We start from the raw sequence: 144179 nt of genomic DNA on the forward strand, positions 1-144179 counted from the left end.
ATGACAATTTAACATCTAGAAAAAGGTTCTTAAATCATGGTGTTATCAACCGATAAATATTGTGGAAAATCTTTTATATTCATCAGTCTGCTACCCACCTCAATCTTCGAGAATTTTCTTTCAAATATGCTCGCCCCTGCTTACCGTTTAATGGTACTATTTTAATGGTTAAGCTGCAATATCATTGTAATTAACTTTGTGAGCAAGCACCACCAGTGGCACAGCGTTGTGTCTGCGGGCTCACACCGGAAAAAACGGGATTTCGATACTCGTGGTGGGTAGAATATAGATAGCCATTTGTGCTTAACTAAAAACAAAAATAATGTTTGCAAACTTTATAAAGGGGGGTATGACTAACTCGTATGGTTGTTTTCTCGAAAATAGAAATTCAAGATATTTTTTAGGCAGGGCACAAAAGCTAAAACGATTGTTGTCACTAAGAGTACAAACAATAGATGCACAAATTGGTTTATTGCCAGTGTTGTTTTCTTCTTTTAACCGCGCCATAAATGAGACAGCTAGGCTGATTGGTTGATTTACAAGTTAACAAATTCATCGAAGTACAGTGAAAACAACACGCGCTAGCAGTTGCAGGTGTGCACGATGCGGGATATTTCACGTGTAGTAATTGTAAAGGCACGTGGGGCTACCGGTCAATCGTGCCAATAGTTTTACCTACATAGCCATAAAGCTGACAATTGAGGAAGTTTTGGCCAGTGAGAAGGGGGTAGGAGTAGGACTAATTCTGGATTGCCGCCACACCCTGCTTTTCTTTTAGGCTAATTTGGTTAACAAAAGCCATACCATGGAAAAGTGCGAGGAAGACAAAGGTATGTATGTATTCACTTCGTGCACAACAGTTCGATATTACAGCGTGTTCCCGATTGGTTGATTTTAGACTTCCTACAAAGATTTTGTCAATTGTGTCTTTAGGGTTAAGACTTTGTACAACGATTTAGGGGTCTGAATACTGTAGATTATAGCTCAAAATGAAATGCTTTGTAGATATCAAATAAACTTTTCAGCCCAATATAGCTAAAAATCTATTTCCATTAATAGTTTTTAAATTTCAAATAATGCAAAATAGCAATGGTCTTGCTCGACATAAACAAATCTTTTTAAAATTAAGTCTATTAAGACTTAAATCTCATAAGATAAGAACTAAATGGTTTTTATTTTTCAAACAAATTCTCTTGCTTCTCCCAAGTGGCACAGCGGCAGGTCCGCTAGAAATCGGGTTTCGTTACCCGTAGTGGGCAGAGCACAGGCAGCCCATTGTATAACTTTTGTGCCTAATTTCAAACAAGCAAACTAACTCTCTTGAAACTACTTGAAATGTAAAATGTCATGAAAACGTATCATGAAATATATATTGTAATGATAATTATTGCATTTCAATCACATGTACAATAATCAGTTCACTCTCAGTACTGGTTTCACTGTTATTGAAATGCCTTGATAAGAAAGAACTTTTTGTGAGAGGAATTTTGAAAATCACCTCGCATATGTATTAGACTCTCACACGTATAAGTATTTGAATTAGGAGTTCCATATGCTCATACTCAACGTTAATGCACCGAGAAATATATTAATATCGTACACAAGTCACAATGTTACAAGGGTCTTGGTGTAACCCAGTAGTTAGCATGCCACAAATGTGAATTTTAGGACTCATGGTTTATGTCTCCTTGCCCTCTGCCCTGTAGATAGCGCTCTGTTTGAATACATTACTATATAACAAGATGAACAGGGGCGTCGAGAGACAGGTCGGACCCAGGGACATAGCTGTCCCCGGTCCCGTTTTTGAAGTCTTCATAAATTCATGGTACATTTATGGGCGTATGAAGAATGTTTCTGGTGGGTGGAAACCAAATGTGTTGAGAATTTACATTTTTTGCATAAAAAGTTTGAGGCAAACCGATTTCCCGCAGTACTGCAACTTTCCCTTAAGTATATTATGAATATGAGAATACATTATTCTTTATACCATATTTCTCCAGGCCCCTAGACTGTACCCTCCTGACTCCCTCTCTAGTCAGGTCTGAAGATGAAATATCAAGACACTTCAACAATGGTCAAAATACGAACATCTGACTCTCTGAACTGCAGCAGAAGATACCTGTCAGTGTCTTAAGACTCGTAAGAGCCAGATACGAAGGCAACTTTTTTCAAGTCAAACATCGGATGAAAAATATTTGAAAAAGGATGACTCTGTATTGCAACTCAGGAAAGGCAATTTCAAGTTTTCTGTGACTATAGAAACCAGTAAGAACATAGAGATAGTCAAAAGTTGGTGGAAACCAGAAACGTGCAACATTCTTCAAGTAATGGTTTAAAATAACCGAAAGAACACAGAGATAGTCAAAAGTTGGTGGAAACCAGAAACGTGCAACATTCTTCAAGTAATGGTTTAAAGCAACCGAAAGCGTACGTTTTTGTGTGCATTTCTAGATATTTTAATACCAGAGAACTAAAACCTACAGATGGGTAGGTTTGACATCCTAGGATATTGAGTTATCTTGTTCATACACTTTTATTTGTATATACGTTTACTAAAAATTATTTTGTCTAATAAAAACTAAAGCCATGAATGCCAGCCGAAAGTACCTTATAATTACAGCACTGTTTATCTGTACATTCTGGACTATTATTTCTAGTTACGTTATGGTTTTGCAATATCCTACCCTTTAAACAAAACACTGTACGTTACTGAGATCATACATCAGAGGTGTGTGTTTGTGTATCTTTACTCTATGTTTTGAGTGTTTAATTCTAAATTTACACCATTTTAATTTTTTTACTGACAACATTTACATATTATTGTTATTTATATGTAATAAACTCCATATTTTTAATATAAAATAATGAGGAGAATCCAAAGTTCTTAATTCACTCAGACAATAATTTTCCTCGAACGCCTAGCTTACAAAATGACTTAAAACCTTGCAATAAAATACTTATAATAAGTAAAGTATACAAAAATAGCTATATTTTACTATTTAAGAAATCTTCATATCATAACTTCTAAGAATAGTTTAGGTTATAAAATTCATAAATAATATTCCATTGTGAAGTTTTTTGCTTAAATACAAACGAACAAACCAAGAATACACTTAACGACAAGTTAAGTGGAAGTAATTTATTTCAACAGGCTGATGAAACCAAAGGATAAACGTTTTCGTTTGGAACAAAACGAATGAGAATAGTCAGTGATGACGAGAAACCCACTTGTTGAGAAATTTATATGCAAAAACGGCTCGTTTGGGCTGAGAAAACACTTTACATAAAAGAGCGAACAACGTTTCGACCTTCTTCGGTCATCGTCAGGTTCACAAAGAAAGAGGTAACTGACCGGAAGCTGACCACATGTTTGAAAGGGGTTGTGTAACTGTGTGTCGAAATGTAGAGGGCGGTATTAGATGTTTGAATATATATTCAATATATATGTAACACACAGTTACACAACCCCTTTCAAACATGTGGTCAGCTTCCGGTCAGTTACCTCTTTCTTTGTGAACCTGACGATGACCGAAGAAGGTCGAAACGTTGTTCGCTCTTTTATGTAAAGTGTTTTCTCAGCCCAAACGAGCCGTTTTTGCATATAAAAATGAATGAGAATAGGTCTCCATGGAAACTACTTACTCTTAGCAACTGATTATTCCTGCTTAAACTAGTGTGAGAACAATTATTATTATGAGTATATTAATTCAATATATTTGAATATATATATTCAAACATCTAATACCGCCCTCTACATTTCGACACACAGTTACACAACCCCTTTCAAACATGTGGTCAGCTTCCGGTCAGTTACCTCTTTCTTTGTGAACCTGACGATGACCGAAGAAGGTCGAAACGTTGTTCGCTCTTTTATGTAAAGTGTTTTCAGCCCAAACGAGCCGTTTTTGCATATAAAAATGAATGAGAATAGGTCTCCATGGAAACTACTTACTCTTAGCAACTGATTATTCCTGCTTAAACTAGTGTGAGAACAATTATTATTATGAGTATATTAATTGTATACAACTTTTAGTGACATTAAAGCCCGATCTAAATGTAAACATATATAAGATACTTGTAACTTATAACGATAATACCGATAAAATTTTAGTTCGGTGTATTTCGTATCTTCTATCTTGAGGGTAATTTAAGCGGCAGATGATATAAAGATCCGGGTCAAAGACCCTAAAATTTAAGTATAGCAACTAAGCAGTACCACTCGCCGCCTGCACAGTTACTGTTAATCAAACTGATTGATTCGCATACTTATAAACTCCCTGCGGCTAAAACTGGGAACTCGTTCAGTGATACATATCATGACTTGAACCTTGGGCTCTTTGATTTAATTACAAAAATGCAGTCTTACTAGTAAATTTGTACCATATGTAAATAAAAATTAAACGGAACATACGGATACTGTCGTCTCTATGTTTTATTTTGTGACTCTTCACCTTAGAAGGTAAGTGAAACGCCGAAACGTCACCAATAAAACGCATTCGTAAAAAGAAGATAAGAGCATTGTATTTACTTACAATTTTTCACTTATACCTTTCAGTAATAAGTGTGTCAGAATCTGCTTCTACACTAACAGTGTTCTCTTTCAATGCGTTTTTATTAATGGAACTGATAGTGTTATTCGTGATATTAACCGTTTATTCAAGGAAAACTGCTTTGTTTAAACGTTTTAAACATCCATCATAGTGTTATCTTTTCTCCACGAGCAACAGCTGTGTCATATACTTTGTAATCTTGCAGCATTAACTAAACCGTTAAACTGTTTAATGTACCTCAAACCAGTGTTCAAGTTACTGTTCAAACATTAGACAAACTATTTGTTAAAATTAAAACGTTTAAAAGTCTCTCTTTAGTTCAGACAATTAACTTTGCTGAGTAAAAGTAAAAATTAAAGTTAAAATATAAACGTACTTATAGAATATCCTTTTGTTGGAAGAAAATTTCAAAAGTCATATGTTACACATAAGTCCTCTATTTCGTGCAGTATGTACTACATAGGGGTAAATCTGGTCGTAAATAACAAAACAAAATAAAAACGTTAAGTTTATACATAAAACACACTTGACATTCAAGATCTGTGTTCAGTGAGAGTTGCGTTCTGGAGCATGACTGTCAGTAACCCTTATCCTAGTTGCTGATGGAAAAGATAATTTTCAATTTCTTTGTTTCACATGCTATTTTGCCTGCAAGAAATTCGATTAATTGTCACTTAGTAAGCACACTTTTTGCATACTTTCAAAACAAGGAAAGTTAATGCTACTTAACTGCTTCTATGAGTCCAAACTGACAATACCGGAAAACACAATAACTGTGGCAAAACTGTATCTTAACTAAACATGTAGTAGACACTCACAGTTAGGACAGAAAGTGTTCGTACCACTGCGTCCCAAGTGGTTTTTTGCTCATAACTTAAAAAGTATCACGAGTAGGCTAATAGAAATATAATATATTATAAATATTATACTAACACACATCTACATAATTTTTTATGTAAATTAAACGACAAATAAACTGTTTATAAACAAATAACCAAAAAATAGGAGGAGCAGAAAGTGTTCGTACAGTTCAGAACGTGTGAAGAAACTGATATTCCCGTAAAAATGTTGTTTAGTTTGGTGAATAAACTACATTATACCATTGCAGAACCAGACACTGGGCTCATAATTATAGGAATTTAGCCAGCAAAAAATGTACTTCCGGCAATTTAGCATCATCTCTGACATTATCTGTTTGGTCATAATGGCAAACAGGAAACAACTGTCCAGTGATTTAAAAAAAAAACGAATTATCATAAAATACAAGTCTCGTGTGTCTCTTTCTGGTATTGCTACACAACTTAATGTACCAAAATCAACAGTTCAAAGCAAAATTGCCAAGTTTAAGCTTACAGGATCAACTGCTAACCTCTCTCGTTCCGGACGTCCCACCAAAAATTCCAGAGAGAACCAAGAGGTAGGTTCTCAGAGAAATTAGTAGGAACCCTCGTTTAACACGTAATGACATACAGAAACTGGTAAAGGAAACTGGGGTTGAAGTAAGCACCTCTACAGTTACGAACATGTTACGCTCTTCTGGGTTCAAAGCATGCCGTCCTCGTAGAACTCCATATTTAAAGTCTGTTCATTTAGAAGCATGAGTGAAGTATGCAAGAAAGCATGTAGATAAACCATTTACCTATTGGAAGAGTATTCTTTGGTCAGACGAGACTAAAATCGAGCTTTTCGGCCACAATGATGTTCGCTATATTTTCCGTAAGAAGTGGGAACGAAATCTTCCAAAGAACACCGTCCCTACAGTTAAACACGGAGGTAGCTCAATCATGCTGTGGGGTTTCTTCAGCTCTTCTGGTGTAGGCAGCCTTCACTGCGTCAACGGAATCATGAAAAAAGAAGAGTACGTTGATATATTAGGCACTTATATCAAGAATGATGCTCGGAACTTGCGGCTTGGGTGTCGTTGGATCTTCCAGCACGACAATGACCCTAAGCACACATCGAAATATGTGCAATCCTGGTTGCAGAGGAACCATATAAGCGTTCTGGAGTGGCCATCGCAGTCACTCGATCTCAACCCAATTGAAAACGTTTGGCACGAGTTGAAGACCAGTTGATTACAGGAATAGAATACAAAACAAAGTGAAAGTCTTAAAGTGAAGCATAAAATAGCCTTCACCATCGAAAATCATGAATATAAAAATATTCTCGACAGTGGCAATTTAAAATCAATATACGGTTTAACATAAGTTGCCCTTTTACCTCAGTCAGGGGATTGGGGTGGTCCTGTGTACTTTACTTTCATTTCCGCTGATGGTCCAATGTACATTGTTGGCTTAAGTATAGCAGTTTTCACTGCCAGAAATAGAACCAATGACATTAAGTGATAGCTGCCACTTGAGGGGATATTCCTGGTGTTCTTTATGTTTTGGAACTGGATTTTTTTTTAAGTGTTAATTTATTGGCTGTGGTTCTGTGTTTTTAGGTGCAATAACGTATTATCTAGTTATGATACTAGATACTCACACTGGAGGTATTCACATATAGCAAGGACACGTCATAACATTATTGACTTTACTCTTGGTTTCTTCACAGACTTATATATGAATTTCAACCACGACTAGCTATTGCACCTTCTGTTTAATCCTCGGCTCCAGCAGGTGCTGGGTCTTATGTTAGGGTCTACATTATGATGATTGGCCAAATCCATACTCTTTAGTGAATTTGCTGGTGTTGACTTTAGAAGCTCTAGAAACTAGAGGACTAAACTTATCATTTCTGTCTCCAGCACAATGAATTCTCATTCATTGGTTTAGATAACATAATCATGAAGCCAGATCCAGGCATTGAAAACATTCCTGGAAATTCTGAAGCATTATTAAAACCGACTAAAATTTTTCATCATTGATTCCATCCATGATTTCTGGGTAGAACAGCAACAAGAATAATATACTTTACCTGACAGGTTGAAAGATCAAGATAGTCAGAATGTTTCTACTTTTATCGTAAATAGGAAACGTTTTATTTGTTATGAATTTCCAACAAATTTACTCGAGAAGTATCTGTGCTAGTTGTCCCTAATTTAGCAATGATAGGCTAGAAGGAAGGCATGTAGTCCACACTTCCCATCATAAACTCCTGGACTACTATTTTACCAATGAATAGAGGGATTAACCATCACATATAACGTCCTCATGGCTGAAAGAGCAAATATGTTCAGCAGCAGGGATTCGAACCCGTGACACGCAGGTTGCGAAAAATCAAATACCCTAACGAGCAGGCCAAAGGAAAAGCCAGGATTCAAAATATTTAGTTAAAAATAATTTCAGTTAGTCAGAAAAACTCAGACAACAGTGTGGATTAAAACTGTAGAACTCTGGATTCAAAAACAAGATTATCTCAAAAAATTCCATCAGCATTGAAATATGAAAAACTTAAATTTTAAGTTAAACTTTGGTCACGCTCTCTGTATGCTGGTTTATATATGCTTATATTTAATCTGTCTGTAGAGGAAGACTGTATTTTCTATGGACATCTTGATCAATGCAAATATCCTTAGATCATGAGCCTGAACTGAACAAGCTGCTCTTGAAGTCGTCATTGCAGTCATGATGGTCCACATTCTTTCCACTATGATCTGAGTGATATGAAGACTTTAATGCTGTTACACAAAAACAGTGACTAAGTTAGTGCAGGAAACAATCTCTACGCTTCACAGAAATATGTTATTCTCAGCCTCAAGCAGTCGTGCAATTGGGTAGAGAGGGGACTTAGAGGCTTCATCCTCCTATATTTTTAGCCTTTTTATAAAATACGTTACCCTTATATACCATTGTCACTATGCACGCTTCTATTTTTAACTCTTATTAACACATAAACTTCCACTTTCCAAACTGTGTCTATGTTCTTGTTGGGAACAATTTAAATTTCAATGTGCTGTAATTGGCCTTAGATTGTTGTGAATGCTGAGAGGTTATTCAGAAAGGTGGATAATTAGGAAATGTTTCAATCTGATGATTAAAAATATTCCATAATAATCAAACAAAACCTGGGTGCACCAAGCTTGCATTTGTTATGTCACTTTCACTGGCTGCTGTTTATAAATTTTGTTCCTCAAAGATAGTTTCACCTTACTGTCCATCATCGTAAGATACAGATAAAACTGTTTTCCAGTATAAGACCTTTATTACCCATATATATTTGTATAGAATCTAATATCCGTCGATATTTCAAACCAAAATGTTTCTACAAGCATAAATTAAAAAAACAGCTCATTTTTTCTCCAAATATTATGCTAAGATCAGCAACATAGTTAATGTAGTAACTCTATCTGCAAGCAAACAGGTACTTTCTATCTGCTTGTATTTGTGTAGAAGTGTAAACGTTTTTTTCGTTTATTTAATTTTTGAGCAGTTTTAACATAAACACATGGTTCGAAATATAGATGATGTTCATTTGTTTTGGTTCTTTGCTCTCTTTAGCAAATACTTTTATCTTACCGAAGAAAATGTTGTGGTTTATTATGCTTAAGTGTTAGAAAGCTCAACGATTCTAATAATCTTTAGGGAGTGAGTGTAGGTCTTTATGTTACAGCCAACGAATGTGAGTGAAGAGCAGTCACAAAGTGATGTTATTCTCAGTTCAACCTTGTTTTTTTATCGTGACAAATAGCCACAGGTATATCTCGAGGGATAGAAATTTTACAATAGTGTAAAACAAAGGGTCCACTTGTTTCTTAATGTATGGATGCTGAATTTCATTTTTATGTGAGTGTAATAAAGATTATGCTCATTTTCTCAAACTTGTTCAGTTTTATTTTTTACATAGAAAACACAGTCGAATTTTCAGATTCAGAACAAACACATTTCGTGGTTGGCCCTACTATTATTAGCAGGTCTATCTTATAATTGTGTGAAAATACCACAAAGTTGCATTGCCATTTAATTTGTCTGTTTATAAACACAAAGCCATTTAATTTGAATGTTTATAAACACAAAGCCACTGGGCTCGGCTTTTAGTGGTGTGAGTGTATTGAGCCACTGGGAGTTGGAGGGGGTGTTTGTTTGTTTGTTTTTGAATTTCGCGCAAAGCTACACGAGGGCTATCTGCGCTACCCGTTCCTAATTTAGCAGTGTAAGACTGGAGGGAAGGCAACTGCTTATCACTACCCACCGCCAACCCTTTGGCTACTCTTTTATCAACGAAATGTGGGATTGATCGCACATTATAACGTCCCCACGGCTGAAAGGGCGCGCATGTTTGGTGTGATATGGATTCGAACCTACGATCTTCGGATTACGAGTCGAGTATCTTAACCACTTAGCCATGCCGGGTCGAGGGGGGGGTGAAGGCTACCATTTATACAAAACCAAAATAAACATTTGAACTACAATTCCAGAATCAGACAAATTACACATTTAAAGAAAATCCTAATATGTAAACCTTTTTCGAATTCAAACAAACAATTCATTTCATCAAGTAAAAGTCAACATTTATAAAATATTATTAATTATTACTTTGTGCTGAACTTTATTCGTATTGACAATCATTTTTCACTATTTACTTATATTAAATTGGAACTTGAAAGGACTTTCTTTGTTGTGCCAGCTCTGATGTCCACGTCTAATTTATCATTTTCTACAGCATTGTGTTTAATCCCACATATCTCTCCCACTTGGGATATACTTCTGTCTAACTAAATAGGATGACATTAAAGGTTAAGTATCAACTCTATGTCTTCCTAGTAGTGCTAAATGAAAAAAAGAATATCAGAATTCAACAGGAAAACTCACTTTATTTGCGTAGTTGAAAAACACATCTCGTGATCTTTGTTCGCCCTCACCACAATGGTCGGCTGTTACTTTTGCTCAACGTCATACTGGTCCAATAAAGAATATTACAGTGTCATTCCTTTTGAATCAGGATGCTGCATATAGTAATGATTTATCTGGCACAATGGACACAATCTACTGTAGAGAATAAAGAAAAAAAATAGAATAATCCAATCTTAACGAATTTATGGACCTCGTGTTGGCGTCGTTACAGCGAAAATTGTTAAAATTTCTGCATCACGAGAACAGGTAGAAAGCAATATGCCTTCACATCATACTACATACGTTAGCGCTTGTTTCATGTAAAAGGGGTGGGAACCATGTGGTTCCCTCTCAACTTTCTTCAAAGTAAGAGTATTTCAACCACAAAGGGTAACAAAAATTACTTTCAACATTTGCCACTAGGACGTTAGAGGTTTAGGACACATTACGGCTCTCGAAATATCTTGGTCTTAGAAAAAACAAGCAATAAAAAAGTTATACTTCTTTAAAAGGTTGTCGATCTCTGACACATAACATTTATAGAGGGAAAAAAACACATCAATTTGTAATAAAAAAAGTCTGTACGATATCCAGATATAGATTTATTTCTTTTGGATAGGAAGGTGTTCAAACCCAGGGTCAAAGTGGTATTAGTTTCTAGCCTTTGGCATAAGCAACCTTTCTTTGAGTTAAATGATTAGTACATGTTTAAGTTTTTTCGACAATCATTTAAGAATAATGGCATACTACATGTAGAACATTTGCACAAAAATTTAAAGACATTTACTTGACTGTGTTTGACAAAACATAAATTCTAAACTAATAATAAAAGTGTGAAATTCATGACTATTTTGGTCATTACAACGCTACTAACACATGGTCGATTGATGAAGGTTACAACATTGTCTCATTCAACTACTTTAGCTAACCCCAAATTACGCTATATCTTCATGGAATAGTAAACATTCATTACAACTGACAAATATATCCAAGTAAACATTATTTGAGCTGTTATTCCTAACAATTCAAAGATATATTATATGTGTGTGTGTGTTTTCTTATAGCAAAGCCACATTTGAGCTATCTGCTGAGTTTTATTATGTGGGAAAACAAGTTCCATCTTAATGGAGACTATTATGATTTATAATGCAAATTCATGATATACTTAAGATGATTATAAAATATTTAGAATGAAAAGCTGGTAAATTATAAATAAACAAATTCAGTTGGCCATAGCAATTGCATTAGAGACAATTCTGCATTAGTATTTGATTATCATTAAACAGAATATAGAATTCTCTGGTTACTCATTTTTCTGTTTAGATAGTATGATGTTTTTGCTCTCAGTGTTTAACTTTCAGTAAACACGATAACACTGCCTGGCTTAGGATTCATCTCCCAAAAATATTAGTTAGCCTGTTTTAAATTTCTTTTTCTTTTTTCTTTCTTTTAAATTCATTTATCTATACATACACAATTTTAATATTTGTTTCTGTATATTAGTTAATATTTTGAGATACATTTCCTTATATATATATACATAAATGTATCACAAAATGCATTTCTTTACAATAACAGTAAATACATGAAGAAAATAAATTCAAAAATGATTTTATAATGTTAACATATTTCTAAGCATAAGTTACACTACAAAGAATAAGAAATTTAAATGACTTTTTATAATGCAATTATATTTTCTGAATACACTTAATTTAGGGTGTGGCTTTTATTTTGTAATCTAAAGTAATATCCTTAATTTATACTACAATATGTAAAACTGCATATATAAAACAATTCATTTATTTGAAATTTTTGTTTTAGTTCTTTGCGTATTTGTATATCGACTTCAGATATAATCACAGTGGTTTGTTTGAAATACCTCGAAAATGTACCGACAGGCTAATTGGTTTAGTTATTTCTAATTTCTCAGTGATATATTAGAGGGAAGGCAGCTAGTCAACACTGCCCATCATCTGTCAAATCTTGAGCTACTTTTTTTTTTACCAACAAATAGTGGAATTGACTATCACTTTATAATGTCATCAAGGATGAGAGAGCTAGCATATTCGGCGATGGAAATTCGAATCCGAAACACTCAGATTGCGAGCCTAGTGCCATAACTTCCTGACCATGCTAGACCGTTACACAGTAGCCCATCTGTACTGTGCTTCCCACGAGTATCAAACTCGGTTTTATGCTGAGCCACTTGGGAAAGGGATACATAATTAAAAAACAAACAAACTAGTAGCATTGATGAAAGAATTATATGTTTATCTGAAATACTACTTTTTTGCGTCAACTATTTTTATAAAATTGATATTTTATCAAAGGACCGTTTAGAATTTACTGAAATCATTTATTGTTATTATTGTTTATTCTCAATATAAAGAGATGCGATTGATTTACATTAGAAATCTGAATATAATTTTAATTTACTTTTGAAAATTATTTTTTGTCAATTCATGAACAGTAATTAATATAAATGTTAAAGAAAAAAAATCGTGCACAGTGTAGCAGTCATGACAACTGCATTCGCTTACTGATACAGATATTAACGCTCTCTATACTAATTTTTGTTTGTATTGAGCTCCACATGGTTTGAGATGTTTGCGAGCACGTGACGTTTGTATTTTATGTAGTTTTCATTTATGTCTGTATGAGTGAACCTTTTAATTATAAATATTGCACAACTTGTAAAAATTTAATCAGACTGAAATGGTATGTGAATAGTAATGAGATATTTAGGTAATTGTGTTATTGTTAATGTCATTAAATTTATCTGAGACGAGGTAATTTTATTACGATTAATACTTAATGATAGTTACTAAGCCTAACTATGCGCAGTGGTAAGAGCAAACCGTACAACTTTGTACAAGTTACAACTTGAACTTTGAAGTACTACGTAGCCCAACGACATTCCATATCGTTAACGATACTAATAATAGAAGGATTATGTATCAATTTCCTATAATACTGATTTGACCACTTCACAATTTTTAAAATTACATAATTATTTTTATCAAACTAGAATTATCGATATTTGGAACCAACTACCAGTATCACTACCACAATATCATTATACCACACACAGTACTAGAGAAATACTCCGAATAGTTAGTTCCAGTTATTTATAAGTTTGAAAAAAAAATTAAATTTTATTGAAATTAGTGTTTGAATCAACCAGTCAAAGAAATGCAACTATAAATCAGAATATATGTAAACCACAGGCAGTTGCTTAATTACATTTCAATTAATAAAATATATTAAATCTTATACTTGCATGAAGAATTAGACTGTGTTTATTATAGGCTAGAAAGTAAGTGCTTAGTTGATTTTACTCTGAAAATTAATTGGTGTAACTGACGTACCAGTAATAATTTGCAATGTGAGTAATGGCTATATACAACTGTATATGTATCTACAGTTCAAAAGCAAAATACAGGAATGACATTTGATATATATAGTGTGTAATAAACAAAAACAAGCCCAAACAAAAATCGAATCAAACACTGCACAAATCAAAAGGATCCCCTGGGTACAGGTTATAATGTATGATATAAAATGTATACTAGATTTTGGAGGTGACTGTGAAAGTATAATCCACATTGTGGTGGAAATATACTGTCTATCATTCTTAACATCTGTTAGTCAGTACCACATGAAGGTATTCAGGAAAATAAATAATAAGAATAATCAAAATTAAATATTAATAAAACAAAAGAAATAGAAATTAGGAGAGCAAGATGTAGATGCTCAAGTTCACAACATCAACATTTATATCACTTGAGAGAAGGTGACTGCTCTCCCATTTTGTTTACTGTTATAAGAGGAGGATGGAATGCCAACTTCAAGAGGCAAGTTTATCTTAGTTTCCTTCAATTGATGTACTTTATTTCATTTTTTTTTTAATTTATTCTTTACTGTGAAGAGCTACCACCTTTCCTCAACTGTTTGCAAGCATTGTGGGATGTGGGCTTGAACACCTACAACTTGCTCTCCTAATTTCTATTTCTTTTGATTATTTTGTTGTTGTTATTTATTTTTATGAGTTTATTCAAGTGAAACTGGCAAATGGAGATTAAGACTAAAAGACAGTGTATCCCCACTGGATTTTAGGTCATACTTTCTCATTCACCTCCAAAACCTATGGTATATATTATATCCAACATTAGAGTCTGTAGCATGGGGAGCCTTTTGATTTGTGCAGTGTCTTTGATTTGACTACTGTTTGCACTTGTTTTTGTTTATTAGAATATCATTAGTTAATGGTTTGGATTTTCTGTTTTTAACACAGTCCTTTTTGATTTTGTTTCTCTTAACTGTTGAGTATTAATTTTGTATATATACACACACAGACATACATCTGCATTGTTTACTTGTGTTTGTAAGTATTCACATTTCATACCACATAGCAGTAGCATGGTTTGGTAGTGTAATCCTATTATTAAGGCCAAGTAAAAAACAGAACCTTTTTAGTGCCAAGCAATTTCAAAACAAGGGCAGAGTAGATACTTTTTTTTTCCATAAGAGTCTGTATCAAACAGAAATCTTCATTTTGTATTTTCATCAAATAATACAAAATTTATCACATAAAAAAAGGCAAAATGAATCATTAATTTCTTTTTCAGAAGTTTATTTTGTTTCTTTGATTGAAAAATGACAATTCAAAAAAAGGAAAAAAATTGCTAAAAAGTGAGTGGTGGCAACTGCAAAAATTGAAGTTGGGCAAGGATGGTAAATTTTTTTTTTGTTTTACTTTGCCTAATAGACATTAGATTCATTGGGAGCTTGAATCTATGTCATGATAACTTTTTTGTTGCTATCTTGAACACACTTTTTCTGTAGTTTTTCTGTTGTGTGTGAATTTTTTTATACGAGTAATTAATTGTAGAGAAATATTTGTATACTTTTGTTGATTGTACAAAGAACCATGATTGGAAGAGGTTGACATAGTGTATTTAATACTAATTTTCTGTGTTATCTAAGTTAAAAGTGGGTCGAATTATGTTAGCTGGAATTATAACAGACCAGGTTTCGTTAGTGTGTAACTTGTGTAGTTAAGACTAGTAATATGTAATGATCCAGTGTGGTTGTTTACATAATCAGAATGATAAATTGTTTTCATTGACGACAGTGTGGTTTTTAAAATTAATTATATACCTGATGGGCATGGAGCAGTTGTTCAAAAGAACATATAAACAAAGGTTATGCATCTGTGAAGTCTACATACACTGGCAATACATATATCCATTTTTCAGTTTTAAAACATACCCTAGCCTTTCACTTAAGTTAGCAATGTAGGCAAATGACAAATATTTAATAATAGGGCAAAGATGCAGGCCTGTGCATCACTTGTAGGAGTAGGTGGGAATTTACAAACCTAAAAGCTCAATTTGTAAATTCCTGTGAAGCTTAAGTAAGGTATGATATGCTGCTAAATCACATCTCTTTGGCCATAACCCCTCAGTGTGGATTCTTGTAAGTGGTGAGGGGACCTCCCAGGGAAGGTTCTGTTCTTTTAGTTTACTTCCTCTGGGATCTAAACATCCACCCACATGTTTGCTGTGTGTGGGTGACCCGTAAAGAGGAGGAGAGGATCCTGGTGATTAAGAGGTCCAACACTAACACACCATTTTGGCCTTGAATTCCTGTACACAGGTGGCCTTGGGGTGCCCCCTCTTGGGTCAGCCAGTTGGTCCACTTGGGCTAGAGTCAACCAAGTACCAGTGTTGGATCAGTGATGTCGAGAAAACCCACTTGTAGAGAAAAATATATATGTAAAAATGGCTCATTTGGGTTAAGAAAATTTTTTACATAGAAGAGCGAACAACATTTCGACCTTCTTCAGTCATCGTTTTATTATGGATCCTCTAAATAAAAACTAAAAAATTAAAAAACAGTCCATAGGTAAATGACCATGTCTTGAAGATTCTGAGCAGTAATCTTCAACATCTGTAACATCTGTTGTACCTCATTTTCTTATACTATATTCTGTTTCAGACAAACCTTTTGGGCAGATGTTTCCCTTTTTTGTTCAGAAGTGACTAGAGAGACTTGCTGGCTCTCCAAAGGCAGTAAAGAAGCTTCAGTCTGGTAACATATTGGTGGAATCATCCACATCTCAATACAGTGAACTCCTCTTGCATTCAAAGGTGATTGGGGATATACCTATTGAGGTTACATCTCATGCTACTTTGTTTTCATCATGAGGAGTTATTGTTGAGAGGGATTTGAAGAACATTCCAAAATCAATGATTCTCACTGGTTTCTCCACCCAAGGAGTTTCTGCAGTGAGGTGTATCTCCACTAGCAAAGATGGAATTATGATGCTGATCAGTGTCCTCATTCTGACATGTACATCACCATGTGTCCACCTGCCACACCATCAAGGCACGTTATCTTAATTGCAGGGTATGGCCATACATTCCAGACCCTCTCAGATGTCTTCAGTGTCAGCAGTTTGGTCACTCGAAGACATCATGTCAAGGTTCCTTGAAATGTGCTCATTGTGGTGGCAAAGACCACGATGCCTATGAGTGTGAAACAGACCCTCATTGCATCAGTTGCAATGGCTCTCACCAGTTCTACTTTCGTTCTTGCCCTAAATGGTTGGAAGAAAAAGAGGTGCAGCATTTGAACATGATTCAAAACATTACTTATCCTGATGCACAAAAGTTGCTGTCCACCACTTCATCTTGGACGTGTGCTGCTGCAATTTGTTCCACTACTACAGTGGGAGTGCAGACAGATCTCTCTGTGCCTCCAAAAGAATCGTTCTTGAACCAAATGAAGTCTTTTGACCTCCATGGTTAACTTCAACACCCATCTCTGTTCCTAACATACATTCCAGCAAATCTCAAGATCCACTTCCTTTGGTTCCAGGTACGGGCATTTCTTCAGGTACATCATCTTCTCCCACCCCAAGATGCAAAACGATTATTTATTCACGTCCTCAGTTGCTGGAATCTTCTTCCAACAGTCAAGACCTGCCCAATTGACCTAGGGTAGGATCCATGGAGGTCGATAGACCTCTCTCAAATAAGGACAGTAAGGAAAAAAGATGTGGTTATAAACAGAAGGGTTCTCCACCTAATTTGTTGACACATAAATAAAAATGGCCACCTTGATACAATGGAAATGTCGAGCTTTACGTTCTAAGCTGGATGACATCAAAACACTGATTGCTTCCTACCCTACCATACTGTATGTCTTTCTTTACAGGAAACATTTCTGAAACCTGCAGTCACCTTTTGGCAGTTTTCTTTGTACGGAAATGACAGGCTGTGTGATGGATGAGTGCATTGAGAGGTAGCACTGTTGGTTGATCAGCATGTGCTTACCCTGTCCTTGCCACTTAACACAGCCTTGGAGGTCATAGCCATCCATATTTCCTTGGGTCGTACCATTACTATGTGTTCTCTTTGCCTGTCATCTGGAGATACGCATGATCCATCAGACTTTGATGCTCTCATTGAACAGTTGCCATCTCCCTTTTTAATTCTGGGAGACTTTAATGGACATCATCCCCTCTGGGGAAGTGCTGATATTGATGGGAGGGGTTGCTCATAGAGCAAATGCTGACTGATTACAACCTTTCTCTTTTCAATAGTGGCTCTTATACATATTTTTATGTACCTAGTCTGTCTTTTACTACTGTTGATCTCAGTTTGTTTCCCTTCACTATTCTCCCACTTTTCATGGAGGGTTGACAATAATCCACAAGGCAGTGATCATTTTCCTATAATTTTGAGAAAGACTGGCCGTGGTCAATGTCACCCAACCTGCATGCTCTGGTGGAAGCTGGATCAAACAAACTTGCCCTCTTTCACTGCTCTATGTGGTGGCCGTAACTGACTGTATTATACAGGCAGCTGCTCAGCTGTTTAATGTATTCCTAAAATCTTGACATGTTTTCCATGTTATCCCTGTCCATGGTGGAATCCTGCCTGCCACATGGCTCGGAAGGCTCAAAAACATGCCTGGAATACTTTTCCTAGGTATCCCACACTCTCGCACCACATCGCTTTCCAGCAGGCCTGGTGGGTAAGATGTCAAAGCCAGAACGGATCTTGGATTAAGTTCACAACTGGCTTATCTTCTACCACCAGTTCCAAACTCATATGGGACAGGATTTCAACAGGTCAGTGGGCAATATAATTCAGTCCCCCTCTCTGATGGCGAAGAAGTAACTGATACCTGGAGCATCTCCGATATTCTAGGTGAAAGCTTTTCCTGGATATATAGCACTTCTGCTTCTTCCTCCACCTTCTTAGCCATCAAGACTTGGGCAGAGCAATCACCTCCTTGTTTTTGAGCTGATTACCTCTGTGACTATAATCATCCCTTTACACTGGTGGAACTCGTACTGCACCTTCATCGGTCTGGCAGTACGTCAATCAGACCTGATGATGTACACTGTGACATGCTGTGCCATCTATCTCCTGCTTCTCTTGCTATTTTTCTGATTGTTTTTAATTGAATCTGGCAGGAGAATGTTTTTCTTGATGCCTGGAACCAGACTATTGTCCTACCTATCTCTAAGCCTGGGAAGGATCCTAATATTCCTACAAATTACTGTCCAATTGCTTTGAGGGGCTGTCTTTGTAAAACCTTAGAGAGGACAGTTAATGCTCATCTTGTTTGGTTCCTCGAATCAAACAACCTACATTCGCCCACTCAGTGTGGGTTCCAACAACAGTGCTTCACCATGGACCACCTGATTTGATTTGAAACGTCAATCAGAGAGGCCTCTCTAAAACGACAACATCTTGTTTTAATATTCTTTGGCATTGAGAAGGCTTATGATACAACATGGAGGCATGGTATTTTGCGAGACCTCCATATATATGGGTTACGTGGTCATTTGCCCAGTTTTATTTAAGCTTTTAATGGACAGGCAATTCCAAGTTTGTGTGGGTTCAGCACTTTCCTGTTCTTTCCTACAGGATCATGGAGTCTGTCAGGGCTGTGTTTTGAGTGTCACACTTTTCAGCATAAAGATTAATGCTATCACTAAACAACTCCCTCTTCTGTTGCAAATGAGCTCTATGTTAATGACTTTCACATCTCATGTCAGTCATCAAACATGAGGTATATTGAGCAGCAGCTACAGACTGCCCTCAATCGTTTACTGAAGTGGACCACAGAAAACGCTTTAACTTCTCTCTCTCTAACACTATTTGCATGCACTTTTGCTGCCAACAGGATATTCACCCTGATCCTGAACTTCATATCAGTGAAGTTTCGCTGCCAGTGGTCCCTGAGACCAAGTTCTTGGGGCTAATCTTTGACCATAAGCTGACCTTTATACCACACTTAAAGCAGCTATGGGTCAAATGCACAAGAGCACTGAACATCTTCCATGTCCTCTCTTCCACCACTTGGGGAGTGGATCAATGTTCTATGCTAAAGATATATCGTGCTCTTGTTTGATCGAAACGTGATTATGGATCACTGGCCTATGGCTTTGCCAGGACCCCTTGGCCTTAAAGATGCTGGACCCCATTCATCATCAAGGACTTTAGCTCTACACTGGGGTGTTCCGCACTTCCCCGGTTCAGAGTTTATACACAGAGTCTCATGAACCTTCTTTGCACCTCTGCTGTTTGCAACTGTCTTTACTGTATGCTTCATTACATCGTTCCTTTTCAAACATCCCACCTGCCTTTGTCTTTTCCTTCCTTTGTTGGCCATACTTTTTCAGAACAGATGATCTGCCATTGTTCCTTTTGGTCTTTGTATCCAGGCGCAGTTGGATGAATTGGGTCTGTCCTTGGATAACATTACTATATCCACTGGTTAGCCCATCCCACCATGGATTATTAGTCCCCATATGTGACCTGTCTTTAAGTCATCTGAGAAACGCATGTACTCCCGATTGGAAATACTGTCTGTTATTTGCTGATCATCTTTTTAACCATCCCTTCATTTCTATTTATTTAGATGGTTCAAAATCAGGTTACTGTGTGGGCTCTGCCATGGTTTGTTGTGGTTCAGTTGTTGCGCACAGAATCCCCTCTACAGCTTCTGTGTTCACTGCTGATCTGTGTGTCATTTCTCTTGCCCTGGATCACACAGAAGCTAAGCAGTATTCAAACTTCACTATTTATACTGACTCGCTTAGTTCTCTACTGGCCCTGAAATTGCTTCACGTTAGTTCACACCCTGTTCTCACTGACATTCAAAACTGACTGGCCCATTTCTCTTTAACAACTACTTCTATCCAGTTTTTCTGGGTACTGGGCCACTTTGGTATTCATGGGAATGAGCTCACCAACACCACAGGTAAATCTATCTGCTCTAGCACTATCACTGCTGTGCCTGTTCCATCCATGTACTATGGTCCTATATTCAAGACTCGGCTCTTTGGCAGTTGACTTGGAATGAACAACGTGAAAACAAGCTTTTTCAAATAAAACTCTCTATTGGACTTTGGCTGTCTTGCTTCTGTAAGGATCAGAAAGAGGAAGTTGTTCTAACTAGACTACACATTGTTCAGTTTTTTAACTCATCGTTTTCTTTTATCTGGGACTGATGCACCAACGTGTTGTCTGTGTAACACTCAGGTCACAATGAGTCACATTTTACTTTCTTGCAGTCATTATGACTCTTAATGACAGCAACATTTTATACATATTCTGTCTCAAGGTTTTTCCGTAACGTTAGACAGTGTTATTGGCGATGGTGACACTGTCCACCTTAGAAATGTTTTTAGTGTTTTAAAGGCCATTAATCTTTTTAATGCTATTTAAGTTTTTTTAATTTGCACATTAGACCTTTTTTAATGTGATTACCTTTTAAGAATCACAGTCCATCTAGTTTGATTTAAAATTAGAAAATGGCCGTGAAGTCAAATAACTCGAAACCAGGACTGGAGAGCCCAACTTCAATGACTACTACTGCTGTTTGAATTACCTGTTAATCATCCTGGCGAGTTATAATTAAAATTTTGCTTCAAGTCTTTTAAAACTTTAATTAGTTTACTTTCTGAAAGTGTCCATAACATAAAATAACTCAGAATGAGGACTGGAAAGCCAACTTCAGGTGACTAATGGTGGTTTTTGAACTTACCTGTTAGTCTTCTTGGTGAATTGTGATAATTACAGTTATGCTTCAGAAAGTCCTTTACAACTTGTATTACTGTAGTTTTTCTCTAACTGCTGTAGATGAGATGTAAAAATTGGTTTTAATGCTATTTTTGTTTTTTAAATTCAAAAATTAAACTTAGTTTTGTTTTACCTTAATTTCCTTTTATGAATTTTAATAATTTTACTTTAACTTTTTACTGGGTGTTTGGTGCAGATAGCCTATTTACTTTGTGCCATAAAACACCAAACCAAACAACCAACCATTTGGCCATAATACATATGTATTTGTTGTAAACAAAACAGTCATTCATATTTTATCTCTGTCTCTCATCCAACCTTTATTTTTCAGAAATTCCTTTATTTTGTAATTCCTGAACATCTTTAGTACAAGTAGAAATACTGAAGAGGGCACTGTATTAACTTAATTATTATGCTCCCATCAAAATTGTTAATGTAAATATAAAAAAAAAGCCTACTTGGTGACTCTTGATATGTTCATTTAGAAACAAGAGTCCAGTTTTCCTTGACTATTAATAATGACTTTTCATCCAACTATACTGCAGTTCACTTAACTAGCTTTTTTCCTGCTACTGTGAATGTGATATTTTTAGCTAATTTTTTGTATGACACCTTATCAAAAGCTTTTTGAAATGGCTCACTACACCATGTCCACACCCTTTATGTGATACTAGTCTAGGCATTTTGTTACATTATTATGTAAGTACCATTCTTGAAAACAAAAAGATAAATTAGAAATAAGACAAATTAGTCTGTTATTTCCAGGTCAGATATTACTATTGTTTTTAAAAATAGGAGTAACATAAGCAACTTTTAATATTCAGGAACCTGCACACTGTTTAGTGACCATCCAACATTTAAAGAAAGGGACACACACCCAAAAATTTAATTAACTTTATTATTAATAATAAGTTATGCTTTAATATCGTGAGAAATTTATCTGTCACTATGCCAAAATTCTTTTCTTCAGTCACACTTTTGAATTGGTCTGTAGACCAAGGAAGTATAAACAGGAGAATTATTTTAATTAACAAAGTAGCTTAATAGTACATGCATATGTTGATCATGTCACTTATCAAAATAATCACTGGCTAATTCTAACAGTGAGAATAGCAACACAAACAAGATATGTGCAAGAAGTACCAAGATAGTCACAAATTAGTTACCTCGTGAGGAATTGCAGAAGTGAATGATGTTTAATAGAATAGGTAATTTATTAAATAACAAAATCCAATGTACATATAAACTATCATTACAATATGCATGTGCAACAGAACAGTGTTCAATATTAAACAGTGAAACTCAGTATTGAGTGACTCTATATAATTCTACAAATATTGTGGACAGTATTGAGATTGTTAAATATTATTTAACAAATTTTCTTATTATATTTTGAGTTTATCTACCTGAACGTTTTTAGTATGGTACTCACACTATTTATCCAGTTTTAATTTATTTTTTTTTCAGTCATCGGGAGTAATTATTGCTGGCATTGCTTTAGCTGCTTTGGGATTTGCTGGTAAGCTGTCTCTCTAGTTGTACAAATAGTGCATTAAAAGGTGATATTTTTCAAAAGTTTTTATTTTTGATATTTGTCTGTTTTTTTTCTACCTTGCTGAAACCTTTGTACATGTTAAAATATTTAAGTATCGAAAAAATTGTATACAATGGAAAAAAACACTATGGTAAGATAAGATTCAGTGTGTTATTCATTATGGTGAAGTCCTCTACTTTATTATTTCACAAGTTTTTAGCCTTAGCAATGAGTTATCATGAGTGCAATATAAATTCTGTTGCAAGTAGAGCATTAAAAAGCTCAGGTTTCCAAGGAACAGTATAAATATTGAAGTTTTCTCTAGCTTGCAAGTATTCAAATAATTACTTGAATCTAATATTTAGATTACAAAAACAGTAGGAATGATTAACTTGTTTAAAATTTCAGCCAAACCTTTGAATTAATTTTCCTGTTATAATTATAAGGTTAAAAAAAACAAATTTATAGATAATAATAATGGAATCACATTACAGTTGTGTGGTGTTTTTGTCTTTATAATAGTTAACTTACTTTATATTTTTATTGATTTCTGAGTTCTGAAAACTTGTAAGTAAAAGCAAAGAGTAACTTCCCTCAAAAGAGGCTAAGGCTGCATGGAGGACAGTTAGCTAATTTAACCATTTGCACCTTTATTTGTTAATATGCTGTCTGTCTTTCTAATGAAATCACATAAGGGAGGCTTAACATTGCAAGTTGTACTATTATTAGGTCAGCAAAATGTGTGCATGCCACAAATCATGAGAAGAGTTGTGTACTCTATAGGCTAGAACTCAGCATGATACATGAACTTTAAAATTAAGAGATAAAAAATATTTGTTATGCTTAGTTTTGGTTTTATTTATTTTTGAAACAGAACACTTTTGGGGATCTTGTGCAAGTACCTTTAGTATATAACCAGGGGTAGAAATATTCTAAATTTTCAGCAGGACACATGTCCTGCTGGACAGTGAAACTTGCCGGACATTTGAAATTTTAGCAGGACACCTCAAAATTGTCACTGGACATTACCGAAAACAAGAAATCAAGTAGGGACAATTATTATATAAAACAGAATCATTTTATTTATAGCACTGAAACATTATTTCAAAGCAAGTGGCAACAAGCCTTGTATCCAGGAAAAATGACACATCAATCAAACTCGTAGATTTAGTCATCCAGCACTAAAACATCAGCTGATGTAGACTCAGTATCTCTATTGTCTCTACATGTGTGAGTTCCATGTGGACTCGCAAATTGTCTGGTTTTTTTACTGTTCTTCCACCAGGATTCTACAGACTTGCACAGTAATTCTGTGCTTGCAAGATCACAGGTCTTATTCTTTGCTAATTTTATTGTCATCAAGTCATTAAGAGAATAATTTATTAGTTTGGACCACCAGTCATCCTTAATAACTGACACCTGGGAAAATTCATGTTCTGGTTCAGCAGATGACATGGAAATCACTTGCATGAGGCATACCAAGGCCAACACTGTTGACCCAGGGAAAGGTTTACCATCCTCAACAGTAATTTGACTTAACATGTGGGCCCACAATCCACTTGCACTACTAGCCAGGGACTCATCTGATTTGGCAAGTCTTGTGGCTTTGAGCAGTGTCTCGTGTAAGTCAGCTTGGCAAATATCAGCTGCAATGTCTGGAATTCATTATGGCCATAAGATGACAATGCTTCCTTACTTTTATGCCAGTTGCTTGGTTCAAAAATTTGAGAGGTACCAATAAAATCCTTATCAAATTCTTCAAAACTCTCATTCAGATATGTGACAATTTTACCTATGAAGATGGCAGTTTTTTCAGCCACAGATTGAGCAACTGTCTCTTTTGTGGCACTTTTGAGCCTCTGGCCCTTGTCTGACCACTAATAGCAATCACCTTTCCTCTAAGTAACCACTTGCCAGGTTGTTCACATGTTGTGAGCTTTTTAACAATTTTCTGGGATCTCTCAACATGCTTCAGATAGCCCAGCTTTTCTTTGCAAACAGTGAGTTTGTCAGAAACAATGTTTACACTAGCAGAATTGTCTTGCATTTTGAGACTAAGAGATGTCAAAACAGGCAGAAGTGCCAAGAGTATGTCCATGTACAGGATGAATTTAAGGCTTGTCAAAGTACTGTATGATCCTGCAGCTTTCTGTCCATGTTCCCCTTTGTTATGCAGCTATACTTGAGGCAAATGCTCCCGCTAAAGCTGCCAGTTATGAGAAACTGACTCCAGAGCGTGCTCTTTGTAGGCCACCCACCAGGTTCCAGTCCCTTTTGTTGGCTTTACCAGTTTCTTTGAGGCCAGCCTAGTTCTGTGGCAAATTGTTATAAAACTTCCATAAGTTTTCTGAAAAGGTTTAGATACTATCAAAGTAAGGGATGTTCTTTATGGTCTTCTTAATTGCAAGTTCCAATCTGTGACTAACACAGCAGAGCTCGAACAATTAAGGCTTTTGCACCTTCAATCTGTTGACAAGTTCTTTATTTGTGCCAAAATTGACAGCTGCCAAATCAGCTGTCAGGTATACAATTGATTCAAGCCAGTTGGGAAACTTGCCATATATGGACAATGCTGCAAGTACAAAAAATTAGTACCCAATATTAGTTACTTTCTGTAAAAAAAAATGTAAATTTGTACTTTGGAAACTTCAATTGCTCCATTATCTATTACGCTAGTTGTGATAGGTTGAGCTCCAATTCTGTCAGTGGTAAATACATGGTTCTTCTTGGTTTAAATCAATTGAAAATGCTTGAGTTTTCACTGATATATATTAATAATGGAATGACTATGTAAACCTGAATTAAAACACAAATGTACATGAAATATTGTCTATTTTAATTTTTCTTAATTAGGGAATTCAGGATAAATCCAGAAAATTCTCACCCCTGGTCATTAAGAAACCTTTACCTGAACTAAGTGCCTGTAGCAAGTGTTCAGAATCAGCCTTTTCAACTGACTGCAGACACAGGAAGTGGGTTACTGGATAACAGTCACTGTCCAAGTATCTTACATAGACTATCTTCTGCTCAATGTTGGCAGTGTCTGTTGAGCTGTCAGTCATAATGCCAAAGAATAATGAGGTGTGCAGACAAGATCTGACATTAATTTTAATTGTTTCTGCAATATACTTCATAAAGATAACTGCTTGTTTGTCATTGGCATAATGTTCTGTTAAGTTCATACCAAAGTTGTGCTCCTACAGCAACAGAAGCTCTTGAAAATCGCTGAATGGTTTGACATTTAAAGCCATATAAAGGGCAGTCCTGAACAGCACAAGCAAACAATCTTTCTCAGTCTGGTTAAGTTTGCTCAATTCTTTCATCATGGACATTAAATCAAGTGTTTGTTTTGCTGTCTTAGCTTGACAACTTAGACTGTGGGTGCGACTGTTTTCATGCTCCTTAACAGCACTTGCTCCCAGGTTGGAAGATCCTGTTATGAAGGTGTTCTTCTGCCTTCCACTATTTTGGTCATATTCCTGACAAATTGAGCAAAACATCAGTCCAGTAGCATTATTATACTCCAGCCATGGTCGGCCTCTATTCCATTCATCCTGGAAATAACAAGTAGGCTTAGTGCCAGTACTAGCAGTAACAGTTTTCGGTTCAACACTTGGGCTTGGGTCAACAAGCTTGGGTTTTGTCACTCGGGGTTCCATAGTATTGTCTTCTAAATCATTAGTCTTGCCCATGAAGCCAAACTGAAATAGATCGTGAGACTTTCCCGTTTTTTTACTATCAGATGCCATGGTCAGATCATCGTGAATGTTTGGCACTCACATGACTATCCGGGACGGCACGGATAAGGCGACCTAAAAAGCACGTTTTGTGATCATTCACGACCATTTTTTTAAATTTGCTTTTTTTTTTCTTCTTAAATTAACTCTTAAGTTTTGCAAGTTATTTTCCACTCATTATAGAATATACTTGTAAGCAAAATCTTTGGGCTGTGCATACACAGCTTTTTGCCTCACTTATGTTTGAGGGGATGATGTATTTGTGTCCAATATGTTAGGAATATGACCACCGGTCATGATGTCTGGTGATAGATGGGAAGGTGCCGGTCAAACTTGATTTTTTAATGGACATGTTTGGCTTTAAATAGAAAATTTCGAACCCTCATAACAATGCTTGAACTATTCTCCGTCTGCCATATCCAATGCTACTGAGGTCTTTTGCTCATGTTAAAGTCCTACTGTTGTGAAGTGTGCCATCTTGTCAATATTACAAATTCACCAGCATTGGATTATGTAGAATGTCATCCTTAATTGTTGAGCAGATCTTGTACAAAACAGTAATCTCTCATTAAGAATGATTTCTTCTCTTGAACTATCCTTTTTCATTTCTTTTATTGATTTTAATTTGAGGATACAGTTTGGTATAACTCTGTGATTCTTACATTTTAAGAGAAATTTGTGATGGTTCCAAAACCTATATAATTTGATGTCTGTTTTTTTCATAAACTTTGATGAACTTTGACAAATTTGTCACTCATAACAAAAGGTAAAGAATAATTTTTTTTATAAAAGTAAATATCTACATCATTTAGTGAGCTATCTCAATAGTTTTATCTTTAAAAAATATCTCAGAACCAAGTTTAAAAATTAAAAAGGATTATGAAAACCTCAAAGAGCCAAACTACTGTAAGAACCTCTCAAACTTGCATGATGTGTTGAAGGTAAAATCACAACCTCCACAGTGTACGCATTATCATGAGAGTGTAACAAAAGTATATCGGAGAAAATTGACACCATGTCAGAATTGGAAAGAAAGCAAATTTTAGAGAAATTATGCTGTGGAAGAATAACAAATGAGATTAAAATAGTAGCTGACAAGGAATGCAGTACTAAAATGAGAAATGTTAAAGAATCAATTACCATAGTGGTACATGCACATGAATATGTTTTTTTTCTCTTGGCATGGCTATCTCTTGAATCCTTGCTGGCTACCATTTGTTAAGGAAATCAACAATGTATTGAGTTATGTTGAAGTCTATCTTAAAAGTGATTTTTGCCACATTTTTTTACTGTTTATTTATCTAGCTTGCTTTTGTTGCTATAAAATTGATTACACTATGTAACAAAATTTTTACTTGTTCCTGGGTATAAAGTGTTATTTCCCAATTGTTTATGCCTAAAGTAAATGGAAAAGACCCACTTTTTTCTTTAAACTTTACTTTTGTGACCTGGATAATGAAATTTTCAAATTTACCCATTTTCCAGAACATTCCAGGTAGATTCAGTGTTGAGTATCTGATAGAGAATTTTCTTGAACTTGCAAGAATTTTCTAGAATGTTGTAGAACTTATGAGAATTTTCTAGATCTTTCCATAGTAATATATATATATATACAGGAGCACACCATTTACTACTTCAGTTTAGTTCTAGCTGCCTAAGTGAACACATAGACCTATCTGATTTTATCAGAGATGGCATCAGGAAGCTGCAAGCATTCTCCAGACACATTCTGCTATATATGTGGCCAATTTATCAAGACGAGTGAAAACATACTTTGTGACAGCATCTGATTGAAGTATGATGAGTATGGCTGGGAGGTTATCACAGACTTCAAAATGGTGGCATTCCTGATTGGCCTTCAAGGAAGCTTTACCAAGTTTCCCTGTTATCTTTGACTTTGGAACAGCAGGGACATCACAACACACTACAACAGGAAACACTGGCCACAATGGACCGAGTTCTCTGTGGGGAGGCACAATGTCAAGTGTGAGCCACAATTGGACCTCCAGAAGGTGTTGTTCCCACCATTGCACATAAAATTAGGTCTTATGAAACAATTTGTCACAGTTCTTGATAAGGAGTCTGCAGTCTTCAAGTACCTTTGAGACTTCTTCCCTAAGCTGTCTGAGGCAAAGACCAAAGCTGTTGTTTTCGTGGGACCACAAATAAAGAAGATCCTGGAGTGCACAGAATTCCCCAAGAAGCTCAGTAAGAAGGAAAAAAAAAGCTTGGGGCAGTTTTGTTGCAGTGATTTGGGGCTTTTTGGGCAATTACAAGGCTAAAAATTATGTGTAACTGGTTGAGGCTCTGATGAAGAACTACAGCAAAATGGGCTGCAGATGTCCCTGAAAGTCCATATCCTTGATGCTCATCTTGATAAATTCAAGGCGAACATGGGAGCATACACAGAGGAGCAAGGCGAGCACTTCCATCAAGATATACTGGACTATGAACGCTGCTACCAAGGAGCGTACAACAAAAACATGATGGGAGACTATATTTGGAGGTTATGTGAAAGTGATTTATATTACAGTCACAAATCTCGAAAAGCTACTCACTTCTAAACATTTTTGTATAACTTTAGTATAAATACATGTAAGTCTTGATTCATATGTTGTTTTATTCAAACCTTACGTAAATGAAAATGAGCAAATTTATCTGTTTTTACATAGAAAATAGGTTCATTTCTAAATCTCGTTATTCAGGTCACAAAAGCAAAGTTATAAGGGAATAATGGCCATTTTCTGTACTTTTACAACATAAGCAATTAAGAAATAGCACATACTATCCAGGAACAAAATTTGTTACATAGTGTTATTTATTACATATATTACATAGGTTTCCTTAAATTTTAGTGTAATCATTCATGTTATGTTTATCTGATATAAACTATTCTAGAAACTATCTGAAAAGTTCATTATTTTTGCATAGTTAATCTTTGTTTTGGAATCTTGTGTTACTAGACCTATTTTAATGTTACTTGTGGAAACTTTTATTAAATGCTCGGTATTTAGGAAAGAATGTGAAAATTTACACAAAAAAGCAGAAAAATATGGAGAAAGTTGAGAAAAAAATTTGTTTCACATTTCAAGTCTTAAAGGTTATTAATGTATTGATAAAAATGTTTTGGATAATACTATGGAATCCATAAACCTTCTGTCTGGGACAACAAGATAAAAAAAAATCTGAGGACAATAAGGAGATTGTTGGCTCATCAAGACTATTTCATTTACTTCAAGAAAATAAATTACAATCCAACCTTAAGTAGTTACCAAGCCCTTTCTTAAATTTATTACTTCCACCACACTTGAGGATAACCAATTTTAAAGGCCAACTACCCTGTTGAAAAATTAAAACTACAAGCTAAAGATGATTTATCCTGCCAAAATTTGTATTTATGCACCATTATTCCACAGTTACTAACATGCAGTTTGAAAAATGATGATGTATCACTTATTGATCTTCTTAATTATCTATCTGTAACTGCTTGTTTCAAGAGTGTACAGTTTCAGAGATCTTAACCTGGCATCTGTAACAATCTTTCCATCTCATATGCTTGTTGGATATGTTTTTTCACATCATTTGATCTATTGGTAAAAAAATATGGGGTAAATTTCATGGGAGCCACACAGGTTTGGATAGCACAGTAATAAAATTATTGAAATTAATGTAACAATATCATGTTTTTTGTCTGCAATCTGAGCTCAGTATAGTTGATTGCCAGCTCTAGGAATATGATATAAAATTATTAAAAAGCTTTTCAGCTTTTATGTAACTCTCTTTGAACAGCTTAGGTCAGTGTTTCTCAGCCAGATTTGTCAGACAGCTTCTGTATTTGGATTTTGGTCATCATGATCCAGCATTGTCTCTACAAGGGTTAAAAAAATTTGTCAAAGTTCATAACAAAGGTGATATATGCACCTCTCAGACATCTTGAGAACTCAAAAAAATGTTAACTTGGTGCAGTCAACTTGTGACACCCCTATAAACAAAACATGTATTGCTATATTCATATTGAGCTGATTGTGTTCACAGTTTGAAAACAAAACTCTATTAATTATTTGTGTTTGTTCAGCAGGGTGATGGGGGCAGGGCAGTTAGATTTTTAAGAATTATAGCTAGATTATTCTATTATTTTATGTCTTGGGCAAAATGAATGAGAGTGAAATCCTTATGTTCAGTTTGCCAAGAGTAACTTAAGGTTGATAGTGGGTGGTGTTGACTTACTGTCTTCCCTGTAGTTGTTCTTCAGAATATTGAAAGGTAATGGCAATAGCCCTCATGTATCTTTGCATCAACAATCAAATTCCAACTTATATATGTAGATAGTTTGGTATTTCGTGGAATGGGTATCATAAAATTAGAGTATACAAGTTTTTGTAGATATATAACTAGGATTTTATGAATGTTGACAATATTTGTTGATGATATTAGACATATGGTTATCTGAGTTGTGTAGTAATAAGAAACAAAACTAAGGCATTAGAAATATAATACTTTTGGTTTTGTTTTTGTTACATAATGTTTGTGGTCTTATATAGTTTAAGACTAATAAAAGGAAGTACTTCATTTTATTAAATTAGTTTTTCAAGTTTAATCTATGCTTTCAAACTGTTAAGTTTGTCTTGCATTATAACATTACTACCTAAATTATCATTAAAACTCTTACAGGAAGATATGTTTCACGTGCATCAAAAGGAATGTCTGAAAAGTTACAACAACATTTGAAATCTTTGCCTAATGCTGCAGTAAGTATTTTTTTGGTGGTGAGTAATTAAAATAACTTATTTTTTTTAGTAGAAAAATCACAACAGAACTGTAATACAGTGTTGTAATACTGACATTTGTCAATATTTCTGAAAATTCAAAACCTGATTCTTAAAAGTCTTGTCTTGTTATTATACATTAATATTTTCTAACATGTAATTCGGTTTTACAAAAATATTTATATTTAGAAGCAACTATTTTGTGGTTTCTGTTTCACTAGTCTCCTGAATTTTGCATCAAAATCTTATGCTAAATATTGTGTAAATTAGGGATTTCAATGCTCATCAGAAATATACAGCTACAAGTTCATTTTATATTGTAGGTAAACTCTTCCAAAATCTGTCTATTTTAATGATTATATTGAAAATGTCTTTTTTTTTTTTAGTCATTTGCCAACAGCAAGTATTACAAAGGTGGATTTGAACCAAAAATGAGTAAACGAGAAGCTGGACTTGTTCTTGGTGTTAGGTATGTTTACGGAAAATGAAAACTTTTCTTTTATATCACACTGACTAGTCTAAGGAAAAGGTTTTAACTTAACATGTACCCTATGTTTCCTTGAATGTAATGTTAGTAATTTGTCATTGTACACTTTAAGTAGCATCAGTGCTCATTCATGTGCGCGTGTGTAACAATATATATATAATTGATTAAGTTTTATTTCTTTACTATTAATGCATATATCAATACATTTGAAATACCAACAGTATTTGTATCAGTTTGTCTTTTTTAGTCTGTTTTTAATCATTTCTTTGGAAAATAAGTTTATGCTGATGTCTTTCCAAAATAGTGTATACTGTTGATACAGAAGTTGAATATGTTAACCCTTTTGCAACAGCTCAATATAATATACACAAGTTCATCTGTATATTTGCATATGTTAAGTATATGCACTATAACTTTTGATACAGCATGTGTATCTTCACAAAATTTCGTAGTGTTTTTAGTAAAGATTACAAGTATTTTGTACACATAAAAACTGATTTTTAATGAAATTTTTTACTAAAGATATGTTTGAAAATATTGAGTTTGTTTTGTTACTGGTCTGAGTGCAAGTGAATTCAGGTTATGATTTAAAAACTATTCTTTGTCCCAAAAATCTCAAATATTGTTTGTGTAATCTCTATATTCTCCAAAATACATTTCAAAGATTTGTAAGATTATATTTTGTTATTTTCTATACTCTAATTATGTGGGGTCTGTGGTCACTTAACCAACCTCCCAATCATCATAAAAAATTAGGAAATAAAGATAATTTATGCTTTTTTTTCACGCTAAGATGACTACATGTTATAAGGTGAAAATACAAGTATTTAGTCTAAATAGTGTAAGTATCATAATACTACATATTTATAATGTTTTATTATACAGACCTTCCAGTCCTGTCTAGTTAACATTACATAACTTGCATTCATTGATGTTGTGCATGTTCATTCATGTTACATACCTAGTAATGAAAAACTGACCATTAGTTTTCTCTGTCTTTTTTTGTGGACTAGTATTTTGTAATATGTAGTCATATTTTAATTATTATACATTATATATGCATTTAGATTATTACTCTTTAGAAATAAATTATTAAACTTATTTTCCTTAAAATATAGAACAATAAACCAAGAAATAAAACAAACAATCATCTCTTCTTGCTGCAATCTTTGAAATCTATTGCTGCTGGACATAGGTTGCTAAGCCTTTTAAAATTTTGCATTGGAGGATATCAAACAAAAAATTTTGCTTTGGTTATATATATATATATGTATTATACAGTTGAATAACCAAAAATTCATAAATAACTATAAAGATACCATAGAATTCCACATTAATTTATTGAGCTTAGTAACTAAGATGTATTAAGGTTTAAAAAAAATGTGAATGTCGAGCAGACTAAAGATGCAACCTACCTTCTCCAAATCTTGGTTCAGAAGGACTTGGCAGCCTTTTTACAGGTTACAAGGGCTGAGAAAACCACTAGAGGACATTCTAAGCTGTTAATTGGTTATTCACATGTCATATATTGAAGTAAGTGTATATAAGGGATTGTTTTCTAACATGGAAAGAGGTGAATGGAGCTACTGTGTTTGATTCAGTACATAAGCCATAACTCAGCAGAATGAAAAGATATGAGATTCTTGTTTTATATTCTAGCTCAGGGGTTCCCAACCAGTGTGCAAGATAACATTTGTTTTGGCCACCTTCACCTTTATTCTTAAATAAATAATTACTGTGAGGGGTGCAAGAACATGAACATTTTTTAGGGGTGCGGAGCATAAAAAAGGTTTGGAACCACTGGACTAGAGGAACGGCAGCTAGTCATCACCACCCATTACCAACTTTTACAACTGTAATAATAATGTTATGATTTCATTCACGAATATATTTGAAGTTGTTTTAGTCAACAATGATCAGGTGAAATCAGTTAACTTGTATAAAATTATTATTAAAACATTTTAGGTGTACTTTAATCTGTTTCTGTGTTTATATACCTACCACACACACACAGATTTAAAAAGATTTATCATAGCTTTCTCTTTCAGCCCATCAGCTAGCCAAGCCAAAATCCGTGAAGCACATAGACGAATCATGTTGTTAAACCATCCTGACAGAGGTATGGTACATATGAAAGTTTTGTAGTATTTTAAAACTACTGTCAGCAGCTTATGTTTCTTAACTGTAACACATAGCTGAACTACATTCGAGGCACAATAACCAAATAAACAAGTTACATTTTAGATGTTATGTTGCTACTTTTAATATTTTTCTTCAAGTGTGCACATTTCAGTTATAGCACTAAGCTATTTATTTTACACTTATAAATATATATGTAAAATTTGCAGGTGCCAATAACAATACCTTTGAATTTACAATCAAGGAACTATTATATTTTGCTAAGAGCTTAAAGTCAAATGGTGTTTTGTCAAGTGTGCCATGCTTCTTAAAAAGAGTTCTGCAGCAGCCTCTTTTAGAATCCAGGTTTCTGTTGACACAGATGTTTTCTTTATAACTATCATGTACTGTAAGTTGGCTGAAACAGCATCTAGTACTGGTGGAAGTTAAGTTACTAGTTAAAACAGTTGTGACATTGTGGACAGCTGTGACAGACTACTTAAATATTCATCAATCTGGTTTGAACTTGTTGATTCTGCTTCTTGGGTGGAGTTATTTCACTCTTGTTTGATTGTTTCTTGTAGTTTCTGAGTTTGTACAAGTTCTCTTTTTCCTTGGGTTTTTTTTTTTTAGGGGGAAAATATGTTGAAGAAAGTGCAGAAATGGGAGTCTGTAAAGTATACTCTGGAATTTGTGACTTTTATCAGAGGATGTACAACTTGTGAACATCCATTGGAAAGCTCAGTCTGTTCAAAACTTTCACCATTTGTATTAGATGAATGTTCTTTTCTCTTCCCACTGAGCAGTGCAGTGGTATCACCTCACACTGTTGTCTTTGTAATATGGTAATAAAATACCTAAAAGATAGAACATTTATTCTCATAAATATAGTTTCATTATGATAATGATGATTTCATCATAAGTTCACAGCTAATTCTCAAGACTATTTTCAAATTCATAGATTATTTTACAATGAAAACTAAATACCTGAAGGTAAAGATAAAAAAATATTAAAATTACTAATGCTGCTGTGATTGATGAAAGATAGTTTTTTACTTTCTTTCACAAATAGCGTAAAAATGTATCTCAGACCAATCATATTTTCAAATGTTTCTGGGCAAGGACCTTTAGATCTTATTCCTTGGAGTGTCTTACTTAGCAGAATGCTTCATTACAGGATAATAACTGATCTTTCTAGGAGAGAACACTGAATAATTTTTTAGCTATGCCTCTGATATATAAACTTTTCATGCTCTTAATATAGCTAATATACCTTATGTAGTCTCTTCATTCAAACATGTAGTTCTAAACACGTAAACTCTTGAGCTAATTCTGTATTTTATGATGGTAAAATGTTTAAAAAAAGTAAAATCATGTAGTTACTGTATAGTTGAAATAAGTAAAGATTGAAAAAGTGTTAAAATCTGTATGGTAAAATGTTTAGTGTGTTGTGTGTTTAAATACATAATTAAATTAATTCTGGATATTCCCACTGTTTCTTTCTAGGAGGCTCTCCATACCTCGCATCAAAGATAAATGAAGCAAAAGATCTTTTGGATGGTGGAAAAGGAAAGAAATGATAGATAGGACTGTATTTAAATTAACTACATTTTAATAGTAGTGTACATAGTTTCATCGGTATCTGTTAATAGTTAGTAATAAAATATTGTAAGCTCTTTACCTTGTGATGTTATTTTTTTGTGTTGAATTTCTATACACTAGAAAATGATTCTACAAGAAGAGTATAATCTTGTCATGTGACACTGAAGAATAGTATTAACATAAGCATACATGTATAATCAATGTGCCTTAATGTACAAGAATGTTCCTGAAGAATGGATAAAGTTATTTTAGTAATATCTTAGGGAACAGCTTTTAAAATAGATACAGTTATTAAAGTAAGAAATAGTAACTTGTCTTTACAAAAGGATACGGTAAATGTTGCATTCCATATGGGAACAGTCTTATTAAAGTGAGATTATATTAGTGGTAATTAATAATTTGATGTCCTGTAAAATAATTATGTATAAAAATTACTATTCAGTCAATTAATGCTACGATAATAAACTAGTTGAATGTAATTAAGTAATGAGTCTGATAGTTAATTGATTAGCAAGTTTCCTTAATTGTCCAGTTCTAATGGACATAAGAAAACAGTTTTAAAGAAAGAATATAATCAATTTCGTAAGGAAAAAGTTTTAATATTATAATCAGTGGCATTTACAAAAAAATGAAACTAAATGAATTTAGTTTCATATACTGTCAAAGAACCATTTTAAAATGATATTAGAATTAATAGAATTCAGAAAGTGATTCCAAAGAATCTAATTAATTTCATATAAAAATAAGGAAAATTGAAGTATCAATTAAGGTTATTTGTCAGTAAAGTAAAGGAAACAATCCTAAAGGAAGAATACAGTAGTTTTAAAGGGTACATAACCTCATTCAGAATTTGGAAGGGTATCAAAGAAATATTGTTAAAGAAAAAATACCTGTTTATTTGGGGCTTTTCTATAAAGACAGTCATAAAGCATGAACACAGTTAGTATTGTGTGGAATTAGAATAATAGTTTTAAGACAAGAATAGATACAGCATTGCTTAAATTTAATGAAAAAAAGTGTATAGAATATATTATCAAACCCATCCAGTAAGTGTCAATCATCTTTACATACAAGAATGGGTTAATGTTATTGAACATACATGAAAAATAAATCTTTAAAGCTAGAAAAACATTAAATACCAACAAAATATTATTAAGCCTGTGTTAATTTTTTTTTACCCATTATATGGATGAACTGGAATTCTAGACTAGAAAAATTTGTAAGTGGATATGTTAGCAAAGAACATTAAAACTCGTTTATACACAATTTACATTATTAGACTATGTTAGTAACTTACATTATTTATATATGTTATTGTTAATTAATGTTTGATTTTACAAAGACGCTGTTTCATGACCCTTGTTTCTGAAGGGTCATGAAAAGTACATGTATATTGCCAATGCATTCAGTTATAGATTTTTATTTTATGTAGGATTTACAGTGATCATATTTAATGAAGTTTTAAATGTAAATATCATTAATAAAGAATTAATTTACTGTGCACCACTTATTAATGACAAGTAATCTCTAACAAGAATTTTTCTGCCAAGATTTGCATGAATGTAAACTACATTTCCAAAGGAATCATTGAATTTTTTAAATCTTATTATGTAGAAACATTAGCAGGTAGTAATTACAGCTGTTTCATTTTATCATAAGTATAACATAGATAACTTGCACTGTCAAGAGTTTTAAGCTTTGAGCAATTATTAAGAATTCACAAGTTGTATTATTTATTTCTGATGAAATGATTGCCATATTTGACTTTGGAATGTTTTTCCAATGTCTTCAGTGTTTCAGTATTTTCACAGTATCCTTGAATTTCTTTAGTAGTGTCAAAACATTTGAGCTTAGATCATATAGTTTTTTCTTTGTAATAGATATTACAATTTTAGGCTCAGAAAAACACATTTAAATGGACAAAAATATGCACTAGACACACTTAAATTATACCTATGATTGTTAATGAATCATGAAATCTGACAAAACAAAAATTTGTTTCTGTTGTTTTCTTTCAGGTGTGTAGTTAGTTGTGTAGTAAAGTTAATAGCTTACCATTTATTGGATATAAGATATACTGAGAAAAAATGTTTCTTTCCCTTTTCAGGAAAGGTATGTCATAATTCAAGAAGTCAAGGAACAAAATACAAATCAAAACATGCTACTCAGTAATCAAATAGCAATTTTTATCAGTATTCTATGCTATGAATTACATAATTTAAACATCAGGTTTTCAGAATTATATGAAAAAAAATTTTTACAGCAGTTTTTGAAGGAACAAAAGACCACATGATCAGAATTAAAAAGGGCATAATTGTAAATATAACTTATTACAAACCACATTTGTTTGTTGAATTGAAACGTAAAAACCTGCAACAATGTAATAAAATTGTTTGTATTTTAATTTTAATATACATTTTATGATGGATTGTATTATTGTAGAAAATATGTACATGCACCTAAGAATTTCAAATCGATGAAACCATAAGTGTTCCGTATAATTGTTGTTTTCCTGGTTTATTAAATTGAATTTCAGGAAGTGAATAATCTATATATACATTTTAGAAAGAAACACCAAGTTTCTCCAGATAGTACGAATGTTTTAAGACGATCATTTGAACAACAGTGAAAGTGAGGCATTTTTCATGAACTAGTATTTACAACAAGTAAATGTTTTTTTTAAAGATTAATTCAGATTATTTGTTAAATGGCCCAGCATGGCCAGGTGGTTCAGGCAATCGTAACTTGAGGGTCATGGGTTCGAATCCCCGTCACATCAAACGTTCTCGCCCTTTCAGCCATGAGGTTGTTATAAGGTGATGATCAATCCCACTATTCATTGGTAAAAGAGTAACCCAAGAGTTGGCGGTGAGTGATGATGACTAGCTGCGTTCCCTCTAGTCTTACACTGCAAAATTAGGGACGGCTAGTGCAGATAGCCCTCGTGTAGCTTTGCGCGAAATTCAAAAACAAACAAAATTAGTTAAATATTGAGCACCCACACGATATAATACAGTAAATAAAATTTTTTACTATGTTCACTCTTAAGTCGTCAAAACAACTAACAGAGGGAAAAGCATATTCATCTGTTTAAACACACTATTTAATTAGTTAATGAAAAATGATTAAATTAATAACAAGATAAAGGGGGAAAAATCCCAAAGTAAAGCATTTAGCTCTTATCACTCGTACCCTTCCATTAATGAATTTGTTATACAAATATATGAATGAATCTTTTGTGATATTCGACATGGTCTTTTGGTACAATGTTACTGACAATTATGAATGAGAAGTCGTGGAATAAGTCAACATAGTAAGTTTTGAAAGCTTTTAGTTTTATCGATATTTACATCTAGTTCAATCTTATTCCACAAATTAAGTTTTTCCCAGTGGATTTCGTCTGTTTGTTAATAATTTAAAAAAATGAATTATGTTTATCTCTTGAAAATTGTTGAGAGCTTGGTTAATTATGTGGAAAATTAAAAAGAATCGGTAATCTTTTTGTTGAGTTTAACTAGTTCTGTTTTTTAAAGTAGGATAAATTAAAACCTTTTCTTAAAGCTCATGACGTCCAAGATTTATTCTTAACGTTTTTCTGCATGTGTGCCGTATCTAGTTGGTTAATATTTTTTCATCAGATGAGGTACTTCAATTTCAACAAGACTGTTGGCATTTATATATATATATATATGTGTGTGTGTGTGTGTGTGTGTGTGTATTTTCGTTAAAATTTTGTATATTAATAATGACGAGAATTATTTCTGACACTAGTATTTTAAAATATAAACTCGGATTAAATTAACTTTAATTTTGAAAATAAACTATTAATAGTTCTTTTAATTAGAGTTGCGTTCTCAAATTAACATTAGGGTTAGTGTTGGTTGATAATTATATTTTTGTGCTTAATAATTTTGATGTTATTAATTCAGTTTTCGAACAACTGTATGAATCCTTTTTATGTACCTAAATTATGCAGGAATTGGAATTTTTTTATGGTGTTTAGTATTTTTAAGTTTTACGAAGTATGTGCTGCCCCCTATCACATTAATTATAAAAAGAATATTGTAAATTTACTAAAAATCGATATACCTGTTTTATAAACGCTCAATTATTTTCAGGAGCTATTGTTTACAAATTAGAATTTGAATAATGTTTTTCTTAAAATCGATCCCTAGAGAACAAGAGTAGGGTGTGGTAGCGCTCACTGTCTATAAAGCAAGCTGTTCAGTGTAAGCGCGGTTGGGGTTGAAAACGCTTATAATCACAATTGTATACTTATCTGTGCGATAGGATGGCAACAGGAGCAGAATCTCCCTGTAAGTAAATCTTACTGGTGACCTCTCTTTTATGCTAAATTATCATCATCTTATAATTTATATATTTTATTTTGCTGTTTTAAAAGGGAACTTACAATTTTTAACATTAAGACTGTCTTTTATACTTTTCTCTAATGTTCATGCTGACCAGTTTATTAGGACAAATGAATACACTATTAGAAGAGAAAAAATGTTTTAGCTCATGAATAACAATGAGTAATTAACGTATTATATTATATCCTTTCGTACTCCTGTTAATTATCTTTTCTATTATGTGGAAGATGCAGAAACTGTTTTATAATAAGTTAATGTTTGTATTTAGTGAAACAGTAAGTGTTCCGTATATTATTGTACAAACTGGTAGCAAAATAAGGTTATATAATTCCGTATGTTTTATCATCACTATATTCCAACCAAATGCCATAACAAATCAGTTTAAAAGATGTATTTGTTTTTTAGTTTAACTCATATTGGTTGTAATGATCTTGGTTTAAAAAAAAGAACTACCCATTAATTTATGAGTATAATGGTCTTGTGCAGTATGCCCAATTTGCTTTCTTGATTGTTATGAGCGTCGCTGAATGCCTACTGAAAGCTAGGTTAACGTTCTTCCTGCAATTAAAATGTATTGGATGTATCAACTTCTTGTTTAGTTTTTGTAAGTTTATTATAATTACAAACTCTTAAGCATGTGAAATATTAGCAAAACACTTAACACAGATTTCTTTTACAGTATTAAACTACTATAAATAGAGAGTGTTCACACAAAGCAATAGTTAATTTTTTACGTAACTTGCATCGGACTTTTGGACATTTCGTTCAGGCATAATTTGCTGATAATTCACTAATTTACACTTTGTACACGATCTTTTGTTCGTTGTCCTGTTAGGACAATAAACATAATAAGCTGATTATATTACAGTATACTTGCATACAGTCATGTTAATATAATATTGATATATTATAGGAAATACAACTAATATAGACCTAAAACCTCTGAAAAAGTGAATTTTTTATATTATTACATATTTGTTGAAATTACGAAGGTAACTTTTATATTGTATTTTACTTGCTATTAAATTCATGTAATTACTCATTGTAATATTACAGTGTTTTCTTTTATGCCCATAGTTAAGTCAAACTTTGCTTTCCGTGACATTGAGTTACAACAAACAAATTAGACTCGGTTACGTAGTTCTTTCATGCATTTGTTAAGCCTGCTCGTTGTAACACTAGTGTACTGTCAAAAGCTACCTGTGATAAAACCAGTTGTTGGTCTAAAATATGATGTTACTGTACGCGTAGATATGACATACTTTCAAAACTTTGTAGAATTTCTAAACCATTTTAACACTTGAGACGTCAATTTTTCGTGTATTTTGAAGTTTTGTAAAATTACAATACTATTAACAGTTTTGCTTACAATATGAGTTATGCATATCTAAGTGCTACACAGTATAAAAATAAATTCACATACAAACAAGTCTTTATGTTAATTAAACAATATTTTACAGGCTGAACAACATGATGACCATTTTTTATTTGCCATCGAAAGTTACGTATATGTAAAGAATTTGGAAGTATAAACATCAAAGATGTACTGAAATTTGGATTTTTGAATATTAATGTCACATTTTATTAGTTGTTTCGTTTGCAAGAAAAAAAAGACACGTTGTTAAAACTTTTTCTTTTAAGTCATTAAAACCGAAATTGTATAATTCCCTGAAATTTTAAGATGCACCTTCTTAGTGCCTAATCGTCTGCAGTGCTTCCTCTATGCTGGTATGTGAATACAAACGCATCTTTCAATGTTTGTAGGCGATTAGTTTTCGTATCGTGTTATACGTCTAAACACTATGACACGCAATTATGTATAATTCGTATTTGAGGGAGCCGAGGTCACTTGTGTTTTATTTTATCATGTACTTATGATTTAAAATATAAAACTGTGTGTGTGTTTTATTAGCGTTTTAATACTATGTTCATCGTGCAGTAACTCCATTTAAGTTGACAAGTTTTGTAATTTTGGTATTTATTAGCAGTTAGATTTTCTTATTTTTGTTCTGAACTATACTTTTTGTGGTATGATAGTATAGCAATCATAATATAGAAATTTAATTTCCAGTTTAATATTGTTTTTAAACGTATTTAAACCAACAATGATTACTATATACTTAGTGTTTTTGTATTTTTTGAATATTTACCAAACCATTTTATAACTGTTAGTTACACGTTTGTTCAACAGTAGTAATTTTATGTTTCTGATAAATTGTGAGTGATGTAAACAATGAAAACGCCTTCCATATTATTGATATTTTAAGGCATTCCACTCGTAATCTGAGGATCGCGGGTTCGAATCCTCGTCACACCAAACATGTTCGGCTGTGTTTTTTATTTTTTATTATTTCAGCCGTGGGGGCGTTATAATGTTCGGTCAATCCCACTATTTGTTGGTAAAAGAGTAGCTCAAGAGTTGGCGGTGGGTGGTGATGACCTTCCCTCTAGTCTTACACTGCAAAATAGGGACGGCGAGCGCAAATTGCCCTCGAGTAGCTTTGCGCGAAATTCAAATTAAACAAACAAACATTTATTAATATAATAAATAAATAAATAAATAAATATAATAATACCTTAACGATTTTATAATGAGAAATATCTTACAGTTTTATCAATAAGATATTGTTTGTAGTGTATTTTATTGTTGGGCGGGTGTTTTAATTATTTGGTAAAAATAATATCAAGTCCACTTGATGATAATGAATCAATAAATCTTCTATAACGCTTCTACAGGCTACGTTCACTTTGGCACAAGTTGCAGGCCTAAGTTGACAAATAACGTTAAAACAGAATTTTTTTCGTTAGTGGTACCACGCCTAACTCATAAACTTTTTCTACAATATATGGCTTTTTGATATACAGGATAATTCGCATTATTTTTAGTACTAAAACTGAATACTTTTTCTGACACTTGAAGCACAAACTCATTCACTGCATACTTCATTAAATAAAATAAATCATCAGTAATTAATTGTATCTTGGCCCAATTTTTTTTAAATATTTGATGATTATTACACAGTAATGAACTTTTTAGGTATTACGTAATAACGGTTGGCAGCATCCTCTTGCAAATATAAATTTTAACACAAAAATAAAACAGCAGAGATCAGTATGCTGTAGAGACTAAGGAATTAGTGCTTAAGTATTATAAACTGGATATTTCGAATTTAGGATTTTGGATGATCGAGAGATTAACTAAAATTTAAAAAGTTTAGATAGTTTTTGTTAATTTATCAAACGGATAGGTTGTTTAAATTAGTCTATATATATTTACTGACTACGAGATTGTGTGAAGTCAGTGTATTTTGTTACTATTTATACATAAAATTATGAAGCGACAAAGTGAGAGAGAGAGAGAGTAGACCTTGCTCGAGTAGTTTATGTATTGGAAATAAGTTAATAAAAATAAGAATTAGTACTTTAGCACGTTACTTAAACTAGATCTAAGAATAATTGAGCATGCAAAAGTAGAGCACTTGAACTAACGTAATGAATTAAGCACTTGAAATTATTCTTCACAAAAAGTAAGTCAGTTGTCAAGTGCGTGTGAAGGATATTTCCAAAGTGTCTCATACTCGTAGAATTTTCAAAAATCGGGATTTACAGCTGTTTTAATAGAAAAAATTCGGATAACTGATATGATCTCGTACATTCAATTAAACATTTTGGGGAGGGGTCAAACATTTCCATGTAAAACTGTTCAATATTGAGAGTTTGTTTTGGAATTTCGCACAAAGCTACTCGAGGGCTATGTGTGCTAGCCGTCCCTAATTTTGCAGTGTAAGACGAGAGGGAAGGCAGCTAGTCATCACCACCCACCGCCAACTCTTGGGCTACTCTTTTACCAACGAATAGTGGGATTGACCGTCACATTATACGCCCCCACGGCTGGGAGGGCGAGCATGTTTAGCGCGACGCGGGCCAATATTGAGAGACTTCTGCAATCTACCTTAATAACAGTTTCGAGATTTACTTTAGTATGTTTCTTTTGCAAGAACTTTTAAACTTTTTCAGCACAAGTCTCTTGATAATATTTCGCATCCTGACTGAGACCATTCTCACCCACTGAACTTACAGATACAGAAGATTTTACTTTCATTGCAAATAACGTGTTTTAAAGAATGAACAAGAATTAATTTTAAAAATAACTATAGTGTGTATTTGCTACGGCTTGAAGAAACTTTCTTGGAGACGTCAGTTCGTGTTAGAGAATAGATATTAGAAAAAGACTTAAACCTATAACCCTGTTTTTCGCATTTACATTCCGTCCAGTTGGAAATAGTTTGCTTTCGCAGGCAGTGCCCTAAAATTAATTCATGTGGTCATTTTATCTTGCATGTAGCGTTAGGTTTCTCACGCTTTATAAAAAGTACTCATTTTGTGGACCATTGATAAGAATTCTCATACAGACGAACTATACATATGTGTTCATGACGGTAAACATTTATAAAGCAGTATTTAGTATTGAATATATTCATACGACACAAAACTATTCACGTAAATGGTCATATTTAGTTGTCAATATTTCAAGTAACTTTCAGTAAGGTAACATTTAAAATGAACAAGCAATGCAACTGGTTTATAAAAAATTTTCATGAATCATGGTTACACTATGCGTAACCAATCGCCTCACTCATGCTATCCTCACGGCCTAGACTTCTTGTTTAAAACCCTGATCTTCTTGTAAACAATTCTCTTGGTGTATGATGGGTTGCAAGTGATGATGCCTAATTTGACTACTGCTGGAAGTCATTAGAATCTGCAATACTATGATTATGGAAAGCATGCATGATACAAATTTTGGCGTTTCGAATAAATAGATATTTTAGTGTTGAACCGTGTCACTTAAGTAAGGGAAAAACTAAATTTCTCTACGACTGATTACAAATAGCATAGCCTGGTGGTTAGAGCTCTCGGTTCCCCGCCACTAAACATGCTTGCCCTTTCAGCCGTGGGAGTGTTATAATGTAACAGGCAATTCCACTATTCGTTACTAAAAGGGTTTGCAGTGGGCGATTTTGATTTGATGGTTTTCCTCTACTCTATCACTGTTAAATTAGAAGCGGTTAGGGCATATAAAGAAGTAGTTTTGAGTGAAATTCGAAATAGACAAATCAGTGCTGTACCATCAAAAATAATTCAAGGACACAGCGATCTAATCCAGTTAAACTAGGAATCTCTCTTAGAACTGTAAACAATATAGCTGAAACAGATTTAATTTTACAAAAACAACATGCTTACCTTATTCACAAGCCTCTCCAGAAGTAGAAAACCAAAATATGTCGATTGTTTAAATATTACAGGTGTTATCTAGCATTACAGGGTATAAATTGGACGAAGGATGTTTCTACTTATGTGTCTGTAAGAGTTATTGTAATTTAACGTTGTCGACTTTGTAAGATAGACTATACACCACAAGATATGGTTTCATTAAGAAGAAATCTTCCAAGTATACGTTTAGGTCAGTATACCAGTTCTTTCATAAGATACAAGTAGAAACAGAAACTCATGCTGTGTCTTTTACAGATATCTTCCATGATATTTGTGCGTTTGGGTTGCTCAGATGGGTGTTCGGAGTATTTTCTCACGCTCTATTGATGGATTTTGAAAATAATCGTGAACCACGATAATGGTTCATAATATGGTTCTCTTGCAATTTCACAAAATCCTGATAGAACATTCAGGCAAAAAGCACTTTAAACAAAAAAATTCTATTCGAACAACACTTTAAAACTTTTACTAGTAGCTGCTAAAGTTGTGCGCATATAAACATCCATCAAAAGTAAACATATTAGACTTACTGTACCAAAACGTTTTGTAAAATGCTAAATAAGGTACTGCGAAGGGAGTATGGGTAATTAAAAATGTATTTGGCTCTTTATTTTACATAAACGAAAAACATCACAATTCTATAGTAAACGATGTTGTAATTACGCCTTGAAGTTTGCTTTCTTACAAATATCTTGTGTTTCTTTAAAAAGCTTAAATACAGGGTGAAACAGGAATTACCAGCCAATATAAAAGATGAACGTTGCTTTACTGTAACATCTAGATACTCAGCGCTGTAGGTATATATTTCTCCATTGATATGCATTATCCAGGTAACAAAAACTGGGAGTGGTTAAATATTTTTACCTACGAAAGAACTCAGGTTTATGAGACATTTATGGTCACAATATATTCAGTGTTTTAGAAAAGTAGGTTAACTGATGCTTCAGAATTCAATGGGGCCTGGCATGGCCTAGCGCGTTAAGGCGTGCGCTTCGTAATTTGAGGGTCGCGGGTTCGCGCCCGAGTCGCGTCAAACATGCTCGCCCTCCCAGCCGTGGGGGCGTTATAATGTGACGGTCAATCCCATTTTTCGTTGGTAAAAGAGCAGCCCAACAGTTGGCGGTGGGTGGTGATGACTAGCTGCCTTCCCTCTAGTCTTACACTGCTAAATTAGGGACGGCTAGCACAGATAGCCCTCGAGTAGCTTTGTGCGAAATTCCAAAACAAACAAAACAAAATCAGAATTCAATACTGCGCTTCATAATAGTCAATGTTGTAAGGAACATGCGTCACCCTAGTGACTGTTAAAAAACTTCGATTCAAGACCTGTTTTCACAGTAACTGTTTTCATTTTATTTTAAAGAATCATAGTTCTTCGGTTGAATAATTATATTATTGTTTTTTAAAACTTGCTTCGTTGGCGATGAGGCCCGGCATGGCCAAGCGTGTTAAGGTGTGCGACTTGTAATCTGAGGGTCGTGGGTTCGCATCCCCGTCGCGCCAAACATTCTCGCCCTTTTAGCCGTGGGGGCGTTATAATGTGATGGTCAATCCCATTATTCGTTTGTAAAAGAGTAGCCCAAGAATTGGCGGTGGGTGGTGGGTCTTACACTGCAAAATTAGGAACGGCTAGCGCAGATAGCCCTCGAGTAGCTTTGCGCGAAATTCAAAAACAAACAAACAATCGTTGGCGATGATGAAGGTAAACTCATGCGAAAGAGTGAAAGTAAAATAGGTTTAAACTTTTCTAATATTAATTATTGGTATGAATCTTGTAACATGGTTTGTCTAAAATCATGCACTAGATGCGCCATGTTTTGCCAGAAAAAATTGCGTTCTATCAGCTCTGCAGGAATTATGGACTTGTTCGCGCTAGACAGTAAAAAAAAAATAATCATGTTGTTTGTGAAGTTGTGTGTTACAATTTGATCGTACACGTTTCGTGTTTTGTTTAGTAATCTTGATGGAGTACTGTTCACGTTTTAAAAACGTAAATAACAAAACTTTTAAGTGTTTGTTTCGTGAAACTAATGAAACATCGACATAAACATTGTAACCAGTAGACATGCACATTGTAATAAATATTCATTCCTATTATTCAGCAGACAGCAAAATACAATTAGCAATAGCGATCGTTAGATTTGTGTTACAGTAGAAATATGTCTAGCAGCAAACAGCCAATCTATGTAAATACACAGAAACATTTCTTCTTTCCTAATAATAATTAGAATATATCTCATTCAAGGGTTAAATATATATATATATATATATATAGTGGATAGAGACTGAAGCATCTGATTTAATAAACTATATTTGTTCTGTGTAATCCCATTAAAAACAGTAAATTGACATGATAGTATGGTGACTTTAAAGACCAACATCGTTTATTAAAGTTAAAATAACAAGTTTGTATAAATGTGATTTACCTTTACAAAGAGGAAAAAAAAATTTTATACTATGATGGCTGGTATTTCTCTTGTGTTATATAACAACTAATCTACAGTGGTAAAGTAAATAGTTTACTCTAATAGAAAATCATCTGCCGGAAGGTAAACTATGTTGTTCATCAGATTTTACTTGAAATATTCCAAAATAAATAAACTTTGTTGTGTTAAAAATGGGAAAAATATTATTTAAAGTTAGTTTGGTACTGCTTGTCATATAGAGCTAGATAATTTGTGTGTATCTATGTATATATGCATGTATATACGTGAAAAAAATTTCACTTTGTTAAGACTATTGGAATAGTATATATATATATATTCTCGTTTTAGCTATAACTTATGTTCTTTGTTCGGTTGTTGCAACCAGATGATGTCAAAACGGTTGCTATGGTAACATATTAGCCTGAACCAGATATTGTTAGGGTTTGTAAAATTGCCTCGGGGTTTCAAGGGAGGACTATACCCTAGATGCTGGACGTATAGGAAACATAGCCTATTCAAAGCTCGATAACATTGAGTTAAAGCCCCTATCATGTAAAACAGATGTATTCGACAGAGAAAATACTTGTACTGACAGTTGAGTGCTTCACTTGAACTACTTCGTAACCTCTAAGTAATACGTGCTAAATGTTTTTGTTTCTGTAAAACTTACTACGATATAACTCAAGTGATTGGAGTGTATGTAACTTTTTTAAAGAGATAACACACGTACTGTTTTACAACGTGCTTGATGCCTACAGAGCCCGCCAAAAATAAATAAAGGGATCCAACCTTCAGTTAATATGTATTATGAAATATAACTTTTGTATTGTGTGTATATATATATACACTTTACAATTTGTAATTTTGTATTCATACAAGTTCCTGTATGGTTCGTTCTATTGTTCTATACCACATACATATGTGCCTGATTTTTTCATGTTGTGTAATACGCTATTACAAACTACAGAGACTCAGAGGCCTGCTTGGAACTTTCACCTAAAACACACCATGAACATTTTGTCTGAGTCATCGAGATGACGCAGTTTATCCACTGACAATAGAATCGGATTCAAGAGATCTCGTCCAGAGCACACAAATTACGTCTGTGTTTAAACTCTCGATATAAACACATAAATTCAAGAAATTTTGTAGCGTATGTGTATACAAGACAAAGTTACTATTGATTTTCAAGTCCGTTTAAGAACTCATGAAATGCATATGGAAACACGTTTTACAGATTTCGATCATTGTAATATACATAAGGCGCTTGGGTCGTGATAGAAAGAAGAAGAAAAAGACAATGACAACAAGCTGAAATATAGAGATTAGAAACTCGAACCCGGAATTTTAGAATGTATTTTGTGATGCTGTTTTCATGGTTTATTGCTCATTTTCTTTATTCAAACTGTTATCTCTTACAATCAATACTTCAGCCATTTAGAAAGGACAGTTAGGTGTTAAAACGAAAGCTAGCGAGTTTGAACGTATGTTAACAGGAGGTTATGTGAAGTTAAAGTAAGTATTATTTATTTACATTAAAAATGAATGCGTCAGGTTATTTACATACCATAGAAACGGCAACAAACTTTCTTTGATGATTTTAACCACATTACGTATCGTGAGTGTAGCATAAACTTACGGTGAAATAGACACAATTCTATTTCAACGAATACTAGTTTGAATTTGTTGTACCAGACTGCACAGTCACGTGACATGCATGGAAGGGGAGTATCTCATTCAGGTCTTCGAGGTTCAGACGGTAGACAGACAGACGGTTTAAGTTATAGTCACTAACGTTGGGTACCGTATCGATCGGGCTGAGGGCGTATTATCCCATGTACAGTCTCGTGAAGCAAGATAAGGTTTTTGCAATTCCAGAGCCACCATGTTGAAGCAGCTACTAATAATATTATTTTGAGCATAAAGCAAACACTAATTACTTTTAAAACACTGATATTGTGCAGTAATGTTTTTACAGGTGATCATGTTTTTACTGACTTGTGTAAAAATTCCATAAAAGCAAACTCATTCTACATAAACAAAAGAAGATAAACGTCGGTAACTGAAAATTATATATAAAACAAGTCTTATGGACAAAATGCAACTTTTGTATTCCTTCTGGATATATATGTTATTGAATGAACAAATAAGATAAAATTGAAATGTTTATACTTTCCATTTCATCTATTCGTATGTCTGAACAGAAAAATAAAACACATTCGACATCTGAATAAATCTCAGTAGAAATTAAAGAACAGCTAAATCGATAAATAAAAGTAGGAATTCTGAAGTCCTACTCATTTGTGAATACGTCATTCAAACGACTGAAGCGAACGTTACCAAGGTTATTGTAATGGATCGGCGATTTCGTATTTTGTTATCAGCCTCACTATTCGTTAGTAAAAGAGTAGCCCAAGAGTTGGCGGTGGGTGGCGATAACTAGTTGCCTTCCCTCTAGTCTTACACTATTAAATTAGGGACGGCTAGCGCAGATACCATTTGATCTGGTAATAGAAATAAGTGATAAGGAATTGAACACAGTTGTGATAGTACCTCAGCTTTGCTGGATTATTTCTTACTGACTACAGGAATACTAAATACTGCTCATGTTTTTAACGTCCAGTATATATAATTGGATAGTCTATTAACGCGGTGGAATTTTTTCTTTTTTTACTCAAACCATAAAGTATTTTAAATTTAATACCCTTTAGGTTCATAGTGTTCAAAATTTCCGACTACAACTGACGTGTTTAGAGATGTGGCAAAATAACCATATTAGGTTCTCCCTTCTCCAGCACCTAGTGGGACTGTGGCATGCCGACTCACACCGCTAGAAACCGGATTTCGATACCCGTGGTGGGCAGAGCATAGATAGCCCATTGTGTAGCTTTGTGCTTAATTCCAAATAATCAGCTCTACTCAAAAATTAATTAATATTTAATTAACTTGAACACGGAGGCCAAATATGTATTATATATTCCTAAAGATATGTGTATAATACAAGGATTCAACATTCTTTCCCGAAAACGAAAAGTGAGCGGCTGCGTATACAAATATACTCTTCAAAAAAATAAACGCAAAAGGGATATTTTTTTATTTTAAAGAGAAATATATGTAATAACGTTACAAGCTCAGAGTATGTGGTGTTACACGTGTTAAGGCACTGATTATCAGACCAAAATGACAATAAAAGTTGTGCACTTTGAAAACGGAGGAAAACATCGGATTTTTCGCCAAAACGCATTCGTGTCCGATAAATTTGTTTGAGAGATCTGTATGTTCTGCAAGTGCAACATGTGCAAAATCCCTATAAAAGTGACGGGTTCTCGGTTTCCATAGCTCAGTGTTAAGCTCAATGAAAACATCGCAAGGAGCAAGGTCAGGTGAGTAGGGGGGGTGGGGAAGAACAGTGATCGAGTGTTTGGCCAAAAACGCACGAGTTCTGAGGGCTGAATTTCGTAGCAACGCGGTGCATCTTCAATTTTTCGGTCAAAATCTCGTAACAAGATCTAACTGTTATCCCAAACTCTTCAGCAAGCTCCCTAACAGTCAGACGTTGATTTTGTCGACGTGTGGGTCGTCAGTTGACGTGGAAGGACGTCCAGGACGCTCATCATCTTCAATGGACTGTCGACCATCCTTAAAACGTTCATGCCACTTGAAACATGCCGTACGCTTCATAGGAACATCACCGTAAGCCGTGTTAAGCATAGCAAAAGTTTCAGTCGCAGATTTTCCAAGTTTAACACAAGATTTCACAGCAAGTCGTTGCTCCTTCAGGTCATTCATTCTGAAATCCGCCAAACGAAAAAATCGCACTTCACTTAAAACCGCGTAGCTAATACATAAATGAAGATATCTGCAATCGGGAAATGGCGTCGTAATCAGCTGATCTGTGCGAACCTAGCGACACCAAGCGGATTCCACTGGAACCAACTGGAGCCGCGCAATTCAAACAGTCCGCGTATTTTTGAACAGACCTCGTATTATATTTTCTACATGAGTGATGTAGAAATTAAAAGTAAACTTCGAATATTTAGATTCTTTTTTGTAATGGCAGCAACATATGGTTAAAAAGTAAAATTCACTGAGATATTCTAGTAATACGTAGTGTTTGCTTTAAAACGATTGGCGCTGTTATGCCGTTTGCTGGCAGATTGACTAAATGTAACGGCTGATCAATGTTGTAAAGGGACAACTGTTACGATGTGACACTGTCGACTGGACAAAGAAAGCAATTTTACCTGTTAAATTCCAATACGCTTTTTTAAAAAAATTAATTTCGACTTGGTTTTATCATGAAAAGTTAGACCAGTGGTTCTTAACCTTATTGGAGGTATTGAACCCCGGAAGTTTTGTACTTGCATTCACTGAACCCTTCGTAATTGGAAAAATAAAATATGATTTTTTAAAATTCAAAACACAAGTAGATATCTTATTAGTGCACAAAATGAACCATGCATCTCTTTCACACAATATCTCTGTGTTCAAAGAACAAAACCAACAAAACATGAATTTCACACAAAAACAAAACCATAACTCAATGAATATTTACTGCAAATCAATATGACTTTTGCTGTCGCCTTTCAGGGACAAGTTCAGAAATGCGCGGCTTCACCTTGGCAAGTGCCACTCTCATATCATTTTCGCAACAACGTCTGTTCCTTTTCTTCGTTTTTATGTCTACCATCCTCGAAAAGGATTGCTCGCAAAGATACGTTGTAACAAACGATATGAGTATCTTAAGGGCTTTCTTAGCAATAAGAGGGTATGCTGCGATTTGGTGATACCAAAACGTTGAGAGCGTTGTTGTTCTGTAAAGTTGCTGTTGAACCTGGCTCTGCTGAAGTTCAATGATTTCATCGAGGTATTCATCATTGACATCTGCTGTCGCAACACTAAACGTGAACGGCTGTCTCACCTATGCTGGATATGACTCTCTGGTGGGGAAGTATCCATCAAGAGACTTTGTGAGTTCATCTAAGTGCATGGCAATTGCTTGCTTCAGTTCCTTGGGTACAAAAATGTCTCCGATTTCAGACACATCTTCGATCTTACTTACACAGTCGTCCAGCAGGGGAAAGTTTGCGAAGTTATCATTCTCTGTTCGTCGTTTCCATAACGGTAGCTTTTTTTTAAAAGCCTTCAGGTTTTCTCCCGCTTCGATGATGTTGATTCCACCGCCCTGCATCTGTTGATTGAGATGATTGAGAGCATTGAAGATATCGGCCATGTACGCCAAAATGAGAATGAACTCAGATTTTTCGAATCAATCTGCATGACAATGTTGGTGCTCTCGCAAAAACAGGGCTAATGCCACACGCATGGCAAAAACACAATTCAGCACCTTTCCCCGGGATAACCACCGAACGTTAGAATGGAACAGAAGTACCTCGAATTCAGAGCCCATTTCATTACACAGCTCTTTGAAGATGCGGTGCTTCAGGGCACTATTTCGCACAAAGTTCACACATTCCCCTTCAATTTTTAATACCTCTGCCAGTTTTGAAGGCAAGGTTTATGTTGCCAACGCATGCCTGTGCAGAACACAGTACGTTACAATGATGTATGGTGCATCAGCTTTCACCAGCGCACCAAAACCAGAGTTTCGTCCCAGCATGACTGGAGCTCCGTCCGAACAAACTGCAGAAACCATATCCCACGAAAGATTGTTGTCTCTGAAGAAGTCATCCACAAGTTTTTTCACGTCGGCTGCCTTAGTTTTTGTTGTAAGAGGCTTACAAAATAAAAAACTTCTTTTATCTCATCGTTCTTCACATAGCGCACGAATACAACAAGCTAGCTTAGATTGGAAACGTCGGTGGTCTCGTCGAGTTGAAGGCTGAATTTTGCTGGGCTTGAAATCAGATCTGCAATTACTTGAGCCAAGATGTTATCGCTCATCTCATCTATTCTGCTGCTGATGGTGTCATTTGAAAGAGGAATTTGGGATAACTTATTTTCAGCAGCTTTTTCCAGTATGATATTCACCATCTTCAACACAGCTGTTTTTTTACCAACGGTATGTGGTTTGCCCTGCTTTGCGATCAAGTACGCAACTTCATAAGATGCTGTAAGGATCGGTTTGTCGATGGGTACAAAGCCGAGAACAGGCAAAGTAGCCTTTTCATCGAACCTGGCTCTATTTACCTTGAATTCAGCAAGCGTTGTGTTCTTGTGTTTCCCATCTCCATGCAGCTTTATGGAGTGTTATCTTAGTTTTGCCGGTGCTAGACTAGAACTGCTCAACTTGGCATTGCAAACCATGCATTGAAGACGCTGAGTCCCATCATATTCCGTTATACACGTGAATCCATATTTACGTATTCGTCCGACCACTTTCTGTTTTTGCTCGACATAGTTAATATGAAGGGATTGAAATATTAGGAAAAAAATCACAAATGACGCACGATTACTACGGTCACAAGTCGACTGCTAGGCGCACGAAGTTCCCTGCAGCACAGATATTAAGGCCAAATGATGTGACGTGATCAGCCGCAGCTAATGATGGCCAAGTGGAGCATGACGTGACGAATCACACGAGTGGGGTGAACGGAACGGATACACACACAGCGTGTGTGTCTTGATCTCCGCCGAACCCCTGGGGTTCGATTGAACCCAGGTCAAGAACCACTGAGTTAGACAGAGATTCATCGTGAGGGCAGAAAGCTAAAGAGCTATTCACTGATCCATTAGAGAACTTCGTTTACTTGTCTACGCAGGTACGCATGTGTGTCTAAATAAAGATTGTTTCCACTGTCCATCAAACATATCCAATATATTTACTTCTCACGCAATTTCAAATTGAGTAAAGTTGTCAACTAAAAACCATTCCATTTTTTTAGTCTGCTGTTATTGCAGGTTTCCCTCTCTGATCTTTGTCTAGAAATTTATTTTATCCGAAACAAACAACAAAAAACAGTGGCAGAGAATACTAATACTCATAATATATTTAATATCTAAGTACAATCTCGAGCAAATGACAACAGCTGCAAAAGGATCATCATGTGACCTGGATCGTTATGTTATGAAACGAAGACGAAAGACAACAACAACCAAAATATACATGGAGTTCAATGTTGGACGCCAGGAATCAAAATGTATATAAAGTTCGATATTGGACGCCAGCAAACAAAATATACATGGAGGTCAATGTTGGACGCCAGCGAACAAAATATACATGGAGGTCAATGTTGGACGCCAGCGAACAAAATATACATGGAGGTCAATGTTGGACGCCAGTGAACAAGATATACATGGAGGTCAATGTTGGACGCCAGTGACCAAAATATACATGGAGGTCAATGCTGGACGCCAGCGACCAAAATATTCATGGAGTTCAATGCTGGACGCCAGCGACCAAAATATTCATGGAGTTCAATGTTGGATGCCAGTGACCAAAATATACATGGAGTTCAATGTTGGATGCTAGGAATCAAAATGTATATAAAGTTCGATAGTGGACGCCAGCAACCAAAATATACATGGAGTTCAATGTTGGACGTCAGCACTCAAAAACCAAGAAAACTACGAAGCAAACTTGGTTCCTAAGGTAGATTTATATAGAAGTCATTCATTTCTTCGAAAAATGGGTTTTCTGGATGCAGTGGTACAAGTAAAACAGATTGTATCAAGGAACAGTTGGTCTGATCAGATGAGTTAACACTAAACTTTTTTTCTACAAAAGGGATTTGTCAGTTTGTAGTGACATACCTAGAAGCGCAAATCTGTCGCAGTGTTAATGATTTCTCTAAAAGTCAGAATGAACAGTAGTTATACATGATAGCCTTTTTCTCACCTGTGTGTTTTGGTTTGATTTGAATTTCGCACAAAGTTGCACGAGGGCTATCTGCGCTAGCCGTCCCTAATTTAGTAGCGTAAGACTAGAGGGAAGGAAGCTAATCACCACCACCCACCTCCAACTCTTGGGCTACTCTTTTACTAACGAATAGTGGAATTGACCGTAACGTTATAACGTCCCCACGGCTGAAAGGGCGAGCATGTTTGGTGCGACAGGGATTCGAACTCGCGACCATCATTTGTGTTTTTTGAGAAAAATTAACAAAGTTGTTTCGGTGATGTATAAGAATTACATATAATATTTTTTTTATCAGTTATGTCGCCTCGCACGTGATTAGGTCGAACACTAGTTTACATCACAGATCCTGAGTCTCAGTTTAATCATATAATCATGTTATTAATATCTGTCACTCTGTCTACTAATTTAATGGAAAGCGATTGGATAGTTCTCAAACATATTGCAATTTTGATGCATTGTTATTATATTATTTGACTTATAATTTTTAGTATTTTTATTCTGAATGTTTCTATTGAAAAGATGAATGTTTAGGAGCAAAATCACATTATTTCGAATAATTTGTTTCTACATATACGTTTTTGGAAGAGGTTAAAATTAATTAAAATGATTATATGTCAAAAGAACATCTGTATTTGTGGAATAATTTGTAATGGATAACTTGTTTAGGTGATTGTTTTGTGTTTTTTCTGATGAGCACACTTTTATTTCCTTCTCCAACAGTTTTTGAGTTCATCAAAATGGGGGAACTTCTATATTTGCTCCTTTAGTGATCAGTGGTGAGTCTGCGAACTTATAATGCTAAAAAACAGGTTTCGATACTCATGGTTGGCACAAGACAAATAACTCATTGTATAGATTTGTGCTTAATTCCAAACAAACTAAAATAAATATATCTGTTCTACTGACGTCAAGAAAAACGTTTTCAGCACATCATTGATCATAAAGCAAAACACCTAGAAGTTGTTTGAACACGTTAATTTTGTAGAATGGAACCTCAATCGAGCTGAAAGGTTATGATAGATACTGGTTTCATTAATCCTGTAATGCACTTTGTGTTAACAGTCAGATCAGACACCCTAATTTTGAAACATCTATTAGAAGAAGGGCAGCTAGCCTCTATCACCCGCTGGCACAAGAGCTCTTCCAGTGCATAGAACCGAATGATAGAATCCATTATCACATATATATTTGTGCACATAACCAAAACTAAGGAGCGTAATCAGTGGCGTCGTGACTCGAACCTTGAACTATCAGTAGAAATCTCCACGGCTGGTTCTGAATATTTTATTTCTCTGAAGTTGGTTTTGTTTTGTTTGTTCCTAAGTTAATCACTATCCCCTAGTGGCACAGTGGTATGTGTCCTAGTGGTAGAGTGGTACTTGTACCGTTAGAAACCGGGTTTCGATATTCGTGGTAGACAGAGCATGGACATTCCTTTGTGTAGTTCTGTGATTAATAACAAACAAACTATACAATATGTTATCTATACTTTGTCCACCACAGGCACTGAAATTAATTTTTAGTGTTAGAAACTCTCAGACTTACCGCTGAAGAACTGTTTTAAACCGAGCGTTTTTTAAATTGTGTTTCAAGAGTTGCTGATAGACATTTTTTTCTTAAACAACGTTTCCTGTTTATTTTTTGAGTAATAGTTGAGTTGAGTAATTATAACTAGTGTATTTGAAAATAATGAACGTTATCTGTTTAAGTACAGTATATTAAAAAAAACTGAGTGTAGTACGTTCTTAATATTTTTTTCGGGTAGATAAAAAATGGTTAGTCTTCATTTCCTCTTTTCCCTATGTTTTGTCCTATGAACACCTTTTTTCACAAAATTAAGTAGTTGTGCAGTGTGACAGTTAATTGGATGGATACCTAGCTCTGTCATTGGTGAAATCTTGACAGATCTGATGAAAGTTTACAAGTGAAATCTCAGTACATAATGAGCTTTCTTTTATAATCTCTTGTAATTCACTTCAAATATCTTTTTTAGAAGTTTCTTTTGTAGGTTATTTAAAGGAGACTGCACTCCTTCGACTTTTTTCTCCAGAAATAAATTGGCTAAATACGAACAAAATCTCTAAGGATTTTTGGTAGCCTTTATTCTCTAGCGAAATAATTGTAAGACAGGGAAGGTGTATCGGAAATGAGGAGATGTAGAATTCGAGTCTAGAAATTTGGCAGAATTGGTAAAGCAGTTGCATCACTTATTTAAAGTAATCCATTTCACAGTAGGAATGTAGTCAAGATTTCTACTGTCTGAAATTGGTATATTTAACGCATTACGTTTAAGAATAATCTCGAATTTTATTTCTATAGGAACTATATTCCATATCAAGAAACAATAAATATCCTAAAAATATTTAATTATGAAATACTTGTCTAATTCAGGCTTAAGCACTTATTCTACCCTTAATATAAACCGAAAGTTAAATGGTGTGAATCAGAAAAGGGGAGAGAAACTTAAACAGAAGCAATATCTTTATTTTTTGCATAATAGTTGGATATTTTATTACCGTATATTTACCATCTTTGACTTAAAGAATTTTATTGTGGTGCGAATTTTGTTCAAACTCAGTTATTTGCAATAGCTACTGCAGTAACGATGCAGGAGTTATTCTCTAAAATGTATTTATTTTTCAGTGTATGGGAAAGTTTGTTATGAATTTGGTTTACTTTTGGACAACTAAATTTGGTCTGATCGGCACAGCTCATTTAGTTGAAGATACACCCATAGACAAACAGACCATTTTCGTTGATTTTGGGTAGATTTGTTTTGAATTTCGTGCAAAGCGACATGAGGGCTATCTGCGCTGGCTGTCCCTAATTTAGCAGTGTATGACTAGAGGGAAGGCAGCTAGTCACGACCACTCACCACCAACTCTGGGGCTACTCTTTTACCAACGAATAGTGGGATTCACCGTCACATTATACGCCTCACGGCTGGGAGGGCGAGCATGTTTAGCGCGACTGGGATGCGAACCCGCGACCCTCGGATTACGAGTCACACGCCTAACGCGCTCGGCCATTTCGGGCCAGGATTCATATATATCACTATGAATTAAGACTGATTTGTGAACGTCCTTTTGATGCTTTATTTATTTTTCCTTTTGTTTTAATTTGGTTAAATGGTATTGAAATGGCATATTCTTAACAACATCATGAACCAAATATATTCTAATGAAAGGACAAAAATAATCTTAAAAACAGAGTTGTTTTAGAAACAACACTCGAGACTTTCTATCTCATTGGCTGAGGTTGCGTAAATATAGATAATGGCCCGGCATGGCCAAACGTGTTAAGGCGTGCGACTCGTAATCTGAGGGTCGCGGGTTCGCATCCACGTCGCGCCAAACATGCTCGCCCTTTCAGCCGTGGGGGCGTTATAACGTTACAGTCAATCCCATTATTCGTTGGTAAAAGAGTAGCCCAAGAGTTGGCGGTGGGTGGTGATGACTAGCTGCTTTCCCTCTAGTCTTACACTGCTAAATTAGGGACGGCTAGCACAGATAGCCCTCGAGTAGCTTTGTGCGAAATTCCAAAACAAACAAACAAACAAACAAAATATAGATAATAGCAAAATAGTTGATATCTCGATTGTTAGACAAAATTAATTCATCCATTTGTTATTCAGATTATTATTATTCATGTTATTATTGTTTCACAAAAAAAAACACAGAAAAACGGCTACGAATATTTTATTCAAACTCGGGAAAACCTACAAAAAAAAAACAAACCACGTGGAGGTCAGGTCATAGGTTTATTTTTATAATGACTCTTGAAAGAGAAGGAGACATTTGATTAGTTTTTCATCGCTGCTGACAAAGTTTCTCTTTGAAAGGGCTAACCAAAATTTACGCACAGTTGCTAAAAAAGCCTCATGTAAAATTGTAGGACTACTTTAAGGTTAATTGTTGAAAATCGAGATTTCTATTCTCTAAATTTTCTAACTTATTGAAACCATTAAAGCATCCCAGAAATGTAGAAGCCATTTAAGCACCGTTATACTTGTCCGAAACGCTTCGTTTCATTATGGTAAACAATGTGTATATTCATAAGTGTCTCCAGCCTTATTATTATTAATTGTAGTTCTACAAGTCGCTTAAAAAACACACACAAAAAAACAAGAAAACGGGTACGAATCTTTTACTGAAACGTGGACAATAGTAAATAATGTAGGATTGAGTATGTCAAGTGTAGTTTTAAGAATAATTCAAGCGCCTTCATTTTTTCGCCCTGAAGAATTTCTTTTAATTCCTTAACTTTCTGCCATTGTAAAAATAACCTGTGTTTTACTGATGAACAATAATTGGAAACAAAAATATCCTGTGTTTTACTGATGAACATTAATTGGAAACAAAAATATCCTGTGTTTTACTGATGAACATTAATTGATAAACATCAAGGATTTATCATTTATCGAGTTCGCTGTTGTACTTCGTCGTTTTCTGCGACTATTTCAGTAAGTTTTCAACAGTAAACAATTACTATAGTTGGTTTCTCTATTGTTGTAGATGGCGATTTAATTCTACCGATTTTCGCACTTCGCTGTAATTTTGACTGTGTATTTTAGTATTATTAATCATATTTTTGTTTCACAAGCCTACAGCAAACTCGGTAGGGTGTTTTACACCAAAATATAGACAGATGCACTACGTGAAATATTGCGAATGTCTCTGATCTGGTTAAAAAGTTGATTGTTTTACATTCAAAGTTGACTTACGTGTCTATAAATGCATAATATATAAGATGTTGTGAGCGGCTTTCTTTGCACTAGACACTTGTTAAACTCGTGTTTACACGAAACTTCAGTCGAAATACCATCTTGCTTAGTAAATAGTGGTTGATGAAAAAAGACAATGCAGTAGTAAACTGTTGAAAAACATGTAACATTCAACTGAATGTATATGCAGGTATTTAGCTTAAAATTTACTTTCCATAAATGGGCGTAAAAACTTAAGAAACAAGACAATTAAAAATAGCGAATTTAAAAGGGAAGTAGGTATCGCCAAAAAAGTACTGAAACAAGTTGAATCAAAATGCAAAGATTATATTTTCAAGCCTACAACTAGGGACTCTAATAATGTAAACCAGCTATGCTAGAAATAGTATCTACATTATTTTTAAGCTAAAAATCCCTATTTTGATTTCAATTGAGAAAATAATGTATTCAGTATTACTAGCCTAGTTTGTTCACTTTTTTTTAGAGTCCGTAGTTGTAGGCTTTAAAATGTAATATTTGCATTTTTATTCAACTTGTTTATTTAATTTTTGACGACCTCTATTCCACTTTTTAAATTAGCTATTTTTATAACTTTGTTATATATTAGATTGTAAGTAATATAAGTTTTAGTGATTTATTTTCAGTAGAATTGAAGTAGCTATAATGACATAAAATTACATATTTCTGTCGTTTTACATGGTAACATCTTCATCGGTGGATTATCGATGATTTTAGGATTTGCACCTTTAAAACTTGTGGTTTGAGTCTTCGCGGTGGATAGTGCAGATAATCTAACAAACATACCGAGATTAATATATTTTGCTGTGTTGATCATTCTTAAGTTTGATAAATACTGGTGTATGGATCAGTCTGAGTTTGTACGCGTTAATGTAACTAAATGTTTGATTAATGAATTGGTTATTACTTCCATATGTTAAAAATACATATTTTTTGGAATAGTTGCTTGTACTTAATTAATTGCATGTCAAAACAACACTTGTGGAAGCAAATGTTGTTATTTATATCTTAAAATAGCAGTTTAACTACAAGACAGTTAACTGTTCAGTTGATGGAAGGTTCTAGAGGTGAAGGAGTGCAACAGAAGTCTTGATTTCTGTTTACTTTTATCTTTTCATAGTTGAAATAAAAGTTTCTTTTAATTGTAACGAATACAACTGTAACCTATACGTCTTTGTCTTTGGCTTTATGTTGATTCACTGTGTGCCATAATAACTGTTTAGTACCATCACTGATCCACTGAATAATTGACTTTATACTGATACATTTTGTTTGAGTACTCTTACATTGAATGTTACACCACAATAGTTCATCATCTGTGATCTCGTTCTGAATTAAGAGGTTGTTTTTATTATTTTGGACTTTCCTCGCCCCTCAGTGGCACAGCGGTATGTCTGCAGACTCACACTTCTAGAAACTGGGTTTCGATACCCGTGGTGGGCAGAGAGCAGCTATTCCATTGTGTAGCTTTGTGCTTAACTCCAAGATGTTTTTCTATTTTCAGTGGTTACATTCTTTAATATTGCAACATTTTCATGGTTACAGTCAGGAAAATGCATGATGTTAAAAATGTACTTTTGAAGATTCTTGGGTTATTTTGCTACCTGATCTTCTCGACTGCAGAAATGTTTATCAGCTATTTCAGCACTATATGATCTGTCGAGAGTGTAAACTATTGACTATAGAAACAGCGATGGTAATAACTCATGTCTTTGAGTACACTTGATAGTTATTTCTGAGCTGCACACCACCTTCTTTCTGACACACGGCGGTTAGTAACAGCATAATTCAAGAAATCATTTTATTTCACACAAGCTATAAGGTGTTAGATAATTCTGAACAGATTTGGTCTTCATGAAGACTGTTATATTCCTTCTCTGCTCGCATGTTCTAAAAGTTTGCTTGTTGAAGGAACCATTGATATTACTTGTGATTCAGCTTGAGATTTTTCATCAACTGATCTTTTACTTTTCTTAGCCAATTGCAAGCATTAATAAAGGTATTCACAAATGCTGTATTGTCATCTAAGTATACGAATACAAATGTTCTAGGATCGTCCATAGAGAATGCATCACATTAGTTTTTCAAAGGTAGTAGGCTTATTACATATTCAGATGGTAAAACATAAGTTTAGCGCAACTCATTTCTTATAATTAAAGCTATATTTTCTCGACTTGCACTTGCACATCTTATGAGATATTATATTTGTCTAGTCTACATAATCACGTTCATTGGAGAATGTGTCTGGGTATTCTATGAGCAAACCATATAATCTGTGACATTGATCAGTTGTTGTAAGATATTCATGGCTTCAGCTACACAGCCTACAGATGAGACGGTAAACTATGTTTATATAAAGTTTTGTCATAAGATTTGTTACATTTTATTCATGAGGTGACTATTCCCATTATTTATTCACGTGGAAATGCTAGTTATAAAACTTCAAACTTTATGATGTCTCATCCAGAATTGACTTGAGTTATTGCATGGTTTGCTGCGTTCATGACCAGTATTCCCTCTAAGCCACGCGGCCGCACAACAACCAATCCAATGCTGCGCACTTCATTATTCCAGCCGCGCATAAACTCTAAACCATTAGTGAGGAGTCTCAACATGTTGAGACTAGAAGTCGATATGCCGCCCAGATAACCAAGTGGTGACATTGCAAAGCGGCCTAATGGTCCAATAGGGTCGCTGGGCTAAAAATATCCCTGCCTTTAAGAAACACCTAACACCTTGTAGCGCACATCCGAATATTGCCTTGATATTGGTGTATTTCGCACATTGATTGAAAAATCCTATGGAACAATCCCTCTCTGGTACAGCGGTAAGTCTATGGATTTACAATGCTAAAATAATGGGTTGGATTCTCGTCGGTGGACTCAGTAGATAGTCCGATGTGGCTTTGCTATAAGAAAACACACACACACACTAGGGAACATCATTCTTGACCCTCATGGTGACATCCTTTTTCTTCAAATTCCCGAGAATTCTTTCAAACAATAATCGCTTAAGACAAGCTGGAGTATTTGGTTCTACCTTTACTTCGCCCAAGTAACTAGATCTAAAATTGTTCCTAATAACTTTTGGTATTAGCATTAAATATTTTAGTGGAATAATGACTGTCTTTTTTGTTTCTATTGAAAGTTCAACCTCTGGTGTCGTAATTGTCGTACGAAACTGTTTGAAGCGAGTCTCGTCTCTCAAAACCCTTTTTCTAGAATACTTGTTTTGACTGTGATGTCATATAATACTTCATGATGTTCTTGATGTTTTCGATTTTGTTGATATGATATTTCTACACTTAATTTGCCTTTTTACTTCATCGGTTTCTGCTGTAATCCCTCTGCACACCTCTTTTGGCTTTTTCACTTTTAATGTGAACACCTTCTCTGACTTATTTCTGTGATTTTAATTCTCATACAAATATAGCACCCTGTTCTTGTAACTCTTCTCTACCTGTCTCTTGGTGTTTTGTTTCATTATTTTCAGCAAAATGTCGATCTTGTTTTGAGTTCTTACTATGATCTTTAGGTTGGGTTTTGATTTTATTTTTATCAAATTCTACATTTTACAACAGTTTTGTAATGGGTTAAATTATTTGGCGGGTTCCTTTAGATTATTCGATAAAAAGAAGATTGTTTTTGTTTGCATTTTGAATTTCGCGCATAGCTACTCAAGGGCTATCTGTGCTAGCCATCCTTAATTTAGTAGTGTAAGATTAGAGAAAAGGCAGCTAGTCATCGCCACCCACCACCAACTCTTGGGCTACTCTTTTATCAACGAATAGTGGGATTGACCGTTACTTTATGACACCCCCACGACTGGAAGGGCGAGCATGTTTGGTGCGACCGGGAATAAAAAGAAGAATCCAGTGTCATATTCTCTTACTGATAACAAAAACGCTTTATTTATTCGACTAAAACTTTTGTAACTCATATTAATAATAGGCCTAAGTATATACAATACACCAATACAACGATTTCACTTACATGCTAATTTTCTCTTCTATATTTAGCAATTTCATGCATATCTACATCGACTTTTTACTCGCAAAACTGAACTAACAGACAAGCTGACTAATACACTCTATAATCCAATAATCAACTACTGTAACGAACTCTAATTATTGAGCCCGGCATGGCCAGGTGGTTATGGCACTCGACCCGCAATCCGAACATGCTCACCCTTTCAGCCTTGGGAGCGTTATAATGTGATGGTCAATCCCACTATTCGTTGGTAAAAGAGTAGCCCAAGAGTTGGCATTGGGTGGTGATGACTAGCTGCCTTTCCTCTAGTCTTACACTGCTAAAGAAGCAGACGGTATAAATAAAAAAAATGTATTTAATTCAGTATGAAATTAAAAATGGAACGTGTTTCGAATTCTATAGTTAAAATCACTCTATAATCTGTTAGTAGAGTGTAAGTATTTCTCGCTGATTTGAACAACCAAATTTACACTTTAAATAAGTTCCTACAACATCAGTATATCTACACAATACATTATAAAATGTTAAAACTTCGTTCCAACATCTTGTTGTTTTTGTTTGTAATTTTATTTAGTATAAAACTTAACATTTCGAGTTATATCAAAAACAAAACGTTCGAGGTTGACTTACGTCTGTTCTAATTATGCTTCAGGACTGCAGAGGAAGTACGCTTGATATATCATCACTTCACTGAAATAATCTAGAATATTATCGCATGTTTATGATATTAAACCTCTTTCTTTTGTTGATTAAAGGTTTAATGATGTAATTCAGAGTTGAGATGGGATTGTGTGTGTGGGGGCAATTAGACGCAATTATTCCACCACACTTCGGAAGAGGCAACAACAAAGATGAAAACAACAACAACAGTTAATTAAAAACAGGGTGTCCCCTGAAAACTACTTTTGCAACTGTGCTGCTGTAACAACAAGTCTTTTGATACAAAACTATTATTTTGTAATTTTTTATTAACCTGTTCTTACGTCGCTTTCTTTCATAAATATTTTCTCGGTCATGTAACTAGAAATAAAATCGTTGTCATCACTTCATATTTATTATAACATTTTGTATATTATCACCCAGCGCTTGTTTTTTGTATTGTTCAAACTGTAGTTAATGAATACTGCTGACTTCTTTATGATTTGTTTTGAACTTCGCGCAAAGCTACTCTAGGGCTATCTGTGCTAGCCGCCCCTAATTTAGCAGTGTAAGACTAGAGGGAAAGCAGCTAGTCATCGCCACCCACCGCCAACTTTTGGGCTACTCTTTTACCAACGAATAGTGGGATTGACTGAACATTATAACGCCCCCACGGCTGAAAGGGCGAGCATGTTTGGTGCGACGGGGATGCGAACCCGCGACCCTCAGACTACGAGTCGCAAGCCTTAACCCACCTGGTCATGCCGGGCACAACTTCTTTATGAAGTTCAGTTCTGTATACCACAAATATACACATAAAGCTCTTAATTCTACCTTAATATCTTTATTAAAACTACTTAATAAATTGCGGATTTATTCAGAAAATAACCCAGAGATCAGGAAAGATTGTTTGAAAAGAATATTTGTTAGATTTGCCATACGTCGTTTTAATTCTTAAAAGCAGTACATTTAAGAGTAAATATATAGTAATGACTAAGCGCTGTAGAGTAATTCCTTTTTTTCAGTTTTTATGTAAACTCGACCATATCAACACTGTTTTGCCAATATACGTCGTGAGTTCATATAGGGATTAGGAAAGTACTTAAATAGATTGTAATTAAATCTGTAATATTATTTTATAAACGTGTGATTTCTCTCTATTTTCTGGGAAAATCTGTAATTGCAATAAGTGAAAGGTAGTCCCAGAAGAAAGAAAAAAAAAAATAATAATTAGCTATTTTTAACTGTCGTTCCACCAGTGAAATAGAACACTACTCGAGAATATGACGTAAGGCTTCACATGAATCATGCGGGATGTGTATTAGCCGGCTTTTGAACATGTTTCCCGTGCACGCAGGTCATTGGATAATCCAATTTGTCATATGGAAGGGAAGACGTTATTTTTCTTATAAGACATGTAGTCACCATACTTTTTGTGTAGCTTGAAAATAACTGTTTTCCTTGTGGCTAAACTAGTGACAAGTAACGAGAAACAATGACACAATAATTGTTTGGCACCACTCGTTTATTCTCCTGTTAAGAACTTCACACGGGATGTTTTATTCTAAAGTTCTATCTCTGGGATAGAATGGATAGACTGCAATCTGACTGAAATCCAGTTAAATTATTTAAATCTCCCACCTGTTTGAGGGTTTAAATAATTAATTAATAATTACGCTATATTGAAACAATTTTAAAACCTTACTACGTTTTCATACTCACTTTGTTTTATCATATTATATCTGACAACCGTACGTCTTGAAAATAGTCCTACAGCTAGTTGATACTGCGAAAAACAATTCACTGTCACGTAGAAAGCACGTCATTTTTCCCTGTGGGTTTTTCATAATGCATCTATGTATAAAGTCGACGGTCTCTCAGTGTCCATTTCATCAGTCTAATCATGCAGAAATCATGACTTAATCGGTATGTCCTGGCAAGGAATAGAATGAATAGTCATTTTATTCTCTAGCCGTTTAAGGTATGTAATGGTTGAATTGGAAATATGATTAAAAGACATCTCTGTGAACTCGTACTCTGCCAGACACGTCTCTAGATATAGATCCTTTTTGATTATGTCGTGCAATGTTCCTTAGGATTCGTGGATGGCTTTTGCCTCTGTAGTTGGTGTTGTGAATTCTCAATCGTTAAAAGATGTCACATTTTATTTACCAGGGCTGCGGTATGATTTGTTGTAGGTCTCTTTCTGAATGGTTTTGGTGGCTTAGGATGATCCATATTTCTTTATTTTCCAACTCGCCTTGGAAATTCTAAAACCCTGATCTGAATTGAACTCATTTTTAGTTATCAGAGAGTATGACTATTTCGTTTGGAAAGGGCTAGTACATACCATTTACAAAATGCGATTACTCTGGCATTACTCTTCCTATGAAATGTTAAACAATGCCAAAATGCAGTTCTGATACATTTGTTTTGCCGATATTTTATAAAGGCTGTTGTGTTTATGTGACTCGCTTATTTGCGTTTTCAAAATCGTTTGCCATAAGATACTTGACTTTTTGTGTGAAGAATATGTTACAAGCATGTTGCTAAATATTTAGCCAAATTTGGCCAGTTTGTTTCAAGTCACTGCTGTTTAAAAATAATTGATACTTCCTGTTCACAACTGCGAAACGTCATACTCCCTCCCCCCTCTCATGAAGCAAACCATTCCTGGCGTTTGTTCGAAATTTGACCAGCATCGTAAACCATTTCTTGAAAAAGGGCATCTGCTATACAGAACCTTCCTTACATCGTAAAGCATATGAAACAACGATGTGTGTGACAAACTTATTCACACTTCTCGTTATATTTCTGGTCATGCTTAGACCTAATAAACAGAACATGTGGGTTGCGTCGTTGTCTGTATTTTGTATATTCACTGAAATATCGGATAGCAATCGCACAGAAAACTGTGAAGTGTTTTTAACAAGCAGATATCTAAAAGAAGGTTAGCGTGTTTAGATCCCATGCAACTGCTTCATAAAGATGTTTACATATATTGCTCCAGCTAAGTAGGGCAGTATAGCGTAAAGCCCATGAATCTAGCGAATGAACAGTTAGTTGACAATAAATGGAAGCCTGAACAATGCTTTGTGCTATTTGGCTAAGTATCAAAATAATCCAATGCGTTCAATCAGCCTGCTTCTCTGCCTGATGTAGTAAGAACGTTCACTTAGTTTTATAATCAATGATCATAGGCTACAAAAAAGAAAAGAATAGATCCATATACCCAGTTCAAGCAACGCTGCGTACAAGTTTTGTCATAGGACTGGAGTAGAAATTGGGCCTATTCCAGGTTTTTCAGTAATCATATACGTTTTCAATGCGATAAAACATTGCCTTTTATATTGTGATTATAACAATTGCACTAAGACTGTTAGTAAGGGGGGTAAGAATGTTTGGAGGATATTGACTTATTTACTGTTAGCGTCCGTTTTACAACAGAATGTCATATATATAGTCAGGGGCGGTCGCAGTCATTTTGGAGCCCCGAACAAAATTCAGTAACTGGGGTCCTGTAATTAAGAAAGAACTCAAAAGTAGATTAAAAGGTATAACATTTGGGGGACTTCCATGTGTACCAATTCCAATAGGTGAGACCGCTTAAGTACATAGTGAAGGTATTCTAACTTTTAAGACTAGTGCTTAACACAACACACAATGTAGAATTTTAATAGGAAAAGTTATATTATCAAAGATGGTGTTTCTATAAACTTCACTGTTTTACCTTTTATGAAAAGAAATCCCAGATATTGGATTCACTGACATGGTACAAATGACGAGATGAACAGAGGTAATCAGCATAGCTAAGTGATGATGAACTGTGATGAAAGTTTCAAGATATATAGATATCTGTTGTGAAGACTTATAGCATTTTAATGGGCTGTGAGTGATATTAAAAATGATCACCTGAAAGATCTCAATCGGTTACAGGTTGTATTAATCATAATTTTATTAGTAATTTCGTCAGTGGTTGCAAGTGATATTAAAGATGATCGTAGATAATATCTCCAGTGGTTGAAGGCAGTATTAATAATTATTATTGTTAATAATTACTGTGGGTAATATCGATAGCAGTTGCTGGTAGTATTAATAATTATCGTGGGTAATATCTCCGGCAGTTGCTGGTTGTGTTAATAATTATCGTGGGTAAAATCTCCTGCAGTTGCTGGTTGTGTTAATAATTATCGTGGGTAATATCTCCGACAGTTGCTGGTAGTGTTAATAATTATCGTGGGTAATATCTTCCGCAGTTGCTGGTAGTGTTAATAATTATCGTGGGTAATATCTTCCGCAGTTGCTGGTAGTGTTAATAATTATCGTGGGTAATATCTCCGGTAGTTGCTGGTAGTGTTAGTAATTATCGTGGGTAATATCTTCAGCAGTTGCTGGTTGTGTTAATAATTATCGTGGGTAATATCTCCGACAGTTGCTGGTAGTGTTAATAATTATCGTGGGTAATATCTTCCGCAGTTGCTGGTAGTGTTAATAATTATCGTGGGTAATATCTCCGGTAGTTGCTGGTAGTGTTAGTAATTATCGTGGGTAATATCTTCGGCAGTTGCTGGTAGTGTTAATAATTATCGTGGATAATATCTCCGGCAGTTGCTGGTTGTGTTAATAATTATCGTGGGTAATATCTTCAGCAGTTGCTTGTAGTGTTAATAATTATCGTGGGTAATATCTTCAGCAGTTGCTGGTAGTGTTAATAATTATCGTGGATAATATATCCGGCAGTTGCTGGTTGTGTTAATAATTATCGTGGGTAATATCATCAGCAGTTGCTGATAGTGTTAATAATTATCGTGGGTAATATCTCCGGTAGTTGCTGGTAGTGTTAGTAATTATCGTGGGTAATATCATCAGCAGTTGCTGATATTGTTAATAATTATCGTGGGTAATATTTTCAGCAGTTGCTGATAGTGTTAATAATTATCGTGGGTAATATCTCCGGTAGTTGCTGGTAGTGTTAGTAATTATCGTGGGTAATATCTTCAGCAGTTGCTGGTAGTGTTAATAATTATCGTGGATAATATCTCCGGCAGTTGCTGGTTGTGTTAATAATTATCGTGGGATATATCTTCAGCAGTTGCTGGTAGTGTTAATAATTATCGTGGATAATATCTTCAGCAGTTGCTGGTAGTGTTAATAGTTATCGTGGGTAACATCTTCAGCAGTTGCTGGTAGTGTTAATAGTTATCGTGGGTAATATCTTCAGCAGTTGCTGGTAGTATTAATAGTTATTGTGGGTAATATCTTCAGCAGTTGCTGGTAGTGTTAATAGTTATCGTGGGTAATATCTCCGACAGTTGCTGGTAGTATTAATAATTATCGTGGGTAATATCTCCAGCTTTTGCTGGTAGTGTTAATGGTGGCTATCAATAAAACCTTCAGGATAATGCTATCACCAATAACGTTTTCGGGAGTACAGGTAGTAATGGTGGAGATAATCAGACGGCGTTTAATAGCCATCGCCTAGAACAACTGGTGAACAGGATCATTCGGCGACCAGGTAAGATGATAAAGGATTTCAGTAAAATGTAGTGATGACTAAAAAGATAATCATCCGGATCCCTGGAGCTGACAGTTAATAGATGGAAAGTTAAAACCCAATTAGAGGGATTTTAATTAATATATCAGAGCCACTTCACACGTTTACAATTATAGCGATATACCCGTTTAATAATCAGTGTTTATGAATATTATAACTTAGATGTTACACAATCTTATATTACGTCAGTCAGTCCAAAAAGAAAAAGAAAGGCTATTTCATTGCGAGTAATACAAAGAATTCTTAGAAAAACGTATTTTATCCAATAAACATCTGCAATTACTTTTAAAATTTGAACGTTTAGGAATGTCAGTAACTTGTTTTTGCTGCTAATGTGTTATTTCAGGACAGTTAAGGTTCATTTGCTCAGACGTATCCTTAACAACATTTCCACTTTCATCATTCTAATTTACATTCTCATCTTTTACCTCTTTTGTTTCACATGTGATAAAAATTATCCGTACTTCTAAGATATTTAATCAGAATACACGCGCTGATACACTGGTAATGGGTATTGCGGGACAACATGTAACATTTCAAACTACTGAAAGAAAACAAACATTTGTAGCTCCACTTTATATATAAATGAAATTGTTTATTCAATCAACGTAACACAAATCATGCAAGTGAAGTTATTTCCTTTTTTAATATTTAATTTATAAATGTTTAAGTTATCTGGTTTCTAAAGTAAAACGAACACATCAGTAACAAAATGTTTTGTTCACTATTATCAGAGAGCCTTAGGGATTGTTCTTCCTTTTTTCAAGGATGAGTGGGAAAAGCTCTTGTGGTCGGTCACCTGACTTTAGTTAACCCACGACTGTAGTAACCGATAAAGTTTTAAATGTTAGTACAAACCGTAAGCGTTATACCGAACGGTGTTCTCTGCTATCTCTTTCTGAAGACCACGTGATACAGCTTTCTCCAGCACTCAAAGATATAAACTTAGCGGAGTCTGGTTATGATATAGTTTTTGTAGATCCTTGGCGAAGTCTAACCGTGATGTAGCGTTAACAAGATCCTAACAATATTTTTTGTCAGACCCTGGTGCCGTATTTTTTAAACCAAGGCTTCATATGTCAGTGGTCATTCTCACTGCAGATTATTAACTCCTGACTTTTACAAACCTTTTCAACAACATCTTCACTTGAGTATAATATACATCCCAGAGGAGAAACAATATATGAGCCTTAACATGGAGTACAAGCATCTTTAATGATCAAACACTGTAATACGTAACACTTGCAGTAATTATAGAACTCCACGACAACCTACCTTTGATTGTAAGAAAGTTAATGAAATACAGAAAATGTACGCATTTGTTTTTGAAAATACACCTAGACATACTTAAATAACACATATTGGATCTCTAAGTTAGAGAGTAGCAAAAAACTGGCAGTTTTCAATTGCCATTCATTTATTTTCACGTGCTTATAGTTTTCACGTGATCTATCGAGATTAATACACCGAACACTCCTTGAAAACGTGAATTTATTTCCGGAGATATAACATGAAAGTAACAGGAATTTCGCAAAATGCTTCACCGCTGAGAGCTTCTACAATTAGATGAAGAAGTAACTCTGCAAGGAAGATGATGAATGTACAGTGATAACCACAAACTTATAAACGCAGAAGCTGTTTGTCATGTTTTACATCCTGAGTACACGGTCTTACAAAAAGGTTTCCAATACAGCTTATAACGCAAGTTAGTTTGTAATTTAAAAACAACAACAAGTGTTCAATATCCTTTACACCCCGGTATTATATGTTTACTTACTAAAAAAAAAGTGTTTGGTATTATGAAAACTCTGAACTTAGATAGTTTTACATGTAACGAAAGTGTCCATTACAGATAAGTGTCGCGTCAACTTCACATCATCTATTTTCTAATACTGACCAATCTAGTAGACACTATCATCTTAAAGGCCCGGCATGGTCAGGTGGTTAAGACACTCGACTCGTAATCCTAGGGTCGCGGGTTTGAATCTCCGTCGCACCAAACATGCTCACCCTTTCAGCCGTGGGGGCGTTATAATGTGACGGTCAATCACATTATTCCTTGGTAAAAGAATAACCCAAGAGTTGGCGGTGGGTGGTGATGACTAGTTGCCTTCCCTCTTGCGCAGATACCCCTCGTGTAGCTTTGCGCAAAATTCAAAACAAACCAAACCATTATCTTAAACTGTCGAACGATTCTTCTACTTAAAGAAAAAACAAACCGGTTAAAATCTTGATAAATTGGAAGAATATTAATTCCCTAAACAATAATAATACTTATAATGACTTTAGATCGGTTACTTCCCATTAAGGTGCACTTTGTAAGATTCAAAAAGGTGATTGCTTCATTACATCTGCTGTTTCAAACCTAGGTTGTTTTATTTAGAAACTGTCCAAATGTTTATGTTCGTTGCCCAATAAAAGACAGCTTTTTCTGATAATGTTAGAAACTTGAGATTTGATGAAGATATTTATTTAGCTAGTATAGATAACAAATTTCTGTTCACCTACCTTCCCTTAGATGAAACCATTAACCTTTCTAAATTTTGTTTTCAAAGGTAAACAACGTGTTCATGAACTAAGTAGACAATTTTTCAAATATCTGACGAAATGTTCTAAGAAAAATTGTACATACTTCGAAGAAACTGATGGTGTGAGAATTGGGATATATAGCTAACGCACGTTTGTGTTTTTATGAAAATGGTTGAGGGACTGTCTTATTGAGTTCAAACCGCTTATTTACAATTGCCATGTTGATGACGTATTTGTAATACTGATTAATGAAGACCAATGGGCGAAATTTATAGAATACTCTGCTTTATCTTTTCTTGACACGTGCGTTTAACCAACAAGGACGTTTTGATGTCAGTTGTTATCAGAAACGCACCTACTCCGGAATATACACACCCATTTTTACAGATTTTTTCCATTTCATTTCAAAGAAATAACCGTGAAATGTTTTACATTATGTTCACACGAATAACTATTTCATGTAAACTTTTACAGGAAGAGTCATCAGACTAAAATACATTTTGTAACTTAACTCTTTTTTTGAACAGCAACAACATTCGTCCAGGTCATTGAACCATGGCGTCCCAAAGCCACAAGTAATGAACTCTTTGCCATATATATATGTTAGTACTCGAGAATCTTAAAGAAGAAATTAAAACTATATATATATATATATATATAACGAACATAGTTTGTCCACCAGCTTAATTTCAGTGTGTTTAAACCCCCACTGAGAACTCTGAGTGTGTTTTTTAAGCTTAAAGGTTGAATCTAGTTTTATCAATTGTCGCGTGTCATTTATTAATTTTGTTATTCAAAATGTGGGGGCTCTGACCTTGGGTTGAGGGTCAGAAGATTTGGATATAATTTAAATGAACAATAAACCAAGATTCAAATTCACTTTTTTTTTCAATCTCGTGTCTCGGACACCGTTAGAGAAATTTTATTTCGCACTCTGGCCGTGAAAGTGGTTTTCTTCAAGCACTCCGGTCTCTCCTATGTCAAAATTTCTGGACATAGGATCTATAGATCCCAGATCTAAGAAGGGTCGCTTTCCTTCCATCAAGTTTAAACCTAACTACAAGTTAAATACCAAATTTAGAGTATACAGTCAATATGTGTGTATAAGTTTAGTCTGGATCTTTCTGCTACGACAGCACTTCACACCTGACGTCACGTCCTCGTCGAATTCCACTATCCAAGCTTCAATCGAGATCAAGATAAGCTCTTCTCTTCGAGTCAACGTTTCATAATTTTTCTGACATCCACGTCTTCAAATACCATTTCAACAATCAACGTATTAAAATTAACATAAGCCCAGTGGCCCAAAGTGTGTTTGGCAATATCTCTTTCATGGCGCGGGTGAAGAGAAGCAAAAAGTTTCTGACCACCTTGGGTTGTCTTTCAGGCAACAAAATAAATTTGGGGTTTAGAGATTTTTTAAACCTAAATTCCTGCCCCGGATTTTAATTCAAAGACAGTTCAAGCATTGTTCGCCATGCACAAAGCGGATATGACGTGGCCTCATCATTTGTTATGGTTAAAAAAGAAACGAGTAAAACCAAAATTAAACAATCAGCAAAACGCTTCTAGAACTCGAGATCTAGCAATACTTCCTGATTGATAATTTGATTGAATCGCCAGTTATTCAGTGGAACTGTCCGATAGCTGAAATATTAACTAAGTTTTATCTGAATATATATATATATATATATATATATATACCACCAGAACATGGTAGCGTGTGTGTGTGTTTTCTTGTAGCAAAGTCACACCGGGCTATCTGCTGAGTTCACCGAAGGGAATCGAACCCCTGATTTTAGCGTTGTAAATCCATAGACTTACCGCTGTACTAGTGGGGGCCACGTGGTAGCATTTCTCGGCTAGAAGTATGTGAAGATGGAATAATGATAGTTTTTTACATATTTATGTAGGCGTTAAAAGTCGGGGACAGTTACCATTTTAAATATAAAATAAAATATGTTCTAAACTTGAACTGCTAGTTTGTGTGGAACTATTAGATAGAGGGGGCAGTTAGTTCGATCTCTGTTGTAATGTTTGTAAAGAGGCTAGACAACTTTTGGTGAAAGCAGCCAATGAAATACAACTTTAAATCGGAATAAATATAAACCGGAAGCGATTAGTAGAGGAAGTAGAGGTGGATATAAACGTTCAAGAAAACTTGCGTTCAGAAACTACATAATACAACTAGCTCGTACGCCGGATGTTTGAAAGGGAGGGGTCTAATTTGTGGCATCAAAGCCAACTCATATTGCAAAGTACAACGAGCATGCAAAACATGCTAACGTTAAGAGGGTCTGGGGGCAGACAACTCCCAGAAATTTTGTAAAGTAATATGTGCTATGAGATTAAATTTAGAAGTAATTTTGTATGAAATATACCTTTAACAACCATATGTCTGTTCACATAAAATCCACAAACATCTAATGAAAAGCCAACAAATCATCATTTTGTTATAACTACATGGGATCTAGACTTAACTTAGCATAAATATGTACGTTTTAGTTTAGTACTGTGCTATCTACATACAGAGTAGTTATTAATTGTTAAATTGTATTACTAAATAACATAAGCTTCTGCACTATCATTATATATATCTTTATATCGCAAAATTAGGACGTTCAGTTGAAGTTCCCCTGCGTACGTGCGCAAATAATGTGTAAGCTATTGATTGTGTCTTAAACAGATTAATGTATCAGCGCAACTCTTTATAGCAAGCATACGCTATTGATTATACATATTAATAAATTATATATATATATACAAACATTATGCCGTGAAAATGCCCTAACTGTCTGAACAAATTTATAGTGAATAACTATCCGTATAGTACTATGAATATATATATATATATATATATGAGAGAGATAAATATTTTTGAGAAACTGCAGTAGCTTACTTTTGCTAAACTTAGTGTGTTTTTTTCAAACGTCTCACATTAATTTCACAAAACTAGTGTGAGATTACAGAATCCTAGTTAGTGATGGTCCAACTCTTACAGATATTGCACGTAACTTCAGTGGTATAGTGTCTTTTAGAGGTTAAATAGGCCAATACCTTCTACATAAATCCAGTTGGACTGAAGTTTAAGAACTCGGAATCTTTAAAAACTTTAATATCCACGCCGCCTTGAAAGACCATGTGTCTTTCATGAGCCGTTTGGGTTAAGAGGGGAGAAGAAACACTCAAGATGAAGAGAGCACTCAAGTAGAAGATATTCAACGATCTGAAAACACATTCCATCACATTCACGGCCCTTCCGAAACTTGAGGCAGAATCCACGACATGGAACAAACTTTCAAGCCAGTACTAACAATTACTGAGCTAACCTCACATACTTCCAAGTTCTTTTTTTTTTATATACTTTTTCTCTCTGGCGGTGCGTTTCCTTGCTCCTAATTACCGGGTGTGGGACGAAGAGAGATTGTTTGATCTTAGCACTACCAGGAGAACGAGCGCCCTACACATTTCAGCTTACCTACTTATGATTTATAAATCCATCGAGGGTAATTTACTGAAGAAATGAAATATTGGTTACGTTGTTGTGAGCTATTGGAACGTTTACCTATACATAGTCTCTTTTCAATTCATGTGAACTATGAAACATATTTGAAATTATGCTGCATATTTGGCGTTACATCAATCATCCAGGACCTTACTGAATTAAATTAACACAGTCTAGCACATCTAATGTATGAAGTGAGTTTCATGCCGCTAGATTTCATGGGTGGATTGTATCCTATAATATCTTCATCACATCTGTGAATGCAAGACGTTGGTTCTCATGGTTCCTTATGTGTCAAACTGGGTTGAAAAATGATGGAAATTACCATCACAGGAGGGATAAATCCTGTTACTCAGCGTTTACATTAGCTGAGTGGTGAATCTAGGTGTAAAGGGAACTGTTGGTAGAACACATTGGATATGACTGTGTGAACACAACCATTCATGGCTCTCTTTTAACTGATTTGTACTTGAAGTAAGGTTGTGGCAACCAAACATCAATCATTGTCATGGTCAGTAACCAATACAATCACCTTAATGTAATTAGAGACAATTGTTTTTCTGGATTCTCTAAAGAGAATGATTATGGTAATTTCTCACCATTCATACCCAAGACAAACAGAACATGTGACCATGTAACAGAATAAATTATAATTGTATTTAAATACTTTTTGATATTTAAGTTAATCTTATGTTCACATTTAATTTCTGTTTCTTAATAGTGGTTCTTGTGACTGGGGCAACTGGGTTTGTTGGTACTCATGTCATCAAGTTGCTTCAAGAGGATGGCTACAAAGTTAGAGGAACTGTCAGAAGTTTGCAGAATGAAGAAAAGTTGAAACCCGTCAAAGAACTCTGTCCAGATGCTCAACAGAAAATAGAGCTTGTAGAAGCAGACTTGACAAAAGATGAAGGCTGGAACGAGTGAGTTATAGCTCAATAGGTTTTAAAAATAATTGAATGCTAATTATTCATGTAAAGCATTGTTTTGAATAAAAACTACATAAGTATAAAGTTTTTACATGATCTGGCTTGTGATACAAATATATTTTGTAGCATTTTAGAATGTTCTCTTGTATTAAATGCCAATTATTGCATTAATATAAAAAAGGGGGTTACACTACAAGAAAGACATGGGGGGACAGAATAAAGAAGTATGGTTCAAAGATGCAAGAAAAAAATAACAGTCATGAGAGAAGAAAAATAGAAAACAGTCTGAAAAGAAGTAATTAAAGTGTACTTAAAGTATCTTGTGTTGATAACATAAAGAACAAGTGATGAGTTTAGTGAAAAATGGAAGATTGACTAGCAATAATACGTGTACATTTGGAACATATTGTGAGAAAAGATATATATAGAAATATAAGTTACTGAAAATAATACATAGAGGCTTGTTCATGACTAGTGATAGGTGAGAATTTAGCATATAACTGATTATAATCCAAAGGAAAACTGTGAAAGGACTGGGGATGGTGTAGATAGGATTAACAAATGACTGATGATAGAACTGATAAGAAAATTTTATAGCTAAGTTAACAAAAGAGGGTGATAGATAATGATGGTGATTTTAATGTTAATATTAGTGAGAGGAATACTGGCTGATCAAGTTATATGTGTTTCATTAATAAGTGAAAGGACAAACATGTTTATGGTATGGAAAGTTACATCTTTTAATATAGTTAAAAGTATTGTTATGTCATTAGTTATTTGCGTGTTTTAACCCACATTTGCCATTGTGAGAATGCACAATTTTATGATGCATTTTACACTTTGTACTTCCTTTTGAAAGAAAAATTATAGTTTATTTTTTATATATTTCAGTTTATATTTGGAAGATTGTAAACATGCTGTTAGATAAAGTGTATATGCAGTAAATATCTACATAATGATTATACTTGCATAGCATAACCACAATGAATAATTAGTGTACTGCCTATGGATTTAATTACGGTTTTGTGAGGGCGAGTCTGGGTATCACCTAGACACTTTTTATGAGGTTGGGCATGTTCTAGTACCTTTTATTTTAAGCTTTCTATTATGATTAAATATATTAATATAAAATATTAATTTTAAAGTTATACACCTAAATTAATTAAATGTAGCAAAATGGCCCTTCAAAGTCTTTCATTTCTGGTGTCAATATATCAGAATCTTACCTATTGAGAACATTGTTTTAGCTCTTCTATTTTTTAAAATTCTATAGCCTAGGAACTTTTTTCCATCTAAGACCACAATTATTTAAAAATATGCACTTTCAAAAAGTCACATCTAATGAATGATTTAAAGTTCAAGATCTGATTCAGTTCCACGTTGCTTGTTTGGTATTCTGTTGAGATCACATGACTTAACATCAATGCCATTAGGCATCCTTCCATATTGTATTTTTATGGGTGAATCATCACTGGTTCCTGTCTCATTTTTCTAAGAATCAAAAGAGAACAGTATTGTTAATTGTGGCTGTTTCAGTTATAGTGTGGTGGGGATTTACTACGAGTAGATGTACAGATACAATTGCCCTTCTAAAGGGCAGAGATACTGCTCATTGGTATATTTAAGTTGTATTGAATCCAAATGAATGATCTTTATTTGTGTATCCATTTGGGCTAGATGCCTTTGTCCTGATGTATGGTATTCATTACCATAGCTCTGTGTTGGGACATAAATAAGGCTGATGAAAAAGTACACATCACCAATTAATCCATTTCACTCTATAATAGTGTTGTCATGCACATCACTAACATAAACAGCATCTCAATCACTACTATATCTGTTGTGTCACAGCTAGCTTCAATAACATTTGTATTGGATGAAAGGCCTTATCAGCACTAGATGTAACACATATAGGGTGACTGCTTATTATTATACACCCTTTTTTGCTTTCACTCAGAAGGTCTTATTAATAATAATAAGACAGATTACTGTTAGAGTATATTGAAACCAAAAGTCATGGAGTGCTGTTTACATCAGTATTTATCTTTTTGACTGACATCAGTGAGCTTGGCATTTTATTGACAGAGGAATTGGATAGGGTTCCCACATCATTATCCACAAACCAACCAGAACTGAGTTCTATAGATGTAAAGACTGTATTAATGACTAGGTGACATTTATTCTTTACGGATCTAGAGACTGAATTAATAATTAAATACCGTATGTATTTGTTACTGAATTTGTTTTTTTTCACAGGTGAGACTTTGGTTGAAGAACAGTTTGCCTATAAAATCTTGCCTCTTTGATTTTTTGGAGTATTTTAGTTAAGAATTAGGGTTAGAATAAAGAGAAATCATGAATAACTGATGCTATTATGAGAGGAATTAGTAAATAACTTGAATTATTACAGGGAAAAATAATAAATGTGTGAAAATTTAGAGGAAAGACTGAGAAACAAAAGTACAACTTATATTCATCAGGTTCTTATGATAAATGGTTCTTGTTACATTGTCTCATGACATTTCAACAATGAAGAGAATATCAAATGTTGAGCAGCAGATATTAGATTCATTTTTTATTTGAAATATTTACCCAAAAGACAATATTACCAGAGTCAGAAACATAGTGGCATAAAAACATCGAAACGTAATGAATTATAACCTCTTGATTCTCTAGTTTTTGTCTACCTAATCATCTGTATTCTGTTTTAACAGGGCTATAAAAGACTGTAGCTACATCATCCATGTAGCATCACCATTTCCAAATGTCCCAATTGCTAATGAAGATGATGTTGTAAAGCCTGTTGTTGAGGGTACTAAAAGAGTTTTGCAGGCTTGTGCTGATGCAGGAACTGTTAAACGAGTTGTACTTACCAGTTCAATAGCAGCCATTCATGGTGAGTATACTTAATGTATTATGTTGCACACTGTAATATATACTTATTTTTAATCGTGCTGTATATTTACCAACTTAGGATGTTATATAAAGCCTAACTAGAACATTATGTGCTAAAAATGCATCAGACTATAATGACGTATATTTACCAGACCGGAATACTGTACATTGTACCACCTATTCACCATAGTAGAGTGCTGTGTGGCACCCTACTTATTTCTTAGACTAGAATTTGTTACATATTGTAATTAATCTTTGATGAGTCTCTGATTTATTATGTTATGTACATTACAATTTCAAATAAACAGAAATTTTAATTTGAACATAGAAGTTAATTGAAAGTCAATATGTATCAAGTTTATGACATTTACCAACAAGATTGTTACACACAGTTTTCTTTTTAACACAAATATATTTTAATATACAGAAAAACAAAACAGTTTTTAATAATGGTTATTTAAATAATTATTTATATACAAAAATGTTACAAACTTGATTTTTTTCGTAGAGGATGATAGATATCTAATGTTTTCATAGAAATACTAACGTCCAAAGTTAATTCTTTGAAGTTGAATGGTTTGTGATGTTCAAAATCTATAAATGTTCCTGGTAAAATATTTGTAGTTTTCTTATTAGTAAGCATGTATCACAATTATAGCTTCTAAAGCTTATAGTTTGTTGACTGAAGCTGATCAACAATATTCTACTACTGTCTCTCTGTGTGTTGCAGTGGCTAGCTTTTAATACTTATTAGGCAAGATTCTCAAACATTTTCAAGAATATTCGAAGATAGACTGATATTTTTGTACAGTGTATATTGTTGATTCTTACTCCTGAGAATATTCTACAAATTTAAAAAATAGGCATGACTTGCATAATACACATTTAACAATAAGAGTTCTGTACATAATGCTACCTATTCATAGTACCATACTAAAATACTGTATAACCATATTATTTGAATCTCAGGGTAGTTCTGTACATCACACCACCTGTTTACTAGACGAGATAATATACTGTATAACACTCATTCACCAGATTAAAATATGTCATTACAATAGGTGGTAGGTATACCATGTTAGAATATTGTGAGTCATTCTGTGTATTCATGAAACTAAAATTTTGTAAACCACAATAATCATTTGCAAGAATAGAATGAGTGAAGTGTTTAAGATTGTATAAAGAATTGATAATATTGATGTTTCAGTGAGAATAGTAGAACTAGGGACTTGGGGATAAACATATAAATTTTGACAGAATAGGAGTAATCTTCAGCTGAGACAATTTTATTTTTCTAACACTGTGGTTGGTCCTTATAATGGGTTGTTTCAGATGTTGTAGGACGTGGCATGGCCAGGTGGTTAGGGCACTTGACTCACAGTTTGTGGCTTGTGAGTTTGAATCCCTGTTGCATCAAACATGCTTGCCACTTTTAAACATGGGGATATTATAATGTCTTGAGCAGATCCACTATTTTTTGGTAAAAGAGTAAGAGTTGGTGATGCCTAACTGCCTTCCCTCTAGTTTTATACTGCTAAATTAGGGAGGGCTAGCACAAATAGCCCTTATATAGCTTTGCATGAGATTTAAAAAAAAATCAGATCTTGTAGAAGTAATAAATTTAAATGAGTTTAAGAAAAAGTTTAAGTACATGAATGATAAGGGATGGCTTTAAGATTTTTTAAAAAATTGATTTATTAATAGTTTAGTGTGTGGAACAGCGAAGATGGACAAATAGGTTCTGGGTTGTTCCAAAATATTATGTCATGTTATTCTACATTGTATACTACATTACACATGTAATATTTTACTGGTATAGTGCTCTGTATATCACAGTGACACACCAGTTAGTATTCATTATATGAATGTAAATGATGTCTACTACTCTATATACATATAAAATTATAATGCATACCTCACTGAAATATACTAGTACAATATATATTAAAAATCAAGAATATTCCAGCAGATGTACTAATTTATACTTTATACCAAAATATGTGTAACAGTGGATTACACTTTATATACCAATATAAAACATCTTACTAAAAAAAAGTGAATATACCAATATCTATAGGATATTACATAACATAACACATACACCAGTCTTTATATCCAGGGTTATTATAAAGTTAGTTGGCTTTTTCATATTATTGTAATTCAAAATAACCATCATAGAGCTATAATACTTTTTAGATGAACTAAAAGAATGATTAAAAGGGTAATTCCAGTGTCAAAAATAGGTATTACCACTGGTGATTATCACAAAATATGCATTTTATGGACCACAAAACTAGGATCAGATATTTTAGGTTTCATTCTACATTTAAACTACTCAAGAATTATATATCTGGACATAATACTGAGTCTTTTAAATCACAAGTACAGGTATTTGTACTCAGTGATGGGAAAAGTTTAAGTTAATCCATCTATTTAAATTATTTCATGGAATCTAAAAAAAATATCAGTTGTGTTCCACTCTTGGTTTTACTCACTACCAAGGCTCTGAGCTATTTACTCCTCCCACTATGAAAAGTAATCGTTGAGTATTTCAGTCATGCTAAGAAGTGGTCAACAATAACGTATGATAAATGAACATTTTTATTCTTTAAGTAATACCACATTTTGAATTGTGAATGATAGTGTAATTAATTCCTAATAATTTAGTGTAAAATATCCTGCTTGCAAAAAAAAAAAAAGAACCAAGATTATTCATGTCTGTTTTTCCATCATTTCAAATGTGAATGTTGAGTTTTGCCTACATGTACATCTTTTCAAATTGGATACGGATGAACGCTTGGACAGAGAATACGGTTCACAATATGTATATTACAGCAATGGTAATAACAATGATGCTTTATTAAGATATCATACTGAATTTGTTAAAAATTAAATAGTATCTTTCACATGCTGTCACCTTCTGTTGGGAATGTTAGTAGTAGCAGACATGAATATTTGCTATGCAAACTTCATGATCAGTTTTATCTGAAGGGTATTAAAATATTACAAATTTTAAAATGAAATAGGGATCCTGCTATAAGATAAGTGTATAAAGCTACCAAACTATGGATTTAATTTTATAAATTTATGATTGTGGTTTTAATCTTTGTTTCATTACCTTTTAAAGCAGGATCTCTACTTCATTTTAAAATTCATAATTTTTTAAAATAATCTTATTTGTTTTCTTTTTATGTTGTATGTGTTGTTGTTGTTTTTGGAATTTCGCACAAAGCTACTCGAGGGCTATCTGTGCTAGCCGTCCCTAATTTAGCAGTGTAAGACTAGAGGGAAGGCAGCTAGTCATCACCACCCACAGCCAACTCTTGGGCTACTCTTTTACCAACGAATAGTGGGATTGAACGTCACATTATACGCCCCCACGGCTGGGAGGGCGAGCATGTTTAGCGCGACACGGGTGCGAACCCGCGACCCTCGGATTACGAGTCGCACGCTTTACGCGCTTGGCCATGTTGTATGTGTATAAAGTATATACTTTAGCTTTAGAAACTGTTGTGTGTCTATCCATCAGTATATAGTGCCATCTGTTGGGTTGAAAAGATATTTAAGTAACTACATGATATGTTTACCTTTTGTATTATACCTGTGTACATATGTTGATTTTTATTGAACTACCAAAAGTGGATACTTGCAGACCAATCAAGTAAGCTGGAGAAATCTTTTAGTGATAGTTTGAGCCATTTAGTTGCTAACTCAGCTGAAGTGGTCAGGTAAGTGGATATTAGATGAAAAAGTTGCTGTTTTAGAAATTTTTGAATTGTTATACCAAAAAATATTAGTGACCTTTTTTATCGTATTATTATATGTGCATAATATATTGTAACCAATACTTTGAATGGTTAGTTTTGTGCTTAGGAATTCAATAGGGTGATTTTTCAGCATGTGAATTACTTGGAATCCTTGTTGTTCTCTATTATTAAATACTACTTCACTTAAAATTGATGGTTATTTTTGGCAGTGGAATCACATTTTCCATCATCCCTTTAATACCTTTACCAAATACGATAGTTTTCTGATTAGTTTATGGGATATAAGTGATAGACAAACTAATTCTATAACAGTCATGTACTTTTACCCAGTAAACCAATATTTTTTATTTTATTTTCCCAATTATCGTTCCTAGCTAAGTATAATTTTCACTGGGTACTTTTTCTTTACAGAATAAGCTAATTTTCACTGGCTATTTCTGTCACTCAGTCTAACAACTTGCATGTGAATTTTTTCAGTACACTAATTTATATTGGTAAATTTGTTTACATAGTTTACTGATTTTCGTTAATTATGTTTTTCAAGCTTACTAACTTTGCTTAGTAGTAAACTTTCAGTAGCTGATTTCTTTTGCTGTTTACTGAGTTGTACTGATTTTTTATTTAGTAAATACAGTAAGTTTATCTGACTTTTATACTTATTGTACTGACAGTCTATTGACCCTGTTCCTTTTCTGATTGCAACATTTCACAGGCTATTTTCCATTTCTCAGTATATCATTTTTTCACAACTATTCTTTCTTACACCAAGTACTTGTCCTTCTTTACTCAAAATGCTAAAACTTTCTCTATTATTGTCCTTTATTGGAATATATCGGTGTTATGATAAAAGTTTGCCTTTAATTAGTTCACAAAATTTAATAACTATAAAAATGAGCATTGTCCACTCAGTACACCTTCTTTCACACAGTAGTTCAAGTGTTGTTGATTCTTCTGGGCTATGCTTTCTTAAGTGTTCATTTTTCAACTGGAAAATGTTGAAAAAATCTTCTTCAGTAAGTATAATTTATACAGTTCTTGAAACTATAACTAGTAAAAAACTGTGCACCAAAAATCTGGCACTCAGGCTACATTCTGTCGTATTTTTCTGCCTCAATGAAGATGACTACTACTTTTCATATGTGCTGTCCTTTAGAAAATTATATTGTTCCTAGAATAAAAAGGCTAAAAGAAAACAAATTGCAAGAAGGTTTTTCCTTCTGCTCTCTTTTTTCCTGTGATATTATTTCAGCTGCTAATGCTGTTTACAATCCATTCTAAATATATAAATGTGAAACCCATCACAAAATACATACCACTGCTGTATCTTAGCAAAGACAGGTGTAGAAATTAATATGATCTCCTATACATTACAGTAATTCTAACTACAGCAAACTAATAAGAATAGTTATTTTAGGTTAGGCTACTTCCACAGATCGTTAATGTAGGCTTTTGTTATAATGTGGCATTATATTAAGAACAAAGCACATATAAGGAGTTGAATTAAAATGGTGATCTCATTTACCCATTCTGTAACCTCTTGTATATGCATCTTACTATGTCCTCAGTTATCTGTTTTTGATAAACAGACATCTAATTATCACTTGCAGATTTAGCACTGTAATTTATTAGTCATTTATACCTAAAACTACACACCCACTCACACCATTTAATGCTAGTTATACAGTTAAAGAGATACACATCTGTTATCTAATCCCACTTTCAAGAACATTTCTTGCAGGAATATGAAATGATTTGTGACTAACACATTTCAATTCCTCTCTACCCTAATCATCTGCACATTGTGGAAACTAAATATGGCAAGAAAAGCATCACATGATTTGTATATTTGCCTCTGAATCAAAACTAAAATAAAGGAGAACATGTAAAGGAGTTCAGGCAATTTCATGTTCAGTGATTTTTATTGAAGAATGTGACATACTCTTACCCTTTCAGTTATTGATAACAACAAATGTGTTTACTCTTGTGTGTAATGATATAACAAAATGACATAATTTAATTACTACACTTGGTATATGCATGGAGATTATGTACTTAAATAACTAATTTTATTACAAGCTATAAGTAGATATCCCTTGATATTTGGGGTATTATTAAATTCCATTATATACTTCCCAGATTTAAACTCTAATCTTTGTATTTACACAAACATTTATAATTATCATCTTGAAAATAAACAACTGCAAAGGAAAACATGTTATTTTCGATATTTTCATGTGTGAACAAATAATGGAACAATCAACTAATAACAAATTTGCATGACATAATTGTTTACTAATTAATCACAATTAAGGTTTGAATCATACTTGCAATTTCTCTGTTTGTGTTATTGCTTTAAATAAATTTTTCTGTTGGCAACAAGCTACTTTCAACACACCACCATTGTTTGTTTCCTTGATCTGGTGGAAAACTTAACCTAAACTTGGTATGTTACACAGGTTTGAAAGGCTCTGTCCATTGTCTATCATTTAGGAATTATTATATGTTTGTGTAAGTACTCGGAGACATTTGCCCCAGAACACTGGTAGCATCAAATTGGACACTTGAGAAAGCTTTTTTTTTTCACTCTTATATGAAGTTTTGCTGCATATCTCTTTTCAGTGATCTGTCTTTGTTTTACATTTTTATCCAATATTTTACAATATTGTGACAGCATATTTGTAGGATAAATTATGTAAAGAAAACAATATTTTGAACAGTTGTTATTCTTGAGAATTAACACTGCTTGTCATTAAAGTAAATTCTGAATTGTCCTTTTGTTTTAATCATCATCATTGTATAAGTCTGAACTTTTCATTATGTGTAAAAGTTTGATTATAATATATAATGTTATTTTTCTCTAACAGGTTTGGTTATCTCACTTTTTATGTATCTTGATTTTTTACTGCAATAGGTGAGACTACTGTTGAAGAAGGCAAGGTTTACACTGAATCTGACTGGACCAATACTGAGTTAGCCACACTTGATTATTATAGTAAAAGTAAAACAATGGCAGAGAGGGCAGCATGGGACTTTGTTAAGGATCTGCCAGGTTGGACACAGTTTCATTAGATATTGAGCAAAGAGCAAGGTTGAATTTCTGGTTTTTATATAGAAACGTAATTTTTTGTTTGTTTATTTAACTAGTTGATGGGTAGTGTTTTTACCTAGTTAGATATGAAAAACATTAAACAACAAACTGAAATCTTACATTTTGAAAGGAAATAAAATCAGTCCTTCCAGTAAGTACTAACAATGTGAATTTTTTCTTCTGCTTTTTATTTTATCATACACGAGAATTAAAGTGCATGTAACTGCAGTTATATGCAATGTGGCTTGACAGTTTAAGATATAAGGTATTTCTCTCACAGTGAAGTTGGTTTTTTGGTAAAGCACTTGTCATATCTTGCAATAATTTTAATGCTATGGAAAATGAAGTAGCTTCTCTGTTATTCTTTAAGTCAGATAAGCTTGTTTTCAGCTTAAGTGACATCAATTAAACACACTGGAAATATTAAACAATTTGTGGGAGAAAAGCATTTGCCACTTTAATTTTATTAATTTTCATGGTAATTGCCATAAGTTTTATAGCTATAATAGTACATTAAAAATAATATTATTTTACAATAGTTTTATATTTTTAGAATAATATATCTTAGATTGAAGTATTGTGAGTGAAAGAAGTTTAATAAAATTATTTCTTATTCAGGACTTTGTTTTTTTATTGTGAGATTGACTTGCACTTTAGTGTGTATGGGCAATTTATTTAAAAAGGTTTATGCCTGAAAAATCTGGTTATGAAAATAAATGTTTTTATCAAGTTAAAATTATATTATTTTTGAAGACAGAACAAAATACAGTTTCTGAAATGTTGTCATCCAGAGAAAATATTCTTGTACTAGTAAAGTACTGAATGAAAAAACAGTAGATTAAAGTTATAATGTAGAAGTAACTTGTGATGGATATAACTAATGGTAATTCCAGTGGTATAACTAATGGTATTCTATTTATTTTCAAATATATAATTTTGTTTAATCTCTCTGATGTAGAAGACAAAAAGTTTGAGTTGGCAGTGATTAATCCAAGTCTAGTACTTGGTCCTGTGTTAACTTCTACACTTGGCACTAGTAATGAGGTGAGACATCCTTTCATTGTGATTTATTTTATATTCATTAATTAAAAAAAAAAATCAACCAACTGTGTTATTGCAGTAATTATCTGTAAAAGTTTCATACTATCCTATAGATGGTGACAAACGAAAATATTCGAACTTTGAAATATCTGATACCTTACAACATAGCTTCAAACTAACTGGTTGTATTTTAATTAGTATTTCAAACAATGTGAAGTATTCAATTCAATCTGATCAATGTACATTCCTTGAAAAAAAAATTTTTTTTAGATTGTGAAAAGACTTCTAGAGCGAGGAATGCCATTAGTTCCAAAAGTAAACTTCAGTGTTTGTGATGTACGAGATGTAGCTTTGGCTCACCTGAAAGCAATGACTACACCTTCTTCTGATGGTCATCGTCACATTATCTCTACCCAGACTGTCTGGTTAAAAGACATAGCACTGATGTTAACCAAGGAATTTAAACCTCAAGGTATGAACCTACTGTGACACTGCAGATGTTTTATTTGGTAACTTTTAACACTAATGCATTTAATAACTAAATATAATTTTTATTTGATCATAGCATGTTTTAAAAATAAGTTTGTCGGAAAATTGCATGTCAATGAAATTATATTAAAACTATCACATAAGAACATTCATATGACTAGTTTTGGACATCTTCGGAGGCTTACCTTGGGTGACATTTGTCAGATCTTATTCAGTAGAGTAGCACATTGACTAAATTATTTGATGCATAAAAAAAACCTTAATATTATTTTATGTCTACTGTTGATAGTTTATAACATTGTTCTATATATATCACATATATAGTAATGTTTTTCTTTGATTTTTTGTGGTATTTATTCTACATGGACACCTCTGTAATCCTTTTACTAACAATCATAACTTTTTACAAATAATAGAAAAGAAATGAATTGTAACTTTAACGTGCATTTATACTATTTCTATTTGCATTCATAATTTGCATACTTCACTGTAATGGATTATTGTATGGATAATACACACACTTCACATTGTTTATTTGAGTATGTACCTCTAAAAACAAGTAATCTAGGCAACAGAACATCCTAATATCACTTCATTATTACCCAAAAACAATACTTTGTTTTGGAATTAATTAGTACATGTTTTTATCCCATCTACAGGCTATAGAGTGCCAACAATGAATGCACCATACTTCGCTGTCTGGTTGAACAGTTTTATTGATAAGTCTACCAGACTTTTATTACCCCGGATAGGAAGAGAATTCAAGTTTGACAACAGTCGAGTAAGTTTTAATACTTTAAGCTGTTAATTTGAACAGCCAAGAATTACTGAAGTAACTCAAATATGCATGTATCTTTTGAAATTAAGAAAAAACATCAGTAATTCCCAAAATTGGGATATTTTCAGTTTAATATTCTCAAATCTGAATGTTATTACTTAAAACCAATGGTAAGAATTCTCTATAAATCTGATAAACCAGATATAAAAATTAAATATTTATTGCTGAAATTTTCCAAGAAAATTCACTTTATTAAAACCATTTTTCTGAAGATTTTTAGTTGTCTTGCTAAAGTATCTGGCTTGTAGCATTAAGTAATCATGAATTCAGAGAAGTAAGTATCTTGTTGTTTTGATGACATAGATCTTACTGTAAAGTCTGCTGTGAATCTTCAGCACATAAGTTGGTTAGCATTGGTATTGTATTAAAATAATAAAATTTTCCTTTAGAACAGAAACCCCTATTAATGCATTTCTCATCAGTACAACTTGTATGATTTCTTTACATCTGTTTTACATGTGTTAGAACTGGTAATATTAATATCTTCTTGAAGGTTTATTTCTGTTTAATAGCAAGAAAACATCTAAAGCATTAAGAAATTGGTGCTGAACCTCTGGTTGCACATGCATTACATGTTTCATCTGTTCACTATAAGTTCATTAATTCTACTAGAGATTCCATCTCATATTAAAAATACAGGCCATGAATAATTTTAGGTTTATTTTGTGGAGTCCTTTAAAACTAACCATACAGGATCTATAAGCGAGATGACAATTGGTGATTTATATTCTGTTGGTGTAACACTTTCTATATGTTGTAATAAATTGATTCTAGTTTTTAGAAGCAGATTTACTTAGCTTAGAAGTACTAATCATTTCATTTTTACAAAGCAGTTAAGTGTGAACTGAGACTTGCAGCATTCACAGGTCTGGTATTTCAGTTAGTTAAAGTATCTGCTTGGCAAATAGAGATGTGAGTCTAAGTTTTCACTTTGTAGAAAGTTTCTTTCATAACAACTTAACCTCATCAACACCACCAGGATGATTTGTTTTCTATTTTTTGTTGAAATATTGCAACTAAGATCTTCTGATTATTATTATTTTTTACTTAGGATAATTTTTTTCTTGCTTACATTCATGGATAGTCCCTTTGTTTATCACAATGATAACAGTTTCTTGTTAGCTGTGCATTACTCTATTGTAATGTTACTTACTATTCACAGCCCCTTGAAAAATGTTATGCCTTTCCACATAATGCGGTATTCAATTACATTGATATTCTTCTGAAGTTTAAAAGTTAACATTTTCCACAACTGAAAATGTGTTTCTAATAGATATTTACCTCTTCTCTTACAATAGCTTTCCTTAATTTGTGCTACCTTTTATATGTGCAATTTTTGCTTGTCACTAGCTTTGATGCTCTCATCTACCCTGATATATTTACACATTGTACAGCAGAACTGTAACATACAAATGAGTATATGACAAGCCTCCACCAATAGGAGTGTGGCATGTCCTGCTAGAGCAGCTAACTCCCTCTATATTGTACAGTACTATCATTACCTGGAGTGGAAAGGATGGGTAGGAAGTGTGAGTTAAGAAATTCATTTTCAGTGTAGGAACATATTGGCTTCTGACATCAACCTTACCTACAGTTTAATAATAACTGGAATTCCAAATTGAACCAGTGGAGGGACTAGTGTGTAAGTTACTGAGATGAGCAGTCTTTGGAGGATGCTTGAAAAGAACCCATGGGGTGTGATACCATAATGTATAGGGTCAGACTCTTGACAGATTGTACCACATTTACCATATATATTTTTTGCCTGTTGTAAAGATATGTGTCACTAAATTATATGGAAAAAGAAGTTCATCCAGTCTGTAATTGGATGCACCAGATGGTGTAGAGTGGCTAGGTTGCATCAGACTGTATTCTTTGAGTCAGTTCTGGTCCAAAACCAGGCAGCATTGGTAATTTGTCTTCTGATCCATGGTTTAAGGCTCCAGGAGTTAGAAACTGGTAAGTGGTAAGGACTTCTCTACTCTACTTTAAGAAAGAGGGACAATGGAGTAGGAAGTCCAGAGGAAAGCAACACTGTAAGGTAATACAGTGGATAACCATGAAAACCCTATTTTAAAAAGCAGGCCAATCCCTGATTATTCAACCCTAACCAGAAGGATGAGCAGTAACCTTAACACTGCTTTACTCATAATAGTCCATGAGTTAGTACAGTCTGGTATAGGCCTTAGTTCTGAAAAAAATGCCACAAGGAACTCTTTAGCAGTCTTACGAAAAACTGAATTTTATAAGTGAGTGTTGTTAGACATGTGAGGTCATATGGTGCAGATTTATAGTTATAGTATACCTGGACAAGCACCACTCACCACAAAGCGATATCCATGGGTGTAGAAGGAGGCCACTGTAAAGGTAAGAGATAAAAAAGTGAGGAATTATCTATTCAGAGCCTATACAGGTTATGAAGAATGGCAACAGACAGTAAGTGTTAGCCAGATGAGGACGTGATGGCCATTTGATACAAGTAATGCACAACAAATGTGTGATGCGTATTCCACATGCCAGCCTGCACAATCTCCTTTTGTGGATGATGGAAGTGAGCAGCCAGAGAAAGGGTGAGATGATGGATCTAGTGAGAGGAAACATGAAACATCGATGTAATAAAAACCTTTGGTCAATGATGCTAAGCTAGATGAATAAATTGATGAAGCCAACTGGTAAAGGTTACAGACAAGAGATTCTGGATAGAGTGCTGATACTCATAACTCATATAAGCGAAATCGGCTTACCTGAATACAACATTTTCAGTTATTAGAGGGAATGTCTGTTTGGATTTTAGACCCTCAGATTTCAATTAAATTAATATGGTGATGGTGTTTTGGAATAATCATTATCTGATATGCACTGGTTTTGTGGATGGATTTTAAAATTATCTTATTTTTGCCTTTCACTGTCAGTAACAGAGCAATGGTTGCTCTTTCCATCTGGTGTTTATAGTGATACTTCCAGAATTTCAGTGGTTTGTTTGTAAATTTATGAACTTAAATGCTAAAACACCAGGTTTTAGCATTTAAGTTCATAAATTTACCTCTGCACCAAATACAAGTATTGACTTTGTTTGATAACTCTATACATTTATTTTTATTTAAGTTTTTTTTTACAAAATAATACTGACATTCTTCTGAATGTTAATATAAAAGATAAAACTTTTCTTGAAGATTCACATAAGTCTGTATGTATGTAAACTCAAAATCAAATTTAGTCTAAAAAATTAATTTTTACAATTTCTTTTAACAGCAATTTTTAATGAAGTTTCAATTTATACATTACTGTCATTTTTTCATCTCACAGATGAAGGAGGTTCTTGATATAATCCCACGAGACCTGAGCCAAACTATTCTTGACACTGCCTATAGTCTAATTGAAAACGGCCTTGTAAAAAAATCCAAGAAATATAAACATGGAAAGAAGGAAGGAGAAGAGCAAGCAACAGAAGGTATCTGTTGCTGTTTACACTTTTATATGTTTCATTATTTTCTCTAATTATCTTAAAAGTAGTAATTCAAAACATGAAGCTTTAAATTTCAGTGTAAGTAAACCATATGTTAAATATCAATATATTTATGTGATCCAAGTTCATAACTGAATGTCTTTCAATGGTGCAAGTGTTGAACAGTCCCTAATCAAACATTATATAATATGAAGTATCACATATTTGGTATATCTTGTAACAAAGTTTAATATAATATTATCCCAGTAAATCAAAATAATGTTACTGAACTGGCAGTAATAAAGGTTTTTAATGAAACACTCTTAAGGTATATTTTCTACATTTTCTAGTATAATTAGATAATTGAAGGAATGGTTAAGAGTTGAAAGAGGAGTGAACTGACACTTTAGACTTGGAATAATGATGAATTGTAGGAGACATTCTACAAGGCATATTTTTTACATCTAGAATATAGGTCCTAGTGTATAAAACTGTTACAAAAAGGTAATACGCATTGCAGACTTGTACGTAGTGCTAACACACTGCAATTCTGTTTTATCATAAATCTTTATTGAAAACATTACCACATCTTTAAATGTTTCTAGACTAATTAGATGTATCTTAGGATACTTGTATCTACTAAATATAAACTTGGCTGGGTATTGTTAAATTACATCAGCTGTGATTGTTACTTTATTGAATTATTCAGAGCTAAACATTTTTCCATAATGTTCAGGTGGTAGTTATTAAAGATTTATTTAGGTAAACAAATAAAGTAACTTTATGATTGTTAACTATCTATCTGTTTTACAGTTTTATTATAATGCACACAGCAATTACCTCAGAATGTTTGATCTAGTTAACACAGGTAAACCAAAGACTTATTCATAAGTAAATAATCAATTATATGGAAAAAATATATAAACAAATGTGTGTTATCCTAGTGCAACTTTTTCCTTTTTAGAAGAAAAGAAAACTGAAGAAGAGGTGAAAAAAGAAGAAAATGAGGAAGAAAAAACAGAAGAGAAGGACGAAGACAAAAAATGAGGATGATAAAAACAAACCCAAGGAGTTGGAACCTGAAGATAAACCTGAAAAGGTCGATGATGAACCACCCAAAGCAGAGATAGAAGCTATTGACAAATGAAGGGCCTTGTGTTGACTATTGTTTTTTTAGGTGTAAGTTTGGGAACAAGCATATGTCTGTACCCATTAATTTCTAAGATGTGCTTTGAGAATTCATGCTTCTTGTTTAAGTCAGCTAGTAGAGTACTTCACAAGGTGCTTTACCACTCATGTCTTTCTTCTCACTATTTGAACTTATTTAATTTGTAAAGCTTCTGAGCTGTGAGTCAGGGCTTCATACTCTTGGTTTTATATTCTTTGTATTTAAATTGTTGCCAGTATGTTGGGCTCGCTAGTAAAAAACATAGTCAGGAATTACTGTTTAAAATTCAAAATGTGTGTACCTTGCACAATAATTTCTATCTTGTCTGCAGTTAATAGTAAAATCATTGGAGGAAAAGTAGAAAAACCTGTAAGTTGTGGTGAAGTTTTTGGCTATCAGAATGTGACATCTTTCCTATTTCAGCATATTTAGTTAAGTTACATAATAAAAATTTATTTACTTAAGTAATATTACATGTAAAATACCACTTGATATGACATTTTCTTTACCAAATCAGTATAAATTTATATAAAATAAGTACTAGTCATTTGTTTTCAACTTATTTAGGTTATTGGTAAAGTTTTCAGAAATTTCTCACTTACTGCCTAAATGCTATCTTAAATGTATGAATCATCTTGGTTGATGTAGATTAGAGAACATACCTTTAAGGTCCTGATGTTATATAAATTATAACAGAAAAAGCATAATAAAAACAAGTAATAAACAAGTTTTAGATGTAACATTTTAACAAATAAAACAATCAAAGTTATAAGGTTAATCCATGTATCATTATTGTTGATAAAAAATAACTTTACCTTAATCTCATAGGTCAACATATTAGTTAGATTTTGTTACAAATTTTTAAAAGGTAAAACATTATTTATCATTTATACCTAATGCTATACATTTTGAATAAAAAAACCTTTTCTTTCGTTGTGAAGAATTAGACCCAATATTTTTGTGTTATTAAATGGACAGAAATTAAAGTAATTTCAGGAATACAAAAGAGAAACTAAAACTTCATTGTTTTTAACATATGAATAAATTATTCATTACACTTATTTAACTGATGTTTGTGTAATTGAAATATAAATAATTATTGGTAAATTATAAACTTCACACAAACACATAGTTGTTTGAAATGTAAATAAAACATAATGAACAGTAAAAAATGTTTCTGAGACAAAGCTAAAAATTACTGTCGACTTCCAGCAATAATGTTAATTTTTGTAGTCCTTGTTCATTTACTAATAGGTTTTTAATTGGGATCATATGTTAATCTTTATTTTGAATAATGCAAAATTTAGTAATTTCAAGTAAAATTAAGTGATTGCAATAATGTCACTGAGATTTCACTTGAGAAAAGCTTTTGTTAGCATAAACTAAAAAGTTGATAACATTATTAAGATACTTGACTAATCTGTGTCCAGAAAGATAGTTTCAAATGGTTTCAGTTCGTAAGTATTGCATGTTGTAATATAGGGTATTGTTATAATTAAAAACAAAATGTCCTATACACTTTTACTGAAAGTGTTCAATAATTATAGCAGCATAACTTAAGTAGTTACTAGATATTATCTTAGGCTAAGGTGTAATGTCTACACTTGTCTCCTATGAATGTCAATTCTGTGTGTTATTGGTAGCTTAGAAATTTTCAAGGTAGTCACTTAAAAAGCTGTATTTGTTTCAATGGGTTTTTCTAAACAGTTATTATTACTAAAAATGTTATGAAAATTTGTAAAAATATGTTTATTATGCCTTTTAAATTCACAAGAAATTTCAAAGTTGGGCCAGTATACCTTTTTGTAGGATTAATATTAACAGAATGAAATATCAAAGTTAATGCAATGTTTTTATTATTTGGTTTTCAACTACCTCCTCTGTTATGTTTTGGATACTAGCTCAAAGTTTTGGAAACACACAGCTGGTGATACTTATTTTATTTTAAAAGGTTTTAAAAATTCTTCCCAATGTCCTAGCTTTACCCAGGTCCTCTTTTGTTCCCAGTGAAAGATATATTTATTATTTTCAGTGTAAATATTTTATATGTGGTATTTATATATTGGTATACGACACACTTCAAGGAACAGAATATTTCAGTGTTATAGTGTATTAATAGTCCTTTTGAAGATCAATAATTCATCTTTATAAATAATTGCAAAACATCATTCTTATTCTCAGTTACAACTAATTTTTGAGTTTAAGCAAGTGTTTTAAATTTGCTTAGGACTTATTATGATTATCTATTCTATTTGAATTACATCACTTTTTTGTTTTATCATAAACAGCAAAATTCAGCTGAAGGAAAAACACTTGGTTTTCTCCTAGCATAAACCATAATTTATAGTTTTTGTATTGATTCTCTTCTTGATCTTTCAATGTATATGTTATATTTTAAACAGTGTTTCCTAGTTAACATTGAACATTTATCCAAATTCTGTCTTTTTTTTTCATAGAAACTTTGATAAAATAATTTGTATTTGTCGTCGTATATATACGAGGTGCTTGCTCAGTATTGTCACTTGTAAATAGACTTATGCTTTACTGCATCATCTTGTCATTGTACTACAAAGGCTTGTAACCAACATATTTCTGGGAGAGCACAGAAAAGCTGAAATACTTGAAAAACAGTACAGGAAGTATAGTTCTCAGGTTCTGCCAAGTTTAAGTAGTTCAAAAACTATGGAAGAACACTGGCTGTTTGATAATAAAAAAAACATCAAATATAAATTTGGGAGAAAGGAGCTTATACCAACAATCTATATAAATTGATGTTTCAAATAGATTGTGGATAAAAGATGTTTGCTGAAGCTATAAGCTAGTATGACACCAGATCTTTATAAAATGATTGCTGTCTCATTGGAACCTCTGATTAACATTATTGTTAAGTCTCAATGTTTCTTTCAGTATCGTATTTTGTGCAAGATTTCATTTTTCTTTCATATTTCTGGCAGGTTGGACGTTTATTGTTTTTACAAACCATGTATGGCTTTTTTGTTCTCATTTCTATAATTATAAAAGGGGTATTTTGGCAATTTTTAAAACTTTTTCAGCCTTCATAAGCTCACTATCTGTGATATGTAAGATGTCATCTCCTATCTGTGGTCTTTCTTAATCTTATAAATTTAATTTTTCAGTCTCTTTGTACAACTCCAATATTCAAGTCTTTCAAAACATATTCACTTTTTTTCAATCCAATGTATTTCATCACAAGCTGATCTTTTAGGAAGTTTTAAGGTAAAAAGTTTGGGTAGTAGCCACATGGAAATGTACTAGTCTAAAATTAGTTTACAATAAAAAAAAGTTCATTGTTTTCCATGAAATTTTCTTATACAGAGTTGTGACTGTTAACTGAATATTAACTCAAAAAGCATTAATGTATAATGTTGGAACTTGCATGTATACAGATGATAAAACAAATTTTGTAGCATTACTTATAACACTAAAGCTTGGAAGGATGAAGCACAGAACATGATTTAGAGAACATAACATTTTTTGATGTTAAAACTTTTATAGAACATTGATGCTAAGATGCACATCTTGATCACATTCTTTGATGCTGATGTTCATAGGAGTAATGGGTGTAAACTATAGAAAGTTGGATACAGATATTAGTATACATTTTGTGATTATTGTAAAACATATAAACTTGCTCCCTGTAGTATATCATGTTGTGAAGTCAAAGTTTTAAATGGTTATGTGAAAACTTTGGTCTATATGGTATTGCTTGTTTAGAAGTTGATATTAAAGGTTATTTGCCTTTCATCAAAACATATTTCAAGAGATTGATAAAAAAATTTAAATCTATTTGAATCTCAAAGACAATAAGGGATGAAAAGTTTGGATTGAAAAATAATAGGTTATTGTTTTGTGTGCTCAACTGATGTTTAGGTATTGTTAAAACTTGTGATAGCTGTGTCAATAGTGAATAAATATTCATAGTTCTCATAAGTAAAATGCAGATTTTTATCAAAATGTTTTACCAGAAAGTGAAAACTAAGCCAATTTTGTTAAGACATTTTTATAATATTTTCCTCCATAAAGAAAGTAAGAAGAAAGAAATCTAACTTTTTCTTCACTAATATTTTTTTTGGAAACATTATTGTCTTTTGGCTAAATAAAAGCATCTTACATTGTTTATTTTTGATAATATATACCAATTCTATAAAGTTCAGAAATTTCAAATCAATTTGGACAGAGAAATAATACTGATTTTAACAGTACAGCATGATTAAAAAATGTGGAACAACATTACAGATGTTAACACTTTCCTGATACTGAGAATGAAGAACGAAGGTAGAAAGAATTTTATATGTATTTTAAATGTTGTGCATGTATTCAATACATTAAAATACAGATGAACATGAGTTTTCATTGTGTTTCTGATGCCACTGTATACGCTTGCTGCCTGTATAATAAATTTGTGTGTCTGTCGTAAGTGAGGCATTGTGTTTCTTGTGTGTTACGTACAATAAATAACTACAAACCTTATTAATCCAATGTTTTATTTGTTTTGGGATATTTTTTATCATATTATTTTACTTTAGTTAGTTCCAGGCTGCTACTAGTACTAATTCAATGCTACTCACGCTTGTTACTCATGATTAATTTTGTCTGTGCTTGTTCCGAGTCTCCCGCTGGGACAACAGTAAGTCTTCGGATTTCTAACACTAAAATTACGGATTCGTTTCCTCTCGGTGGACACAGCAGACAGCTCGATGTGGCTTTACTATAAGACAAACGCAAAGATACGCTTGTTTCTAACGTACTTCAATGTTTAAAAAGGCTGTATTTAGTTCAATATTAGCGTTGTTCCTTAACGTAATTACGTATAATTAATACGGGTTTCTTCCCTAATCAAATCGATATTAAATCAGATCATACAAATATATTTGTTGGAAACTACTACTTCAACTGGTTTAAACTAAGTGGGGAGTATTCGAAAAACGCCATCTTTCCTTGGTTGATGTAATACTAATGTTACTCGTACACTTCATATATGCCAAAATGTTCTCAGCAGCATTATATAATCATACAAAAAGCAACGTTATACTACATTAACCTGTTGACTGCCAAGTATTTCAGCTACTACAATACAACTCTAATGCTTCTTCATTTTGTAACTTTTTTTCGTGACTCCATTTTGGATCGAAAGTAAAACAATTTGTAAGTAGGTCAAATGTATGTATGGTGCTTACATCTAGTGTTGAAGTTAGGTATTATTGAGAACGAATTAACTCGTTCGTGGCACTATGTTACCGATCGGCTTGGGCAATTTACCTCGTCTACGGCACTACAGGTTAAATAGTTTGAAAAAAGGCTAATACTTTATTAAGAGTAAATTTTAAATACAGTTTTAAAAAGATACTTAACTATGCAATCTTCCTTTTTTTTTTTGCTACAACGCTATCAGTGTATTAGTACAGTATTACTATTAATCCAAAGCATGAAAAACAGAGTAATTATCAAGTATGTTGATACTTCACTTGAATGCTGCTGTATTTTGACCTTTAAAAGTAAAAAAGCACATATTTTTAGTTAGGTTTGTTAAGTCAAATTTTTCAAACGTTTTGAGCGTGTATTCATTCAGCAGCGAGTTGAGGCCCTTATAACGAAGATACAAAACACCGTAAACTCATGCTAATATTTTATATGGAACGAAAATTGATATCGTACTCTTGAAACGTAATTCTTATTCAATTTGAGGAATAGTATACAGAGATATGCCAATGTTAGTATGAGGTAACGTTTTATCATCCTTGAAAAGTATAATAGTTATTGACGTTGACATGTGAAACTAAGAATTGTCTGATGTTACATTAGAAACCTTCATTTTGATTTATTAATGGACTATATTGTCGTAAACAATTAAAATAATGTTTTGTTTTACATGTATATGAATTATATTCATGAAAAAAAAATGTATCACTATTATCTATATTGTAAATGATCTTGGAGAGAGGGCACTACATGCGTTTTGGTAAAAATAAAGAAATAAATAGAAATAATTTGTAGTAAAGTTTATGCATAAACATCGCCTAGAGAAATTTTAGGTAATCGGTATGTAAGTTTGGAGTATTGGAAAGAAATTTCATTAATAGTTATTCATGTGTACATGAAGTAGAACGCCGATTATTCAGATCAAATTTTGAAAATTAATTGTATGTTCATATGTGTATGTATTTTATTTGTAAAAGTCCATACAATTATTAAACATATCATAATATGCCTGGATCATTTCATAGCAGTAGGTAAAATTTGCCGCAGAACCGCTAGTTGCGACATTAGCCTTATTGAATTAGGGCGTACTGAGTTTGAAAAGACTTTGTGATTTAGGTACAGAAGCCTCCCCGTGGAATAGCGGTAAGTCTAGTTTATCAGTGACAAAAATGAGAATTTTCCACAGTGTATCTGCGTCTGACATAGGCTGGTGGTTAAGGCGCTCTATTCGCAATTTGAGGATCGCGGATTCAGATCCTCGTCACCGAAAACGCTTGCTTTTTTAGACGTGGGGACGTTATAATTACGGTGAATTCCATGAGGAAGGTATGAAGAGTAGCCCAAGAGTTGGCGATAGGTGATGTAGCCTAACTGTTTTTTCTTGGGATACTCCTCATGTAGTTTTGCACAAAGTTGCAAACAAATCAATTCCATTTTTATCTTGTTATCAAATGTGCATTTCTTTTCTCTCTAAAACCATGGTTATATTTTCTTTTCGTGAATTTATCTTATTTACTTTAATCTCCTAGATGGAGCCTCTATCTTTCCGAGGATCCCTGACTAATTTTTAAAGGCTATCAGAAATTCTTATATTGTCTGAAATGAGAAGGGGGAGGGTATTTTGTTTGTTGAATTTCGCGCAAAGCTACACGAGGGCTATCTACGCTAGCCATCGCTAATTTAGCAGTGTAAGACTAAAGGGGATGCAGCTAGTCATCACCACCCACCGCCAACTTTTGGGTTACTCTTTTACTAACGAATAGCGTGATTGAGTGTCACATTATAACGCCCCCACGGCTGAAGGGGAGAGCATGTTTGGTGCGACCAGGATTCGAACCCGCGACCCTCAAATTACGAGTCGAGCGCCTCAACCAACCTGGCCTCACCCGAGGGAGAGAGAGGGAAAAGTTCATGAAGTATACAAATAATGGAATCGATTTAAACAAAGTGTGAAGAATATTATCATCTCAATGGATAAATACCTTTCCTTTTAGTCAGCATTAAAATAGAAATCTCAAGTCACATAAACTTTGGATTTTATTTATTAAGATAAATATTATGCACATTTCAAGAGGGATATAATCAAAAAATGTTGTTTCAGTTGTCTAATGTTACACATATATGTACACACGTATTTCCAATTTTATCCTCTAAATATTCACATCTATATTTGGTCAAACATAATTAACGTATGAAGTGAACCAGTTAAACCTGATAAGAATTAAAATATTACAATCCATAAACAAACAATGTTTTATAATCACAATTAAAATCTTTATTTAAATCGATTAACGGTTGCAGAAATCACTCTACATACTTCAACATGATTTCACTTCGTCTTCAGTTTGTGCGTTTTACTATTTTAAGTGTATACATAAATTTCGTGAATTTTAACCTGATTAGGATTAATTAGAATTTCTAGAAAATCAATTATAATGTTTGTGAAGGGCGGGCTATAAATGTTGCGAACTTCAAACCCTGATATTCGACTGTTTAAAAAGTTACGATGATGTAACCCCATTTAAAATGGTTTGTAAACCATAATTTTACTGCTGAAATCTTACAGTTATAATGTTTCTAGTTTGGACTATTCAATAATTATTTATGTAATTGAAAATGTGTTGTGGTGGCGATTCAGTTTTCTTCTTTGTTGTAAAGAACAAAGCAACACAATGTACTTTCTTCATTCTACCCATTGCTGGTATGGAAACTTATGTTTATTATTAGAAGTTCACTTACTTACCACTGAGCCATTGGGATGTACCATCCTTCATAAAACGGTAGATAAATAACGAAATCTGATACAGTTTTCACTGCTTCCAGAAACATTCGATGATACTGACAAAGTTCCATCGAAAAGTAGAAAAACTTACTTGTCAACAAGAACAATCAAATGACAACTACTAGTTTAATTTTTACAGTGTTTATTAAAGAATGAAGGTGATTACCTGGTGTCGTTACGAACATATCGTTTCTATCACAGATTATCCGATGGCAGACTATATTTAGATACCATTATGTATATATATAAAGGTCTTGATGACGTTATACATATCTTAGTTAAAATACGCGATGTTTGTGTGAATAGATGTTTGGGAGAATATTTCATTAAATTTGTTTTCTCTTCCATTTTCTTCTTCTTTTTCAAAGTTTTCCTTAACTCTATTACTTTAATATGCTATTACACCAGGTTATTACAACTTACAATATATTTATATAACAGTTACTTAACGTTTGAAACACGCGATATATTAGAGAATATTTTAACGTTCAAAAAAACATTTTAGGAGGTAGTCGATATGTCATAGAACGCGTTGTCTTCTGAATCTATAGATGGCGCGCGCTGCTCAAAGTTTGAAGTATCAACAGTGCCATCATCGACATTTTTCTCAGGCCTAGAGGGTAAGAAAACCTCTGGGTGCTGAACAGACATGCTCCACCTCTTTCTACTTCGTCTCTCAAGAAGTGTTTCTGGAGGGTAGTTATTCTCGTCACCAGACGGTTGTGATTCAGAACTAATTTTGACGCCTCGAACAGCCGTTGGAGGTGAACTGAAGCCTACAACATGTTGATCTTCGTTCCAACATAAAGATGTAATGTTCTTACGGGATGTGTTTACGTTTTTTTTCGCCTTATACCTTTTTAACTTGGAAGACTGGCTTTTGGAAATGGATCTTCTAGAAGTCAAAGACTGAAATCCCTCCAATAATTCGTTTGTTTGTTGGGAGATGGCGCTCTTGTTTTTCAGACGTTTAGTTGTGATTCCTTTCGATACAGTTCGAGGTCGGCTTCTGAACGAATTTGTTTGAGAAATAGGATAACGGACTGATAACGGTCGAGGAACAGGTTTCTGAAATAATAATAAGAATAAACACAATATTTGTAGCTAAAATTTAAATAAAACAAAAAAGCAGGAATGTGATTATATGAATGGATGCACACACGTGCAAGCTTCATACGTTCCAAAACAATATATGATTTCTTTTCGTAGAATCGAAAAACAGATTTATAAAGATTTGTTAAAGACAAGTAACAACTATTTTTACAGTACCTTAAAAAAACCGAACACATACAAAATATCACTACTATGTTTGTAAAATAATTTAGATATTTACCAAATTGTTCCCCTAGTGGTCCAGCGGTATGTCTTCGAACTTACAAGTCTAGAAACTGTTTCGATACACGTGGCGGGAAGAGATAGTCCATTGTGCAGTGTACCCCGCTGGAACAGCGGTAAGTTTTCAGAGTTACAACGCTAAAACCAGGGATTCGATTTTCCTCAGTGAACACACCAGATAGCCCAATGTGGCTTTACCTTTAAAAAAACAACAACACCCACACCCGCCCGCCTTGACGCCTAGCACTTGTGATAGGAATTAATTGTTGGAAAGTTCTCTCTTAATGGTTTGGTTTGTTTCGAATTTTACGCAAAGCTACACGAGGGTTATCTGCGCTAGCCGTTTCTAATTTAGCAGTGTAAGACTAGAGGGAAGGCAGCAAGTTATCACCGTACACTGTCAACTATTGGGCTACTCTTTTAACAAACAATAGTGGGATTAAAGGTCAATTCATAACGCACCCACGGGTGAAGGAGCAAGCATGTTTAGTGGAACGGGGATTCAAATCCACGACCCTCAGATTGGACTCAAGCATCCTAATCATAAATATGAAAAATATAAACGAAAATAATATATCTTATAACGTACTGTAAAAGCAAATAAATGTTTCATGTAGAAAGACATATAGCGGTTTGTATGTACTGGAAAGTTTTAAGGTTCTGCATAGGTTTCTGTGATTTCGGCGTTTGGATATTGAGAGTCAGCCTAAAGACTTGAATAAATAGCGTACGAACAACGCCGCACCATAAAACTTAGATAGTTGTTGTATTGAACATTTCAGACAAGTTTATTTTTACGAAAACTTGAGTTGAAAAATTACTAACATGGATTAGTCTGATAGATGTGGATCTGCACGGATGAATTGAGAGAGAACAATTTAATAACTTGGGGTTGAAGGATCGGAAAGGATATTAGGTGTGAATTTAATCTCCTTTGGAGATTGGGGTTAACCATGTATTCCCATGATTTTATACAGTAGAAAGTTTAAATGGATAAGAGGCAGACTACACAAGAACTGTTAGTCAAACAGAGTTCGTCCATGTAGGTGAAGAAGTGAAATTCTCAATAGCAGAAGGACGAGTTCATATACTATCATAGGTAGGAAAGGGTTCGAGTGGTTGTATAAGTTGAATTTTTGTTTGTTTGTTTTTTAATTTCGCGTAAAGCTACACGAAAGCTCTCTGCGCTAGCTATTATTAATGTTGCCAGTGTAAGACTAGAGGGAAGGCAGCTAGTCATCACCACCCACCGTGAACTCTTGGGCTACTCTTTTACCAACGAATAGTGAGATTGGCCGTTAAATTATAACACCCCCAACGGCTGAAAGAGGGGACATGTTTGGTACGACGGGGATTCGAACTCGCAACCCTCAGATAACGAGTCGAGCCCTTAACCACCTGGCCATGACGGGCTATAAGCTGAGTGTATAAACACTGCCCAATATAATTATTAATGTATAACTCGAAGACTGGTTCGTTTTACTATCAGACGGTTTAGATAAAACTAGAGTACATGACTTGGCGAGTTCATTACACTACAGTATTTGCTTTATGGAATTGGAGAATAACAAGACGTATATTTTATTAGTATGATTTACTTGGAAGCCATATATGAACAGTGTGTGCACGACTGATTTTGCCAACACAATGGGCCTTGTCGGGTGTAGACACTGGTTCGGGTGCGTTGTGTTTTTCTTTTTGCCTTATTTACATAATACATTCAAATGAAACGATACAGTTTATCGCCCTTGCCGGACATTTGTCGAATTTTTCTCGAAAATTTCGTTGTTACAAAAAATTCGTTGCAACAAAAAATTATTTATTTTTCTCTCGAGAATTTTCTTTCAAGGAAGACGGATGAAATTTTTTTGTCGACAGAATTCAGAGAAAATTGGATTTGCGCAGATAAATGTAATGGTGTTTGGTGGGGGGTACGTCCCTGATGATGTAAATATAATACCACTTCGAGTGGCTGGATGAAGTAATAGCAAAGGTAATAAAAAAACGTAGTTTAAATCCATAAATACTTCAACGTATTGTTAAACGTAATAGAACGACTGGTCAAAATTACCTTCACCTTGCACAAATCTACTTCTTTTGCTTTTGATATAATACTTTAGTTTGTTTTGATTTTCGCGCAAAGCTACAAAGAGCTACCTGCGCTAGGCGTTCCTAATTTAGCAGTGTAAGACCCACCCAACTCTTGAGCTACTCTTTTACCAACGAATAGTAAGATTGACCGTACCATTATAACACCCTCACGGCTGAACGGGTGAACATGTTTGGTGTGACAGGGATTCGAACCCACGACCTTCGAATTACGATTCGAATGCCGGGCCTGATATAATACTATTTGTAAACAAAAAATAAAACAAAAGGTTTTCTGTTGGAGATAGGAACTTAATCGAGAAATAGGTTTAGATTAAGATGGAAAATAACTTATGATTTTATTTGTTGTTATTTTAAAATGTTTTTGTAATTCGCGAAACAGCGTCCTCTTTACTTAACTATATCAAACCTAATACTATGACTTAAATGACAAACCGTCCTCCCTGGGCAATTTCCTGTTACCCACAGTCTGTGACTGCACTAGTAAACACCAAAGTATTTAGTAAGTATTGCCGCACCCACAGGCCACAGCTGAGAAAACTATTAAAATACCGTCACCAAGGTAACAAGCACGTGCGCACGTTCCTTAAATCGATTTTATCTGCACTGTATGAGAACACGGGCCTACCTGATCCCTTAAGATTAAAAGCAATTGATTTAACCTTTTGGAAATGTACTAAGAAGTCTGTTTGTTTGTTTTGGAATTTCGCACAAAGCTACTCGAGGGCTATCTGTGCTAGCCGTCCCTAATTTAGCAGTGTAAGACTAGAGGGAAGGCAGCTAGTCATCACCACCCACCGCCAACTCTTGGACTACTCTTTTACCAACGAAAAGTGGGATTGACCGTAACATTATAACGCCCCCACGGCTGGGAGGGCGAGCATGTTTGGCGCGACTCGGGCGCGAACCCGCGACCCTCAGATTACGAAGCACACGCCTTAACGCGCTAGGCCATGCCAAGCCACTAAGAAGTCTTTTCAGTCATTTGTAAACCTTGTAGTTAATACCTGTAGAAGATTATAGACCATCATTAATTAAAATTATTAGTGTAACAAACACAGCAGATGCCATTCATCAAAACTGTCCACTAAAAACACAGCTGAAAATAAAAGTATCATAGCTGGGTCGAAGACAAGTAAAAAAGCTTAGTTGATTGTCTAACAATATTATTTTAAACTTACCATGAGTCTCTCCCACTGTATAGCACAGCTCAACGGTGCTTGTTGGGTTATCTTTTGCCATAAAAGTTTATTTTCCTCCATTGTTTTTACTAAGTCTTGACGCCTTCTAGGTAAATTCAAACTGGAATAATGAATATTTTCTTATTAAAAATATAACAGAAACGTAGAGCTGGAAGCTCTTACAGGCTGTTTCTGCCTCAGTCCATAAGCACTTTTAGCTTTGTATTGTCTGTGCTGCCTAAAATTCCGATTAAACTTAAAATCTTTGATTAAATATCAAAATCTTGAACGTTTAAAGTATACAGCGAAGATTTTTGGAATTTTGAGTCACAAAATACTAGCAATATATGTAATGTATAGTAATATATGTCGTACTTCGAAATGCTTGTGAACTACATATTAAACTTTGAGAAATCTCGAGAAAAGGGGAGATTTATGAATGTATACTGTTTGTTTGTTTTTAATCTCACATAAAGCTATACGAGAGCTAGCCGTCCCTGATTTAGCAATGAAAGACTAAAGAGAAGGCATCTATCTTGTCACTACCTCTCACCACTAACTTTTGGGCTACTCTTTTACTAACGAATAGTGGGGTTAGCCGTAACTTTATAACTCTCTCACGGCTGAAAGGGCGTGCATCATGGTGGGACGGGGATTCGAACACTCGACCGGCAGATTGCGACTCGAGTGTTAATGCCTTAACCACCTGGCTGTGTTAGGCCTTTTACCTTATGCATTTGTTACCAACACATTCATAATTGATGCTATGAGTGTTATTACAGTACACATAAATATTTTGATAGACTTTTAATATAAAACAACTCCTTCTCTCACATATAAAAGGCCTGGAATGGCGTAGTGGTTAGGATGCTCGATTCGCATTTTATTAACACGAATTTACCTTTTTTAGATGAAAAATGCTGTAACCACAGTTCCTGCTATAGTATTTACAGTAGGCTTACCATAAAACGTCAAAAGCAGATGACGTGAAAAGTTTTCCCACTGTTATCTACTAATAAGCATAATGCAACGGCATTGCAATACTAGAACCAACGCACGGTTATTGTTGTTGTGAGTTCAAAGATAGTTTGTTTACTAGGACATTGGACTCCTAATCTGTAGGTCGCAGGTTCGAGTCCTATCTCTGAACATATTCACCCTTTCAGTTGTGGGGGCTTTGTAATGTAACTAACAATTCAAATATCCGTTGTTCAAGAGACGACGGTGAACGTTGTTGGCTAGCTACCTTTCCTTTAATTTATAACTTCAAAATTAGGGACGGCTAGCGCAGGTAACCCTCGAATAGCTATGTGTGAAATTCAACAAACAAACTCAGCGTAAAACCATACAATGACCTACCTACACTTTGTCTACTGGGGAGAATGGAATCTCAGAGTTTAGCGTTGCAAGTCCGTGAATTTACCACTGACACACCGGAAGACACAAAGTATGGAAAGTGTAACTAAAATAGCCCGGCGTGGCAAGGTGGTTAGGGCGCTAGTTTCGCAATCTGAGTGAAAGTCGCGGATCGAATCCCCATCACACCAAAAATGCTTGTAATTTTAACTGAAGGGTCGTTATAATGTTTCGGTCAATCCCACTATTCGTTGCTAAAAGAGTAGCCCAAGAGTTGGCGGTGGGTAGCGATGACTAGCTGCCTTCCCTCTAGTCTTACACTGCTAAGTTAGGGACGGCTAGTGCAAATAGTCCTCGAGTAGCTTTGCGCGAAATTCAAAAACAAACTTTACTCAAAAAGAATATTTTTGCGTGAACAATCGACAAATGTGCAACGTACGTTATAAATAGTGCAAATCAATACTACTTTACTAACACTATACCCTCGTACTTAAAACCATTGGGTACCATTACGCACACCTAATTCGCGAGTCTTGTTTCTTTAGGGGTCTGGCATGGCCTAGCGCGTAAGGCGTGCGACTCGTACTTCGAGGCTCGCGGGTTCGCGCCCGCGTCGCGCCAAACATGCTCGCCCTCCCAGCCGTGGGGGTGTATAATGTTACGGTCAATCCCTCTATTTGTTGGTAAAAGAGTAGCCCAAGAGTTGGCGGTGGGTGATGATGACTAGCTTCCTTCCTTCTAGTCTTACACTGCTAAATTAGGGACAGCTAGCACAGATAGCCCTCGAGTAGTTTTGTGCGAAATTCCAAAAAAACAAACAAACAAATCCTGCTTCTTTATCGTTCACTTATATTTTGTAAAACTTAATATAGTTGTAAGAGATATATTCTAAATTTCTTACGTGAAGAAAAAATACGTGAAATGTTTTTATATATGTTTTAAATATCACATTTAGCGGATAAAAATCAGGTTATAAGTCACAAGTTTGTCATACCTTTTCGATACGTAATCATTTCTACAGTCTATTGTTCCCTTGCTGTTCATTATACATTTCATTTTGTCCAAAAGTCTGTCATTTTCTTTTTGGATTTCACTGGTCCTTCCTTTCTCCAAGTAAAGTTTCTTGAACATGTCATTCATATGGTGAAGTCCAGGTGGCGCTGTTGTATCCACAACAGGTCGGGCTTTCTCAATCTTGAAATAAAATATATCAACGCATTTATAACGACATTTGTGTAATGTTTAATACAAAATAATTTAAGTAGGTTATTTTCAAATAAATAATATCTGTTTGTATAACATTACATGAAATTGAAAGGTCTAAAACGAACCATAACTATCAATATACAGCCTAATGTTTCATGTGTTGCTGTATGAATTAGAAACACAAGAGATGGTTTGAATTTCGCGCAAAGCTAAACGAGGGCTATCTGCGCTAGGCGTCCTAATTTAGCAGTGTAAGACTAGAGGGAAGGCAGCTAGTCATCACCACCCACCGCCAACTCTTTGGCTACTCTTTTACTAACGAATAGTGGAATTGATCGTAATATTATAATGCCCTCACGGCTGAAAGGGCGAGCATGTTTGGTGTGACAGGGATCCGAACCCGCGATCCTCGGATTACGAGTTGAATGCCTTAAGCACCTTGCCATGCGGGACCACAAGAGATGTCTAAGTCAATTAATAACGTACAAGTAAAACTTCGTGAAGATTACGTCATTCTTGGCTTTCAATTAATTTAAACCCCCATGCGGCAGAGTGGTGTGTCTACGGACTTACGACACTAGAAACCGGGTTTCTATACCCGTGGTGGGCAAAGTACTGATAGACCTTTGTATGGCTTTATGCGTAACTACAAACAACCAAGAATCAATTAATTTAATGACCTACTGTGATAAAGAGCGTCACCTACAAGCAGATATTTGGAACTTATATTTATTTACATCTTTCACCAAATGCTGTAGTCTCCTTAAAAAATATTTTGTTACTGGTTCAAAATATAACATTGATCAAAGGGCCTCTTAAAAATACCCTAAAAAAACCAGATAACCTTAGCATAAAACTAAGATGTTTTGTATCATGAAATACGCCCTCTCATAATTTTAGATCGTATTTATATATGTTCACTTATTTACATTTACGTGATTTTGGTTTGAAATAAGGTAATTAATGACTATCCCTAGACATATTGCCTTTAGATTTTGTTGATATAAACCGTCTCTTTCTTCTTATTGGTGTTCTGAGCTTTTTGACGTAGATTGCCTTTTGCTCTGTTGAGTTTTCTTGTTTTAAGTGGCCCGACATGGCCAAGTGGATAACGCACTCGACTCGTAATCCGAGGGTTGCGGCTTCGAATCCCTGTCATACCAAACATGCTCGCCTTTTCAGTCGTAAGGACGTTATAATGTTTGGTCAATTCCACTATTCATTGGTAAAAGAGTAGCCCAAGAGTTGGTGGTAGGTGTTATATTTGTGTTAAGAAAGAAAATTTTATGTATTAATCTTGTTGGTAAACATCATATATTTAATACATATCGACTTTAATTAACTTATAAATTAAAATTAAAATTTACGGATGTTTGAAATCATAATACGTTATACTTGATACAAAAATAACAAAGTTCTTGGTGTTACATTTCATCTTCATATAATTCAGAAGGAGAATTAACGTGGTGATATGTCACGTAGTAAAAGGATTACTAACCCTTGATGTTAATACAAACACGTGATATTGTGAGCTATTAAGAAAAACCACAGCCACGAGAACTAGATGAATGGAAGATTGGTCAGAGTTAAGCTAAACTACAGAAGAAAGCGATGAAACCAAAAAAGTATGTCAAAAGTCATAATTCACAAAATACCAGCAAACCTTAATAACAAGACTTATTAGTGTAGACTTCTGCAGTGGGTCACAGCTCAGCTCTTTTAAACTAACTTGTATCATTTACCTCAAGGTGAAGACTAAACATTTAAGTGCGAGAACACAAAAAGCGACATATTAAGTTGAACCTTTTTTACATCAAAAACAGAAAGATGGCCATTTAAATTGAGATGATCATAGTCAAAATTCAACAAAAACTTGACATAATGCATAAGATAAAAAATCGCGTTCTAGTTATCCCGCCCCTAGTTGATAAAATGACAACATCTTTATTTACCTAAAAATGCTGGTTTAACGCCCGTTAAAATCCAACTTTCTGGTCGGCAAGACCAATCAATTTTATTATATCATAAAATGTAACATTAGTGAAAACTAAATAGATGCGACATTTCTAAGAAGGTGGTTTGAGGCGGTCATAAGCGAATGCCTAGACAGTTCCAGTTTAACAATACAAACAAACCTTATCATGATACAATTAAAGCTATAGAAGGGTAGGCTTGCCTTCCAAATTATCACGTAACTTGATAAGGAATTAAACGCATTTTGTTTTTCACTGCTAACATTTTTATGTATTTCGGTTGAAAATAGTTAATGCTTGATATACTCAACCAGTTGTTTAACTTACTTCCTCAGGCTCTTGACTATACCGTTAAAATACGTGTATCTAAACATCAAAATTATTTTTTAACTCCATTAGCAAATTGATGTCATTTCTACAATCAAAATGCATCAATAAGAATATAGAGGATCAATCTAGATAAAAAGGATTCGCTAGAAACTAGTAGACTACACATTTGTGTTTTGTATTCAGGGCTTGCTATCTGTGACCCACAAATGAATGAGCTTAATCAGAAAGTTCAAACATAGAGGATATACTATACGTACTGAGAAATCATAGTGATTTGAATGCCTTTGATCCTGGCATAAATAATATTATCAAAAAACGTTTAAATGGAGTTAACAGAATGTTTCATTGTGTTATCCAGATGGACATTTTCAAAGCTGCAGTTTTGTCGGATGCAATAAAATGGGCAGATGACAAGAAACCCTTGGCACAATATAGATAGAAATTAGACTAGATACTTTTAGAGATACTATGAAACACTTCAATCGCATAGAAATACCACAGTGAACTGGTCTCAGGGTTGTTAACATACTGAGGTCTTAGTTTGAACTCCACATGTCTCAAGACGATGATCCCAAAAACATGCATCAAGTGCGCTTTGATAGAATATATTGAAGCAGGATCAAGACAGCGATTGCTTCACTTGTGTACTAAAGTTGGTTATCTTGGTTAGTGAAACGTATCCCACAGTAAGCTGTAAACTTGAGTTCTGTACTATGAAGAGAATTAAAACAGATTGGAAGATCGAATTAAGGACGAAAGTTCTAAGTGAATTAAGGAGATCAAATTGCCATTTCTAGAACATATGTCAGGCCTGTGGTCAATAGGTGGTGGTTAACTAGAGGCTCTGCAGGAAGAGTCAAAACCAGACACAGTTCCATACGGGCCAGAGAGTCTAATAAAGAAATCTAGTCATAGTTCTGGATACCCAGAGAGTATAAGAATAGGATCTAGTCATAGTTCTGGATACCCAGAGAGTATGATAAAAGCATCCGGATACAGTTCCATATGACCAGAAAGTTTAAGAAAATCAATTACAGACATAGTTTTGTATGGCCAGAGAATGTAACAAAAACATCTGGACACACAGCTAGAGAGTTTGTTTGTAGCATTCAGTTATAGTTCTTTATGACCAGAGATTGTCAGTCACAGAGATAGATATAAACTTGCCACCTGGTAAGCCTATGTAATACCAGCTTTCAAATTAGGTGGAAACCGTTTGCTATTTGACTTTGATTTAAAATTTTAACTCTAGCAATAGTTATGCAAATTGAAACCAAATAAGTAACACTTAATAATAAGACTGTTATCATATTTTACGCCTTGTAAGACGCAGTTGTTTTCTTGAAAATATCTTGAAAAATCCCCATGCGTCTTCCAAGACAAAAATGATGGGTTAGGGCAAGAGGTTAGCTTAGGGTCTACTGAAAACGGCCTCTCATACAGATTGTGATCTCATTACTTACCAGTTACAAGTATTTTCAATGGCATAAAACATTCAGTTTAACTAATATTGTCGATATACTGTGAAGAATATGATGTATTCGACTGTATTTACTCAGTAGGTTGAAAAAACGTCAAGGTTACATCACGATATTGGTTGCTGAGTCAAAATATATTTTTCTTAGAATTGTCTTTCCAAAGTTAGGGCGCGTCTTTCATGATGTGGCGTCTTGTAAGACGTAAAATACGGTAACAAGTGATTTAAGCTCACGAAACGTAAAATAACTTGATGAGAAAGTGTCTCCAGTTATTCTAAATTTTGTGACAATTTTTAAACCGGGTAAGTAACACGTTCAGTGTTCTATTATCGGTGCTGTACTGTTTGATAGTAACAGTGTTTTTTTACGTTTGTTTTATCGGTACTGGTTTAACTTAATACTTAATGTAAACAGTGAAAAAGGTTTTATATGTAGCTAAACAATTAGGTTTAGTTTACTCAGACCTAATTCTTGATTGTCAATCTTCCATCAGTTATGAGTTTTAAGATTTTTCTTAACTTATTAACATTAAGTCTTCAATTATAATTGTTTTGTGTTACTCTAAAACTTTCAATTTACATAGTTTATACTGGCAGACGAAAGAACAATCGTTTTTTGTAACAGTTTTTAGTTGAACGAGAAGTTCCTAACAGATTGGGATAAATTATGATTCTGTAGCAGCTAAGGCGTATTCAGTGTTGTGATTTGTATTTGTAAAAGTATACTAATGTACGTTACAATTTGTGGTATTTAGTGCGTGCTGGTTATTACAATCATTTCTTTTTTTTTTTTTTAAATAGGCCTGAAATCCGCAGGCTGTAAAACGAAAAAATGAAACAAAACTCCCATTAGAGCTATTCATAATCTGCCGGTTCTCTCCTCACCCAGGCCTAATGACGACTACTTAACTCATAGAAACGACCATAGACAATAACCCTGTCTTTGTTAGCTGTATGTGTATTCCTGTGTTAACAGTTCGTAAAAGTGTTGTCTCTGTGATTTATATGATGAAAGAATGAACAGCTTACTTGTACCTCTGGCGGCATGTCTTGTAAGTAGAGGTGAAACAAAGTGTTAAAAATAAGAAACGGAATACGTTTTACGGTTATTTGTATTCTTGTGCTTAAGGAATGTTACCAATATGAAAATGATCCGATTTCTTCTTCCCCCATCCCCCGCCGTCACGTCCACAAATACATCTACTCAAGTCTTACCTTACGTCGATGTCTCTCATATTGCTGCTTCTCCCATTGGGTTTGAAGATACTTACTAGGTGGACAAAATGGAGCGCAATTACTTTGTCGCTGCATAGCTCTTCTGTTGTGTAATCCCGTATTACACGGCGGGTCGTCACTACACTTGCCCACTAGAGTATGTGACACGATTAGTCTGTTTGAATGCAAGTAATTTGGAAACTCACGTAGATGACGAGTTACCATAGAAACCATTAGCATTCATTTATTGACTGTTTTATGCTGCCATCTGTTGGCGGGGATATTAAACTTAATCAGACCTTGCACCTGCAGAGAGTTTGTGTTGTTTTTTGTACATTTATATGTATGATAAAAGTAGTTAATCATTCCACTATATAACTAATATATATACAAATACCATCAATGTAATTCCCAACGAATCTTTTGTATTTTCGCAGGTATAATATACTTTTAAAAATATTAAAATAATCGTATTTACAATAATAAATTTTCTACGTGTAGTTATCTACAAACTTTATTAGATGTAAACACTTGATTTAAAAAGAGCATGTATATAAACATCAGGCATAGGAGTGAGCCATTTTTATATTTGTTTCAGATCGACAGCAGTCACTGGTAGGCAGTGATATATTATTTACCTTGGTTACGATTATGCACGTTGATTAGAAATGTGCTGGGATGTCACGTGATATAATGACACGTATAACAAGTCCTGTCAGAACTCCTGCCAAAAAGCTTTAAAAAGATTTCTTCTTTCGGAGGTCGTAAAAGCGAAATAATTCAACGTAAAAATCTACGCTTTTCTTGAGATTTTATAATAACACAAAAATTTTAAACTAGAACGCCTAGGAATATTTTTTTACTATTATGTAAAAAAATAAATATAATTAAAAGGTGAAATAAAATATTTTTAACATGATGAAAACAGAGAGCGATCTTCGGAATTATATTCTTTTCAAATACCACTGAAACTGAAAACTTTTGAAGAAGGTCTTTCTTTATACAGACTTTAGTATTCATGTCCTTTGCTAGTTTCCCTCCCCCCTCAGTGGCATAGCGGTATGTCTACTGACTTATACTGCTAAAAATCAGGTTTCGATACTCGTGGTGGACAGAGCACAGCTAGCCCTTTGTGTAGTCTTTTACTTGATAACAAATATCAACGAGGTCTAGCATGGCCAGATGATTAGGGTACTCCAAACATGCTTGCTCTTTACGCCGTAGAGACGTTATAATGTGACGGTCAATTCCACTATTCATTGATAAAAGAGTAACCCAAGAGTTGGCGGTGGTTGATGATGACTAGCTGTCTTCCCTCTAGTCTTACACTGTTATACTAGGGAAGGCTAGCGCAGATAGTCCTCCTGTGGCTTTGCACGAAATACAACAAATAAATAAAAAAACAAACACCAACAACATACCTCCCTTCAGTAGCACAGTGGTAAGTCTCCAGATTTAGAACGCTAGAAACCAGGTATCCTAACGCTAGAGCACGGATATCCTTTTGAAAGCTATGTTAGCCAGAAAAAACAAACAAGTAATCAAGGCTCTTGTACCACTAATTTTTAAAATGGTTTACTTAATTTTTTCGTTCTATAATAATTAAAATCACAAGATCAAGCTATGGATAACATTTGATATTACGTATACTTTGTTTTTCAAATTACAATATATACATATATATATATATATATAAACTTGCGAAACTACAGCTTTTCACACTACATCAAACGTAGAACCTTATTTACTCTTGTTCCTGGAATGTGAACTCAAGAACTACTGAGAAAAAAAGCTACATGTGTGATTATGTTTCAGTGGTTAACGTTAGCATAGCGGAAAAGCAAATTTAACAAGTACGTTTATTTTTATATTTTTCTGCATTTTCTGAAAGGAGGTGATCAGATATCTCATCAAAGAATGTTACTCGTCAGTTTCTCTTTATATTGAAATATGCTATAAATGTTCATACCGACACAACTTTTCTGATGAGATAAAATTATGTCTCTTAATATTTCTCGAGATTTCTGGATAAAATAAATTTTTCAAGATTAAAAAGATTATTCACTTTTTTGCAATATACCCCTATGATATATCTGTTTATCTAGTTAAGCCTAATTAGCTGAGCCCTCAGCCTAGAAATGTCCCTTACTTCTTTTTGGGTATTCACGTAATATAGGCATGATTAATGTTACCAAACTTCTCATCAATACAGAAATTCCAACATGTCTGTGGGGTAAAGTATGTCTTCAAGCGGTGATCCTTAAGGCAGTGTATCGTGATAAGCGAGTTTCTTAGTCCTACGCAAATACTCTATTTACTGGCCAAGCGCGTAAGGCGCTCGACTCGTAATCCGAGGGTCGCGGGTTCGCGCCCGCGTCGCGCTAAACATGCTCGCCCTCCCAGCCGTGGGGGCGTATAATATGACGGTCAATCCCACTATTCATTGGTAAAAGAGTAGCCCAAGAGTTGGCGGTGGGTGGTGATGACTAGCTGCCTTCCCTCTAGTCTTACACTGCTAAATTAGGGACGGCTAGCACAGATAGCCCTCGAGTAGCTTTGTGCGAAATTCCAAAACAAACAAAAACAAAGCTCTATTTACAACAACGACTACATTCCTGGTCGATATAACTTATTATTCTGGTAAAATATATGTTATTATACAAAGGTGATTTTGTCTCGTTGATGCTTAACCATATTTATAAAAAAACAAAGATGTTCTTAGGCATTAACGACTGTTCTTGGTTGATATGGAAATATACAGTACTGTGCAAAAGTGTTAGGACAAGAGAATATTTTGTCATTATTTCCGTTTTAAGAGTCTAAATTTTTTTTATACCATTATAAAATGTAAGTTTAAACATTGTGTCAGAATTTCACTGAACCCTGAATCAGCCAGGGTGAGAATACTTGTCATTCTTTAGAATTGTTTGTTTGTTTGTTTTTGAAATTCGCACAAAGCTACTCGAGGGCTATCTGTGCTAGCCGTCCCTAATTTAGCAGTGTAAGACTAGAGGGAAGGCAGCTAGTCATCACCACCCACCGCCAACTCTTGGGCTACTCTTTTATCAACGAATAGTGGGATTGACTGTTACATTATAACGCCCCCACAGTTGAAAGGGCGAGCATGTTCTTTAGAATTTCAATATACTTGTACCAAGGTCATGTCATAAGAGTTCTACTTGAATTAACATATTGATCAAATTTAAGGTACTGAAATAACTCTCATGATATCTCATGTAGTGTCTTAACTATATAGAAAGAAGCCAACATATGATACTGGTATATGCTAGAAGAACTCAATTTAATAGCAGTCTACAAACAAACCTTAATAGAAACAATGTTTAACATTATATATTAAGTTTTATTTCTATGCCTCAGCCAAAAAAGCGTAGAGAATTGTTAGTAGAGTAGAAAATTCACAAAGCTTTATGTGATGCTGGTTCTACTCTCTGATAAATTGCTGCAGACTTAAAATGCTCCATAAATACTGTCAAGTACACCCAAAATCGTAAGATTAAGTCATGTAAATATGAGAATAGGAAAGGACTTTAATATACCTAAACTCAATGTTACGTGTAACAGATTTATTATTATATATTTATTTTAATATCTATGTTTGTTTCAGTTTAATATATATTTATAAATACATGTAAATTATATTGTTCAATGAGTATTGCGAAAGCCCAGCCTATTCTATAAATTTGTAGAAGATTTTTTGAGAGTAAGAACTAACAATGCACGTGTGTATGTATGCAATATACAAGTGATTGACGGTATTATTGCCAACTGAACTTTCGAGAACCTCGCCTTGAAGTTTATAAATTCGACGCTTGGAGAGACAGTATAATATCGTTGTTGGTTAGTTACAGTTAGTATACTATAAACGTCGGAAGCTATATCAGTGATTAACGCTTATCAATTGGGAAACTACAAATATTTGACCAGTTATGTTTATAGATTTCGAACATTATAAACCGCTTTAAACTTCACTGAATTAACTTCAGAAGGTAGTATTTTTACGAGGACATTTAGATATTTTCGTGGGGGGGGGATCATGTGTGAAAAAGCTAGCTAAATTCTCAAGAAGTGAAGTGTACCTGTGTATCGATATAGAATTAATTTGCTCTTCTTAAACCGTCGATAAAATATTCAGTTCCAGACCAGATTGAAGACTCAGTATTATTTGTAAGTTTGTAAAAGTTTTGTATATAAATTATTATTTGTAATAACCGTTATTATAAATGGTATTGTTGTTGTTATATTAAAGTATATATGTGTTAAGAAAGAATACTGTGTTAGAAATATCATACATTTAATACGTATTTAGATTCAATTAACTTCTAAATTCAAATTCAAATTGCCGGCTATTTGAAATCGTAATACGCAACATGATGAATCGGAGACTCGTCCAGAATAAATTAAAATACGTAACATACTGATATTAAGTATCTTCGTTTGTGCAGCCTTCGAGACAGAAAAAATATCGCCCCTGACCTCAAGCAGGAGTTAAACGATCATGTACCAAATCACAGAAAGGTGTCCAGATGTACAGTATCAAGAAGAATGGAATATTTTGTCGTGTAGCAGTTAAAAAACCTTCACTTCGATCTTCAAATATTCTCAAGAAACTAACACTTACATAAACTGAAGTGTTGATGATTGGAAAAAGGTGTTATGGACGGATGTGTCGAAGTTTGAAAGATTTGGTTCAAAGCGTAGGTTGTACGTCCGGCGGAAGGAAGGTGAAAGACACTTACCTGAAAATATATCACCTACTATGAAACATAAGGGAGAACTTATAATTGTTTAGGGTTTGTTTGAGTTTTTTTTCTGAGGCGACGGGAGATATTTGAAATAAAGGACCAGCTCAAGTATCATCAGGTACTGATCCATAATGGTATACCTAGTGGTTTGCGTATTAATACCCCAAACACCCAGTTCAACCTATAGAGTATTTACTTAACTCAGAAAGAGGCTACGGTAGTATTTGAAATGATGCAAGGGTTTCCCACAGAGCCCCGATCTCAACCCAGGTGAGCAGATCTGGGACATGATCGATAAAAAACCCGACAAATCAAAAGCAACTTCCAAAGAAACTTTATGGTAGTGTATTAGAGACATTTAAAGGGGCCCGGCATGGCCGAGCGCGTTAAGGCATGCGCTCGTAATCTGAGGGTCGCGGGTTCGCATCCGAGTCGCGGTAAACATGCTCGCCCTCCCAGCCGTGGGGGCGTTATAATGTGACGGTCAATCCCACTTTTCGTTGGTAAAAGAGTAGCCCAAGAGTTAGCGGTGGGTGGTGATGACTAGCTGCCTTCCCTCTAGTCTTACACTGCTAAATTAGGGACGGCTAGCACAGATAGCCCTCGAGTAGCTTTGTGCGAAAATTCAAAACAAACAGACATTTAAAGTAACATCCCAAAGGACACTTTGTTTAAATATGTTGCAACAATGCCTGAAAGAGTGTTTACAGTTATAGAAGCACAAGGAGACACGCAAATTATTAACTGTTTGCTAACTCAGTTACTAACACTGAGTTTCTGTTGATAAAGATTTGATGTTTCACTTTCCATTATTTTTTAAAAGTAGCCTGAAATACATTTTTTTTACTTTGTTCTAACAATTTTCCACAGTATTGTAGTTATCTCAAAGTGACGTTAGAGAGAGAGAGATATGGCTCGGCATGGCCAGGTGGGTTAAGGCGTTCGACTCGTAATCCGAGGGTCGCGGGTTTGAATCGCCGTCGCACCAAACAGGCTCACCCTTTCAGCCGTGGGGGCATTATAATGTGACGGTCAATCCCACTATTCGTTGGTAAAAGAGTAGCCCAAGAGTCGGCGGTGGGTGGTGATGACTAGCTGCCTTCCCTCTAGTTTTACACTGCTAAATTATGGACGGCTAGCGCAGATAGCCCTCGTGTAGCTTTGCGCGAAATTTAAAAAAAAAACATAAACATAAGCAGAGAGAGAGATAGAGGAAAAAAAAAAAGATTACTCCTGATTGATGCAAAATATTCTCCAACACATATGACTATATATAAAGAACTGGAAATAATTATGGAAAATGTGATTAAAATATTATGGGTTTGTTCCGTCGCGACTGTACGAACATCAACTGCAATGAAATACAGTCACGTGCTGATAGTTTACACTGTGAGTGGCTGTCATCCAGTGCCACATCAGGATAGTGTCTAAAGTACATACAGCCATACTATTCGTAGTTGTAGCATGAGTGCTTCCAAGATAGAAATGCCACGTGACAAATGTGTGGAAATCAAAGTTTTTGTTTGTTTGTTTGTTTGTTTTTCCTCTGGGGCATGCGGAAAACTGAGGTGAAATTTCATGCTTCTTTAGGGAACTGTGTATTTGACACTAGAACTGTTAATAACAGAAGTAGTCGAGATTGAAAACACATTTCTTGAAATATGATACCGTATTAAGTAACTCAGGATACGCTCTATGTGCGATATACGACAATTCAGTAGAGATTTTATGAATGGCCTACCTACAAATATAAATGTGAATGATATTTCTTGAACAGCAAGATACACATTAGCACAATGTGGTTTCAGGGGACATGCTTAACCATAAAACTAAAATGGAAGCAGCAGACCTCAAACAACGGGAAGAGCTATGGAGAAAAGGGGCGTTCTTTACCAATTTAAATTGTTTGATAACGATTAATGATAGTTTGTTTGGTGGTAGAGAGTAGAATGATATGACGTTCATACAACACCTACAGTGTAGCATACTGAAAGATCGATACATCTGTGTAGTACATTTTAGTCAATGGTGTTATAAGTTTATACAAAACTGATGGAACACCGACTGCTGACAGGTACAAGCAAATTCTCACGCGTCATGTCATTTTCATTGAAATACTTCTTGATGAGCAGAGGTTCATCTTTATCTTCCAGTATGCAGCAACTGTGGTGAAATATTACCTGTGAGAAGAGGCCAGTGGAGAACTCACAACCATGATTCAGTCTATACAAGTTCTCAGTATCAGTACCATAAAGGTTGTATGAGCTTAGTGAAAACGTAAAAGGCCAAACGTCAATTAGACTGACTGATAATAATATATCGTGGTTCCAAAGTTTGTTTTGAAACTCCATTTGATACAGGAGTAATACAGAGGATATGAAACAATATTTTACGCTCATACAATTATAAACTTATGGGAACATGAAATAAATAATAAACTCTAGTGTTCTGGGTAACTTATTAATTTCTACTGTACTTTCTGTAATAATATGATACTAATGGTAAATTTATTATTTAATTTCAACTTCCCTTTCACCAAATATATTTGCCCTTTCAGCTATAATGTGACGGTCAATCCAACTATTCATTGATAAAAAAGTTGGCGGTGGATGGTGATCACTAGCAGCCTATCCTCTAGTTTATCACTGTTAAAGTGGAATATAAACTTCTTAAGCAGAGTTTACTTTTCAATGTTACTTCGAATAGGAGTTACTAGGAATTGTAGGTTTTAAGTTATATACCAATCGATCTAAATATATTGAGGATTTCAATAGTATTAGAACACGAATCAGAGGTCTCGTTCTTGTAATGTTCTAGATAGCGGATAAAACTAACGTCAGTCTAAATTCTAAAGTTTTGTTTACGAGTGTTTCATGTTTCAAGTTTATTTTACATATTTTGTTAGTGGTTTGTAACATCGTGTTTTATACTGCGAACAGTTTAAATACAGTATACACAGTATTGTACTTTGCGTTTACATAAATCCAAAAATCTATAATTTTTAAAAACTTGTAACAAGCTCAAGATATTTCAATGTATACATATTTTAATGCTAAAAGAAACGTTTATTTCTTATCATGTTAACTTTTTTTTTAACTTAATTTTTATCATGGTTTTTTTCTTGAATTTCCCCTGTCTAAACAACATATTCACAAATATTAACCGTTATGTGGGTTTGTTGAACTTTAATTTCGGAGTACGTTCATCGAGGCTCGACATGGTCAGGTGGGTTAAGGCATTCGACTTATAAGCTGAGGGTCGCGGGTTCGAATCCCCGTCGCACCAAACAGGCTCGCCCTTTCAGCTGTGGGGGCGTTATAATGTGACAATCAATCCCACTATTCGTTGGTAAAAGAGTAGCTCAAGAGTTGGCAGTGGGTGGTGATGACTAGCTGCCTTCGCTTTAGTCTTACACTGCTAAATTAGGGACGGCTAGCGCAGATAGCCCTCGAGTAGCTTTGTACGAAATTCAAAAACAAACAATACATTCATTGACTGACTGAAAACGTCGAAACCATAAAAAAATGCGTTGAAACGTTTACAGTATATTCTAAAGATGGCGCTTTTTTAAACTTAGCAGATTAAACGTTGTAGAATCGCGTCTCTCACTTATGTTTAACGAGTCTTTTAAAACTCCACCAAGATATTTTATTTAATGTTTTCTTGTGTGCTTGAAAGGCGTGATTCTGAGAAGAACTCTGGTTTTCAGAAGTTTTCAACAGCGATGGAATAGTTTTGGTAACATCACGGTAATCAGAGCCAATATTCTACGGAGATCAGATTTAGGTTTCAAGTTATCACTTCCATTTGTGTGTGTATGCGAAGGAACCCTAACAACAACCAAGAATGTGACTTCATATCTGTAGTTACTACCCACCATGGTTAGACAAATGAGCTATCTGTGCTTTGCCAACCACAGGTATCAAAATCCAGTTTCTAGTGGTTGGAGCCCGCAAACATACCGCTGTGTCACTGGTGGGGGTGGGCAAGTTATGTAAAAACATACATTTGGTTAGAACTGTCCTCCATGTTTAACAGTTTATAAAGCTAATGAGAATGAACAAAAGTAAAATAGTATTGTTTCAAAAATATAAACGGTTGTTGAATTCTATAGTTGTAACATTTGAATTTCTGAAGATAGCAGATATTTCAAGTATCACACGTTTGTTTCTTGTTGTTTGTGTGTTTGTAGAAGCAGATAAAAGGAAGAATGTTTGGTGGCTATTTTAACACAGGGCGCGGAAATAAAAGTCCCGAGTGTGTTTGGGTAACTTAACCCAAAACTTCCAGGTGTTGCTGCTGCGGACACGTGATCCAGTCTCAAAGAAGGTTACCTATAATTGCAACGAGATAGAATCCATAGACAGCAACTATCTGGTTGTATTTTGAAGGGTGGTCTGCTTTGTTTAGGAAGCCTGTTAAGTGCTCCTTGATCTTCAAGCAGATTTAAATTCTGCTATTAACACTTTGAGACATAATTTTTCAGCTATTTGTAAAAGCTTACTTTGATTGGTCAGCTTCCATTTGTTCGATGATTCGATTACTGAAATATCCGAATGTTTTCTTTATGGTCTAATTATATGGTTCATGAATAGTTTGTAGCCAACTCCACGATTCTCTTCAAGTTGACAACTTTGGCAAATTATTTTGAAACCGTTAACTATAACGTAGGCTGAACGATCGATTACTTGGGTTTCAAGTGATATGACCTGTCGTAGGTAAATTATTATAAAAACCAATTATTCTTTAATTGTTCCATTAAATTAAAATTTTAACCTTCACATTTCAAACAACTAGTTATTTTACATTGTATCTTGCATTCTTTGCTTTTAAGTTTTTAATTTTTGTTTGCACTATTTTTTGAATTACAATACAAGACACAGGTATACTTACATTACCTGTTATGCTCGGTTTTACTAGTGGTTTAACGACATAAAGAACTTTTCTTTCCTAACTTGTGATTGTTTTGTTTTATTTTCATTGAAATGCTGGACACTATTTAAGGTTCTCAAATTTCATTTCGAATTATACTTTATTTGTTAATAAATTCGTCACATTAAATAAAATGAACATTGAATAATTATTACTTCCTAATAAGGTCTGTTTTTAACAATGATTTGTTTATTTTCTAGTTAATACTTAACTTCGATAACACGCGTTATTCTTTTATATTTACCATCCATTGCTAACTGACACGTTAAAACATCTTGTAGATACTTATCTCAACTGCACATAAACATATATTTTTACTTGGATAGACAATTTCGATAGTCAAGCGTGATTTTATGCACGTGTCAAAGATAGATAAAGAGAGGTTTAATTTTCTAGGTGGAAAGTAGGGGTGGGGAGGTTAACTATCGTCCGTGAGGTTTGACGTGAAATTAATGCTATGTGTAAAAACGTATATCAGTTTCCTATTTTGGATCCTCCTCACACCAAACATGCTCGCCCTTTCAGCCATGGGGGCGTTGTAATGTGACGGTCAATCCTACTATTCGTTGGTAAAAGAGTAGCCCAAGAGTTGGCGGTAGGTAGTGATGACTATCCGCCTTCTCTCTAGTCTTACACTGCTAAATTAGGAACGGTTAGCGCAGATAGTCCTTGAGTAGCTTTGTGCGAATTTCAAAACAAACAAACCTATTTCGAAATGGTATATGAACATGAACCTACAGAAAATTAAGAAATAATACTCTGCGTGATATGATTGGATAAAACAAGAACGTATTATGCAATAAAAAGGTGTGTAAAATCTGATATATAAAACAGTATTTGTTTGTTCGCACCTTTCAGCCATTTGTTCTATATACATATCCATACTTCTTGATCAATCAGCACCAAACTAGACACAGTGATATAGAATTACATGAGGGGAATGGACCCCCGTCTAATTATATGTCTAATTTCGGAAAACTTTCATATCAGCACAACTTGACACAGTGATACAGGATGACGTAAAGAAGGTCATAAGGGGGTTAGACCCCCATCTAATTTCTTATTGATAGAATTCTTGAAAATAGTAAGGCTTTTTTTCAGTATTAGTACCTTGACACAGTGATACAGGATGACGTAAAGAAGATCATAAGGGGGTTAGATTCCATCTAATTTCTTATTGATAGAATTCTTGAAAATAGTAAGGCTTTTTTCAGTACTAGTACCTTGATACAGTGATACAGGATAACGTAAAGAAAGTCATAAGGGGGTTAGATCCCCATCTAATTTCTTATTGATAGAATTCTTGAAAATAGTAAGGCTTTTTTACTAGTACCTTGATACAGTAATACAGGATAACGTAAAGAAAGTCATAAGGGGGTTAGATCCCCATCTAATTTCTTATTGATAGAATTCTTGAAAATAATAAGGCTTTTTTTTCAGTATTAGTACCTTTATGTACTTTAAATGGTTAATATGCTAAGAAACTAGAAGCACAGTTTCATATCCTTTACTACAAACGAGTTTTTATTTCACACGTGTAACGGACGTGGTACTCCAAGTACAATGTATATATATATATGTATTTCAAATCAAGTCCACGTTGAACTATTGGTATTAAATATACTCTTTGTGTTGTTGTTACATTGTTTTTTGTTCTGGTTTCTTGAACTGGTGTTGGTACTAGGATATAACATTGTTTTGTTTCTTAAATATCATGTATGTGTACTATAAAATAACCAGACATCACATGGTATCAACACAAAACTACACAACTCAGGCATCACACGGTATCAACTCGAAACTACACAACCCAGAAATCACATCGTATCAACACGAAACTACACAACTCAGCTTATATTCAAGGACATATAACCTATGCAAATTATCCAAAAATTCTCTGTAGAAATAAAATTTGATAACATATAATTGAAGAAAATTCGTTTACAATAATTACATTCAGGTAAGTTTCTCCTAAATTCTTCAATAAATGTCGAGAAAAGAATTTTTCTAACACGATCCAGAGTTGCAAACTTTCAAGAAGTGTATATTTTCACTCCTCTTCTCCCTAGCACGTGATTATAAACTGAAGGCATGAAACGTTTCGTAATCACTTCCTTATCAGTATGTTTGACGTACTTGAATTAAAAGGCTGAGAATGAAATCACATTTGGATTAGCTTCATCTCACACAAACTAACAGGTTGAAGTTTTATTTTGAATAATTCCATAAGAACACAAAAATAGAGTATAATTCATCGAGAATACAGCAAACGAGATTTGTATGTATAATTACAATACACTTTCCACAACAAGAGCCATTATTACGGGTATCCGAACACATTCATCAATTGAATGTATATCACGTTGCCATCCAGCACACACGACACCTCCTAGTCTGCATAACACTTGACACATGTTCGGCTGACTCGGGGGTGCACAAGGGATGCAATTAATAGGGTTGCCTGAAGCGGGGTGACGGCAGAAGCTGATTTATTACACTCTGGCAGCGTGCCCGCCCTCTTGTCTCGGGAAGTAGAAAGCTGCAGCTGCGGCCGCTGCTGTCAATTTAACGCCCGCAGTTATCATGGCCATCACAAGCACAGGCAGCGTTCACTGATAAGACAGCGCGCGCGAACCGGAGCTCGTAACAAGGTCTGGGAGCGCCGATCTGTTTATCCAGGAGAGACGGTGGGCTCAAGACGTTTCCTTTCTTTGCCTGTGTTTGCTTTCATACGAGCTCAAGACGGCGATGGTTTACGAGGGGCAATAGTCCTTAGACTCTTCTCCGTTTGCATTACAAGAGCGGCTGTAATTGCGTAGTGGTGCATGTTTGGGTAGATTGGTAGACAGACTGTGAACGATCAAGCGTGTTTGGAACGCAGGAAGGAACGGACTCTGGCAGCGTTCAGATCCTATTTCACTCAATTTTTTTTTCCTCCCGTAAAATACCCCCTATAATTTCGTCTTTTCAAGAATTTCCTTCACTTTGGGTCTTTGTTAGCTAGCGTGCGCGAGCAACAACAGTACAGGGCTGACCTCGAGTCATCAACGTGCTGCCTGCGGTCTAAGAGTTCTCTCTCTCTCTCTTTTTTTTTTTTTTTTTCAGGCATTGTCTGCCTCCAGTTTCCGTTTTCAACCTGCTTTAAATTTACTTCCATTCCATCTAAGCGCTGTCTAACAGATTCCGTTAACAGGAAAACACTGAATCGACCGTACAGGGTTTGTAGTCACGACTAGAAACCACAGGAAATAAATGATTAAATTTCTAACACAGAAGAACAAAACATTATTTTATTACATAAAAAATACTAAAACATAAAAGAACTAAAGCGAATTAAAAATTAAAATATAGAATAATAAAAAATTAAAAAGGAGAAAATTAAATAATGTATCAAGCAAACTTTGGTTAAATCGTTAACATATAAAATATACATACAACACCGAGGAGAAAGAAACTCCCGTAGAGGGAAGTCTACGGATTTAGAACGCTAAACTCAGTAGTTCGATAGATTCAACAAATAGGGTAGTGTGGTTTTGTTATAAGAAAACACACAAACCAGAGAAAAGAAAAAAAGTTTAACTAAATTTAATATAACGCAACTCAGCTATACCAGATACATTAAAAATAATTGTAATATTTTATTTGTGTCTTTACCATTGATTAAGAACGCGTGAATAGTGCAAGTTAGATTGATATATAATAATAAACTAAAAGTATGGTCGTAAACGATGAATTCAAATTAGTCATACAACCCACATCACTCATAAGAACTATTTTTCTTTCATTTAAGAGTGACGTTTCGACCTTCTTACTCAGCCGTTGTTAGGCTTAAATTAAAATGAACGTTACTTGCATATGTGTGACAGTAGAAAGGCTGAAATACCGTTTTATTAAGAAGCACTTCATGACAGTGATATGGGTAGTTTCACTAACATAAGAACGAAAATTTTTAGTTTCTAATTCGAATTTTGGTAAAAAAAAATAAATAGATAACACATAAACTAGTGAGTAAAATGTTTGCTCGATTATTCCGGTCGTCGTTGAAAGAATATATGGTACATTCGGGGGTCGAGTAACTGATATTTTATTTATGATATGCACACCTTATTGTTATTGTTTTGAATTAAGCACATAGCTACACAATGTGATATCTGTGCTCTGCTCACCACGGATATCGAAACCCGGTTTTTCGCATTGTAAGTTTGTAGACATACTGCTATGCCACTGGGGACCTCGTTACGTCTATCTTAGGGCTTGTTTTTGAATTTCGCGCAAAGCTCCTCGATGGCTAGCCGTCCTTAATTTAGCAATGTAAAATTAGAGGGAAGGCAGCTAGTCATCGCCATCCATCGCCAACTCTTGGGCTACTCTTTTACCAACGAATATTGGGATTGACTGTCACATTATAACGCTCCCACGGCTGAAAGGGCGAGCATGTTTGGCGTGACGGGGATTCGAAACCGCGAACTTCAAATTAAGAGCTGAGCGTCATAACCACTTGGCCATGCCGGGCTCTATCTTAGAAGGACTTTCCTAAACTGACCAAACAACTGGAATTGATTAATACACACAGAGACAGTGTGTTTACGATATTAATACATTTTCTACTAAAGCATTACCATAAAATAGTAACAATTACCAGTTACATAGACATGTACAATATCGTATATATGATTATTTATTTCAGTTTTTTCTACACTGACAATGTATATCAATTTATCAGATCAAGTTATTTTCAATTTTGATAATTTTATACAAAATATCACAACAGGATCACGTTATTGTATATAATTCCCTGAAGCATATGGCGTAGATAAATAAACGTGCCACTTTTCATATGGGGCATGCATGTATTATACTAGGTACAAGTTTTTTCCGTGGGTTGTTGTTATAAGTTTTAGAATAATTCTCGTAGGAATGCGTCACGGTTATCAAGCAACTAATACACTGGAAAATTATTTTAAAAAGAAACAAATTTGAGCAGTTTTTTTCTTTTTTATAAAGCATTTATTTATACTGACAGATAAACAAGTCAGCTACTAGTTACTTCGCTAAATTAATGAAGTTACGTGCTATTACATACTGCTTGTCTGTGGTTCTAATTTCCTCCTGATTGTAAAATGACAAACAATGTATTCCTACGCATGTATCCAAGTTATACTAGAGTAACTTAGTACACGTTTTGTAGGCCCAGCATGGCCAGGTGAATTAGGGCGCTCAATTCGTAATCCAAAGGTTGCAGGTTCTAATCCATGTTGCAACGAACATGCTCGCCCTTTCAGCCGTGTAAGCGTTTTATAATAACGGTCAATTCCACTATTCGTTGATTTGATGGTCGGTGGTGATGACTAACTGTCTTCCCTCTAGTCTTATACTGCTAAATTAGGGATGACGAGAAATTCAAAATAACAAACAAACCCCAATACCAGGGGTGGAATATCGGTTCTTAAAGACAAGACTTCGTTAATATCGTCGTTATACAAGTGCAATCATGCTATGCACACAAATACTTATACGTAAGTTACAAAGGAGGGCTTGGAGTGATTATTTCAAGAAATAGGAAAATGTTAAACGCAGAATGTCCATCTCCACAGCAGTATGTTTGAGGATTTACAACACTAGAAACAGGGTTTTGATGTCCTCAGTGGGCAGAGCACAAATTGTCCATTGTGTAGCTTCGTAATTAAAATACGAACAACGACAATACAGAATGCTGAATGTGCACCTTGATAAGAATTATTATGGTGACACTTGTATAAACACATCGCTTAATTAACATGTTCAGATGAGAACTCACCAACTTAATAAGCCCATAAAAGAGGTTAGTGACAGGCCACAATACAAACCAGGAATAGAACTTATATATAAGCTATGAAATCAAATTAAATATTCTCCAGTACAACCAGAAGAGCTTTCTCATTTGTTTTTGTGAGTAAATGGGTTATTCTGACACTTGAGGCGTCGAAGGCACAAACAAGAAATACCCTTTGTGTTTACACAAATTGAAAGGGTCGATCAGTTTCAAACATTGTTCTCCAAATATGAAGTTTGGATCTACCGCTGGATATTCTTTGAAAACACAGATTACGGTTTACTACAAAATGTGTTAAATAATGTACAAGTGTAGTTAGTAGTGAAGCCTGCCATTCATACTTTGTGTGGTTACGTAGATGGATATGCTTGTGAACTTTCAACTTTAAGACTATATCCACACGTGTTTTGTGTGTACCGATCCTATTAATTACCACAAATACGTGTGCGATAAGTTCAAGTATTCTAGGTCACAAGTATCAGGTAATATCATTTGCAGAAATCGTCAAAAGGGATTATCACAATGAAGATTAAGCCTTTTTATCAATTCGTCAAGTCTCGTTTGGTATCCAATAAATGAAACATTATGTTTATATCCATTACTGTGTATATGCAAAAATGTTAGAAAAGTTACCCATTCTTATTCGTATTTTAGAATGTTTTCTCATTGTAAACTGTTTCATTGCAAGGCAACAAAGTGTATTTGCTGAAATATATATATATATATTTGTGTCTTATTTCTTTCATTTATTGTTCAGTCTGTAGTAATTTGTGGTAATTAGTACGACCCATGTTTTCATTTATTGTAATCCGGGTGCCATAGCTACACTGTACCAGTGATAGACTAAGTCACTATTTGACAAACTTTAACTAGTGACGCCTCTATAATCAACATGTTCTTTACACCTTTTTAATGCTTTGCTAAAATGAAAAATGCTTGTTAGAAGTGAGTAAATGCCAGAGAGAGTAAAGTTACAGCTTTGTTTCGTTATCGTCGTGTCTAACTCTTTTGTTGTACCGTAGTTATTTTTGGACTCTTCCACACAAAAGTCTTACCACACCGTTTGGAAAACACGTTTTGTTTGTTTGTTTTAGAATTTTGCGCAAAGCTACATAAGAGCTATCTGCGCTAGTCGTCCCTAATTTAACAGTGTAAGACTAGAGGGAAGGCAGCTAGTCGTTTCAGACAGATATTGATCACGGTTTTCTATTCTGATCTTCCAAGACACCAGCTGGTGATTCGGGGCACTGTAAAAGAGAATCGGGGCACGGGCCCCGTGTGCCAGTGCCTATAGCAACGTTTCTGGTGGAATGATTATAAACATATCTCAAAATGTTATTGACTTATATCCGCAATATAATGTTATACACAGTCCACTGTTTATGTAACGTAAAAACCGAAGCAACATCAGGCCTAAATGTGTAATTCTTTTTATGGTAAATTTTCGGAATATTAGACCCTCAGAACATTGATCTTTAGGAATTATGGCTCTTTGGAATATCGGACTATAACTATAACTACAAGTACTATCAATTATTTACAACTTCTGAAGAAACGAACTTACATACACAGATCAGAAATAAAATGTTGCTAAGCAAACAACGTGGTTGATTTAATATATCAGTCTGTCTAATAATATACTGTGTCATAAAACCAATATGTTTTAATAAGTAGAATGCTCTGATTCACCACTAAATTCTGGGAATATTTTTGTTGTAAATTAAGGTTCCTTGGGACATTTTCGGCAAATTAGTGATAGCTTATTACCATTATTCATTTCAACAATCCGGCTCCAGCTATATTTAACGTTTACATTAGTTTAGAAATACTTGAGGGAAGATTAATTTGATTAAACTGTGCTCTTGTGAGGTTGCTTCAGAATATTTAATACCGCAAAACAACAGTTCCATCTCTAGACTGTTTTTTATTTAGCGAAAACTATCTCTTGATAAAACTAACTTATTTTTAACCAATGTTTGTACAACTGAACTACCAAAGGGTATTTAGTTACAGATTAGTAATTTATTCAGTTTTCTAAGTTTCAATTTTATATATTATTGAAATATATTGAAGCCCCCTCTCTTACTTTGCTGATTAACACTCAGTCCCTGCAAGTTATGTAGAGTGTCATGAAAAGCCATGCTTGTAATCTCAAACTGCACGCACATACTATGGTATAAATTTTATCAACCAAAGGAAAACCTAGCAAAATTTCGTCCACTGAGGGTTGCTAGCATTGGCTGGATTGACGTCTCAAGTTTCCACGTGCTAATCGAACAGAATTTGGCAAGAGTCCAAGTCATTCTAGCTTTGGAAGTCAGCTACGTAGGTGAAGTGGTGAAGTGTTTGATTACAGTCAGTAAATGCACGTTGAAGAACGGATCTGAAACTTTAGATAAAGTTTCATGCGAAAGGCTACTTTCACCCAACTAAAATGTCAGATTTTTTATCATTGTACCAACATTGGTCACCCGCTAACAGACATGCTTTGTGAAAACGTGTTAATGACTAAATTAAAACATATTTTTAAGGAGTAGATTGGCATAAATAACCATCCCGGATAATAACACCACGTGCTACGTTCTGTGAAAATAATTAAAAATTTAAAATCAGTTTCTAAGAGTGCGTGAAATACACAGTCCACCCCTGACATTGTTTCTGTGTTTTTGTGCTTGTTATAACAACTGTTTAGTGGAGTTACAGATATGTTTTAATAACAAACATGTAAGAAAATTTGGTGAAAAATTTAGGTTTTGAATGTTGCTCTTTTCACCTTGAAATCTATTCACAAAGAAGCGTGTATTATTATTTATAATCGTGATAGGGATTCTTATATTTAAAAATAAAATCAACATTTAAAAAAAATTATGACACTCATGTGCTGTGATAACAACAAAGTTTCGCTGTTGATAGACGATGTAAGGTAAGGTCGTGCATTTTTAGTGTAGTAAAAAACAGCAAACTGGATAATATTTAAATATAAGAGTGCAGACAAACGAGTTTAAGGCTGTACACAAATACATTTATTTCAGGTAAGAAAACTTTATCCGAGTGAATGTATATTTCCTTATTCCTGACAGTGAGTTTGTAGTAATAGTAATATTTGTAAGTGTTAGTAGTCGTCGTAAAGAAAAGAACAAAAGGTAATGCGAATTTGACTGTTTGTGCTCAAAGTGCACAATGGGTTATCTGCGCTACGCTTATAACGAACTCAGAATATTTGGAAATATAAGACCTCCAGCTTCCCGTTTAGCCACAGGAGGCGGGAGGGGAGATAGAGAGTTGACTAGTAAACTATAGCTACACGAGGGCTATCTGCACTAGCTGTCCCTAATTTAGCAGTGTAAGACTAGAGGGAAGACAGCTAGTCATCACCACCCACTCCCAACTGTTGGGCTACTCTTTTACCAACGAATAATGAGATTGACCGTGACATTATAAAGCCCCCACAGTTGAAAGGGCGAGCATGTTTGGTGCGACGGGGATTCGAACCCGCGACTCTCGGATTACGAGTCGAGTGTCTTAACCACCTGGCCATGCCGGGACCAATTGAAGTTAGGAATGAACATTATAGGCTTGCCTCGAATATTTCTTCAATAATATGATTTTGTTTTATCATACATACATATGTCAAATTGTTTCATTTACAACAATGAACAATTAAATACAAGAGTTTTGCCTTATCTGTTCACAATATTTCGGTACATCATATTTGTTTAAAAACAACCCAGCTCTTAAATTGTTTACAATATCCTATAAAGTGTGGTATAATTATACTCAGATATGAATTGAAATTCTTGGGGTATATTGCTCAAAGTATGAACTATGACTTGTGTGTATATATATATATATTGTTAAAGGCTGAGAAAGAATTAAATGTTTAAAATGGAAGTAGAATCAATACATAAGAACTAAAGCCATGGAGCCGAAATAAAGTCGATGTCCTTTCTAAGAAAGCATGAAACTCTGAAGATTGTTAAAGCTGTTTTCTGACGTATTACAGTTGGATTCGATATTGCTGCGTTGTATAGCATTTCCCTACAGATGTTAAAGGTCAAAGGTCATCCAGTACATAACAACCCTTTAAAACTGCAGAAGTTAAGATGGGTGGAGTTAGAAGACAGTTGATAAAGAACTCACATCGAGGAGCAGACGTTATTGGGTTAGCTAGAAATAACAAAACAAAAACGACATACCCATGCGAGTAACTGTAATAGTTCTACTAACGTTAATTGAACATCTCAGTCTAATATGGGAAATCAATTGTGGAGTTACTCACCAGAGGTCACATGCGAAGAATTATTTATTAATAATAACCACAATATTTATAAGAAATAAAGTAGTAGACAAGTTAGTTTGGACATATCTTGTCAAGTGTTTGTATTATGTTGTGTAGACGAGTTAGTTTGGTCATATCTTGTCAAATTAGTTCATATCGAATTAGTTTGTATTATGTTGTGTAGAAGAGTTAGTTTGGTCATATCTTGTCGAGTGTTTATATTATGTTGTGTAGACAAGTTAGTTTGGACATATCTTGTCGAGTGTTTGTGTTATGTTGTGTAAACGAGTTAGTTTAATCATATCTTGACAAGTGTTTGCATTATGTTGTGTAGACGAGTTAGTTTGGTCATATCTTGTCAAATTAGTTCATATCGAATTAGTTTGTATTATGTTGTGTAGAAGAGTTAGTTTGGTCATATCTTGTCGAGTGTTTATATTATGTTGTGTAGACAAGTTAGTTTGGACATATCTTGTCGAGTGTTTGTGTTATGTTGTGTAGACGAGTTAGTTTAATCATATCTTGTCAGGTATGTTGTTTACACGGGTTACTTTGGCCGTATCTTGTCAAGTGTTTATATTACGTTGTGTAGACGAGTTAGTTTGGTCATATCTTGTCGAGTGTTTGTATTATGTTGTGTAGACGAGTTAGTTTGGTCATATTTTGTCAAGCGTTTGTATTTTGTGTAGACATGACGTGCCTGTTGTAGACATAATTTCTTGGTTATTCTGTCATTGACCTTTGAATAATAAATGTACAAGCGTACTGCTATATCTTTGACAGTAAATGGCGTTTCGTACGCAACTGTATTGCAAGTTTTTATTTTTACCAAATACAAGCATATATAGTTGATGGGCGTAACTGGTGTATTCAGGCGTGGTGCTTCTCGCTCTGCTGCCCAGTGTACCAGATCCAGTATTATACAAGCTTAAAAGGTCGGTATATTATGTTTTTATTCTTAACCAATTATATGTTATTAGGAATCTAGTCACGCCTATAAGGTCATAAACGTAGTCGTTGGAAAGTACATACGTAAGCACTTTTACACAAGCGATAGAGACATGTCTTGTAAATTGTCATACGTGGTGGTAAAAAAGAAAAACGAATTGAGTATTGGTATGTTAATTACGTGGTTCCTAGACCTAAAGTGCGTCACAGATCCTTAACTTGTAAATTGTAATACAGAGTATTAGAATTTACAGACTAGTCTATCATCTACAAGATTATCTCGGGTAACTTTCAATGATTCTTACTTTTGCTGTGTCTTTTACTTTTCCCAACATATTACACAACTCTATGGATAATGGAAGTTCGTGATAGAATGTTTTAATTCTGATGGAAGTTTAAACATTTGCTCAATTTTAAACACGTAGTGTAATACCTGTCTTCCCAGTTTATTATTTCTGTAACTCTTATTAAAGTAATTCACTCGTGTTCTACCTGAAATAGATGAGTGTTACGGACATAGATCGTTCAGTAGAGTTAAATAATTATCGTTTTCGACGTTTTAACTGTTATTACATAACAGGGTCAGTGACATCTCTTACTCTGTTTTTAAGAAAAACAGTTGTCAGGTAGCTGGCAATGTCATAATTGTATTCACATTTGACTGGTTGAGTAAGGTGAAGGAAGCATTGTGTGTATAAAGAAGTCCAAATTGACGGTGAAACACGACACGAGTCTAACAAAGACTTATGGACATTTCCATTATATGGGGAGCGATGGGTCGGTTAATCATAACAAACTGCTGGAAAGATTACAAATATCACAAAGTGTATGAAAAAATGGGGCCTCACTTACAGACTAGCAACAAACCTGTAAAGGATATTCTATTTTTAACAATTCAGTAAGAACTCCGCTAGATGTCAATACACAAGCTGGGGGTGGTGGGGGGGGTGAGGGGGAGGCCCAGGAATAGGCTTTGGACAGGGATCTACTTAATACGTCTTGGATATGAGTAGAGTTTTCTTCTAATGGACGACAATGTCCCATAATCAACAGGTGTTAGAGTAACGAGTGAACGCATTGACCAGCACGCACACCGGATTTGAATCCAACTGAATACGTAATTCATGTTCAAGGAAGATTTTTAGCAGTACGTGACTCACCTTCAAGTAGTTTTAATGGAAACTCATTTTAAGTGTGTCTCAATGACACACGGTTTTCATTAATATTTCGTTTATTTTTTTATACAAACTTTTTTTTTCCTGTAATGTTTTGCGCTACAAATTTCTGATAGTTTTAAGAATCCGTGAGAGAAAAAAGCAAATGACACGTTAAAGCATCTCAACCATACTATATCCGTTCATCAGGCCGGCGTTTCAGGATGCAAATTCTGTGAGTTCCAAATAAAGGTTTGTGGACATGGACTGTGTTAGATATTTCCATATCAGATCACGTTACTGGCCATCTGCTACCTGTTTTGTATAAAAATAAACTCAGAACGACTGACGTTTTTCAATAATAGGTTGTATCGTATCATGACAAGAATGTAGTAAAACTAATGTTATGACGTAGCTGCTTTTGAGTTGAGCAGTGTATGCGCAATGAATATCGCTTCCTGTAGTATATAAAAGAAACGAAACACAGGAAGGTTGTCTGGTTTAATATTCAATATTTATTTGATTTCCCTCAAAGGGGGCTCAGGCCGCCTTGAAGAGTCCCCTGTTTTAGCCACAAACAACGCTGTAAAGTAGCGTGCTGTCTGTCAGTCAGTAAGTAGACACTAAAATGGCGTTACATAACGAACGCTTAACACTGCGATTTGGACAGTCGTGAAGTCATTAAAAGATGCGCATGCCATGAATTACGAGAATAATGCACATGGTAGGCTACAACACAGCATGATATACGAACTTCAAAAGAATTTTCTTACTCTTACTTTCTGTTTTATTTACTCTTGATAAAAAAAAATACACTTTGGGGGGGGGGACCCTGCACGAGTTTTTATGGTGAAGCGTTCCAGAAACAGTTGTCTTTAATTTGTAATTAACTTGATCAAATTAGTAAAGTTTCTCTCCAGACTGTTTAAGGATAGTTTCACTTTAACTGTTGTGAATACTACAGCATTCCGTGTTTCCTACTCGTCTTATATTTACTGAGTGTGAGTTTGTGTTGGAAATGGAATACTATTATATCCTTGCTAGAAGTGTGTTCGTATATGCCGCACTCCTCATTTTCGGAGACGAGGGCGAGTGTTTGCCCATGTACAAATATATACATGCGCATAAAAACTAATAAAATAAACAAGTATTTCGTAAAAATCGATCTAACTTTAGAGCACCGTCAACACGTGTTTTTCCCACAGCCTTTAGAGTGGCAGAGAAGACTGCTCTCATCTAGACGTAAAAACGATATTAGAGAAGCGAGCACGCTACGTCCTCTGGTGTTGCACGCTCGCTTATGTTTTTGACGAGGTTCTGTAGAGAACAGGCTTAGCAAGTCACCGATAAATATGGTTACTGAGCGGCATGTGGCACGCAAACAGCCCTCTTTAATATCTTTCCGGAAACGATCGAAAGGCTTGAGTAGGTATGGAAAAATCGTATGGGATTATATATTAGCTAGAAGTTTGTATAGAAAGAGCGCCACATAAAGCTCTCTCTTCCTACAACACCGTCGGTAATATAGCATATTTGATAATTGTATTGATCCATGGAACGAAAAACAACAGAGATCCCAGTAATGAACTATATCCAATTAAAGACGACTTGTACAGGCTAATATGGTTAGATTTTTAGATCCTGGACTATTATCCACGCTCCTTGCTTTAATTCTGTGAAGGAGTTCACACACTGACAAGCAGTTCCAGAATACATTACTTATATTTTTAGTTGTTTATTTTCTGGAAATACAGTATATCACAAATATACAGGGTGTTCGGAAAGTCACTGTGCACTTATATATTTATTAACAGACATGTTTCAATATAGAATACAGGAGGTAAATATGAATGACAATTATAAACAATGTTGAAAGTGACCCCCGTTGGCATCAATACAGGCTTGGATCCTTGCTATTTTGTTTCTAAACACTGCTATCAGTTGCTGGCTTGAAATAGACTGAATGAATGCTGTTATCACTGCTTTCAAAACTGCACAGTGACTTTCCGAACACCATGTATAATTCATTCAGACTTGTAAGGCTCGTTAACGTTAGCTTTCCAGTCAAATTTAATGTCACTAACTTAAAACGTATTATTTATATATTTCTATTCTGATTACTTTTTATAGATTAGTACATGTTCGGTACAATATACATGTTGCCACAATAATTATTTACTTTCATATTTACATTTTCTCTGTTTCTATTTTAAATCGTAAAAATAACGTAACTATTTCAGTATTTTACTAAGTTTCCTCGACAATATGGTCAAACTATAAAGTTTTATAAACTATGTATTTAAATGTCCTATGAAATATATAACAGTTTAATCATAATCACATGAAATAAATTCATACTATGATTTTTTCTTTGTAACCTTTCTGTTACTAAAACGTAAGGTTTATTGGAAATGTATGTATTACACTTTGGTGAGAGAAAGAGCTTTATTAGCGAAAGAGTTTAGTCGACAGCTAAAACAATTTACTGGGGATATAGAACAGTATTTTCTTTTAAATTAATAACTCACACGACAGAGTGTCGTCCTTAGCGGCGCTAACTCACCCAGAACCTGTTTCAAACACCATCAAACTACAGTCAAGACAGAAGTCATGTTTTCACCAAAACCAATCTCAAACACCAACAAATTACAGACATGTTTTCGTCAGCTGTAACATCTTTCCAGGACTCGTTGTATTTTTCCAAACATAACATCAATGATGTATGTTCTAATTGTGGCGATTTTTCGCTATTTAACATGTTTAAAATAATATATTTAGAAATATATAAAACTAAATATGTGTTCCGTGTACTAGGCGTGTGTACATTGATCAACGCGTTCTAAGTGCAAAATTACTTGCACAGTCTTTATACGTGGAATTATCTCTTCATGGGTAATAGTTTACCGTCGTTTTACACTTTGTCGCCAGAGTTAAGCTAGGTAAGCCTTGTGTACGTTCCCAGTTGTTTGATCAGCCAGACCAACCTACTCCTATGGTTGCTTTTCTTTATTATGTGCTGTGTATTATGTTGCCGGAACACATATGCTGGTAAAACAGTTCATTAGGGACCCAACAGATAGACCGACTGCGTTCTAATATTAAGCACACACACACACAAAAAGAATTCACCAAAGTAACGTTTATTTTTTGGGGAGATAACTGATCCAGGATTTAGTAGTGTTGCTTTAAATTATAACAACTCACTTAGGACTCGACATAAGGTCTTCAGATTATTATCTCACACTAAATTCGTGTGTTTTTATGCTAGGAGATTGTCTTTTACAAATAATTGTTCTATCCAATCTTAGTAGCATCTAGTCTAAAAATGTGAGACTTCGTCCAGAAGTATAATAACTTACGTAAAACTCGGTGTTTTTTACGTAATGCTTCCGTAACTGGTCACCAGATTTGTGATTTTTTCTACAAATAATCGATCTTATCAGAACTTAGAGACATGCATTTAAAAAAAATGTCAAGTTATCTATAAAGTACAATAGAATATTCCACGGATATAACGTGTCACCAAGGGCTTAATAGATTCCCTAATAAAATTTATCAGAACGTTCATTGTTTGAAGTTAAGTACAAAGCAGCACAATGGGCTATTTGTACTTTGTCCAAATAGGGTATTGAAATCCTGATTCTAGCATGACGGCAGCTTAGTTTATGCCTAGTGTCTTCAGACGAAATAACTCACCTGGGACTGAAAAAGAATGTTTCAATAAATACGTTATTCAGCTAAGACTGAAGCATGTCTTTCACACTCAATCCAAGTTCAACGGCTTCTTCTTCTCTTTTTTCTTTTTTTTTTTTTGTAGATACAACAATTCAATGTATCCAGAATGAAGTGGCACGTGTTCTTCAGGTAAAACAGCTTACTGTTGTAGCGTCTTCTTTAGATAAGCAAGTCACTTAGAGCTAGGCTACAACTGGCTAAGTTGGGAGAATATGTTAAATCACATAGAGCTTGTTTATGTCAAGTACAACTTTACATGTGACAAAGCTATAGACTTCAGTATTCCTTGCTTGGAGGAGTATATCTATGTAGGAAGTTTAATCTCGTAACAACTACAGATATGAATATTTGGATTATTGGTTTGACAAAGTAAGAACTTAAAACTAAAACAAGTAGAACCTTTGAGTGTAAGTAAAATAATCCGGGAACATTGGTAAGTGATAGCTATATTTTCCTACAAGATCGTCGGGTCAGTAGCTCATAAACTGTAGTTCACCGAAGCCTAACTGACCAGAAGAAAATTAGAAATAGCCTAGACTGGCAACGGCTAGAATGGTGATAAGCCGACACTCAAGTTTGCAGATGGGCAATTATAAAATTTTGTTTCAAACAAAACAGGAGAACCTATGAATTTTGTAATAAGTCATACCTAATATTACAGAAGTGTAAGGTTCATGGTATAAAATACAAGAACTTCGCTTTATTAGCCATTCTTGAGCTGAATCAAAAAGAGATCTTACTTCCCACTTAAAACTTTAAAGCATTATCGTACTTGACCACACAGGTCATGGTTCCAGATTAAAACATTAATGAAATCGTAGATGATGAAAACAAAAAACTTCTAATAAATGAAGTGATTAACTTATCACTAAACTAATTTAGTTCACACCTTATCTGTTATGAAAGTTTATTGTACAAATAGTGCCTAAACCACTATTATTTCTGGCGTGTTCTGGTGTTGGTTAGAAGACACTTAAGATGACAAATGTGGTGTGGTTGATATATCGTAATTTATTCTTCTTTATTTTTACTCATTAGTTAGTAGAAATGGCAAAAGCATGCACTAGGATAAATAAAGTAAAAACATAAATGAACAAAATAAATGAATTTTTGTTTTTTATATAAACAGAAATGAAACTCGAAATGTGAAGGAAAATTAAGACAAATTACTAAAAATACACTTAAGTTAAAATATATATTAATAAACATCAACTTTCACTCTATATATTACTTTTAGTTGTATATATAAGAGTTTAATTTTTAGAGCAAAGCTACACTGGAATACCTGATGTATTTACCATGGAGAGTCGATCCCCAGATTTTGACGTTATAAATTCGTAGACTTATCGCTGTTCACCTGTGAATTACATATAACTGAAAGTCTCCCAGTACCACAGTGGTATGTCTACGAACTTACATCGCTATAAACCAGGTTTCGATACTCGTGGTGGGCAAAGCACAGATGTTACACAATGTGTAACTTTAGGCTTAACTTCAAAGAAATAAATATAACGGAAAAGTAACATATATTCGAGCTAAATCAAACTTAAACCATGGGGCCCTTGATGTAAATAAAACCATTAATACCATATTTAAATTAATTAATACAATTTAATTCAATTAAAAGCGAAATAACCAAAAGAGGAAAATATAAACGGAAGCAAAACTGATAAAGTAATTTTATAAAAGAGACACAACATTAATCTGTGCGAATACAAATATCGAACAAAATTTAACCCACATTTTCACAAAACGACCTCATGCTTAGATTAAAATACGAAAAATATAATAAAATATTAATATTATAATATTTCACACACATTATTAAGAACCAAATAAAAATAGAATTGCGAAGAACATGAAACAAGTAATGGAAAAACAACGTTCACATTCACAAAGAGCAACAAGCATTTTATACATTCTAGAAAATGAAATGTCCCAGATGAGATGTGTTCTGGTGGTTGGGTCGAAATGAATTATTCTTTTCTGCTTGCTTTACTAAATGTAATATGGTTGTATTTGTTTAGATGCCATCGCGGCTTCTCTGTTTTCTATCCACTCTGGAATTGGGCATACCTGATTATTCAGTTTATTTGTGGCATACTTTTGTAAGAGATGTGCTTTATTTCAATATGAATGATCCTTCCTTCTACACAATTCATAGATGGATACTCCATACAAAACAATCATAGCTTCTCTGTCAGGTGAATTGGTGGATTGAAGATACGATGGTGAAATATTCGCACATTTAACAAATTTATTGCTGCCAGAATGATAGAGCCACTAACCAGAGAAAAGAATTTTGGCTGATTCAAAATGTCTTTCTCTAACAAGTATAAGAGTTGGGATGATGGTTGACTTTTGCTGATTCATATTTTCCTTCTTTAGAGTAGTGTTTGGAGACTGTCACATACTGACAAATTGTATATTTAGTTAACAGTGGGTAAAATTTTCATGTTTCCCACTGATATCAACAGCATTTTCAACGGATGCATTTAATAAATGACATCACTATTCTTTCAAAACAAGTAGTGTTAAATACATTAAAGTGCAAATACGTTACTTTGTGTCACCATTTGGAAATGTAACTATAAAGCCTACATTTGAAAGTTATGTTAAAATACCAAGCCATACTTGCTGTAGCTGTTTAATCTTCAGTATTAAGATATATTCCAGAAATTAAGTATTACCCTTTGCAGACTGCTATGAAGTTACAAGCTGGAAATTACTCTTAGAAGAGTACAACACTAATATAGATATGTATTAGGAGAAATAACAAAGTAAGCAATTGGTTGAGTACGCTGATGTGTTTCTAGACCAGACGGCCACCAGGATAGAACTAATTTAATTGATTCATGTCTAAAAAATATAACCAGTGTCAAAATAGATGAATGTTGAGAGATGAAACCATACGTACAACCGTTAGATATTTCTTAGTCATCACCTAGAGTGACTATGGTACTATAAATAATACATGTCCAATTTTCATAAAAATGTTGAGAAATGCAATAAACACCTTTCTTTATACACATTCCAAAGACAAAACTGGCCATGGCAGGAAAAGCCTCAATAGAGAGATACAGCATCTTTAATACAGAAATAACTTATACCTTATTCGTGTCGCGTTAACATAAGTAGGTGCTACGTACCTCTTATGGATATGTAAAATATTTCCTTTGTTTTATTTCAGGTATGATCAGTAATTATACTTATATCATGTATAATTATGAGAGGTGACGTTCATTATCTGATGTTTGCGTCTGGAACAATTTCCATGCTTAGGTTGAGCTAGATTGGTCCTGCACTAAAGCTGTGGTGTTACCAATGAAATACATGTTATGTTCAGTGAGTATCATTCTAATTTCAAAGTAAAAGAAGACTTGCTTGAATGTCCAAGCGGCAAGATAGTGCTTAACTAATGCATATATCACCTCTTAACTACCAGTTGATTAGCATGTCTTTGGTTTTGAAGTTGGCGTTTGAATTGTTTACAGCTCGAGTTTTTAAAGTACAGTCTAGCTTGTAACTCTCATAACGTGTTTCACGCGATTTCTAGCTGCTTTGTGTATTAATACAAATTCTGCGTTTCCTACACGCACATTTGGTTCTTCAGTTTGCCGTGAGGTGTTTTTTCTCCATATCTGCTAAATTATTTGGTATTTTATATAGGTTTAATTAACTCGATGAGGACTGGTAATTGAGTACAGGTTTGTCACTTTTGGTTAGAACCTAGACGGTTACGTCTTGGAGAGCTTAGCAGAATTCTGTTGAGCATTTAGTGTCCAAGAGTAGAGTTATTTGGACCTATCCTAGGTTATCTGCTTCTTCGCTTCTGTAAATTCTTCTATGTGATGTTGTCAACATAAACTTAAAAAATGAAATGCAGATGGACTTTAAAAGATAAAGAAAGGCTCAGAAACAAATACAGTGTGAGAAAGGTAAAATTTACCTACTCACATCAATTCCTGATTGCAATACCAAAAAGTACAATAAATTCTATTCTTTGCTTTTCCTCATGAAAGAGCAAAATTACATAGCCGAATTTCATTCCATAAGAAGGAAAGCCGAATTTGCTAGTGGAATTAATTATCGTGCAATGAAAGTGACACCAAAAGTGCTTTCAAAGAAAGAAAACTTTAAACCTGACGATGACATAAGCTTGTCGAAACGTTGTACATTTGTAACAAAGTTTATTT

At 34.3% G+C, this 144179-nt stretch overlaps 3 protein-coding genes across 7 annotated transcripts; 2 read left to right on the plus strand and 1 right to left on the minus strand.

The window, feature by feature from the left end:
* The first annotated feature begins 12897 nt into the window (after window positions 1-12897).
* LOC143232574 (mitochondrial import inner membrane translocase subunit TIM14-like) lies at window positions 12898-35748 on the plus strand. 5 transcript variants are annotated; one of them, XM_076468170.1, is made up of 6 exons: window positions 12898-13039; window positions 22894-22945; window positions 31369-31463; window positions 31850-31932; window positions 33999-34069; window positions 35575-35748. In XM_076468170.1, the coding sequence occupies exons 1-6, from the start codon at window positions 13037-13039 to the stop codon at window positions 35646-35648; spliced, it is 378 nt and encodes a 125-aa protein (XP_076324285.1). In that variant the 5' UTR covers window positions 12898-13036; the 3' UTR covers window positions 35649-35748. The 5 variants fall into 5 exon arrangements, with proteins under 5 accessions (XP_076324285.1, XP_076324286.1, XP_076324289.1 ...); XM_076468171.1 differs by having other exon boundaries at window positions 31369-31445; XM_076468174.1 differs by having other exon boundaries at window positions 12924-13066; window positions 22894-22985.
* A 4088-nt stretch (window positions 35749-39836) lies between these two features.
* Window positions 39837-98614, plus strand: LOC143232573 (uncharacterized). Its single transcript, XM_076468169.1, has 9 exons — window positions 39837-39986; window positions 77238-77439; window positions 80160-80341; window positions 87019-87156; window positions 88154-88239; window positions 88507-88708; window positions 89385-89506; window positions 92870-93014; window positions 93973-98614. Exons 1-9 carry the CDS (start codon window positions 39962-39964, stop codon window positions 94053-94055), a joined length of 1185 nt encoding a protein of 394 aa, XP_076324284.1. The 5' UTR covers window positions 39837-39961; the 3' UTR covers window positions 94056-98614.
* A 2848-nt stretch (window positions 98615-101462) lies between these two features.
* LOC143232575 (uncharacterized) lies at window positions 101463-115631 on the minus strand. The gene is made up of 4 exons (XM_076468175.1): window positions 114361-115631; window positions 109154-109353; window positions 106804-106924; window positions 101463-103246 (listed from the first exon to the last, which is right to left on the minus strand). Exons 1-4 carry the CDS (start codon window positions 114598-114600, stop codon window positions 102680-102682), a joined length of 1128 nt encoding a protein of 375 aa, XP_076324290.1. The 5' UTR covers window positions 114601-115631; the 3' UTR covers window positions 101463-102679.
* Between the last annotated feature and the right edge of the window lie 28548 nt (window positions 115632-144179).

This window comes from Tachypleus tridentatus, chromosome 11 (assembly GCF_004210375.1).
Source record: "Tachypleus tridentatus isolate NWPU-2018 chromosome 11, ASM421037v1, whole genome shotgun sequence".
Taxonomy (NCBI): domain Eukaryota; kingdom Metazoa; phylum Arthropoda; class Merostomata; order Xiphosura; family Limulidae; genus Tachypleus; species Tachypleus tridentatus.

Excerpts from the sequence above, each read along its gene's own strand:
- LOC143232574 (XM_076468170.1), top strand. Across the intron at positions 31,464-31,849 it reads CAGTAAGTATTTTTTTGGTG|TCATTTGCCAACAGCAAGTA; the intron begins GTGAGTAATTAA and ends TTTTTTTTTTAG. Across the intron at positions 31,933-33,998 it reads GGACTTGTTCTTGGTGTTAG|CCCATCAGCTAGCCAAGCCA; the intron begins GTATGTTTACGG and ends TTTCTCTTTCAG.
- LOC143232575 (XM_076468175.1), bottom strand. The coding sequence starts at position 114,600 with ATGCTAATGGTTTCTATGGTAACTCGTCATCTACGTGAGTTTCCAAAT. Across the intron at positions 106,925-109,153 it reads AATGATTACGTATCGAAAAG|TTTGAATTTACCTAGAAGGC; the intron begins GTATGACAAACT and ends TCATTATTCCAG. Across the intron at positions 103,247-106,803 it reads TACAGTGGGAGAGACTCATG|AAACCTGTTCCTCGACCGTT; the intron begins GTAAGTTTAAAA and ends TTATTATTTCAG.
- LOC143232573 (XM_076468169.1), top strand. The coding sequence starts at position 39,962 with ATGGCAACAGGAGCAGAATCTCCCT. Across the intron at positions 39,987-77,237 it reads AACAGGAGCAGAATCTCCCT|TGGTTCTTGTGACTGGGGCA; the intron begins GTAAGTAAATCT and ends GTTTCTTAATAG. Across the intron at positions 88,709-89,384 it reads CAAGGAATTTAAACCTCAAG|GCTATAGAGTGCCAACAATG; the intron begins GTATGAACCTAC and ends TCCCATCTACAG.